The 144,179-nt window shown below is 39.6% G+C and overlaps 5 protein-coding genes across 11 annotated transcripts; 1 reads left to right on the top strand and 4 right to left on the bottom strand.

Annotated features, from left to right (window-relative positions):
- Positions 1-10,640: 10,640 nt before the first annotated feature.
- FBLN5 (fibulin 5) lies at positions 10,641-54,357 on the bottom strand. Its single transcript, XM_009904816.2, has 11 exons — positions 54,281-54,357; positions 52,102-52,156; positions 49,432-49,483; positions 48,037-48,279; positions 25,514-25,636; positions 22,236-22,352; positions 21,183-21,302; positions 18,198-18,320; positions 17,529-17,655; positions 14,221-14,416; positions 10,641-11,933 (listed from the first exon to the last, which is right to left on the bottom strand). Exons 1-11 carry the CDS (start codon positions 54,295-54,297, stop codon positions 11,772-11,774), a joined length of 1,335 nt encoding a protein of 444 aa, XP_009903118.1. The 5' UTR covers positions 54,298-54,357; the 3' UTR covers positions 10,641-11,771.
- A 16,115-nt stretch (positions 54,358-70,472) lies between these two features.
- Positions 70,473-100,219, bottom strand: TRIP11 (thyroid hormone receptor interactor 11). The gene is made up of 20 exons (XM_054161905.1): positions 99,823-100,219; positions 96,914-96,990; positions 95,786-95,896; positions 94,759-95,034; positions 93,932-94,000; positions 93,132-93,297; positions 91,118-91,483; positions 90,416-90,456; positions 89,236-89,442; positions 85,180-88,209; positions 84,041-84,181; positions 83,640-83,833; positions 83,136-83,299; positions 82,756-82,859; positions 82,364-82,463; positions 76,531-76,612; positions 75,117-75,231; positions 74,460-74,582; positions 73,093-73,228; positions 70,473-70,840 (listed from the first exon to the last, which is right to left on the bottom strand). The coding sequence occupies exons 1-20, from the start codon at positions 99,959-99,961 to the stop codon at positions 70,632-70,634; spliced, it is 5,850 nt and encodes a 1,949-aa protein (XP_054017880.1). The 5' UTR covers positions 99,962-100,219; the 3' UTR covers positions 70,473-70,631.
- A 3,985-nt stretch (positions 100,220-104,204) lies between these two features.
- Positions 104,205-117,065, bottom strand: ATXN3 (ataxin 3). Of its 3 annotated transcripts, none has more exons than XM_009904814.2 (11): positions 116,979-117,065; positions 114,355-114,519; positions 113,781-113,825; positions 112,277-112,362; positions 111,811-111,877; positions 108,789-108,876; positions 108,403-108,535; positions 106,972-107,147; positions 106,467-106,590; positions 105,671-105,759; positions 104,205-105,107 (listed from the first exon to the last, which is right to left on the bottom strand). In XM_009904814.2, the coding sequence occupies exons 1-11, from the start codon at positions 117,000-117,002 to the stop codon at positions 105,013-105,015; spliced, it is 1,092 nt and encodes a 363-aa protein (XP_009903116.2). In that variant the 5' UTR covers positions 117,003-117,065; the 3' UTR covers positions 104,205-105,012. The 3 variants fall into 3 exon arrangements, with proteins under 3 accessions (XP_009903116.2, XP_054017878.1, XP_054017879.1); XM_054161903.1 differs by having other exon boundaries at positions 114,355-114,515; positions 116,979-117,025; XM_054161904.1 differs by lacking the exons at positions 111,811-111,877; positions 112,277-112,362.
- A 508-nt stretch (positions 117,066-117,573) lies between these two features.
- NDUFB1 (NADH:ubiquinone oxidoreductase subunit B1) lies at positions 117,574-120,195 on the bottom strand. 4 transcript variants are annotated; one of them, XM_054162216.1, is made up of 3 exons: positions 120,049-120,177; positions 119,003-119,144; positions 117,574-117,868 (listed from the first exon to the last, which is right to left on the bottom strand). In XM_054162216.1, the coding sequence occupies exons 2-3, from the start codon at positions 119,140-119,142 to the stop codon at positions 117,832-117,834; spliced, it is 177 nt and encodes a 58-aa protein (XP_054018191.1). In that variant the 5' UTR covers positions 119,143-119,144; positions 120,049-120,177; the 3' UTR covers positions 117,574-117,831. The 4 variants fall into 4 exon arrangements, with proteins under 4 accessions (XP_054018191.1, XP_054018193.1, XP_054018192.1 ...); XM_054162218.1 differs by having other exon boundaries at positions 119,003-119,147; positions 120,049-120,069; XM_054162217.1 differs by having other exon boundaries at positions 117,575-117,868; positions 119,003-119,147; positions 120,090-120,195.
- Positions 120,196-120,401: 206 nt separating this feature from the next.
- On the top strand, positions 120,402-134,402 carry CPSF2 (cleavage and polyadenylation specific factor 2). Of its 2 annotated transcripts, none has more exons than XM_054161902.1 (15): positions 120,402-120,414; positions 121,095-121,280; positions 122,186-122,345; positions 122,437-122,542; positions 123,836-123,965; positions 124,794-124,909; positions 125,494-125,681; positions 126,074-126,364; positions 127,539-127,639; positions 127,973-128,173; positions 128,835-128,987; positions 131,333-131,558; positions 132,361-132,660; positions 133,570-133,704; positions 133,810-134,402. In XM_054161902.1, the coding sequence occupies exons 2-15, from the start codon at positions 121,132-121,134 to the stop codon at positions 133,900-133,902; spliced, it is 2,349 nt and encodes a 782-aa protein (XP_054017877.1). In that variant the 5' UTR covers positions 120,402-120,414; positions 121,095-121,131; the 3' UTR covers positions 133,903-134,402. The 2 variants fall into 2 exon arrangements, with proteins under 2 accessions (XP_054017877.1, XP_009903114.1); XM_009904812.2 differs by lacking the exon at positions 120,402-120,414 and adding an exon at positions 120,581-120,802.
- The last annotated feature ends 9,777 nt before the right edge of the window (positions 134,403-144,179 follow it).

The following is a 144,179-nucleotide window of genomic DNA, read 5'->3' as shown; positions in this document are numbered from 1 at the left end:
TCCATTCCCATCATAACCTCTGGGTTTTCCCTCCTCTGCCACAGATGCTGGGTGGGGTCCACACACTTCATTATAGAAAGCTGTTATAATTCAGTTTTTGTTTTTGCCTTTTTCTTTTTTCCCCCCCAATGCACGTTTACTGTCATGCTTTCCTGAGCTAACCCGTGGCAATTCTACCAGCTGAGACTGCAGCCAGTTGCCTCCTCCCGTAGTGCTGCAGAAGAACAGCTTAACTGCACAACGTCCAGCATCTTTTGACAACATTGCTAGGATGCATAGAGAAGCAATTGCATGGAGATCCTTTATTACCCAGATTAGATCCTCTGTATCTCATTTAGGTTTGATGTACTGTGAACTTGAAAAGAAATTTGCCTTATGCTCTAAGGCAGATTTTCTTTGTACGTGCACACATCATTAGTACGTCCTGATAATAAAATCCAAGGAGGGCTCATCCTTCATGTGCCAGAATACTTTGGTCCTGTCTCTCTACAGCCAGACTCACATCTTTACAGGCTACAAGAATTACTTTTGAGCTACATAGCAGGCTTCAACATCATAAGTGGCTACCAGGCTCAAACTAGCCCAAAGCAAGGTGAGGTTCCTGGGCAGACGACCACTGTGGTACAGGGGTGCTGTACTGGACCCGGACTGGAGTTTTCAGACCATTGGCTTCAGCCTGAAGTGACAAAGAGGAGTGACTGTGGGTCCATATTTATGCAAGAGCAAAGGGTTCACTTTCTGCTGCTACTGTCTAGGAACCCATGATCACATATCCAGTAAACTCAGGTGGCATTACAAACCTTCATGTACAGCCAGGGCATGCTCCCTCCAGTGTTTTCCAGTTGCATCCTTTTCTTACCTAGCTTCCTTAGGAGTCACCAGCTCTTAATCCTGGCACAAGTTTGGGAGGACATTGTCACCTGCTGAAAAAAGGTAATAACAGCAAATGTGATCACCTTGTTGACAATTTCCAATATTTTGTAGAGCTTTTATACCCACAAGATTGTGGGTAGATGTTGCTACCTCTATTTTAAAATGCGTGTGCTACACTCAAAAAACACTAGTCATAGCAAATCTGTCATTTGGATCCAAACAATTCCAGTAGTTTCCCGTTTGATTTGGTGCTTTAAACCAATATATTTAGTGTTTGTCTGGATCCATACAGTTTGCTGTTTGAAAACCTCATTTTCAGAGCAAAAGAGAACAGAGAAAGAATGAACCTCATCTGTTGCTGATTTCAAGAAAGATTTGACATCCGATATATCTTTGAGTTCCTGTCTACCTTTCAATACAGTAGTTGGACTCAGTTCAGTAGGAGGGTTTCAAATTGTTCCCAAACCTTCATTGTTAGGAAAAAAACGCAATCAAACAAGCAAAAACCCAAAGCCACAACCCAAACAGGAAAGACCTGTTTCAGGAAAGGCTGTTGCAGCACTGAAAAAGGCCTGATGGAGCACCTGACTGAAACACACTTCTTTATTAGAAATAATTTCCATGGCGTCACATTAACAAACATAAAAGGTCACGAACTCCTGTATTTGAAGCAAATATGTTTGACATCTGGGGTCTGGCAGAAGTTCCTCCTGTGGGATAGATTGTTTGCACAGAGCTTTATTGAAGAATAATATTAAGAATGAATTACGAAATATTAGTGTAACCTAGTAAGAAATTATTGTATTTTACAAGCCAGAGACATAACAGATCTAACAGAACTGTTCTAGTTCATCTTACTCAAAGGCACATCAAGGAATGATAGCTGTGACCAGCTAGCAGTGAAAATCTGTGGGGTTTCAGCGCTGCAGTTAGAAATGGGCTATAATGAAAGGTCCAAATGTGGGCAGTTGCTTAAATGCATATCGTTATTTTCACAATGCCCCTGCTCTGTGAAGGGAGTGAGGAGGGGGAGCTGGCATTGAGCCTTGGTAGCAGGGGAAGCCAAGGGATCTCCCAGACACGGAGCAGGGCAGCCCCAGCCCCAGGCATCAGACACCTCCATGGGGCTGGGGATGGACTAGGGACAGGTGAACACCAGGGTTGTGGGGAGGTGATGACCATCACTCCTACAGTTTATCACTCTCTCTCCTCACTTACCCAATCTAGTGAAAACTTCATAGGAGCCATCCTTTCCCAATACCCAGGAGCTGCTCCCTGGGCTGCTTGTGAAGCCCAGTCTCCCCAGGAGATGCTTTGTCATGGTATGGTGCCTGTGTGGTGTCTGCCCAAACACCGTTCCTGTCCTACTTGCCTGTGATGCTGCCCAAAATGCCTGTTTCAGCATGGAAGAGGTGATGAACTCTCCAGGTCCTCCCAGTCTCCTTGAGGCCTGGGTACCTGCCTACCCAAGCAAATGTCCAGATGCCTGCCTAGCCTCTTTCTTCCTCTCCCTTTTTTGGGACCTCAGGGCTGGGTGCTGTTGTCCTGCCTGTATTTTCACACCATTGTGCCTTTGGGATCAGCTCAGGACCTCAGAACTGGCCTCTCTCCCAAACAAAGACATAGGCCTGCCCGAGGACAAGCAGATGTTCCTCTCCCTGGGGATGCAGGGACCAGCTAGGTGTCACCAGCACACAGAGCAAGGAAAGCATACAGAAAGGCCTTCCTGAGTCAAGAAATAGGCTCAATTTGTGAAGCACAAAAGTAATTTATTGTTTCCAGTTGTAATTTTATTCCCTTCTTCTTCTATTTTCAGTTGAAAACAAACTTCATTTACCTTGCTAGAGAGGGTAAGGGCAAAAAGCCATCCCAGAAATTGCAACACTTTAAAGCCTATTGGCCCTGTGGAAATGAGGGGATGGGAAGGACATGCAGGGAGGCCAGTGGCTGGTCACCCACAGAAGCTGGAATGCTGTTCTTCCAACTAAAATTGCTCAATTCAAAATAAGAGCACATGCTGACCTTCTAGCTGGAGCTTTGGGCACTTCCCTCAGGGAAAGGCAAATAGGCACAAACAGTCCAATCTGGCTTGGTACTTCAAGCCATTACAAAATGATGTAACTTGAAACAGAGGTTACTAGTCCACACTACCTCAATTTTAATTTTCATCAAGCAGCAGGGTGTTTGCCTCTGTTCTTAGGCAAACACACCAATATTCAGCACTCTTAAGGTACATGAAATAAAGCAAAACAAACCTTCTGTCCATCCTCCAAGGCTTCAATTTGCAGGCCCACCAGCAGCATTGGCTGGTCCTCAACTGTGCACCCAGAAGCACACTGCAGTGCACTGGGAAATAACCAGTGTGGTCACAAGCCTTGCTAATATCACTAGAAATTTTAATGCAGCATAAGGATGCACTGTCACAGTAAAGCAGAGGGTTATGCAAATTTAACTCCCAATTTAGTTATACACATGAGCACCCAGAGAGGAGAGAATATACAGCCCTTCAGAGACCGCTCCACTGAACAATTGCAGTGAGTTACCACCTTGGGTATAGCTTGATTGTACACCCAAGCTGTGTGGCACAGATGTCACAAACCTGTGCTTTAACTGGAAGTGTAACAGCTGCAAACTGCATGATATTTGTTCTTGACAGTATTTTCTTAACAGATTATTTTCAAGAATCTTGACTCAGCAGTAGTAACTGTAGGTGCAAAGATTTGTTTGCAAGACACAGTAGCTCTGCCATGTTACTTACCTGTGCTCCCCATGCCAAAGAAGTTTATGTATGTATGACTAAGGCTGGCCTTCCACGGTGAGCAAATAATTGACTCGCCTCAAGTATTTTCAGCTGTCACTATAGCTGTAACAGCTCCATAAGAACTACATCATGTAGTAGCAAAAAAATTCAAGGGTGAAGGGTTAATCGTTTCACTGCAGCTTGGGGATTAACTTCACATTAAAACCACGTGCATTTGTATCCAAGTGACATAATGAAAAATGTGGTGAGAAGTGGAAGGTGCACTCATTCAAACAAGCAAGGAGTTATTGAACTAGTTCTTCATGATCCTAGAAAATCTAACTGAACATTTCTCAGTCAATGCTTTGGCTGCTCCCCAGCTTAAACTGATGTGGTGATCCCATGATTGACAAGGATTTTCCTTATTAGGCAGACAGAGGCTGTGTACTGGACATTAGGGAGCCTTGGTGATCATTCTGTAGCAGTATGGTAACTGAACTGAACAAGAGTCCAGGAAAGGACTGAAAACACATACTAGAAAGAGAAATGATGGAAATACAGAAGTGCCATTAAAGATCAGTGATCGGCTGCCATTCAGGGAACAGCAGCACAGACTACAAACCCTTGCATCAGTGTGAAAGAACTGAGTTCACACATGCTGTGCTAATGAGTTACTGGTGTGAGAAAATCTTCAGCTGTATGAGACAGAGAGCTGCCATCTGGCTTCCTGGAAAAACCACATAGGGCTCATTTTTTCCATCACTGATGTGATTATGTGCTGGCTGACTCTGAGGATAGTTTAACAGCATTGAGCAGCACCTGTGGGCCCAAGGAGTAATCACTGCCACTGAAAACAGAGACAGGAGGAAAAGGCAGGAGTTCTGGTACACGGAATTACAGCCCATGGAACTTCTCAAGGAAATACGATTCATAGGTCACCCTTAAGGAAGTGGAGCAGGAGGTTAAATCCCTGCAGGATATCAGTTTTACAGTTCAGCCATACCCCATCTCTCCAGCAGCAGTGTCCTTTACTAGCTGGCTGGACAGCACTGACAGGAGAAGTACAACCTCCTTTTCCTTTCCACAGTTGTGACTGAACTCCAGAGATACTGTTTCCTTATCCACAGAGCTCTTGCTGAATGGAGAGATCCTTGGCTGGGCAGATACTGTCAGAGCAGGTTGGACTTGCATTGCCAAAAGAGCAGTAAAAGGAGAGGGGATGCCATGTGCAATCCCATCTAAGACAAACATGACAGCATGTGCTATAAAGAACAACTGTAGCAGACTGTAAGCAGCCTAGAATAAGAAAGAAGCATTGCCTTAGGTCTGGAAACCTTGTATTAGGCTTCTTGAGCGATATGATAAAAGCTGAGTGGCTTTGTTTCCTAAAGTCCACCAAAATGAGTGGAAAGCCCAGCCATTCAGTGGCTTCACTGATCAGGCCATTTCTACCAAGGCACACTGGTAGGGACTGAAGAACCAGAAGTCTTTGATCATGGGTCATAGACCTATTTTTTCATTTTCTTTGAGCAGTTCTAGAGAGTTGTTTGCTTCTCCTGAAATTTTGCAGCCTGGCGTTCCTGCATTTGGCCTCTCCTTTTTTGCTTTGCATGTGTGCCTCTTTTAGTGTAATTTTCCTTGAGTGTGTGATTCACAATTAATGCATTTGCAGTGTGGTGGAGGGAACTGACGTGTCCTCGTGATACTGGAAATGAGCAGTGGCAATTCCTTTTGGTTCCAAACAGCTATAAAGATCTTAATCGACTTTGAGTAGCTTGTAAATCACCACAAACCCAGTGAATGGCGTATTACCTACCTCACTTCTGCAGTGAGTTATTTGAATGATGAGAATGTGAGAGAGTGAGCAATGATGTGGTGTAAGTTCATTCAGTTCCCACAAAGCAAACCTGAGCAAGGCTTAGCTGCCCTTGCAGTTTGCTGAAATAAGAACATTCCACCTGCAAAACTCAAACCCAGCCAACAAACAGCCAAACCCCATTAGGCATGGGCCATTGAGTATGGTGTGGGTGGAGAAGCCTTTCTTGTACTAAAGTCACAAGCTATGTAGTGCAGGTGGGAGTGAGAAGTAGCTACTAGTTAATTATTTAGGTATGAGGAAACCAGTTCAGTCTGAATTTTCTTACATTAACACTACACGTTAAGGAGACAATTTTTTTCTGCAGGGCTAAGCCAAATGCTGCCACACCCCCCTGCCAGGGCAAATGGGAGAGGAGGGTGTCATCAGTCAGACTGGGAGGAGAGCTCATCTCCTGGCCTCCTCCAGGAGCGTCTCTAGAACTGCAGCATGCAGCCTGTAAACCCTCCCATACACCCTCTGAACACGTGCTTGGGAAAGCGTGGCTGCTTGTGGGTACTGGGCCGGGGAACCTTCCCCACCATCAGACGCAATGACTGGCTTCAACCTTCAGTTGCTGCAGTTTGGCAGTGTGTTCCTCCCCTGCCCTGATACTTATTTCCTGTAACAGCTTTTCAGTGATAAATGGATGCATCTAGTCAAAGCATATAAAGGGAACACAGGTAACAAGCACAACAGATGGGGTGCCCACCTCACCACAGTGCAGGTCTGTATGCAAATATGACTAAGAGTCACTTATCCTGCTCCATGAACAGGAGGCCCTAGGGCCTGTTGAACTCTCCTGCACAGCAGTGGGCTGTATACCAAGATCCCCTATTTAAGTAGGAACGCCTCTCAAGGTTGCTCCTCAAGGCTGAGAGATTCCTAGTCACAATAGATCCTTGATAAATGATTAATAGCACACTAAACTTTGAAATCTTAGCTAAGTGATTTGAAAGATTGATTGTGCATACATAGTCCTGTAGATATAAACTGCTGACAGGGTCTGGGACTAGAATTTGATCTAACCTCACCTAGACTCCTCTCTCAGAGAGAGCTTAGAACCTTCTGACTCAAGGGGAGGGTCTCCCTGCCAGTTTTGTCTGACTCTGTCCTCCATGCAATAAATAATAAAGCATGCCTTGCTGTTGAGTCTTGTTAAGTCACAGTTGCATTTGCTATCAAACTTTGTTAAATCACTGTTTTATATAAATAAACATATTGATACTTCTCTCTTATGAGTGAAATGCGTCACTCTACCCATGATGAGGGGAAAGAAATGCCTCAGATACGTCAGGCTCCTGGTACAGATAAAATAGTATTACACTAAATGTTAACCTGAGCCTTATCATGCACAAACCCAGCAGGAAATGAAGGCAAAACACACACACATACCTGCAAGTATGGGCAACTTAACAATACCAAAACTGCAAAAGAAAATTAACCTCTTGAGAATTAATTGCATGCTTTGAAGTTTTCTCTCCTGTATATATATTACTAGCATTTATGACCAATAGATGTAGTAGTATCACTGATACTACTGCAGAACCACATTACCACAACTGATTTTAGCTTCTGTAAATTCACTTTGCATACAGATTCATGTGCAGTACTTTACACATACATAGGGAAGATCCTGATACTTTTTATCTTGCTGTTAAAGAGCAGCAGAATCATGGAAATTAACACTAGCTGAGGGGTTTGTCCATCCAAGTTAGATTTATTTCAACAGTAGTGCCTGTCAGGCTTGAATAGGTCTTACTTTTATTCTTTCTTTTGTTTTTTAACATGCTGGTGCTATGAAATTTTACTTGCTATACATCTGCATGCTATGGAAGATGTTCAGTAGCATCTTCTATGAATAAGGCAGACTGGAGAACTGAGTGACCACAAACTGTATTAAGTCACAGAATCATAGAATCAATAAGGTTGGAAAAGACCTCAGAGATCATCAAGTCCAACCTATCACCCAACACCTCATGACTGACTAAACCATGGCTTCAAGGGCCACGTCTAATCCTTTTTGAACACCTCCAGGGATGGCGACTCCACCACCTCCCGGGGCAGTGCATTCCAATAGCCAATTACTCTTTCTGTGAAGAACTTTCTCCTCACCTTGAGCCTAAACTTCCCCTGGCACAGCTTGAGACTGTGTCCTCTTGTTCTGGTGCTGGTTGCCTGGGAGAAGAGACCAAACCTCACCTGTCTACAGCCTCCTTTCAGGTAGTTGTAGAGAGCAATATGGTCTCCCCTGAGCCTCCTCTTCTCCAGGCTAAACAACACAAGCTCCATTGGTCTGCTTGCTCTAGACAGAGAAAAATTAATACATAAGTTCTGCTGATGCTGATACCATGTTTGTGCGATAATGAAAGTTGACTCATCTAAAAGCTGATCCAAAAAAGGGTGAATATGAGTACTTGAAAAGGAGAAAGTTCTACATGAATGGCTCTGGACACTACAGTCAGTGATGGTGTGTGACCAGGTAATCAGAAGCTTAGTTATTCTCAACAGTTACTGTTATCAGAGGAGCACAGGTTAAAAAAACAATTCTGTGGAATTCTGTAAAGTCTTAGGTGAAATAACTTTGTTTAAAAAAATGAACCCTCTAAACACATTGCAAAGGCAGATAAGCCAGGTGATAGAATCCATTCAGCTCTACAGCTGATCATTGCTCTCTTGCCATTCTTCTGCCTCTGACTCTTGACTAGCATGAATTGGATCATTTACTAGAATAGATTCTCCTGCCGAATCACGATGATCTGTATCAAGGATCACTGCCATTTTTGCTTTTGTTAGCTTTGATTCTTTTTCTTGCACTGGCAATAGGTGCTACATAAACATGTAGTGAGGCAGTCTTTCTCCTCAGTACCTTCATTTAAAGAGACAACTCACAGACGGGAGAGGCACAGAGCTGTCCCTCCCCAGCAAGGCCATGGAAAGGCTCTTCCATGCTGAGTGAAGAGCACTGAGTGGGAGCCAAAGGGAAGCTGCTTGCACATACCCAGACCTGGGTCAGTGCCCTCACCTGGTGCTGGCCAGAGTACTGTCTACTAACCATACACTGAAACCCTTTGTGTTAGAAAATCCTCTGCAGTAAGTTTGAAGAAAAACATAATTTTCTGAGCAGACCCAGAATTCTGCCTGCTTATGGGGAGGCCAGGCCTCAAAGGCAAACATGAATGTGTACAGCAGTTGTGAGTCTGCATTTTTCACTTCCATGCTGTAAAAACCTGACATGACATGCACAGTCGGGTTTTTTTTTGGATTTGTGATATACAAGCCTGCAATGGTCTATTGGAAACAGACCCCTAGCTAGGAAATGGAGAATTTAGAGGTTATAAACTGCTAGTAATTTATTATCTTGAGATTGGCACATATATTTTGGCAAAGTTGGCTGGAGTGATAGTGAGTGATGAAAGATGTTATGGCGGTTGAGAAGTGGCTGAATTCCTTTGTTCCAGACTTTTCACTTTTTTTTTGAGGCGCAGAATGTTTATACAGAAAGTGTAATATTGTTTTATGAGTATTTGCTGGACTGTGCTAAAACCAAGCATTCAGGCTTTGCTCTTTTAACAAAGTGTTCTGTTACGGAATTCCTCTGGGGTTTGATGTTTCTAAATTAGGGTTAAATCAGGTTGGTATGTGGGGGCCATTGGAGAACAGCCCAGAAGTGAGAAACCGTCTGATGTCTGACAGGGTGAGCCTCCTCTCCAGGATGTGAGGGAGAAAGAACTCCTCAACTGGGCATGAAGAAGCCATAGCACAGGGAAACAAAAGCAGGAAAAAGGATCTTTTAAACACTAGGAAAACTTTCAGCATATTAAGAGTTTAAGATCTTTAATGAAAGACCCTGCTTGCCCCTTCTCTGCTCTCTGTGCCACAAGAACCTGCTTGTTTCTCACACCTCATTTCCATCATCCTTCCTGGTTATGTCTATTTTGCCCTCCAAGACTCAGTATACAAAGCCCCATGATACACTCTGGAAACACATTGTTGTTTCTGATACTTCTCTGCATATTTCCTTTATATTTGTCTCCTCCAAGTTGGTTACTCACAAAACTCATTGGCTTCCTGTCCTCAGCTTGGTCTGCTAAACCCTGGAGTCAGACTTCAGCCCTTTTGTTTTTACACTGAAGGCCAGGCTGTGTACGGAGCTCTGAGCCACAGGATACCAGGATGTTGTAGCAGCATTGAGGAAACTTCAAACCATTAAGAAATGGAAGCTGCTGAAGCACATTCAACTCAGCATTTCATGAGCCATTGTATCAGGGCTTCCTTCAAGCTGATTACAACAAAAAAGAGCAGATCTCTACTAAAGCCAGAGGAAGACTACTCCACACTAACTCACAAAGCTTATTAAGAACAAGAGAGTCAATTTGCTGATTGTGTCATGCAGTTTGTGTTATGATAACGTTTTGTGTCTGTATTCTCCCATTTAGTACTCCACTTTAACATAGACCTCACATAATGCTTCTACTCTGCTCCAGCCTGCTTACATTGTAATCTTTGTAAACTCCTTTTCCCAAGTAGCATTAAGCACTTCTAGTCCTCAAAAAGACAACACAAAGGTTATGTTTCCTGCCCTAGCAATGCTGGAGAGGAAATGAAATGAAAAGTGAGGGAAGGGTTCTTGCTTGAGAGAAAAAGAACAAGGTATATGAAGCCTCTAAAATAAAAGAAAGACCAAACTGCCAGTGGATTCAAAAAGGTAAGCATTATACCTCCAAACTATACAATTTTTATTTCTTTTTTCAAACTCCTAAACATATATGTAGATTTAGCTTAGCACTGCAAGGCCTCAGCTGGAACACTTTGCACAGTTTTGGGCACTACACTTCAAGAAAGATGTGAACCAACTGGAGAGAATCCAATGAGAGCAACAAGAATGATCAAAGGTCCAGAAAATGTGATGTATGAGGAAAGACCAAAAGAACTGGGTTTGTTTAGACTAGAGGGGAACAGTCTGAGGGGAGACGTGACAGCAGGCTTCAGACATGTTAAAGGCTGCTGCAAAGGGGAAGATAGACGGTTCGCTGTTTCTACTGGAAGTAGGCTAAAAAGCAATGGATTTAAATTACAACAGTGGAGATTCAAATTAGACATTAGGAAAAGCTTCCTATTGGTTACAGCAGTTATACCTGAGAAGACATGGCTTATGTGAACTGGGATCCTGTTGTTTGGAGTTCGGAGTGCTAGAATGGTGGGGTCTGCTTTGCAGTAGAGATGTAAATAAGACTGGTCCAAGTCCTTTTTGACTTATTTTTTCCAGTATTACAAATGTAGGAAAGAGACTGCACATGAACAGAATTTATTTTTTTTCTGGAGGAATTTGCATGAGTCTGAGCTGAGTGATCTTTGAGTGGAAGATTAGTTGCAAAGTTAACTACAGTTAGTATTGCTTCCTTCTAACCATTACGAACTGTTTGCAACTACCACACCCAGTAAAACAAGGAACTGTAAAGTTCTGATTCCTATCTGCTCTGAAGTCCCTGGACATTATTCTGGCAGTGGAGGGCCTGTGCCAAAGAGCCTAGGTGGAAATAAGCATCCTAAACATCCTAAGTATTGCAAACCATACCATTCAGTGATAATTTCTATGAAATCCATTATATAGAAAGATTTAATGCAGGAAGGAACCCAAACATGTGACACGTGGTTAGAAAGTAGAAGATTACATAGTACAACATGTATTTTGGAATGAATTTACAATGAGTTTTAACTAAAAGATAGCAACAAAGAATAAAACAAATGAAACTAAGACAAATGCAGGGTGAATGGAGACAAAGCGCCCAGCTGATAATTCCAGAGATAATTGGGAACATAAGTTAGCACTTCTGAGATCCCTTCTTTCGATAGATGGCTTTTTATTTCTCTTTCTGCTCATTTCTCTGCTTTCCACTTACAGTGGGGGAAAAAAAATAAAGGCAAGATTGCAAAAGCCAGCTTTTTCCTCAGTTTCTTTGGTGCTTTTTGCTAGGCAGCCTTGGAGCTACAAAGGTTCACAGTCTTTCAAACACAGACTTATGCCCTAGAAGTGTTTACAATGGAAAGGAAGCGTCCCTAAAGTATACGATCACACAGAGAATCATATGGGATCTGCTGACAATACACCTTCAGATGTCTGCATCCTGGTAGGGATTGCACATGAGGAAGCCTCTCTCCTCAGACAAGCATAGGTCACCGGGTCTGTGGAAGCACTGATTTGGTTGGGAGCTGCTATATGTACTGGCTTCTGAGGAGAGAGTTCTGCGGAGGAGGAACTGTCTCTTTTCTTTGAATGTTTGCAGGGCACAGACTCAAGGTTTAGAAGGAGTACTGTGATACGTATATCGTCAGCCGGATGACAGAGCTTCCTCTGAAGTTGATGACAGTGTTTACAGTGATCATTTCCAAGTCCAACTGAATTGTACGGGGCCCCTTCACGGGGCGGGTCATCACCAGGGTAGCACTGATTGGTCCTGTTTGCTGTGTGCAAAACAAGAGAAAGCAGGTGAGATTTTCAAAACCAGCTCTTGGAAACTATTGTCTCACTAAGCTCTTCGAGCTGCCAAAATAACTGTTTTCTATTGCATTGTTTGAAACCACTGCAATTTACAGGGGAGATGGCTTCATTGTGGCATTTGGATCCATTTCAGTGTTTTGTATTAACTATCACCTTTTACAGTTTGTAAAGCCTTTAGGAGCCCTGGACATAAGAGGAGCTATTGAACACAGGAATGTGCTGTTGTCCAAATGGAAAAAGATGAAAACATGGATTTAAGGGCTTAACAAGCAGTGAAAATTATTTTTTTTTCTTTTGGTGAGAGTTTATTTTGTTTGATCTAAAGAATGTTGTTTTACTCTGAAGCAGTGAACACCAAGAAGGGATATGTTAATGGGGATGGGAGAACAGATGTTCCCATGCGAATGGGATAAGAGCTTGTTGGATAACTGCGTATGTTACCTTCACAAAACTTCGCTCTCTGAAGAGAGCTTTAAATATGTGAAGGCACTTCAGAAAATCTGTCTTTTAGTAAAGTGGAAGCAGATCTTTGAAATACCTGGTCAGAACAGTGGATTAGGAGCATTTAAAAACCAGAGCTTTTGACATTAAAACCAAGTGCAATTTGTTTTCCAGCAGAAACCTGCATACACAAAGTGGGACAAAGTGGGACATGTCTTTTCTAACCCAAATGATTCTATGGTTTTATGTTTTACCACAAAATAGAGCAGTTGTATTGTTCTTGAACAGAGAAGCTGCACAAATCTGGGATGAGTGCTTGGGAGGCCAAGCATCTCACTCCCCCCATGCCTTTCCCTTCCCCCTTTCCCTTCCCCCTTTCCCTTTCCCTTCCCCCTTTCCCTTCCCCCTTTTCCTTTCCCTTTCCCCTTTCCCTTTCCCTTTCCCTTTCCCTTCCCCCTTCCCTTCCCTTCCCCCTTCCCTTCCCTTCCCTTCCCTTCCCTTCCCTTCCCTTCCCTTCCCTTCCCTTCCCTTCCCTTCCCTTCCCTTCCCTTCCCTTCCCTTCCCTTCCCTTCCCTTCCCTTCCCTTCCCTTCCCTTCCCTTCCCTTCCCTTCCCTTCCCTTCCCTTCCCTTCCCTTCCCTTCCCTTCCCTTCCCTTCCCTTCCCTTCCCTCAAGGGAGAGGCACCACTATCTGGCTGCTAACCTGCCGGAGGGCAGTGCTGTTGCCAATGCAGGGAACAGAAGCTAGGGCAAGTGAAATGCTTTAGGGAACAAATGAGTCTGTCTGTGATAGATAAGTAAAACTAGCAGACTTGACTGGCAGTACTGGTTACTGGGGCCTTAACATCTGGTGGATTGGCCCAGATGAAGGGAAAAGGTTGCTGGGATCAGTAATTATGGTGGAGTAGGAAAGCTTGTGTGAGATACAAGTGATCATTCCTGGACACTTGATATTTCAGGATTTTGAAAGTTTTTTTCTTTTTGCAGTAAGAATCTGAGGATCTCGTGAGAAATGTGCATCAGAATCTGTGAGGTGTGGGAGCCATAAATAACCACTAAACATCACTTAAAATTAGTATCAAAGCCAGCTCTTGCCTAGGGTTAAAAATCACCCTTCTGAATGCCACAGTCCCTGGTGGATGTGCCTCATTCTGTGCAGACACTTCCTGTGCCTCCTGCAAGTGAGAGCTGCAGTAAAGATGGCTGGAGAACAGAGATGTCCTCTAAGGAAAATTCAAATTAAAAAAGAAGAACAAAAGAGGAGTTGTGCTTTCTCTAACAATGTCTGCATAAAAGGTGTGTTCTCAGTGAAAAGAATACAAGACAAATGAAAACAAAGAGCCCACAAAGCCAATTCTTGGAATAAAGCTGGGGGGGTGGGGTGGGGATTGGATACTTTCTTTGGTTTTCAGGTTTTTCAGTTGCCAGTGAAGAGTATAATGAAACAATCAGTGAGAAATATTGACTCTTCCAGTGACAGTTACTGGTTAGCCACCAAATAAAAAAAGGGTTGGCACAATAATTTCCCTTGAGCGTGGAAGACCTGAGCTATTCTTAGACGTGGGTATGGTCCTGGAGTTTCCTGAAGCTAATGTCTCATAAAGCAAGTGTGTTTGTTTTGGGTAGGTTACCTTCCTGAAAGAGCCAGCAGCTCCTCCAGATCAGTGCAGTGCTTTGCATGCCTGCATGTAAAAATGCCTCATACTGCAGGTTTAAATGATAGTCACTAAACCCTGAGTTCTGCTCTCAGAAGGATATTCAGCTAAGGAGAAGATACTCCATGATTTCTGTCAGCGAGCACCAGACTCACCCTCATGTAGAATTCCCTGCCCTCGTTCCCTGATTTGATTTGGAAGATGTAATAGGCTCCAGGGTAGCGAGTTGTTGCTTGCATCTGAAAGATGTCGGAGGGCACGGAGCGGCCGGACACCATGTCCATCACTCGGTACAGGATGGTGAAGGGCTGGTCTCTGCAGCCGGCGTTCTCGGCTGGGCACATGCAGCGGCTAGTTGTCAGAGACAGGAATGGCATCAGGGGTTACAAACTGATGTAATATTTGATTCTTTGCATGCAAATACAGCTAAATAAATAAATAAATAAATAAATAAATAAATAAATAACATTGCTGACCAGTTTAAAAGACTCAAACTTGTTATGATTTTTTCCCCTTACTTTTAATATTCTCTGTGTTGATATTCTGGCCTACCTTGTCTTCTTTTTCTTGTCTTGTAGGCCAAAATATTTTGTCAACCTTTGTCTCCTGATCCCACTCAAAGATCTGTACTTTCTTAAATATAGCTTTTCAGGTGTAGAACACCACTAGATATTTGTCTGATAGTAATTTAAACTGAACTGACCCCAAAATAGTCCAGTTAATTGTTTCACATAAATGTTGTATTCTTTTTTCAGCAATCTTTTATACAACACATGAAAGCACACAGTGAGACATCCTGGATCAAACCAAAGCTCTAGCATCAGATACAGAACCCTAAGGAAGAGCAGGATAGCAAGCCAAGCATATGGCACTTCCACCAACAGCCTCCAGTTTTTTCTGATTCAGGAAATTTTTGAAACAGAGATGTCCTCTGTGTATTCATTAGCCCTTAATATATTTCTTACCATTTGGCTTGTCCAGCTTCTCCTTAGTCACATGAATATTTGATATACACAACCCCCTGTGGTCAGGATCTCCATAGCCCCCTTGCTGACTGTGTCTGATGCTCAAGGTTTTGCAATTGAGAGTGACCGATCACCGCTCATCCTCCCCACTCACTGTTTCATGTTTGACCCACTAAGTCTTAGTCATGTCTCATAAGGAAGCTACTCCATTCTTTTGATCATCTTTATTGCTCTTGATAAACTTTTGTCCAACTATATTTCTTTTGAGAGGAGGAGAATGAACTGCACAGTCTTGAAGACATGAGTACACAATGGCATGTGCTCTAATATTATTCTCTACCTATTAATACCTCAAATTCAGATTGCTTTTGTGACCCCTAGTGAGTCGTGCAGGTCATGGAACCATCTATAGCAACCTTCAAATTTCAGTTTGGATGGATTATGATCAGATAATAGAATCATGAGATCATAGAATACTTTAATTTGGAAGGGACCTTAAAGATCATCTAGCTCAAACCCATCTGCCATGGGCAAGGTCACCTTCATGTTTCTTGAAGCCCTGTCCAAACTAGCCTTGACACTTCCAGGGAGGGGACATCTACACCTTCTCAGGGCAACCTGTTCTAGTGCTTCACCACCCACGGAGTAAATTCTTCCTAATATCTAATCTAAGTCTACCCCTTTTCAGTTCAGCTCAGTGCTCTTTATTTAATTTGTGAATTTGTGAATTGTCTTTTTGCTCTTCATCTACAATGAATGTCATCTGCCATTTTTACTGCACAGTCATTGAGGGTCCTTCTACAATTCTTTCCTACCCATCATTTTCTCTGCTATCCTGAGATACTATTACAGAGTATGTCCATTTCATGGTTTATCCTTTTCTCCAAGTTGATTATAAATATGGCAGATCCAGTTCAGACTTCTGCAAAACTTCACTGTGAAAGTTGGTAATTTAACACTACACTTTGTTTTTCATCTGCCAGCTTCTTACTCTTCTGTGCCAGGGACTTTTTTCTTACTTATGACTGCTTAATTTCTGTAATAACCTTATGTGAGGTTCATTTCAGAAGCTTTTGGACTGCATCAGCCCATGTGCCTTAGCCACATGCTGTTGCTCTCTTCAGACAGCGCTACTGAAGTTGTGAGGCAGGATATCCCTTTATAAAAGCTATGTTGAGGAATTTACTGGAAAAGAGTTGGGTCTTTTTGTCTGTCTTTTCTATAACCTCCAGTACTGATACCAGTTTCAGACAGCTCATCTGACATGTCCCCTGTAAAAAGGCTCCTGGTATTACAAACACCCAATTCCTTTCACAGAGAGCACAGATGCAAGGAATTCACTTGGCATTTATACTGACCACTTCTAGACATATGCCATAAATTAAATGCAGTCAAATCTAGACACAAGCCAAATCCACCAAACAAAGATCAGAAATCAAGAGTTCTGGTGCAAGCTGATTTGCAAGGACTCAATAGTTGGGCTCTGGAGTCTTTAGATACAGAGGCTTCAAATCCCAGTTTAAGACTACACCACCTCTGAAGTTAGGTAAACCAATGACTGAATGAACAGAATGTGTCTAATACTCAACTGCCCTAGTTCAGAATGCATTGTAAAGGCATCAAAAATTACAATGGAAAGAAGCTGATTCTTCATCCCTTGCCTTTCTGTAAAATACATTAGGATACCAAGCTATCTGAAGTAATTGGGTTTAATGTACACACTATGGATGGAGCACTGTGGGCTGTCTGAAACTGAAATGTTTTGAGTCCCAGGGAAATACATACAGAAATGTAAAAGAGACAGGCAGGTTTCTAGAAATGTGGCATTAATTTTTTGTACTTGCTGAAGTAATTCCAAATTTAGAGAGTAACAATGCTAATGGCCTGATCCAAACATAACTAGTTTCTGGACAAAGCAATTCAGTCTGTGGACTTTTCAGCCCTTTTAAGCTTTAAGCAGTAGGAAACTACTCGCATACTGCTATAACTATCATCTAATCTTTTAAAGTACTCCCCAGACATAAGCTAGATATTTTTTAAAGGAAATACTCATACTAATGAACAGGCTGCATTTGAGCATATATGAAGTTGATGAGTAACACAAGCAAGTGTCTCTTATTATATTACAAACTTTGCTGATTTCTCTGCTCACTGGTAAGAGTTTTTCCAGTCTGCTTTCCCACATATCATCATATCATGTCGTATCATATTGTATATCACATGACATCATATCATATTATACCATATTGTATTATACCATATTATCCTACACCATATCATACTACACCATATATCATATCGTATCATATCATATCATATCATATCAGGTAACCTGGTAAGGGATTTCCTTTTATTATGTTTATAAATCTTACCAGTGGTAAATACAGCAACAGCATGCACGCTTCATGGCTGTTGTGAAAATGCAGCTTATTTAGGTCACCCTAGATATACTTCACACAGACAGAATTTGGTTTAGTGGATGTAGGTATGTTACTCACTTCTCATTAATCTGTATATAAGGATCCTCACATCTTACTGGGTCTAAACACTTATATTCTCCTGGGATATTGAAACATGTTTGCTGTGGGGTGCAGGTGAAGTTTCTGGTTTCACATTCGTTGATATCTTAAACACAAGAAAAAAAAAAGACAAGCTAAAGTAGGGAAATATGTGCAAGACACCACTCTTTCAAACTGCTTTCCATTTTAAAGAATTGCCCCAAAATTCATAACACTCTTGCACTGTGAGTTGTGACCTTTTGATAACTGGCCCCTCTTTTAAGTTTTTTTTCCTCCAGTCATTTCTGCTTATTGGAGTGTTATCATATGCTAAGTGCTGCAAAAATAGAGAAGAAACTGGCTGCTCAAGCTTTCTAACCATAGAGAATAGGAGACTTAAAGAGAGATGTGCATAAGAGAGGAGAACATCTAAGGTCTTTCCTGTGTAGCTGTTTCTTCATCAGTAAAAGTCTTACACCACCACAGCAATTTATCTCAGTGGAACTGTTCATGTGAGGACATTCTTGCCAGAATAACATCATTAGCCCCTATGAATATTTCACTGTGCAATGCCAAGATCAAACATCTCAATTCTTGAAAATCTCTTTCTAGACACTGGATGTATTTTTTGGTCCCCTTTTGCTTTAAGCAGTGCAGGAATGTTCTTACCTTGGCAGCTTCTGTTATCATCAAGCAAATTATAGCCTGAAGGACAGATACAGTAGTAAGAGCCGGGCCCGTTCACGCATTCATGCTGGCAGAGAAACTCTGAGAAGCTGCATTCGTCCATGTCTACAATGGTAAAATAAATTTTAGTGTCTTTGGCTTTGTAGTCAAAAGATCAGCCCTAGAGGCAGGTGGCCATCCAGACTATGTGCCCATCACCCCAGCTGGAAGCTGACAACCTCCAGCTTCCTAGAGCTCTGAAGCAACCTGGCAAAATGTTCTTGGTTAAACATTTTTCTCCTAAGAAAATCAAAGCTCCTCCTGAACACAATGCTTGGCTTTTATTTATTTATATTTATTTTTAAATACCTATCACCAGCTGGCCATATTTGCAATTCTGTTTTACGTCAGAGATAGAGCTACTCCAACAACAAAGCAACAACTGTAATTTGAAAGGGGAGACTTGGCAGTGCTTTTCTTTTCTTTTCTTTTCTTTTCTTTTCTTTTCTTTTTTCCTTTTTTTTTTTTTTTCTGGAGAGCAAACTTCCCTTTCCCAGGCCCACATGGGTCCCAACAGAACTCCAGCAGCCAGCTCCAGCTGTTTTATGTTTCTTAGTCTCTAGCTAGTTACTTCCAAGGCATTCCAGCAAGACTACAGAGCTCATCCCAGCTTGGATCAGACCTACTGGAAGGCCCAGCCATCTCCAAGATACCCAGGAAGTTAAAACTGTCACATCTGTGATTGAAAGCAGAAATTGTGCTCTTTTCTGCTTGTACTCATGAATTGATCAGTTATTGTATTCTGCAGAACTATGCCTAAGCAAGAGAGATGAACTTCAGAGCTGTACACAGAGGCATGGATAACTGAGCCATGCAAAGGCACTGGACTCAGCGAGGCTGCATTTAATCATTTCCTTATTTTCCTGTTCAGGGGAAGAAAGAAACAAAGGCCAGAGCCCTGGCAAGGAACTCCCAAGTTCTTATTCCCAGCTCTGACATGTTGACTCTCCTAGGCAAAGCCCTTTTACTCTTCAGACTGAATTTCCCTTTCTTCTAAATTGGGCTCAGTCCATTTATCCACTTCTGGTGTTTTGTGCAGATGGATTGGAAAGTATTTGAAATCCAAATAAGTTAAAGTGGCTTTCTGTCTACAGCCACATTATCAAAAGGGAGATGAAATTAAATCTTCATCTACATCATCCTGTTATTGTGTGACTTGTCCCAGTGAGTTCACTGAAAAAAACCACTCTCCTGACAAAACAAGGACTGAGAGATGATTCCATAAAGGGACTGAGATATCACCCACACCCTTGAGATGTCCTAGCCTGGAATCCAGCACATTGGATTCATATAACCTGTGCTCAGCTGTTGTCAAGTGTTGAAGGACTTAAACCCCCAAGTATCCTACATTTCTACTGCTGAGCCCCCCACAGGACAGACACACCTTTACCATTTCTGAACAGTTCTGTCATTCTGCTGACTATCTGCAGAGAACAAGATGATAGGCATTTCAGAGCATGTCTAGTGTACATGAAACACCTCTGAAATTTAAAAACAATGCTGATGCCAGGGAAGCCAGGTTGAAATCTCTGTCTTTTTCCCTGAATTGGGGCAGGGATTCTGTGAAATAATCCACCAGTTGTAGAAGCACATATGAATCCTGGTTGTCTTATAGGAGAGTCCTCCTAACCAGGAATTCTGTCTGTGAGCCTCAGCAATGTCTAGTGATTGCTTATACAGAGAAGGACACTCATCCAGAGACATTTTGTCTACCTTGACAAGCATTTTCTTGCACAGAACTGTCAAGAAAAGGTTTTCTGATCTAAATCTGGGTGGTGGAAGTTCTCTTTTGCTGTCTTAACTCTTAGACATGAATGAAGCTAAAGCACCACCCCTTCTGTTGCCATCTTCTACTGTTGATGTTTATGTGGCATTGCATAACTGGTTCAGGCCCCCAGCTGCACATAAAAAGGTGCAGGAGTCTAACCTGGAAGCAGAAACTCTATTAGAAAGCAGAAAATTTCTGTTAGATGTTTCAGCTCTAAATTTTAAATGTGTAAGACCCTTTAGAGGTTTAAGTCTTGGTTCTTTCCCTTCTAATAAAGAACTTTACAGGGGAAACAGTTTTGGCAATGCCTATTCTATTCTATTCTATTCTATTCTATTCTATTCTATTCTATGCTATGCTATGCTATGCTATGCTATGCTATGCTATGCTATGCTATGCTATGCTACTCATACTGCATATCACCTATCTTCTCTTTCAGAAACAGTATGTTACATCTGTTTACTGTAAATTAAAAAATAACTATTTCCCAGTTCATTTTTCCTTCCAAAAAATATTGGCTGGATTCTCTAATGTTATCAGGCTGTGGGAACATTAAGCACAGAAGTTTTGCCTTCAACTAAAGTAAAGCAGTAAAATAAAAACAAAAACAAGAGAGGAAAAACTACAGTGACAGAAGCACTGTTTCTTCTGCTGTGTGCTGAACACATTAGTTATGGTTGTACTAAGAGCCGTACAGGGAGAACTAGGGAAAGTTTCAGGCAGTAGTGTGCAGTTGTAAGAGCATGAGGAATATATGCATTCAACAGACAAATGGAAAAGTGCTTTATATAAAATACTACTTTCATCATGAAAGAATGTTCTAGGACTATCCCTACTTTACTTGCACTAATAAAGCTTCCTGTTCAGCATTACAAAGATTTTCTCATGTTTTGCTGTTATTTTTGATCTTTTTCATATTTAGCTTATTTCTTTAAAACCATTTGCAGCCCTCCTTCATTGTGCTTTTCTGAGTATTTCCTGTGTGCTTTAATTGGAAAGAAGATCACATGAGTTGCAGCTATCCTGCTGCTAGCTATGAACCAAGACCAAAAAAAAAAAAAGCCTTAAAAAAAAAAAGCCTGTACAAAACAATACATTGAAAAAACAAAAACTTAATAGAATGAAAGAAACCAAATCAGGAAATAACTAAAGATACTTACCACTGCAATTAACTCCATCAGCTTCCAGTTCATAGCCAGGTTCACAGCGGCAGAGGAAAGAGCCGTAGGTATTGACGCAGGTCTGAGTGCAAGGGTTTTCACTTGTACATTCATTCACATCTATGGGAAACCAATGTCCAATGCATCAGTGAGTTCTCCCCAAACTCTATTTGCAATTCATTACTCTAAAGCATTTCAAAGAGATTAGCTGTACGGTCTGAATGATTTGTTCTGAGAAAATGTAACCAAGTCAGTATTGTTTGTTGGGATTCAGGCAGATGCCTGGATATAGCATGTTGGAAACATAGCATGCATGGAAATGAAGCATTTTGGGAATGTCTTTAATCAGACAAACAACATGGAAGATAGAAATGAAATATTATTACAAATACATCTGTCTTTATCCTGCAATTTTAAAACCATTGAACTGATACTATCGTAACAGACCTAAGAAAAAATGTATCAGGATATTCCTGAGAAAGACAATGCAATAAGGAACAGCCCTCCTGGAAAACTAGAGCTAAGCTAAAACCTTTATTTTTTTATTCATTAGGTTATTAGCAGTTCCTAGACACCATTAACAAAGACCATTTCCTGCAACATATGGGAAGATGCTCCCTGCTTAGCTAGGGAGAAGCTTTATGAAGAGATTGGGTTGGCTTTGACTGAGGTAGAACATTATAGCAAAAGGTGGTCTAATGCTTAGGACCCTAGTCTGGAACTTGGGAGCCACAGATCTTATTTGCTGATCTGACAGAATTTTCCTTTCTCAGGTGGGTCACACACCTTCAGGCTTGAACAGTAAATTCAGAGCCTAAACTTTTGGGAGTACCAGTGAATTGAGTAACTACATTTTAGGGGGCTTGGACATGATGCACTGGTCATGTTGCATTCATATCCCTCTGAAGTACTACAAAACCACAGAAACACCTCAGGCAGAAAAACATATGAGCATTTTCAAAAACAGTGTTAGGAAAGTCACTTGTATTCCAGGAACCAAGCAATTTTAAGGGTGTTACTGTGTTGAGAGCATGATTTACCATACACCAGTACCTTGGCATGATCTTCCATCATCATTAAGGGTAAAGCCTGGGTTGCATGTGCAGGAATAGGAACCGGGCACGTTGGCACACAGCTGCTGGCAGTAGCCGTAGCGACATTCGTCTATATCTATAGGTAAGAAAGATGAAAAGTAGTGGGGTCTGAATTTTCAAATGCAGGTACAAAGCAGCAAACAGTACCAGTAACATGGAAATGATTCAGCCTGCTTGGATCTAACAGCCAGACTTTAAGGTGTTCAGATCTGAAGTTATAGGTTATAATACATCTCTCTACCCAGTAGAACAAAATAATTTTGCCCACAGCTGACATCTATCAATGTCCTACAAACTGATTGTCATTGCTGCATTCTTCATCTTAATGTGATGTCATAAAGAAGCCCAAAATCAATTCCTTTAAGCAGCTACCTTGAAGGATACCTCATAGCTGCCCAGCCCATCAGCACAAGCACAGCCAATGCTGCAGCAAAGGTTTGTCAGAATCAAGATGGAAACTTTTCTGACCTCCACACATACCAAAGCTACTCACTAGAAACCCATCATTTGTTACTAAATACTTTTTTCTTTCTTCTTCTTCTGCTAGACTTCTTCTATAAAGTCTTCCTCCCTCCCCCCCCCAAATATTAACATTCACATTTTGTATCAATTTTTGACTGACAAGTGATAGATTTAAAAATGTAAACAGTAAATTAGTGCTAAAATAGCATTTTGGGCTGAATTGCACCTGACTGTTTTAAGCACAAGAAAATGCTTTAAGACATGTATGATGTCTAGAAGAATTTTGCTTCTGTACTGAGAACTGGAATGAAACATCTGGAGTAGTTATCCATTCCAAGTCTTTACATTTCCTCTGGTGCCCACTGGCTTTTGACTTAGGGACATTTTATAATGCCTATGCTCAAAGCTTTAAAGTTAAGTTTGTGCAGTAGAAAACTGAGAGTATTATCTCCAGTCAGTTTGCCACAAGGAGCAAGGCAGGAAGGCACAGATTTTGTGAAATGACCCCTGCCATAGGTTCCAAAACAGGCGAAAATCAAAATGACAGCATTCTCCCTGTGGTTCACATGTTGGCATGAATCCCAGCAGTTCACTATTGGTTAGCCAAATCGACTGCTTCCTGGTTTAGTATTAAATATTAAGAACGTGTTGAAAAACTGAATGCTTGAACATTTACATGGTGTGGTAATACCATAAAAACAATAATGTTGTGGATCTGCTGTGGAAGTGGCTACATCCTGCAATTCAAATTTATATTCTTGGCCCCATTGGGGAAGTTTTATCATATTAAGTCTCAGGAAACCATTCTGAAAACGTCAAAAGTCTTGGAAATCCTCCCTCTGTAAAACAGCAAGGAAACTGACACTAATTTTAACCCTTGTAAGCTTTTATTTCCCACTGCATTCTAAATATCAAGATGACCTAGTGTCCAGAGTCAGCTATGGTAGGCACATCAGCAGCAGGCCTGGGCCAGATCCTGAATAAAAGTGGCATGGGTTGTAAATAAATGAATACCTCATTTTACTAACACAATATGGTACTCTAAATAGATGATTTGCCTCTTGCAGGACTATTATCTCAGGAGTGCTTCACTTTGAGGATAAGGACTTTTACAGGGCTTCTTGTGGTTGGGCTGTGTGGATACTGCTGTACTGGCTCCTCCTGTATAAACTCTACTGGGATAATTACAACAGATAGAAGTGTAGCTTTCTAATTGTGGTTTACTAGCAGTGCATCAAAAGAGTCTCTCTAAAATCCAGCCCAGCCAGCCCTCTGATTACAGCAAGTAGTCTTTCACTGCTTTATGCCAGCAAAAATAATTTGTCCAAGACTGGTGGAAAGTATGGAAAACAGAGACTTTTTTGACACTTAGGTAACAATATAGCAACTCTAAACATATTTTGCTTTTTGTCTTTGATTCCCCCTGTAAAAATAATCTCGCTTAATTGAGCAACACTGGGTTGTTATTGCCTCTTTTAAAGAGCCTAAGCAGATACTTGAATCCGTTCAGAATGCAGAAACTTTAGTTCTCTGGTATATCCATCAAGTAGTAAAATACTTTAGATTCACATCCAAGTTCTGAATGCTGCATACAACCCTTTCATTGGGGCCATAACTGGGAGAAGTAGATGGGTAATAAAACAGATGATGCACAGCAAATTCCTACTCACTGCCCTCCCTCATCTCCATCCTATCACATATGCCTCTACAAATCCCAGCACAAGAATTTTTTTTTCAAAAGAGGAGGATTCTCAGAGATTAAAGAAGTCTCAGAGGGACTGGAGGCTTCATATCCTTGGGGAACTACAAGACAGTAACTCCCCAAAATTACTATGGATATGTAGACTCAGCTTGTGCGAGGTTCAGCTCTGTGCCTGCCAGGTGAGTTCACAGTAGCTCTTTGCAGTAGCTGGGAAAGCAGCTGTGGTCAGTCCTTCACTGCAGTTGGTTCTGGGGAGAAGAAAGCTGGAAAATAACTAGAGAGGCTTCAGGGATGAATGATGGTCCAGCTCTGCAGAGCTGGCATCAAACAGCCTTCACCGAAGGGACAAAAACAGTAATCATCAAACTCTGAAAAAAAAAATTACAAAATGTGTATCCTATCTCCTAGGTCCTATCTGCATACCTAAAATTCATGTCTACTTCATCATATCAAGTGAAGAGAATGTGCTGGAGAGCAGGGGAGCTGGAGAGTTTTCCTGTGCTGTTTATTAAGGGATGTTTGGTCAGGTTTTGTTGGGGTTTGTTTGTTTGTTTGTTTTTCACCAGGGCTGAGCTCAAAAGAAGAAAGGGGCATTGCTGCAAGAAAAACAATAAAATTGAAATGAGGCTGCTTGGAAGTTGATAAAATGGTATCCAGTTCAGAGCAAAAGGGTCATTTGGATCTAGGGATTTACTGGCCTGTTTCATGGTATCAAATACTGATTCCTTTGCATCCACGCTCACAGAGTGTAAAAGACAGGTCTGTTTGGGAATGGATCTTATTGTATATTTGCTTGTGATTGTTCTTACATGAAAGGGAATCCTTTGGGCTGGGAATATGAAAATCCCATGTGTTAAATGGCTGTGAGTCATGTAGCATTTACATCTACATTTTTGTTCTGTGAGGCATGTCTCTGCCAGGCATGCCACTGGCACTTACAAAGATGAAAGTCAGCTTCCCTGTAGCCAAAGGTTTAACCGTGTACTTGACAGAGATGCTCAGTGACATTATTTCAGCTATTCACATACACACATACACAGATGCCCAAATACCCCATCACATGAGGTTTTTACCTAAACATTGGCCTTCTAACAGCCAGTAGCCTTCAGTGCACGAACAGGTATAGCCCCCTTCAGTATTTATGCAGATCTGGGTGGGATTACACTGGTGAGAATCTGAAGCGCATTCGTCCACATCTGTAACACAGAATCACAGAAAGAAAATATTAGAAATGGCAACAACAAAAGATTGTTCCCACCTACAGGGACTTCCATTCACAGAGTACACCAACTCTGTGTGAGGAGCCAAAGCCTAGTGGAGTAGAACCTGAAGCAAAAGTCATAACACTAAATGTCTGAGGACAGTGAGAACTGAGGGTGCTCATGAAATATCTCCTTTTTGCAGATGATGCGGTGTTTCTCAGATCTCCTCAAGAAAGGGGTCACATTACCTCAAGAATTTTATTATTTCCAGGTTTGCTTTGTCACTTAACTGGGATTTCCATGCTACAGGGCAGTGTTCAGCCCTGAGGAAAGGTTGCTGAAAGGGCAATATAAGCCCACACCTTTACCTGACAAAAAAAAAATATATATATGTATGCTTTCCTGGAATCAATTTCCTGACAATAAAACTTTTTTTTTTTTTTAACCATCCATATTATTTTTAGTGTATTTGGGTTTTTATTACAACCCCTTAGGGTGTTCTTGTTGTGGGCTTAATTTTTTTATTTTATTTCTTATTTATTGCAAAGAAGGTGAATAGCATTCCTACATTTATGTAAGCCAGGACCCTGGAACCTAACTGATTAAAAATGCCTTTCAGAGTCAGAAGTTCATTTTGAATCCCTCCTTGCTCAATCTCTTCCCTGATGTTTCTGGCATTGAGTTTGCCTCTAGATGTCAGAAATAGAAATATCAAAAGATAAATTGTGTAATTTTTTTCAGCCAACTCAGATATCTCTGTTTTATTTATTGATACCAAAATTATTTTTTATTCCAGCATGCTGTGCACTGGCCTTTGCTGAAGTGATATGTCAACTCCCTTGATCCTCTCCTCATTCTTATTAACCCAGACTATGTTGTGTCATGAGTGAAGTATCTCACAAATGCACTGGGCTGGAGCAGACAGCAGAGGGCAGGAATTATGGGTCAGTATCTGTCCTTGAGGCACCTTGTACAGCCAGGCAGCTGTAAAATCCCAATAGTCACAAAATAACTGATCTAGTCTGCCACAGCAGCATATTTAACGTTTTCATATATATAAATAAATAATTCAATACATATTATATATATATGGAGAGAGTCTAGAGTTCTTGCCAACATCCATATCAGAACAGTTTATGGTGAGCCAAAGCTGGTAAGGTAACAAGAACAGCACAATTAGAGGTAATTAAGTCTGTCTGAAATTGGTTCCCACATATTTATTGGCAAAACGGTCAAGGAAGTGGGAAAATGGTAAGATAACAAGTCTAGACTATATAAGTACATAAACACGTTGTTCAGTTCAGCTATTGCTTCTGCAGTCGGGCTACAAATTCTGGATCCTCCCTTCATATAGCATATCACACATAATTAGTAGTATTTCAACACAGATTTTATCTAACCATAAATTTAATAAGAATAGCGTTAATATTTTCTAGATGAAAAAGCTTTCAATTTGCCATGTCTGCGTATTGCTTTAGGAGCGAGACCTTGGGATCTGGCCAATTCTGCTGTTTCTAGCTTATCATGAGCTTAAAGAAGGACATTTTAATTTTCCATGCTCCATGCTTCCCAGAGTATTAATAGATAAAGCACAGTGTAGACATAGTGCAGGTCAGGGTCTTACCACCACGCATGGTAGAAATGCTGTTTGAAGGTTGTATGTTCTCCAGTCTTCTGTAGTGCATCTTTCTTGCAGAGGTATAACATGTATCCTTCACCAAAAGCAACAACAGGTGGCTACAAGATCAGTTTTGTTCCCGAATCACCTTTGTAGAAGTTGCATGAGCACCAGTACTCCAGAAAAGTAAGATGTTGGTTCTCTTTTCTTTACTAGCTACCAAGCAGAATTTTTTGCTTACTCCCAGTCTTCAACTTTTGTGGTGCCATTTGAGACATATTTCCATTTGAACACAATTTTTTCACAAAGGCTACCTGTGGCGTTTCTGCTGTTCTTAGAAACCTCTGCAGACCACCCTGTCTCCCTGCATTTTACACCAAATAATGCTTCACTAACATTATTAATGAAGTTTTGTGCAACCAGCAGGACTGCTCAATAGAAGGGTAACACATGTGATCAAGAGGTCCCCGAGATGCAGTTTTCTAGGGACTAGAAGAGTGCCTCATATTCAGAATAACTTGTGTTGTAGTCTTCACCATGGAAAGAAATACCACAATGTGTTGTCTGAGCCCCAAAATAAAGTCTAATCGGAACAGAAGAGTTACTAAAGCGAAGCAAGCTAGCAAGAAACACTAGAAACACCATTGCCACCATTCAGGGTGTTAACAGATCATGATATTTGATGATTTCAGCCTCAGTACCATAAAAATATCGGATGATGCCACCCATCACTTACATCCAAGGATAGTTTTCACTATACTTAACCTGCTTTTAGAACCTTTCAGTGCCAAGATCCTTAGAAAACATTACCTGAATCCCAAAAGCAATTACAGGTTTTACTAATTGCTAATGTTATTGAATGCCTCTGCTAGATTGCTTGATTTTGGCAAGATTACTCAGGCTATGGCTACATGAAGGACTGCCATGAGGTGAACTAGGAAGCAAGTACAGACTGGATCTGTTGTCAATGAAAGCAGAAAAAGGTACATGTCAATTACTATGTAGGATGGAAACTGCCACAGTGATCACACTATAACTCGTGTGCTGAGAATTGAACCGGTGGGCACTCATCTTTGCTCTTCATCTTCCACTGCACTGCTTCCTACTTGAAAAATGGGGATAAAATCTCTGTCATAGTCTGGCCTCCCTCACTGTTTAGCTGGGCCTGTCCTCTTGTATACAGAGACAGTTTGAAATTAGTCCATTTTTATTTGAAGTCTTCCAATTCCAATACAAATCAAACTGTACTATGAAGCCCTGCAATGTCCCACTGGCAGAAGTTAGAAATCCAAACCAAAACTAAAATTTTACCTGAATTAAAAACAATTAGCTTTATTACTTCCCATCAGAGAGCAATGTCATGGCCCATGCAGACCACTGTTCTCTGCCTCCTAAGAAATACAATCTAGAACATACACAGAGCCTCGTGACTAGAAGTCATATGTATTAAAGATCCTTGGTTTACTGAGCAAATGAGAGAATAGGTAGGTGGTATCTCCATATAGATGTCAGGAAACCCTTGGTGCAAGAGTCTGAGCACAAATGCTACAAAATTAACCACATCCCTCTCTCTGAGCTCAGTGTGCCTGCCTTAAAAAAATATGGCTATGAAGGTTTGATCTAGGAAACCTGGTGTGTGATATTCTGTTTACTTGACATTTTGACAGAGGTGAGGTGGCTGAGGCAATGGTGTTTCATTCGGGGATTGGAAGGGTGGAGAAAGTAGGGGTTTATATTTCTAGTTGACTTTTATGGGATGTGATGTGCTGATGATTTGTTTTTATTGGTACAGCTTGTATTTTTAATGGATGGCAGGATGCCTGGTGACTGGATAAATATCATTTGCAATGTCAAAATAAATAAATGAACTAATTGTATTTAGCATGTAAATTACTGGCTTTGAGTTTTATTATCTGTAAAAGCTAGCAGAAACCTTCATGGGTTCTTTAGCATTGAGCCACATGATAGAGCAATGAACAACATTGTAAATTTATTGCCCATCAACTTAAAAGAAATTAGATAATTTAAAAGCTATGCATTAAAACAAAAAGAAGCATATTAATATAGTCAGAATAAAAACTTAGATGTCAAACTGCAACACAACAATGCATCTCACCAGGTAGGCTAATCCTTATTAGAAGACTTAGTGATCTTTTACGATGTCTCATGTCCACAAAGAACACAGGAATAAGATCACTCTCATTTGCATCAATAAACCACAGCACAAGAAGAAAATCAAGACTCTAATCCATTAAATTAGGACTAGACATATTCAATACTGCTCAAACAAAAGAGGCTAAAACTAGGAGATCAGAAATCTCAAAAGAGAATATGTTGAGTCATTCTGTGAGTGTCTACAAGATCCTAAGGATCTGTGTTTTGGTCTGCTGTTTCCCACATTTGAAATAAAATGCAGAGAATCACAAGCTGGTGAAGTTAAGAACTAAAAATTGAACAGAAGTCTTATTTTAAAGGAATTTGCTAGGTATGGAGGGCTCATTTGAAAGTGCATTTCAAGGCAGACAAACACAAGGTCATATGTCAGGAATGAAAAATGTTGGTCATGAAAATGAGTCTGGAATGATAAAGATAGTCACTTGAACATGAACTTTTCCTGACACAGAATTGCTGAAAGGATAAGCATAAACATGAGAGCAGAGTAGACACAGGAAATTGCTCTTACCACTGTATATTGCATAAGTAAAATAATTACTGAAATACATTTCTAGTGTCAACACTTCAAAAAGTTTTATGGCAAAGAGATCAGCAAAACTCCAAAGAACAACTCCAAGTCACAATAAATTTGTCTCGGCACAAGATAATGCTCCACTTAATAGACTATTTTAGAAAAGTTTCAAGGGATATTTGCCTATGATCTATAAACATCTTCACCAAGACAAACTTTTGCTAGCTGAAGATGGTCAGTAAAGCTAGCAAAAGACAACGGGAAAAAAGTCAGTGTTTCAGAGGCAAGTTAAAAATAAGGTACAAATTTCAGTATTACCACCAACTAACCATGAAAAAGCATAATAAAACACATGGTAGATGCTCCCTTACTTTAGGGCCTTATACCTGAACAGTATTTCTTCTTTGAAGTATGCTATAGCAAAAAGATGTGTGCTTGAAACACTAATTGCTTAGTAAAGTTCTGTGGCCTCTGTTACACACAAAAAAAATACAGATTATGTGGTCAAACTGGTGTCTTAAGGTCTTTATTGAATTATTTAACATTATTCAACGTTTACTCACATTTACCTATATCCACAACCACTTGAGGTTTTCTGCTTACCTTACATCTTTTTTTCATTTCCTAGGCTATTAGGACATCTATCTTGGCCAGTGAAACTACTGAAAATGGGGATAGGAATGTGTGAAGTTACTCCAAGTGATTTCTCCTTTGCAAAGATTTAAATGTACATGTGTGATTTATCAATAAATAATGTTGATTGTAGCTTCAATAAAAGTTTGGAAAACTTAGAAAATGTGGATAACATTCTTATGCTAGAAGATGATTCAGCCTAAAGATGTTAGGCATGCCAACTGCCTTTCTTTCGAGACACAAAGAATGATTGCATCTTCATGAAGCATGAAACAAGATAAAGAGGAAGCATTCAAGACAATCTATTGAGTCAAAGAGGACTAAACTGCATGTTAGGGGAAGTGGACATGCAGGAAGAAGGAGGTTGTTGGTAAGCTAAGTGAGATGGAAACTCAGCAGATAAAGCCATCAGAGTAGAGAACTGGAAGCATCTGACCACTGGAAGGTGATGTTCAAAAACTAATCATGACACTGTCTTTCTTCTGCTCAGAAAAAAACCCAAAAGGTCTTTGTGCAAAAACAGGACTTCATGCCTTAAAGAATACATCAGGAAACTGTACAGTCCTTAAGATCAGCTCATCAGTGCAGAAGCAATGTTAGAGTCCTTCAGAAAAAGACTTTCTTGATAAAAAGCTACTTCTTTAAATAAAAGTTAAATGAATTGATGAAGTTTACTTTGCTTTTTGTGAGCTGTGATTACATATCACATGACAAAGTAAATACATGTGGAGAGATTACTAAAGAAGTTCCTTCTGAAGGAGATGATTTGCACCTGTCACTTCAGGAACAAGGGAGACTATTGTCCATCCAATGATGCTGAAAATGGTTGGATCTATGACTCCACAAGTGTGGTCCATGCTCAGGGTGTTGTGATTGTTCCATTCCCTCCATTGTCATGTTAGCTGTCAGCATGACAATGCCCCTAGCAGAGAGGTATCATGCAAGGACATGGACTTACCATATGAGTTACAACCACATTCTTGAAGACCTTGGCTTCTAGAAGAGAAACTTTGCTTGGACTCTGTACTCAGAGGGAAGCCAATGTGGACAGCAGATTTCCAAGACAATATGCTGTTGGCAATGTGTGCTGCTTCACAGATGGACTGTTACATTTTGTTCTATTTGGAACATATTTAGCATGCATTACTTCCTTTCTTAAGTAATGAACTCTGATAATCATGCCACAAATTTCTGTGGGTCACAGTAGTAGATACGTCTGCGTTTCCTTCTTTTGATCAACCATTGACAAAAGTGGGTATGTTTTTTATGTGAGAGTCATTACCACTGTGGGATTCAACACAGTAAGGCTGAAGATTAATTTGATGACTGTGAGAGCATAGTTCCTGCAGGCTGAAAAAAGTTTGCCATGGAAAGTCTTCTTCCCCCTTTTACTAGGAGGTGTGGGTAGTTTTGGAGTCCTACTTCTTTATTTTACTCTGCCTCTATTTTAGTCCAGCTTTTGTACCACCACCATCTCAGGAGCTCACTCCATTCTCAAAATACAAAGTTCTTGCAGAGAGGCTCAAGGCTGCAAGCTTATCCCAGGATCTCTGCTCAAACACTGAAGCTCACTCAGTCATTTATAACCCTTGGGGCTCCATTTTAAAATAATAGCAAGATTAGATGTCTGTCTTTTATAGGAATAATTGCAGGCCAGGACTAAACATCCGAGCTCAGTAACATAAGTATCAGTTCCAAGATTACTTGGAACAGAGCACTTTCCCTAAACTTCTCCCCATTCCTTATTTGGACACTGAGAAATAATTTCCTCAGTAGTAGATTTTTACTCAGTGAAATCACATGTTTTCTCAAAACTTTTTTTCTCAAGATAATTACATTTGATAAGACAAGGGAAGAAATAACAATGCCACATTCCTAAAGTGCAGATTGGAGCCAAATTCAAACTGCTGCTGTGTGGGGTCAGTGTTTTTTTTCCAGGGATAACTGACCCTGCTGAGCTTGAACATAATCCAAGATCAACTCTCTAAACACCTGTTTAATTGCATATTTCAGTGTCTGAGCATGGGTTGTTCATTGCTGAATCAATTTTTTATCTGCATCCCATATGCATTGTTATTGATTGATTGATAAACAAGGATGAAAGTGTTTGTTCATTTCTTTTTCTCTCTTTTTTTTTTTTTTCTTTTTTCTTTCACATAGATGGTCAGCCTGGAAGTGTGAGGCATGGATCTGTAATGCTGCTGCTTCTGCCTGGTATGAAAATTGCTCAACATGTGTCACAGGTTCTAGATCTCCTGCCAGCTATCTGAGTATTTTCTTAGCTAGCACACTAACATTACTCAAAGATGACAAACAACGACTAAACTGTGAGAAGATATTGCTGTTTGAGCACAGTTCTAGTCCTGATTTTGTGACTGAGGTTTGTACAATGGCCATGCAGATATGTGCAGAGCAGGGGGACAAAAGGGGCAGCTGCCTCATCCTCTTCTACTCAGAATAGCCCTATGCAAGGTTTATACATTTGGCATCACTTGTGTGACCACAGATCCTCACTTCCACCAATTCCTGGGGCTCCCTATTAGTACGAAATCACACCTGATTTTGTGGACTATTCCCAGTGTCCCATGAGAGCTTTTACACAAATGCACAATCTGCATGTTAATCCTGGGATCATAAATGAGGCAAATTACTGCTTTCATCTAAAGGCTTTGCTTAAACATGGAAATTCATGGACTGGAGTGTAACTGTACTCTCTGGATCCATGATTTCCTGTTGCAGGTTCTGCACATTTTATGAAATCTATGGTCAGTGTATGTGATTTGGGAATCTCAGTTATCTCTCCACTGCACTTACACAATTTCAAGTAGCTGTGGTACAGCAAAACAAGAATGACCCAACTAGCCTGCTGGAGCAGGATAGAGATGTGTTAGGATCCCACTGATGACACTGAACCTGCTGACTTAGGAGGCACCAAACAGTTGCTGCTCAACACAGCTTCATCAGCAGGAAACATTTTTCAGCTGGGATGTTACTGTTGTACTTTCTCAAAAGTACCTATTTTGTATGCTACACTGAGATCTCCTGGAATGGTGGTGAGAATTTAACTGAGAAGACTCCCAGCTGCTGGGAGGTTATGCAAGTGACACTTTTTATATGGACATGAAAAAGATGTGCAGTCAGAGCCAGGAAATGCACACTAAGAAATTAAAGGCCATTTCTAGCAAAAAGTCCTTGCAGTCCTCCCTTTGCTGCATGATATGAAATAGTCTCATGCAAGAACCTCTAGAGGGCCTTATAAAATTTCACAGAAGGGGAGCAGAACCATTAACATAGAGACAGTGAGTTTTCCATGGCTGAATTGTATGTTTTCTCTGCAATTCTATGTGATAGTTTAAGACGACTCTGTGAGAAGGAATATATTTAAAATATAGAAGTTTAAAGCACTCTTTATAAAGCTTTTAAACATATCTGTGATATCTTATTGGCTTCTCCTCCAAAAAATTCTTTTAAAGACTTTTCTGTAAGGGTACAGAGCATGAGAGAACTAAAATAAGAGAACTGCTATTTGCACTTTCACACCCTGAGGAGCTTTGAGAAATCACTAGCACAAATAGTCCAGCCAACTGGTTTAGCCAACTGGTGGTCAGTTTACATTTCCTCTAATAAGTGAACTTCTTGACCATACATTTTAACTGAGTCATTAAGGACTCATTTTCCTATTCTTTTGGCAGGCTAAAGAGGTCTGAGACTGTGAATAGACCACAGTAACTAGTGAAGAGGAGAACAGCTCTGCTTTTAACACAGCAAAAGAAACTGATCCAAATGGATCCAGAAATTAAAACTTCAATGAAAAATAAAGGAATGCAAATATCCACCTGCAGGATATAACAGAAACTATTATTGGAAGGGCTGCTTCTTCCATTAAAATGCAGCCACTTCAGATGTGGAACATGACAAAAGCTTTGACCATTGCTCAGGCATCCAGTGCAGAGCCTCTAGACTCAACACCTATGTCACTAGTCTGCCTGAGTGAAGCCACAAACTCTGCAGGGAGTGGGAGTTAGAAGTCCTTCTTGGGAAGGGAGAGTTTCACTTCTCTGCTCATGGCAGCAACCATTTCCAGCTGTTCTGGAAACTGTCATGACTGACCACAAAGAGAGCACTTTGCTTGGCACTAAAGGTATTGGGGAGCTTATCAGAGGATAAAAGTGTTTTTCATATTTTGTGTGAGTTTCAAATCTGTCCATCTGACTGCATGCCTTATAACAATCTCAAAAGCACCATAAAGCCAAGGTAAAAATGTTAGCACCTTTTGGGCTCTTCTGTAAGCAGAGAATGGGTAGTGGACAAAAGCCAGAGGAGAAGAAAAATATTTGAGAATTACCTTCTGCAGATACTGGCTTCCAGGCTCAGACAGCTGTGTCCTCATTACTGTTAATAGAAAAGAGCTATGCATGTTGGGCAACATTCCTTTTTGAGTGTATACAACGCAAGCCATCTCTTTATTTCTGTGGTGGTGATCATTGGAAAATGCCTATAATCCCTCCTCAAATAACTGGCTTTAACTCAGATTTGGCATTCACTGTTTTATAATGACTGAACCCATTTGCTTGCAATGTTCCAAAAATTGCCACCAGCCAGCTGGGTTGCAAACCTTCCTGGATAAATGAAAATTGTGTGGCTATGGGAGTTTTACTTTGTTCCAATTAGTGTGTGATGTGGATGTCTACTGGCAGTTCTCCTGCTCTCCTTACTCTCAGTTCATAGCTCCCTGGAAAAATAGGTGTTTCCTCTCAAAGAGCCTTTTCCTTTTCTTTCTCTCTCATCATTTTAAACCTCATTCAGTTACCTTTAATGCATAATCTAAGAAAGAATCTTTCAAGATTTGTGAAATAACGAGATGATAAGCCCTCAAAGCAAATGCACTGAGCCTTTAGAGGCAGAAGGTTATGTTTTGTTTAGACCCAAAAATTGCCAGTTTTGAGCAGGACCATGACAAGTTCTGGATGGTTGTGAAACTCACAGGCAGCACCAGATGTGAGGCAGAAACTGCAGCAAACAAAATTTCTAATAAAAGTTACCTAACACTTGTAGGAGTCCTGACACCTGCCTGTCAATCAATAAATCAATTAACATAAAGGCAGATCTTCTGTACTGCTCTAAAGATCTTACAGCACTTTAAAATTAGTGGTAAAACTTAAAGTCTGTGTGGTTCTCCTGGGTTTAGCTAGGATAGGGTTAAGGGTTTGATTTTTGCTTTTTTTTTCTTCACAAGGGCTGGGAAGGACCACAGCCAAGACAGCTCCTGAACCAATATGACTGGGAGAACTGCTTGTGAAGACAACAGGAATCTGCTGCACACTAGATAAAATGTTTGTATTGCAGATTAGTTGTAAACCTTGTTAGTAGTGCAGTTCATCACGGCAGCAATATTTTGTATCTCTGCTTATAGAAACCACGTTCACACTGAGCATTTCCAAGCCAAATCATTCAATTCCAAGCAATCTTGCCTGAAAAAAACATGTTCTGTTTAGGTGACTAAAAAACCAAAGTAGTAGTAAATGAATAAACAAACCAGCAATGTTCACAACCAGCAGGAACATTTCATGTCTGTGGTTATTCCTGGAGCAAACTCTGGCCCTTATGCTCCAGAAGGCATGTCCCAGTGAATTTTCCATCATGTGGGCCTACTCTAGGGAAAATCTAAATTACTAGTTTGTTTTTTACTTTTCCTTTAGTAACCTTCCTTTGTACTTTATGAGTCTCCAAAGACTTCAGACTGTGTTTAATTCAGCATTTCATATCCCTCCCCAGGTCAGAATGAACGGCCTGTGGATGGATCATGTATTTCTGGAATGGTTTCATGTCCCAAGATTCTAGGTGTCAGCTTGACATTTTGTTGGAGCAGGGTGTGATGGTATTTTGTATCTTGTGATGATATACACCCCTAGTCAGCTTCAGAAAGCACATGACCTGCTGGGCCATTGATAGATATACCACAAATTTTTAGCTGCTAATTACATTTAGAGGCGTTCTCCTGTCCACATAGGACACACCTATGCCATAGCTCTCTGGGTTCAAATCTACATTTAGGTTTGAGAAATTGCTTGATGAATATGCAGATAAAATGTTCACATTTTTTCAATTAAATTCATAAGCATTGTCAGAAGTCTTATGTGTAAGCTGTAGAAAAAAAGCCTTACTCTCTAATGGCATTTTTCATCTCTGACTAGTTAAACCTCTTGAAAATACCAATGAGTCAAGAAAAAAATAATCTAAAAAATCACTTATTTAATGGAAAATTTTGTCTTAAAATGCAATGAATAACACAATACAGGTTTTACAAGCCTATCTCTTCAAATAGCACTGATTTAGTGGAGAGGATTATCTCCTTCCTAAAGCTGGCAAGCTTTTCAGATGACTGCATCAAAGCAACAGATAGCTGTCAGTGCACAGTTCTGGGCTATTCTGTCACAAAATCAGCTCTGCTTTTAATTAAAATAATTTCAATCTGCTTCTGAATTAAAGCTCCAGATGCAGCACTTAGTGATTTACTGGCAAGAAGTGGTGTATGTATTGCTGCAGTCTGTCTTTGAAATACGTGAACATAATCCAAGGCTGCTCCAGCCTATGCCAGGATTGGGATTCCCCACGGGGGTTGCAATACCAGGAAATTAGCAGCCCCTGCTATTGCTTTCAGACCACATCCCCTCTCCCTGGCCCGGTTCCTGCTCCAGCAAGGAGTGGTAGTCTGGCAAATTGACTGCACTGATCCAAGATTCTTCCTTCAGAAAGGGGATGTCATGCTACCTGTTGAAGCTATCTCAGCTTTGCCTTGCTCCACTACAGGGACAAAACCTGTTATTTAATGGGTGGGAGTTCTTACCCATGCTATGAACTTTTTTCTGCAGAATTGAATAAAGCAAACTCTTTTCTTCTGTACCTCTGTGCACCCTAGAAGCTGGAAGTACATCAAAGGATGCAAAAGTACAGGAACTTAAAGAACTTAAAGATACCTGAGAGCACCTATCCCACCCCCAACTCTTGCAAGATGACTTCTTGCTAACAATTGTTCCAGGCATTTTTAAATGCTTCTGCTGATATGTTTTGTACTGTTCCTCCACTGCAACACACCTAGTGCATTCTTGTGTAACCTGATATGCTTCTACTGTCATAAAGGGCTTTACTATGTTTGGTCTGAAAGCAATTTTCCTTCATTTCAGCAAATTATACCCTATTTAGGAATAATCATTCTTTTGTACCATCCACCATATACAACTTCTACTTCTCTGACATTTACAATTCAAATTGCTGTCATTTTAGCCTAAGCTTTACAATATGTTTAATTAAATTAATTAAAGTCACACTCAATAATGCCCCAAATATGCTGTTGCTCTTTCCTGAGTTTACCATAAATTTATCTACATTTATCTGGTAGTAAATTACTTACAGTTAATATCAGTAAGTTGGATCCATTCTCAGCAGAACATATTGAAGGACTATCTCTGTTCTGGGATTCAGAAGTCTTAATAACACTGCCAGAAACTGTCCCATGCTATACTCCTTTTGACATGACTGCATTCTATGGTTCCTATTCCATCAGATGGCTATGTGTTAGGTTACATTTTCATCTACTGATGGGTTTCTAGTCCCTTTATTTCCTGACCACAACTGTAGGTTTTCTAGATTTCTGTGTATTACTGTTTGTACAATCTTCCCTTTCAGTGCACCTATGTTGAGGTTATACCACAAAACCAGTTAATGCCTTTAATCCAACCAGCAATTTACCAGCTCACCAGCTAATGCTTCATTTACTCAGGGGGCTGGATGGAAAACAAGAGGAAAAAACCCAACCAAAACCAAAGGAAATAAGCTCAAAACATTAGAACAAAGCAGGCATTACAATTTGTTTGGGGGGTGGAAAACAAAAGCAAGACCCCAAACAAACAATACTGTCAGTGTCAGACCAAGGAGTAGATCATAGAATCAACAAGGTTGGAAAAGACCTCAAAGATCATCAATTCCCACCTGTCACCCAACACCTTATGACTACTAAACCATGGCACCAAGTGCCACATCCAATCCCTTTTTGAACACCTCCAGGGACGGTGACTCCACCACCTTCCTGGGCAGCCCATTCCAATGGCTAACAACTCTCTCTGTGAAGAACTTTCTCCTCACCTCAAGCCTAAACTTCCCCTGGTGCAGTTTGAGACTGTGTCCTCTTGTTCTGGTGCTGGTTGCCTGGGAGAAGAGACCAACTCCCTCCTGGCTACAACCTCCCTTCAGGTAGTTGTAGAGATGAAGTCATTCAGCCTTTGAGAGTTTATGATGCACTGTTCTCCCCCTCCTCCTAGGCTCTCCCTACTTATCTGAAGCACTTCTTGTAATTTCAGTATTGAATGCTTCATGAAAACAAAGAGATTCATTCTCATAGTGTGTGACATATCATTGATGTAGAGTTGCTACTAGGAATTTTCCAGAAGGGATTAGGAGTTTGTACAGACACAATTACAGGTGCCCAGATGAAGATACCATACACAGCCTGACTTTCAGAGAGTGGTGAATGCCTCTGCCTGAAAACCTACATCCCTCAAAGTTTTTCATCTAGTTGCTCAGATACTAAGATTCCTCAGATAATTGGTCAATTCTGAAAACAATACTGACCAAAAAGTTGTAGGTCATACTGGCATTCTGTGGCAAAGATCACAGGCCAGACAATGAGCATGTATGTGCTATATGTCTGCTGAGGGTGAAGGTCAGCAAGAACAAAGGCTTCCATTTCAACCGTCCTATTTTTCATACTCCTGTCCTATCGTCTGGACCATCCTTCTCACAGTGCAGCATAGCCTTATACCACAATACAGATGCAACCACAAGTTATGGTTGAAAAGAACTAAAAGCAGAGAAGGGTTTGTGGGTGTTAAAACTGAAGATGGACTTCAGCACTTCTTGTTTTCCTCAGGTGGCGGCGTGTCCCATCTAAGAGGCAGAACCCTGAAACTACTTGCCTGAACTGGGCTGCTGATGTATGATTCCCATTCATCTTCTGGTAGCTTTGTTTTCTTTGAAAAATTCTCTCATCTCGTTGAAGTACTGAAATGGGAAGCCAGTGAGTTGGCAGACAAAGGGGTCAGAGCACTTTAAACTTGCATCACATGGCTCTTCCGTTTCTGCGTGGCAGCTCCACCGTGGGTCTGCTGTCTTAGGGACAAGGCTAAGCACCAGTGCCAGGCATTACTTCTGCCTATAGAGTCTGGCAAAACATACAGCCCATCTGGCTGATTCATACTGGCAAAGGAGCCAGTTCATACTTTGTATATATTTTGGCTTAACATCTTGATTGTGACATATAACCATGGCCAATTTAATGCTGGAATGAAGCAAAAAGAAACAAAGCTGACCCAAAAAATGTAAGGGAGAGGCCAATAAAAACCAGTGATTTTTAAGTCATTGAGAATGCTTCCATCTCTACGTACTGTGGGTGCTGCAAATACATGCAGAAATTAACACAGGCCTGAACAGAGCACTGGTGCTATGAAGGCCACTGAAAATAAACAAGTCTTCCAGGTAAGGAGAGACACTCTGTCACATACTGAACTTTGCACATTATGCCACAGAGGTAGAGAAGGTGTCACTCATGCAATCAAGGTCCCTGAGGGTCCCAGCAGAAAGCTAGGCATGGATCGTCATCTGTAACTAAAACGGCCACCCATAGGGAAGTGAGAGAAGGACAAGACACAGAGCCAGTGCATGAGAAGAGTACTCATGAAGTTTGTCAATCTTCCAGCACCATTAGGTGACTCTTTTTTCTTTTTTAAAGCCCTGTAATTGTCTGGTTGGTGGGACTATCTAGTGTGACAGCTATCTCAAAAAAATAAAAGCTCATGAAATCTGTTCTAGAGCAGGGAGAGCTAATTGGCACATAGTGCCTTTAACTGATTTGGAGCTGCTGAATCCCTGGAAGTAAGACACAAGGCAAGGCAGACACAAAGCCCCTTGTATCAAACTACTGTTAACAGTGAGTCTCAGGAATCATTCAGCAGAACAGGATGAGAGCCCTACCCTGGCTAGCACATTTCTGAGGATGTGGCAAACTAGGCATGATTACTGTTCGTCTGAATTTAGTTTGTTATAGCCTTCTGCCAACTAACTCTTGGTGATAAGTGAAGTTTATCATTACCAGCCTCAGAGCCTGCTGACCATTAATTCCCAATTCAGAGACCCACCAAGCCCCATAGAATCAGTTAAATCTCTTTGTCTTGTATATCCTTGCCCTCTGCAATCAAAAAGTGCAAAAGTGGTGGGATCCCTGGGTTCTTGCAATCTCATATACTAAAGTATCATACAATTCCAGGAAAATGAGAAAAATAAAATGCATCATGAAATAGAGAGGTCACCGTCTAAAGGGATTTTAACCTTCCTGTGTCTGGACTGTGGCCTGCACATCTAATAAAACATGGACATTGACCTTCCTGTGCTTATGCCCTTTCTCTGCATAAAAGACAGTTATAGCCAGTTATGTTTGTAACATGATACATTCTCATTCAGCTGCCTGTATGCCCCTAATAAGCAGAAGACACTTCCACAGACAGTATCAGTTTAGCTCAAGCTAAAGTTGAAAGCAAATTCAAACACTCCTGGTGACCACAGATTTTAACCATAAGGTGATCTTCTGACCAGTTGTGTATTATTCCCGCACAATGTCTAGGAAATTCTTATCATAGTGTAAGAAGTCTAGCAGAAACAAAATGTAACCAAACTCCCTGACCATAAGCCTTTTATGGTTGGAGGCTTAAGTGCAAGACAGCTTAACTTCAACCTGATAAATTCACTGGAAGGACTTCTGCCCCAAGATCTGAAAATCTTCACCAAAGTCAATGAATGTGATCCATAATTATAGGTCTAAGAGTCTTTGGCCTCTAGCTGACTATCCATCTACCTACCCAATACAACTACAGTTCATGCAAGTTCAGTTGAGGCTATACTGTAGTTGTGTTTATTTTCTATTCTTGCATCATCACATGTAAATACAGTCAGTCAGTGGTGCTTGAAAGGCACTGACATGTAGAATGAGAAACTTGTACTTATTGTTACCTTTTGCCGTACTCAGGAGCCTGCTAGTTTTCATTCCAGTACACATAGGTTACAGTTTTCTTAATAACATGTAAGCCTTCTTGGCGTGCATGTTATATTTCTTGGTTCAATTTTATTAATTTCTTTGTGCGTGGTAGAAGCTTCACAAATAAATGAAGCACTTGCCTGTGCTTTAACCACCAGACCATACTCCTCCCACACTGCACTTAGCCAGGAATGAGGGAAGGAATAATCCAAGCCACAGATGGCTCAGTTTACCCTGCTACAGACAGATATGTACAGCAACTTATTCCGTCAAGCCAACTCCTCCACTACAAGTGGATTCACTTCACTGAATAGCAGCACTTCCACTGTCATTGATTGGTAAAATGTGCTCTGGAAGGATACAATTATTGATGGTCAAATTTCTGTAGGAATGACCAGACTGATGGACCCTGCTGAATCTTACCTTTCTTCAGCCCTGGTCCATCGTTTGTGCTGGTGCAATGGTTTCCTGAGGGAGGAAGGAGCTCTGAGTGTTTTCAGATGTACCTTGCTACCTGTGAATATTTTATGTTCAACTCATGTTTACCTTTATGAAGACTGTTGAAGTTGTGAATCAGTCAGGCCACTAGATCAGAAGCACTGAGGCTGGACCCAGAAGAATTAACGTACAATGTGAGTTTCTCCAATGCAACAGGACTATGTTAAGTTAGGTCTGTATTCTATGACATTAATAATCTCTTACATTAGTTTCCTGGCAATAGTCTTCTGTCTTAACATACACAGTTTATATTTTCTGTGTCTTCATTTTACCCGACTTGTCTAGTCTTATTACATTAGATAATCAAGGGTCAACCACCTTGAATAGTGCTAAAACAGTAAAAAGCACAGCATAAGCAGGTGGTGACTGAAAAACTCCAGGATCTAGTAACTACTGAAAGCTTCTATAGCACAGGTGTTCCTGAAGTAAATGGGAGATACTGATAAAGTTCTGGGACTTCCCCTCTCTGATCTGTGCAGGAACATAGATAAAGTTCCCAGTACTTTCCAACAAGTTTAGTGCACTAGAGAAGTAAATAACTTCCACATGTCTCACTTTGATCTTTGCTTTTGTAGGGTTATTAAACAGCCTTTTTTCTCCTGTTTACATATTATTACACGATACTTGTCAGGGAGTTTTCTCACTACTTATCATCTACTTGTGAAATTATGCTTGGTACAATACTGAATATGAATTCTTATTTCAGATTATACAGAATGACCTGAAGCCCCAAATTACTCATCATGGTTATCTACAGGCAGTGAGGAACTGAGTGCAAAATCCTTCAACCAAAGCCTTAGCCACCAACTACAGCTTCTTCTTGAGATGCTTCAGAGGCAACTTGCTTCCCTTTCCTTTTTTTCCTCCTGTTTGTACATGACTGGAGAGTTCACTAGAAAAGTTACTAGTGGGTAGACCATTGAATAAGGAATTCTGGGCTCCATCCCCAGCACAGCCATGGGCCTATCACAAGACGTAGGCACCTCCTTTTGGTTCCCTGTATCTTCATTTCTGTCCCCTTTCCCCAGACATGCACATCCAGCTCCTTTATTTTGATTGAAAACCCACCTCAGAATAGCCTGGTTGCACACAGGGCAGGTCAGTATGATTGCAGGCTTTGGACGTGGGTTTCAGGTATGCTTGCAATACAAATGATAATGATTTAAACCCCATATGTGCAAAGGTAATGTTTTGAAGGAAGGAATTTTACTTCTCAAATGTAGAACTGGGGACTTGTAGGGAATATCCTGGCAATTCTGGCAGTCTGTTTTGGCAGCCTTTGAGAAATGAGGAAAGCTGAAGCAATGACTACTCCACAGATGAGGCCTGGAAGAACAGTACTCCTTCACACTTGGGAAGAGCACCTTTCCATTTCCCTGATTTTGTGCTTCTTCCTTTTAGTTTTGTTTAAAAAATAAAGAGGATGCTTTAAAAAATTGATTTTCACTTCCCTGGCCTTTTCTCTTCTTTCTGTCTCTAGGCTATACTCATCTTGCCTTAAGCATATACCTTTCCTAACATCTATTTCTCTGGTTTTGTGGATCCCTCCAATCTCTCCATTCAACCCTCCCAGATGCCTTCCCACTCCCATCATCTCCTTGCATTGTGCATGAGCATTAATGAGAGAGAAAGCAGAACTAAGAACCCACCCATTCCCTTTTTTTCTCCACAATGCCCAGAAGGATCTGTGTTAGAGGCATGTTTTAAAGATCATTGTAAATCAGGAAACAGCAAGGTGGAGTGAAGGGAAATTGGAAAGAGCTCTCAGCTTATGAATGTATAATGCAAGAACATGGGCATTCACTACAGTTTCATCTTGCCAACAGTTACTAGACCAAGTTCCTTAAGAAGAAATCATTATTATGACTAACCATTCTGTATTTATAGAGAAGTAGTGTTAGAAGACAAACAGTTCAAGCAGAGCTCTTGCACTACATGTTCTTTGCTTTTTTCCAGTATGTGGTCTTTTATTCTAGCGTTAATTGTGGTTATAAATCATTCCCAACCTGTGTTAGAAGGAGTTTACCCAGACTTCATGCTGTTGAAAACACAGTACATTTATACATAAAAGATATTAAACATTCAGTAACTCTGGGGGTAAAAATACCACATATCAGAATCAAGCCCACAGAAGATTTAAGAAGGAATTATCATTAAAATATTTCTCTGCCTGTGGCCAAAACTGGCTACGGCTATTTCTCCATCACACACAGGGCGCTGAAGTGGGAAAAAATGGTCACCAACAGGTGGCTTTAAGATGCATTTGTGTTAGAAAAGGTTTTGCTTTCACAAAAGTCAGAACATGGAGAGAAAAACTTTTTTGCTAAGACAGTGGTGAGCTGGGTGGGGAAGGACACTTAACCCCTGTCTATTACCCTCCAGGCCAAAAAGGATGAGGCCAAAAAAGCTTGAAAGGGAGAATGGCTTATATTTCTTTGCCTTTCTTTTCCCCTTTTTTCTTTTTTCTTCAGCTCCATGACAGGGAATGTTATTTGAACCACCCAGGGTGCACATTCCTCCAAGAGCCAGGGAACATAGAGCCTTGGCAGGCAGGCCAGCCAGGTGCCAGGCTGGGACAGAGTGACACTCTCACAGCCGTCCTTTGTTTCTGTCAGATTTAGCGAAGGGGGTTGGGCAGATTAAAAACAAAACAAAACAAAACAAAACAAACAAAGCAAAAAACCCCCAACAAAACCACAATGAGCTTGTTAAATCTCATACAGCTTTCAGATCAAATTTTTATCCTGTTTCACTTTGGAACTCCCTTGAATAAGCTCAGTGCTTCAAAGTTGAGGCTGCAAATCTCCCAGGGAAGGTTCCTGGGTTTAATAAGCTGTTTTGACTGGAATTCAAAGGGAAAGTAAAGATTTCTGTTGGCTTAGCAAGAGAAAATGTGACCCAGACCTATAACCCATATCTGACCAGACAAAAATGTGTACTCTGTTAAAAACTGGACATTTCTCAGAAACACAGGCATTAGAACAGCTCTGGTTCCCCTGAAGCCAATAGCAAAAAGTCTCAGCATCTCTGATGGATATACTTTTGAATAATTTTATTTGGAAAGAAAGTGCTGGAAGGTGGTGCCACAACACCAGCTAACGAACCTGTAAGTTATACAGTGGCTCTGCTACTGGGCAAAATAGCTTCCAGTTTACTCTTTACTCCAGTTTACTCTTTTCAACCATTCCACAAAATTAACCCTTGAAGTCCTTCATATCCTTAAGACCATGCAAATGCTGACAAGCAGGGAAGCATAGAGCAACTGAAATGCCATGAACATGAGCTATGCTTATAATTAACTTGTATTAGGATGGAGCCGTGATTCACGTGATGCAAATTTTCTTGAACGACCCGAGTAAAATTTTGGTTATTTCTGAGGACCTTCTCAAGGTTCTCTAGTGTCTTGTCTTCAAAGCCTTCAAGCATGAAATTGTACATCACCCTGTAAACCACACCAGAAGTCCTGGAAATAGAGTATCAGACCTTTCTACTACCACTGCAGTGGGACATATATTCATATAATTTGGTATCCACACTTTCCATCCTAAGTCACAAAGATGCAAAACTAAATACTGCATCAAGACAGTGAGCATCTCCAGAGGATTTCATTAAATGAAAAATTAAATCCAACCCCAGCAGAGAGACTTTCATTCCCACAAGTCTTTTCTTTAAGTTAGGGTTTTTATTTTCCTCTCTTCCTTTAACACAAGTATGTTCCACTACCTGCCTAAATTTAAAGCTGATGTAGACTTTCAAAAACTGCTCCCAGCTAACCAGTGTACTCAAATAGCAGTCTGCCCTATCTCGTCTCTTCTTGTTAATATCTCTATTCACCAAACTTTGCCTCACAATTAAATTCCCATATTGGAAAGATAAAGTGACTGAAGTGAACAACCCTGACTGAAGAAAGCACTAGCCCCCACATTTCTACCACAGCAGATACAAACTTATACATCTTTTGCAGGCTAGAAGGCCCACTGTAAAAGTTTTCCAAATCCAGCTGTTTTGATTAGTATGGTTTACATGCAGGAGGTCAGACACAGTAAAATATAGAGGTTTCATTTCCCCTTTGATTTCCCCACTTTTTTTCCCACTAACTGCCCCATTTCTTGGTTCATCTACATCAGTCAGCAAAATAAAAACACTCATGAAGAATCTACAAATCATTAGATAAAATACTAAGGTTGATCAGTTTGCTAAGATGAGAAGGACTAGTTGCAAATTTCAAAGGACTGGATGCTATACATTATTTTTTACAGCAAATCCATCAGTTATCCCAGTGTTTCAAAATTTGCCATCAAAAAACAGACTTTTAAACTTTCAGGCAGGCATTACTACTAACTCTGGTTGGTAACTATGTTCTTCCCACCTTAGAACATGAAGAGGGCAATGATTCAAATACAGGAAAATGTGCTCCAGAGTAGCTGTATTTAAATCTACACTCACAGCTTCTATGAAGCATCATGGTCTCTTCACTACAGAAGCAAAGTACATCTGAAATCAAGTCCTGACAGAAATTTAGAACAACAGGGCAGAATCAGCCCCCCAAAAAGTCAGTTTTAGCTCTTGTGTTGTTCTGCAGCAGCATTCCAAAAAGAAATGTTCTAAGTTAAATCCAGCTCCTTAGTCTAAAGACAGGCAAAATTCTCACATCTTCTGAGGTTAGGGCTGTTTTCTTTTTTCTTGTCAAAGACTTTAGAAAAGAATTTTTCATAAAAACCTTCTGGCTATTAGCTACATGCAGTAATAGCTAAAGAACTCACCTTGTCATTAGGACAACAGAGATACAGAAATGAGTAGTGCTTATAGATCAACTTTGCGGTAGACTTGTGGGCTACATCTGCACCATCATTTACCCTGAGCATTTACCAATCATCAGTCTGCCCCTGATCTCTTGATTCTAAGTTTGGCATCAAAATTTGGCCTTTGGAATTTTATTCCATTAATTCATAATTTTTTCTCCATTCTTTCACAACATGACATTATCAAAACCAAGCAAACCAAAGGGATATAATCTAAATCTCCCTTGAATCTGAGTAACACAGGAGCAGTTTATATGTGAGTTAAACAGTACAAAACTGAGTAAGTGGCACCAGAATCTAGCAAAAGATACAAAGTAGAAAAAACTACCAACACTAGAAGTTTTTCATAGGGTTATTTGGTTTTTGTATTGGAGATTGGGGAATATCAAAGTGCTGAGGCAATGTCAACACTCTGCTGGGGCAGTAATTCTTTCCTCATGTGTTTGTACAGTGCCTCAAACAAGGGAGTTCCATTCTCAGCTGAAGTCTGCAGTCATTGCAGCAGCGGTAGCACTAACACTTGTATCCCACCCTCTAGATAAGAGGGTGCTACACGCTGCAGAGGGCTTATATTCTATGTGAAATGCAGGGTGTGGGAGGAAACAGTTCTCTTCTACCCCATTTACAGGAGGAAGATCCAGATCCAGGAATCTGAACAAGGTCACTATATGGCCAAGAACTGAACAAAAGTTTTGTCTGTTCCCATTTAACACTTCAAATGGAGGGACTTCTTCCCTCTCAAAGACAGAAGCATAGGCATCAAAGGCATGCTTTGTATGCACTGGCAAATTACCTGTGATCAGATGATTGTATACCTCGTGAAAATATCAGTTCTTTCACAGAAATTGGTTTCCTGATTAAACAATAGCACTAAATCTTATGTTGGCTTGCATTGAATACTGACTATAGGAATGTACAGCTCATCTTCTTTTTCTTTTTAAAAGTGGCTAAATTTCAAAATACTGGGCTTAAGTGATTCAATTTCTAAAGGACAATTGCAGGCCATTTCTCTCTGAAATGTCAGACAAGCTTTAATATACATAAAAGTACAGAATAAAGATTTCTACGACTTACCAGCACACTGATTGTTTTCATCTAACTGGTAACCAAACCGACACATCAGAGGTCTTGTAACAGTAGGGTAGTTAGAAACGGGGCCTGGTGCTGGGGGTGGTGGATAAATATTTGAATAAGGATTCAGATATGGTGATCGATACACTGGGTTTGTTCGGGGTACGCATAAATAGCCACCGTTCTGGTTGACACACACCATATCTCCTCTGCAGGCCTCAGGAATAGTCCGGCATTCATCAATATCTGAAGGGAAATTGCAAAAGATAAATGCTCTTAATGGGACCTATTAAAACAAACAACCCCAAAAGTTAGTATTTTCCTCAAGACTTTGCTAAAAAATGTTATACTCTCCTTGAATGGAAAACCTAATCTTTCTTTGTGGAGCCTAACTTTGAATTTGCATTATACTGAACCAGGAAACATCCCATATATTCAACGTGTCCTGTGTTCTACTTGTTTTACATCACTATTAGAGGTTAGAGAGAGAGGGGAAGCCTGTTCTGTTGTTCCATAAATGTTCAGTTTGAGCACTGATTTGCACATGGCTACAGCATGCTACTGCTTGTTCCTGCTAGAGGGTCTGTCCAAACCACAACATGCAGATCAGGATTTCAAACATTGGTTGTTTGGTTTGCCCAGCTGTGAAACTTGGATCTTGATTTGGAGCTCCTAAGATCCCTCCCACAGAAAAAGTTAGGGATGTTCAGATTTGAGGATACAGTTCAGGCCTCTCTTGCTGTGATTGAGATCACAGCTTAATTAAGTTAGGAAAGATACAAATGGTTTAGCCAAACTGAGCATTTGTGTGGCTCCCTAGGCACAGAAAGTGTGCTGTTATGACAGGGCAAGCAACCTGTTGCTGCTTTTTCCTTAACAGTTTGAATAACTTCAGCACAAGCAGAAGGTGCTGCCCTGGAGAATGAATAATGCTGATAAAAAGATGCTATAGGGTAAACTACATCCTTCCTTATATTGCCTCAACGATTTACTTGGAGTTTCAACACTGATCAGTGGTAGACTTTATCCAAGCCTCCAGGTGGAGGCTGTCAATAGAGATAGCAAATACTGAGTTTGGAGGAGGAAGTGATGGAGGGCAACCACCACTTGTCGTTTGGCAACTACACTGAACTCCCATCAAAATGCATCAGTGCTATTTCAGAAGCACTGTCAGCCAGTTAGTATCTCCATAATGTACAGACTTCTGTTATGTAAACACACACATATTTAGATATACATACGCCCATATATTTTTGTATGCACATATACACAAACACGTATTTGTCACACAGCAAGAATTTTTCAAGAAAAACATACTAACAGCAGTACAATGTTAACTCCATAAAGTCAGGATTTCTGAACTTGCAATTATATATACTGATTTGATTCAAGTCCTACCTAAGCATTGCCCAGAGGCACGGTCCAGGTCAAACCCATTAGTGCATTGTTGCTAAAATGAGAAAACAAAGGATGCTCAGTGACTGTGAAATGAGAGGGTTGCAGAGTCAAATGTTCATCTGGATTATCATGTTTAGTGCCATAATTCACACTATACTTTACACCAAAATGAAATAATTTCCCCAAAGGACAATCAGCAATACATGGATCTGAGGCTCACATACCAGCCCCTTAACTCAGAAGGTAGTTCACTCGGATGATGAGTGTCAGGATATTCCTCTGTCTGGGGGTAACCAACATAAAATTAGGTGCCATAGCAGCTGTTAACACAGAAGTTAGGCTTTTCTGGTTTGGGATCTTATTTTTGCCAGAACAGAGGGGGTCCGTTCAAAGATAAACTTTACTAGATAAACTTTCTAACAGGGTGTAAAACTCTACAAATAAACCCTACAGTACATTCAGTAGAGTCTCATCAAGTTAGCCATCTGACTGGAGTCACAGTTAAAACATAAGAAGCTTAATACAAGTAAGGCTTTTTGTTTACATTAAATATTTTTTTTTTCTTTAGGGAATAGATCTGTAGGAGATACTTGTTCCAGGCATGCAAGGTTACTGGAAGCCTTGTCCTTTCCTGTCCAGTGGTGCTGATCTTTATCAGGGCTACAACCTTGAGTCTTCAGCAGCTGATCTCAGCATTTCTAAACCAATGAGATTCCTGGTACTGATTGTGTCGTTGCCTATTAAAACACCACCCTGCTCTCTCTAGTTTTTGACTGGGCCAAGCAATTGACACAAGCACAGGATATTCATAGTAAAGAGGCTGTACTAAAGAATGTAAGCAAGAGTTATATAGAAAACAGGAACTACTGAAGTAACCAAAAGGCAAAGGACAGAGTACGCTCAAAATTCTTCCATTTATCGTTGCTGCTAATTGATAAATACACTCATTTTTTGACTTTGTTTAAGAAATCATAGTAAATCAGTGGAATAGAAAAGTACTTGGTTCACATTTGGAGAAGTAGGAAGTTGTGGATCGAATTAAAAGGGTTAGAAGGATAGGTCAGTGGAAGGGGACCATTGTAGGAATGAGGGTAGGGGCACATGGCACTGTTTGGACTGCACCTGTCACCTGCACAGATGTATACACATAACTCTGCTAAAATTGCCAAACAACTATGAAGGGATTCTGTCTTCATTGTTTTGCTATTCTAAGATGTTTTGGTGTCATGTCCTGGAAAGCCAAGACACTCTGATGGGAGCACATATAATCAGCCTCACATTTTAAAGAGTGTACGCAGGCTACCTTTTGTTATCTTCTCTGTGTTGTGGTCTACACACTACACCTAAGTTGGGAGGAGAAGTAAGATAGTTTTTAACAACATTTTCTCTTGGATAACAGATGATGATTCAGAAGCACTGAAACTACTGGTAGAACTGGTTTCAACAAGTTTGTAGAGCTTTATTCTAGATAAAAATCCAATATTGTTGAAATGCCCAGTTTCAATATCTTCAGAAAGAATTTGTCGTTATCGTTTTGATGCCAAGTTTCTCTTTGCTTAGACTTCAAAAATCAATTTATGGTTCAAGATGTTTTTATAAATATCTCAATGGAAGCAATATTTTTTATACTATAAAAAATAAAAATAAACCCTGAAATACATCTCAAAAATTCTCCAGGGGCATGAAAAATCTCCCTCTCTGGAGATATTCAAGACCTGTCTGGATGATTTCCTGTGTGATCTGGTAGAGGTGATCCTGCTCTGGCAGGGGGATTGGACTAGATGATCCCTTCCAGCTCTTAACATTTTTGTGATTCTGTGAAAAGCATTTCCCAAAAAGATCCAATGTTCAGAAAAATATTAATAAGCATATCACCTGCAGGAAATTCTCAATGTAATAGGGGGACAAAAGAAAGAAAGAAAGAAAAAAGCTCAAACCACCACCACCACCCCCCCAACAACTAAATCTGAGAGTCTTTTGGCATTCAGAAACACAGCTCTGGACACTGAATATATCTGGATTATCAACTAGGAATCCAAACCTAACATGCCTTTGGGAACTGTTTTTCCTAATTTAAAGTCCACATGGAGTCCAAGAACACAAAGAACTAATCCTTCTGCTATTTCAAAACTGGACTACTTTAGTTCCACCTACCCTCAAAATTCCTGCCTCTTGAACAAAAATGGGTTTGGGCATAAATTAAAATGAAAACTTGGGTACAGTTATTCAGGGTCACAGTTCAAAATTAAACAGTCTTAAGGCAAGATCCTGCTATACACAGAAAAGGCCTGTTTATATTATTAACTTTTCCAAGAGTGGATGTTCCCCACCCAGAGCTGATCTGTCCCTGATCTCCTGGGATGGCTTTTCTTATTTCCTTTTTCAGAAATATTTAGTTCAGAGGCAGAATCAGTTTTTTCAGTGAATTTCAGGTTTCTACAGAGACATTTTGCTGAACTGGCAAGGATGAGTCAATAAGCTCAGTCCATGTTCAACTGCAGGATCCTGCTGGCTCCAAGTTCTCCCGTCTAAACCCTTGGACCACACAGCTTCCTTTTCATGTAAACTCCAGACCACAGAGCTTCCTATCCACCTGTTAGCCAGTTAAGTCCCATGCCATATAGCGCTTCAGTACAAAACAGTATATAGATCTCTGTGTGCACCTCTCACCTGTGCTTTTCCAGGGCTTGAAAGGCAGATGGTCAGTGTGAAAGCAGTCAGTATCCTGTAATGTGCATAGAAAATAGGCTGAAAACTTTCTGATATCCAGAATTAAACACACATGTACAAATTAGTTCCTAGTGGCACTTCGGTCTCTGGCACAGTTTTGCTAACATGATTTGGCCTCTGAAGAAGGAGTAGTACAACTGTGGGCCAGATTCATATCTCAGTCTCACTAATTTTACTATGGTTTTATGCAGCTGGAATCAGAACCAGACTGCACACACGTCTAATAATGGTTCTATTTTTCATCACACCCCATGTAGCAACTGTTTAGTGAACAGGTGTACAATATTCATTAGACTATTTTTGCCCCATTCTGACACCTTTCTTTTGAGAATATAGAAGGTTTTTGTGCACATTTTACAGATGGGTAAGCCAGAGTACAGGCCGTGCCTAAGCTCCCAGTGCAAATGCGTTGGCAGGGGCTGCAGACATGTCATGCAGGAGGTCCTGAATCCAAGCCAGTTGTTCTAACCGCTAAACCGCATTTCATCCCCAAGAGACTATATCTGAGATTAATCCATTTTCTTAGGGCCAGATTCTGTCCCTTTACTCAATCTTGAGTAATATGTTGCTCTGCAGGCAGACACACAGTGCCAGGTCATCAGCTGCTAGAAGTTGCTACCTTCAATGGAGCCTTCCCCAGTTATATCATCTTAGCATCTAGTGAGACCTACTGGATCTCTTCAATGCAGCTCACAGAAGAGGATTCCACACTAACAGAGCACTATGGCTATTTTTGGAACTCCTTACCTGGAGTATAAAAATTCTGGTTGGCTAAGCTCCCATCCCCAAGTTTTTACTAACAGGCAAAAAAAATAGCGAAGGACAGTAAGGAATTAATTTTTTCTATGTACTATGGAATTCAGTGTTTTGCTGCTGCCTTTTATGTTACTACTTATCAATAGAATTAGACTTGCATCTTTCTTATCTTGGATTCTAGTTCTAAATGGCAACTTGCATACAATACATTCCCACAAAACTAGCACAGGAAGCATGGGATATTTTAGGTAGCCTTACTTCTGCTACCCAAGCAACCTGCCAACTTTCTTAGAGCTGTCTCTGATTTCTAGTGCAAACTGAGCTGCTGAACCAGACCTACAAATGCATCAGACAAAGCCACAAGAAAATAGTGACCAACACATTAGAGGAAATTTGTTTTAAATTAAGAGACAGACACAAGTTCTTAAAAGTCAACCTAAACAGTAAAAAGGTTGCTTATACTGCTGCAGAGACAGATTGTGCTTGCTGGCAGGTTTGAACGACAGGGAAATGCAAATTCTGCACAGACTTTTCCTTAGAGTGTGATGCAGATCATTCATAATACAGTGTTATTTGTTTAGGCTTGTACTTCATTTTTTGATTCTACAAATCTCTTTGAAGAGATTTTAGATCATGTACTGATGTAAAGACTGCATACTCACTTTGTATGTAGCAACAATAGCACTAGAATGAAATAAAACAGGCTGTGGCTGAACATTAAAGTGCTTAGTGACTGGGCTACAATATTGCAGAGCAGTGCATGCTCACAAAATACCCTGTAAAACTGGTGAGAAAAAAACCTCATACATTTCTAGACAGTCTTTAGTTTTCATTGTTACAAGATGATATATTCTTTCCTCTTGGGAGGGGGTGACCTTACTGCCTCATATGTGTTCTGCCAGCAACCACTATCTCAATTTGTCAGTTACTTTAGATCTCTAATCCCCTCAAGAATTATTAACAGACATGAAGCACAACCTATCAGCACTATATGTAGCTGGTCACAGTAGCTTGCCCAGCAGGGAAAAATATTTTAAACTAGTAATTAACTTCTGCAATAGTTACTAATTAGCTTTGAATCAATCACTGTAGCCAGTGGGATCATTTGCTGTCAGAGTTCAGCACTCCCAGGGATACCAGGGTTCCTGAAGTGCAGAGTATAAGCATAGATCAAGAAGGAACTCGTCAGAGACAGCACAGCTTTAATAACAGACAGATTGCCTTTCCCCACCTCTGACCACTGAGATCCTGTCTCTTTGCAAATAGCTTTAGCAAGTGGATTGGCATACCAAATCCCTGCCACAGACGTTTTCCACAGTAGGCTTCCCTTTGGTAAGTAAAGAAGTTCATGCATACCACTTACCTTTTTACTCCTTGCATGTCCAAAACTGTTCGTGAAAGGTGGAAAAAACCCAGAGTCTGTACTGAAGAACAGCTAGAAAGTTTTTCCAAACATTACCCTCTGCTAGCACTTTGGTTCCTTAGTCATTTATAGTCCAAAGAATGAAATAGCAAGTAATGGAGAAGATCGGAAGCCGTCTGTACCTCCTCAGACACTGGAGAGAATACAGAGAAAGCACCTGGTTTTGCTTAGTTCTCTTCTGTAATTCAGCATTAAACCAATTGGAGGAGGAATGTTAAAAATGAACACTTCATTTTCTAAGTATGTTAAACAATGCAAATGGGGGCCTCAGCCTGGGACAGCTGGTTTAGATTACAAAGCTCACCAACTGGCTAGACTCCTCACAACAACCTCGAGGAGCCTGCCAGGATAAAACACTAACAGCTTGAAGGAAAGCCTCTCCCGCTGCAGACTTCACAGTTAAATATGCCTCAGAGCAGAAAGCACCGTTATTGGACAGAAACCCTTATCAAGGGACTGGAGAAGGGAAGGGATTGTTTTCCTTGCTCTGAGGGGAAAAAAAAGAAAAAAAAAGAGAGAGTCAGGCTTTTTGGAGGCCCTCTAGCTGGTGTCACGGACAATGAATATGCAACAGTTGCTGCTTTGTGCCAATGGCATATTGATGAAAGGTCTGAGCCTCTGGGAGGTGAATAACTCCAACACATGATGATAGTAGCTACAGGAACTATATTGCTTGGGGACTGTTTGAAAATGGGAATAAACAAATTAGATGTTCAAAGGAAAACAAGTGGCTTGTCTACAAACGCTTTTTAAACTGGCCCTGCACTTAAGGGAGCGCTTTGTGAAATGTACTATTTCCCAGGAAAAACATAGCTTGCAGGTCTCCAGTTACAATTGAAAAGGAAATAAAATACTTTTTCAGGTGTTTTGCAACTTTGCCACAGGCAGAGCTTTAGCAGGTCAAGCAGAACAATTATGAGATGTGAGAGGAAACAATCAGGTGTTGCAAAGATTACTGAAATTAAATACAGAATAGGCATTAAATGACTACTTTGAATTTCTGTTGTCCTTCTTTTCAGGAGACACTTTTCTCCCAAGGAAAGTGAAATGTCCAACAAGATAAAACTCTGTCATACATCTCTCTGTAACAGGTTGAGAAACAGATAAACAGAGTTGTAACAACAGATATTCATAAAACTGGCCTCTAAGAATGGATACCCATCTTGAGACACAAAGATGGAGCTTCATCAAGGTTCCTGAGCACCTACAAGTCATATCAGTGCCAATGAGAATTGCAAGAGCTCTGCACCTCACTAAGTGTCTGTCATTATCCAAATTACTTTTCAGAAATGTCAGCACCAAATGCTCAGTGCCATTTCCAACAGTTTGTCTCTCTGTTTCTTGCCTACATCAGTTGCATGAAAAATTAAATACTGTCCTAGATTTATTCAAACAATGTCAAGGTATTTGCAGATAAACAAGAACCAATTAGTCTATCTGAAAGAGACTTCCCTAAAGCTTAATAAAAACTCACACAAGGGACTTCTGAAGAAGTTCACTGGGGATGTTTTGAGAGGAAAAGTTTGTTATGAGTCAGAAAACAGGCAAAAGATATAAAGACTGGGCAAATTTTCATTGTAGCAAAAGGTTACCAGTGAGTATTCTTATTACTCCACAATCCAGTGTTTCTCAATACACTCAATGATGTGGAGAGCTAACAAGTCTAAAACTGGCAGTGAACACTGTATGTTAGGTGTCTGCAGATCTGCTTAAACTAACAGAAACAGTTCTACAGCAGAACAGATGTTCTGAGCATCTACTTGATGTGGATGGAGAGCTTGCTTCATATACTTGCTCATACCTCATTTGCTGATCCACTGAATTCTTTTCACTATCTCATGGCAAAAATCAGTGTTTGCACCCCAGAATCACCTTATGACTACACCACCAGTCTTTCCCCAAAGAATTGTCTTTGGGACTAAAGAATTCTGATTCATCAGCCAACTGGCAGACACTCCAGCACTGGAGACAGGAGGTGAATCAAGACCTAAACTCCTAAGAGGCTCTCTTATGAAGGAATACTGTACAAATGTTTTGATTTTTCCTGGCTCCATCTGACAGCTGGAGTGGATAAAACCCAGAATATAAAAAGTGTATCAAACCACAGCTTGGGCTAGTTTATGGCGTGGTGTGTTATTTTCCTAAATAAAAGGATTTGATGCTATGGCGAAGTGGAATTTCTGCACTACCTTTCTATAACTACTATCAGCTACAAAATAAGGAGGTGCAGCCACAGCATTCTCACAGCTCTCTTTGAAATGGAGAGTTCCATAAAGGAAGACTTTCGTGGTACCCCTTTTTTCTCCCCCTAAAACCAATTCAATGTATCTTTCAACACCATGGGCCAATACCATAATTTGTCCTTAAGGTGGTGGCTGAACTTCAGCTCTAGCAGCACTCTCACTTCAATGGTCTCAATTATCCCCCCCATATTATAAAATCCACTACTTTATTCAGATTACCTTGACATTTTCTTTGCCATTATGAGGAGGTGCAGAACAGTCACCAGTATAAAATGTTAAGGAGAATAGAATAGAATAGAATAGGAATAGGAAACAAAAGCTGTATAGGGGTCAGTTAACTCAATGAGTTAATTACACTTAGCACTCCTGAATAAAACATCTGCCTCACAAAACCAAATCCTCATCTACTAACATTTTTCAGCACTTCAGTTCCCTTTTTAATTCTTACATATTATACTTACACTTCTCCAAAACTACATCTATCAAGCACCTTAGATGTTCTTATCATTTCTTAAAGTTCAGCCTCTCTGAATATTCTCAAGAACATTATCAAACTGGGAGCAGAGTCAAATCACACAGATCTGCACAGCTGTAGGTCTGCAAACCCAGTCATTCTAAGTGACAGGTCTTAGACATCTTTTCCACAGCCATGCAGACCTGAATTCACTAAAGGAATTTGGCAATAACTGACACCTTAAGGCCCTGCACGTCCAAATTTTAGATACTTAAACCATCCATTTTGTTCTACCAAACATTAACATAATTTTCTACCAGCAAAACTGGTAAACCACTTAGAGCACAACTGCTGGGCATTTGCAAGAACAGCTGCATTTTGAAAGCTCCAAAGCTCCAAGAGATTCTGAAGTTGGGCTTTTGCCTAACTCTGGAGATTGATTTAAGTGTTCTTGGAGACTGCTAAAGAAGCAAGCTTTCAATATTGTCACACATTGGTATAGCATATGACAGGCAATGATGTGAAATACACACATCTTACTGTGCTGCATTAAGCACATGCGAAACTTGGTCTCAAACCCTAATTCTGCCTAAAAAAAAGAGTAAGGCTTGTTTATTCTGTCTCAAGGAAAGAATCTCAATTGCAAACTCTTGGTGTTTGGGGAGGGTTCCCTTTCCTTTTTCAAGGATGGACTACCTTACATTAGGAGCTGAGGTCGGCTTCATTCAGTGGCTGAATTCTAACTGCCATCTCATAACATGAATGATGCAATAACCTGTTCCAGATGGCTCAGGCCAGAAGCACAAAAGCACTGCCACACATATATTCCTTTCCTAGCCAAACATAACACAAGCAAGAATTATCAGTGAAAATTAACATAGTATGTAATTGTGAAAACATCACTAGTGCTAACTAAAACACACTGGGAATATATATTTGTTTGGATGTTATGTCACATTGATCTGCAGCTCACACTGCTGCTGTCTCTGGGGGCTCTGTTGCCTCACCTTAGTACAGTTACCAGCTGTGTGAGATATCCATGGAAAAAAAGAGCAAATACAGCATCCCTTCCTTCTCTCCTGTCACTGCAGCATCTTTTGGTTTCTCAAGTTCTTCACAAACCTGTGCACTACTCTGTACAGACCAGGCACATCTGCCACAACATCATTAGACTGACTGGAGACCTTAGTTCACCCTTCAAAATTAACTTAGCAATGTTCCCCATCTGCTGGAGCATGTGTGTTAGTATAGCACCTGCTATATTATATCACAGAGTACCTGTACCTGTGATTCCTTTTCTCCCCAGTACATCATGTGGAACTTACATTTTGGGTGGCTTTTCTTCCTTCTTCCCTTTTTTTTTTTTCTCCCCAATGTAGTTCAGCATCCTTAGTCACCCTCCCCTTTATATATATGTATGTGTGTGTGTATCGATATATACACACACACACACATACACACACATGTTTCTTTCAGTCTGCTTAGGCAATTCACTTTGTTGTTATCCAGTGCAAAAGATTGCCCTCTGTAGCATCAAACATATTCTGCATTTTCCATTAAAACACTTCAGGTTCTGAGTAAACCCAAACAAGTCTGTGGAAATGCCATCTCTCAATGGGGATGTTTAAAAGTTCAACAGTGTGAGCACTATTTTTGTAAGGGCACCTGCCAGAACCCTGCTGATGAGTCCAGAGTAGAAAAATATTTGACATCAGCCCTCTTTTCCAGAGTTCCTCTCTTTCCAAGTGGTGGAAAACATTCTCTTTTAAAACATGTTTTACTCTTAGAGGTGATAGAAGCAAAGACTTCTGGTTTCTTTTTCCAATAAAACAATCAGCAAAGATTGGATCTTTTCCCTATCTTATGATTTTCAGGGTTATACATTAGACAAATATAGGCGTGGCAAAAAGTTTCCATAGGAGGAGAAGAGTAATTTTGACTGTTTTGTACTTACTCAACTGCTTTCCTAACCCCAGAAGACATTTTTAAACTTTTCTTCAATTTAAAAAATGCTACACTTAATTTACTTATTCCCATAGCAGGGATTACACCATTTCACAATTTGTCTGTTTACTTTTGGGACTTTGTAAGTTAACCATGCTGTTTGGAAATAAATTGGCTCTGAAACTGGGTGATAAAAATCCTGTGTTTCCTACTTGTTTTCAGACTCATTATTCACTGCTCCGTAGCAATGAGGGCTGCTATAAGGAAGTGATTCTGAATGCTATAGGCAGCAATTCCACTGAGCAGGGGGGGATGCTGCTCCTGTTTGTTAGTTCTGCTATGCACACATTGCAGTGCTCACAGAGTCATGCAAAAGGATGCTGTTTACAGAACAGATTGTTTCTTTGTGCCTTTTTTTCCGGTTTGTTTGTTTGTTTAATCTGCTGTCTTTTTCTTTGACTTGTGCTGATTATCACAGCAGAAGGACTTGTACCATAAGTTCACCCTGCAGAAGCAGGTTGGCTGTTCCTGGGGGCTCCAGTCTGTTTTGGTGATGTGAGGAGACCAGAATCGCAAGCAGGCGTGTGACAAATTGGTACAACTTCTCCCTAGCAAGGCACTTTCACCGCTAACAGAGTGCATAGCTGGAGCCTGATAAATCAATCAGTCCCCATTTTGTCCACTGTTCAGAGCAAAACTCAGGAAGCTGAAGGTGTGCCAGATGAAGAAAATTGAGAAGAACAAAAACTCTGACAGGTTAAATGTAAAAAAACAGAAAAGCAGGCCAAAAAATTTTGAAAAACAAATTGTAAGAGCCATAAAATCTAATAATAAATTATTTTTTCAGACACATCAAAAGCAGGAAAACTGCCAAAGAGTCTGCAAAGCCAACAGATGAACAAGGTATAAAAATAGCCCTTAGAAAAGATAGAATCACAGTAGAAAGTTAAGTGATTCTTCTTCATCTGCATTTACTAGAGAAACTTCAAGAGGTTCCCATAGTGGAATCAGAAGAAGAAAGAGAGAGAAGTAAGAACCTAAAACTGAAGTACAAACAGAAGAGGTTGTAGAACACATCAAGGAAATTAAGAATAACAATTAATCAGAACTCACTTGACATTTAGAATTTAAGTGTTGTAACCAAATTAAGTGTGAAGATATGTAACAGCTGAATTATTTATCATAAGCATAACCTCTCACGGTTTTTCCTTAGTGCTAGAAGCTACCAAATAAGGTAAAGTATTTAATAGGTTTCTATATAATGTTTAATAAAATACAGAACAGTAAATCCACTATATCAGGCAAATCAGTAGTACAGCATAGTGTTGATCTTTTAGGAGTAGATTTTTCTTGGAGATTACTCTTAACTTACCTGAGAAAACTTTTTCTTTTTTGAACTTACTCTGTTATTCCATGCAACAGAAAACAGCTCTAGCCAGCTCCTAACTAGCACCTATAGATAGCAAAAAGGTAGGAATTTGTGTATAATAGCTGTTGCTTGTTTCTAAGTCTACAACTTTCACAGCCACAAAAAAGTGGCCATGGAATGGGCACTGGAGCTGAGTTAGCTGTGGCTAACTCCCAGGTATCTTGGCACTGGAACATTCCATTAGGAGATCTGCTGAGATGCTGTTAGAAAACCAGGGAGAGAAGAAAAAGGAAAGGATAGAAGGTGGCAAGTCCAACTGCTTTTTCAAGTGGAACATCTCAGCACTAAGTCCCCCTCCTCCACACTGTTTTTGGTAACAGTGATAGAGGCATCAGTACCCTGGGCAACTGTGGCTATTTAGTACCAACCACAAAGTCAAGACCATGCCACTGTGCCAGAATTATGTAACCTCACTGTGAGTTACAGGCTCAATTGAGTCTTAATTTGGCCTCTCACCAGATTTTTGTGTATGCTGCCAGAACTGGGAGGTTGGCCCTTCAGGTTTGATCAACTGCAATGACTTCTGAGGATTCCCTATTCCATTTTAGTTTCTGATGAAAATCTTTCTTTTAAATAACTAGATTTACTAGTTACACTTGGCCAGGGTACTGCAGGCTTCAGGTTGCCTGCAAAGCAGTACCAGTACAAGGAAGTTGGAGCCACCAATTGAATTCAGAAGGCACAGCCAGAGTGACGAAGGCTTCCTGAATCCCCAATACAAATAGGCAGGTTCTGGGCAGCACACTACAGCCATTCTGCCAAGAGTCCAGTAAAGACACAGGTAACCCCCACAAGATTTTTGCCTGCAGGTGGCATTTTGCAGGTCCTTAATCCTGAGAACCCCACAGGCAGTGTACTATTCAGAGTCTGAGTTTGGGTCCAGACAGATCTGGCAAGCCTAGTTATGACTCATTCGTTTTCTTTAGAATCCTGTACTCCTCAAATTTTTGTAGTTTCATAATGAGCCTCCTTTAAGTTAGCTAAGACTGTTAAACACATCTGTTCTTGCTCCTATTGTCAAAAATAAGGCAGTCTTCTGTTTGCCTTCATTTTTATTGGCACCCACAACTTAAGCACACAGAGAAAAGTGCAGTCTAAATATTTTCCACTTCTATTTCCAGAAAAAGTTTCAGTTTTGATGACTGTTTTTCAATTCTCCAGTCTACCATTCAAATCACTGTCTTTACTAAACTTTTAGTCCTGGTACAATTTAGTATTGAATCCATGGTATGGCATGTAAACTGAAACATACAGATCAAGCAGAATCAACTCAGTGATTTGCTTGTATTTCTGGAAATATCCTTTTACTGCAAACAAAAGTGTCACTCAAGTACTTATTTTAATACCTCAGAACAATAGAGAAAACTGTTGCAGAAGATAGAAAACATTTTTACAGAAAAGCTAATTTTACAACCAACATTTCATGTAGTTGACTTCTCCATGACTACCTGAATGCTGAATCCTTTATTTCACAGAATCACAGAATTGCGAAGGCTTGGAAGGGACCTCCAGGATCATCTAGTTCCAAACTCCCTGCCATGGGCAGGGACACTTTCCACTAGATCATGTTGCCCAGAGCCACATCCAGCCTGGCTTTAAAAATATCCAGGGATAGGGTTTCCACTGCCTCTTTGGGCAACCTGTTCCAGCATCTAAACACCCTTATGAAGAACTTCTTCCTAACATCTCATCTAAATCTACACTCCTCTATCTCAGATTCATTACTCCTAGTCCTTCCCTTCCTATATGCAGTTTCTCAGGTATCTGCACCTGAAAGTGTTTGGGATCACTCTCATAGTCATTACTTATTCTCCTGAGAATTAATGCTTGCAAATTCTCATCTTCTACACATATTCCCATTCAGGCACTAATATTCTTATCCAACTCATTTTATTTGCTTAACACTGCTACTCTCTCTTACTGCTGTGCCATTTGCATCCAGTTGTTTGTTAGGCTAAACATTTTAATTGATAATACTGTATTTGCTCTTCAGAAGATTCTGAAGATTCTGAAGAGCAAATGGATTCGGGCCACCTAAACTATATGGAATAGAATAGAATAGAATAGCCCAGGTTGGAAGAGACCTTCAAGATCATTGTGTCCAATCCATCATCAACTCCATCTAATCAACTAAGCCATGGCAACAAGCACCCCATCAAGTCTCCTCCTAAACACTGCCAGTGATGGCGACTCCACCACCTCCCCAGGCAGCCCGTTCCAATGACCAATCACTCTCTCTTCTTCCTAACATCCAGTCTAAACCTCCCCTGGTGAGGGGGACCTCCCAGCTTGAGACTGTGTCCTCTTGTTCTGGTGCTGGCTGCCTGGGAGAAGAGACCAACCCCCACCTGGCTACAACCTCCCTTCAGGTAGTTGTAGAGAGCCATAAGGTCTCCCCTGAGCCTCCTCTTCTCCAGGCTAAGCAACCCCAGCTCCCTCAGCCTCTCCTCAGAGGGCTTGTGCTCCAACCCCCTCCCCAGCTTTGTTGCCCTTCTCTGGACATGTTCCAGCAACTCAGCATCTTTTCTCTCCCTCTATAAATTCAGTTGCTTCTGCCAAACTTAACTTGGCCTTTTGTTAGCGCTGAAAGGTAAAATTCTCAAAACCTTAGCCCTACTCTTTAATTCACAGCAGTTTAGATTGGAAGCATTGTAACTCTTGGCTTCCTGTCCTCGGTGGGTTGTGGTGCTTCCCATCCCAGGGAGTCGGCACCTATGACTGTTCTGCTGTTGCTGTGTCAAGATCAGTCATCTGATCCTGCTCCCCTGAGAGAAGAGCCTTTGCAGAAAGCTGACAAACAGCAAGATACTGTCCAAGTTTTGAGCCACGAGCTGCCTGGGGCAAAAGGACAGAAAATTTACTTTACCCCTTTTCCCAAGGAGTGAAAATAAAAATTTCTCCACACTGATTGGATGTTTAAATAGAAATTCTGTTTACAAATACATACAAAAGCTATTCAGGTAGAAGGAATAGTCACAAACGAGGCTTAGTCCTTCACACAGACCTACCAGGTTAAAGTCTTCCAGAAACCTCCACCCCTCCTTTAGCCTCAGCAGGCCCAAGAGCAGGCCAAAGCTGACCCCCCCCCAGGGCAGGCTACCGCAGGCTCCTGCAGGCCTCACTGCGCGGCTGGAAACGCCCTGCCAGTCAAAGCCATCTCCCCCCCACGAGATAAGACATACATGTCCCAGCTGCAGAACAGAAGAAAAACAAAAGCTATCAGCTGGACACCCTCCTTAGGACTGCCTGTCCCCCTGGGACCCTCCAGCCTTTGGAGGACTTTCTTTGTGGTTATAGCAATTAACTCTCTTTTCCCTTAACCTACCACACATACCATTTTGAATGTTATGTGCTTCTTTCCCCTGGCCATTTGAACTCCTAATTACTCCATCATAAAACTTCAGGTATGAACTGGCTGTGCTACAATGATGGCTAACCCTCACTATTACATAGTGACATAAAATAAATAGTACCTAGCTGCTTCAAATCCATGAAATCTCTTTGGTCTGTAGTCCAAACCTGGTCATGCTGTAATTCAGCATGGAGGGAAACACAGGCAGCATCTGATGTGGCAAATTAAAACCTTAGCTTTAACCACAGAGAAGTGCATCCAGTATTAACCTTGATGATACTGGCTGATACTCCAAGTGTATCCAGATGAGTCTCTCAAGTTAGGTTTCCTTTAGATTGAGGGAGATTATTAGTACAGCAAGGGTCAGAGCCGCTCACTTCACACAAAAAGTTGGTGTAAGTAGTTTGTTTCCCTGATAACCGTGACCTGTAGTCTGATAGTATTTCTTGAAGTGCCATGTGTGACAGGGCTTCTAAATTCCATCCTGGCCATCAGTGACAAAAGCCTCCAACAACAGTTGACCATAACTCAAATATTTTAACTTTTTCTCCACAGACAAATAGTTTTTAAATCCTTCTTTCACTAAAATACATGATTAATTGCAAGCATTGAAAACTAGATTGAGCCATGTCACTGTCAAACACTGCATACAATTTCTTTCTTTCTTTCATTCATTCATGTGTACAATTCCCAGCTGGGATGCATGCAAATCTCTCTGCTGCTATGTTCAGCAGCTACCAAGACTAAATTGCAGCTCTGCTTTCTTGGTAACCAGAATGGTCTTCTCAATGCCTGCAGCATATTGTAAGGGCTGTAAAAGACAAGTATTGAGTCTTTATCTGTATTTCTCTGGGGGCGAGCAGAAGACCATGGTCTCACACGCTTCCTCAGAGGCAATTGTACTGACAAAAGTGAAGTTGAGGATATTTTGGTGCAAGACACTTCCTGTTTAAAAATAGATTTACTTTTATTGCTATTGTGAGAAGGTGTAGGAAGACAACACTCACATTGTACACACCAAATGATATTAGTTAATATTAGTTTTTGTCATAACACTCACAAACGGTAAAGAACATTCAGGAAGATGTTTTCTAGTCTTGGTGGCAAGGAACATCCTTGTCTCTGGAAAAAATATTCACCTTCAACTTGCCTGCTGTCAGATCCACATTTATAGTCAGACTTCAGTAAAGGAGTGTGGATACTACCAAACACATTTTGTCTTCTCACCCACTTGCAGGAAGCGAAGTCCTGAATGTATAACCTCAGCTGTGGAGTTTCCTCATTTGTATTTTCAGTGAAGTTCCTTCAAGCTTGAGCTACTAAGTAGCAAAACTCCAATCCCTAGCAACAGGCACTGTATCTTTAAAATAGGAATTATTCTTGCATCCTATGCACACAATGAACAGTTTTGAATGTCAGGGTAATGAGTGTAAAATTTGATCAACATGGAAGTGTCTTTACCTCATTATGTTATTTTCACTTCACTCAAAAGCTAGCCTTCTGGGGCCACCCTATTACATTCATGTTTTTCCTGACTGTTGTATTGTTCTAGTCCACTTAATAAATGCCAACAGAAATAAAGCAAGATTCATCTGTGACATCCCATCCCCACTCTTTTTTTTTTTTACCTTAGGCTTTCAACTTGGTGTGAATCTGCACCTCTCTTTTAATAATCAGAGACGTCACTCCATTTTTTTATCTGTGAACTCAATTATGTGCAGTGCTAGAAGGAATGAAACGGAGTGGACAGTACACTGAAGATTATGTCCCAAGTAGAGTTCTGCCTCTCCAAAGAAAATCTGGCCAAGGATGCTTTCTTCCTGAAACATGTCCAGAAGAACAAGATGGGTTTTGCCAGCATCAAACTGCTGCCATCCTTCAAGAAGAGTCACTTCTTTTCTGGGTGCAACATTTCACATAACTAGAACAAGGATCAGCAAGGGAGCTGCATTATGTTTCCTTAAAGCAGGAAACATTTGTATGTTGTTCCCAATGAGATAAAAAGAATCCCACAAAACCCAAGGTGTAAAAGAACTCAAATTGAAGTGGCTACACAGAGCAAAAGGGCTGTTTTCAGTCTGCTTAAGAGGCTTAGGAGATGTTTTTGGTGTTACTATGGATACTTACAGTAGTATTTATTAGCTGACCATCACAGACCAAAGAAGTTAACCTTTTCAAAGGCAGTTTGTCACAAACTGCCAGAAACTCAAGTGCAAGCAATAATAATTTAGAAATCTGATCTGTGGCTATCTTAACACAAGATTAGGGAAAGATTAGTTAACTGTCAGCACTCATGGAGGATTGTACAGCATCTGTGAACATTTAAAACCAAATTAGATTATTAGATTTAACAGCAATACTACAAGTTCACTAAGAATGCATGGAATGATCCCATAATTACTTACTGTGATAAATGCTCCTTTTTATATATGAAAAGATTAACAGCTATCTTGCAATTCTAATATCCTACAAGAAAAACAAGCCTTTAATAACTTGATACAATTTTTTTTTTCTTGGCAAAATGTTTCAGTATAGCCAAAATCTCAACTTGTAATACCTTTGTCTGAATTAGCCTTTCAACAGCAGATCTAACACAAGCAGCAAACAACAGGCCTGTTCCGTGCACACTTATGCTGATAACACATTTTAATGAGTACTTGCTACAAAATGTATTTGGGTTAGAAAGGTGATGCTTTCAGATGATGACATTCAGAATGCTGTTCTTCTGTAAGCTTGAGACAAACACAATAGTCCAAGACTGAGTGTAGCTACTGCTGTAAAACAACATGCCACGTACAAATTATCCTTTCCTTTAAGCAAAATATGAGCAGCTGCCTATTCCTTTATTTCTTTATTGAAGATTGGCTTCCTGCTTTAAGCTCTATGGAGCTGCAAATAAATTCAGCAACATAAATGGCACAACACAATAGAACAAACATTGCAGGCCAGTAATGCTTATGTATTTTCTCTAAGAAAATTACTGAGAAGATTTCCACCTGCGTACAGGGAGATGTTGGGTCATGCTTGGACTCCCTCATCTTAAGGACTTCTCCAATGAGAAGACTATGATTCTACAAACAATCAAGGCAACAAACTATTAAAGCTGACTGGAAGGGGGCGGGGGAAAGAGCCAAAACAAAACAAGTATATACAAACTTTGTAATTTCTCAAACCTAATTGCTTACAACTGCCATACGTGTGTGTGTATGAAGACTACTTTGGTTTTACTGTCTAGATAAATCAGGCTTCTGGTTCAAAGGATGCATGGACCTGTTATCTCTGCCAGCCATTTTCACAGTAAACTAGTATCTCTCCATAGTAAACAGATGTTTGTATTTTTTCTTCACATAGGTGACAAAAAATACATTTAATTTTATTCTAGCTAGCACTCCCAAATGGAGTGTTTTGGAGGATGTGACAAAAAGGTTACAAGCATGTTTGACTAAATCAGCTGAGAAAATTATTCTTGAACTTTAATATGATAACATGGGAATAAAGTCATTAAAACTGGCAGCAAGACATCAAGGCTTAACATTGCAAAGCTTACTTGAGGTATGCAGTAAGACGAAACACTTACAAAGGCAAGCATCTTAAGGAGGTTGTAGAGAAGTGGCTGTTGGTCTCTTCTCCCAGGCAACCAGCACCAGAACAAGAGGACAGAGTTTCAAGCTGCACCCAGGGGAAGTTTAGGGTCGATGTGAGGAGAAAGCTCTTCACAGAAAGAGTTATTTGCCATTGGAATGTGCTGCCCAGGGAGGTGGTGGAGTCATTGTCCCTGGAGGTGTTCAAAAGAGGATTGGATGTGGCACTTGAAGCCATGGTTTAGTTTGTCATGAGGTGTTAGGTGATAGGATGGACTGAATGATCTCCGAGTCTTTTCCAACCTTACCGATTCTGTGAGTCTATGATCTTCCATTCTCTCTTCCTCTTCATCCATCAGGCACTGCTATTTATGTTCCAGGTAGCCTGCCTTATTAGTAACTATGCAAAATGGGTTAAGAACATGAATAATAATAACAGGCAAGCTGGGAATTGACATTTGGTTAAAAAAATCCCACAAATGCTTTCTACACTGGTCACTAGAGTGTGACAAGTTACATGGCTGTGACTAAGTAGTTTAATGCAGTAGTTTAATTGAAAACAACCAACCAACCAACTGTGCAGCTTTTACAGTAACAACCAGAAAGATCAACCAGTTACTTCCTTCTCCTTGCACAGGATGCAGGATGACCAAAGAACTGCAAAATGTGAGACCCTAATGAAGAGGACAGAAAATTTTAACTTTTATTTTTTCCCCTTATATCAAGGTCACAAAATTAATTCCTAGAATACTAGTATTCTGCTACCTTACCTCTAAAACTAACCAACAACTCTTTCTTACCTTGCAAAAGCAAGGTGAAAGGGAACAAATAAGCTAAATGAAGAACTGAAATTTTCAACTACTGCACTTGCTCATAAATTCCAGAGAACGTGTTTCACCACCACCACCGCTGCTGCTGTGTGAAAGATCCACACAATGAAAAGCATAGGCTGCATGAGTCACATACTCACATGTGGGAAACTGGTAAGGTAAATATATACGAAACAGTTATCAAGCACAAAGTAAACACACAAGAAAAATTAGAGGAAAAAATTTATCTTAATCTTTCAATACAGCTCTTGAAGGTTTCATAATAGTCTGTGAAACAGTTTAACAAAAAAGGAGAGAAACAAGGCAATGAAGTTGTTCTACGTTTTTCAGTGGGAAAGTACTGCTTGGAACACAGAGCACATTTTATTTCTGACAAAGCAACACAATCCACCAATGTTGTTGTGGAATAAGCCCTAGAACAGAAACCTCTAAGCCACAGGGATTTTCTCTGCAGTTAAACAGACCTCCTAGGACTTAAGGACTGATGCCTCTTCTGTATTTCCTGCAGAGCATTTTCTTCTCTCTCTGAAGAAGCTTAATGAGAAGTTCTAAAGTTCTTCAAAAACAGTCTGGTTTAAAATTTCCTTCCTCAAACTCACAGCTTACTGTATGAATGGAGCTGATATACAGCATGCAGAAAGAAAGGGCTTTACTGTGTTTGATTTATTGGTATTGGTAAAGCTTCCCAGAAGAGAAACACTTACAAGTTCTTTGCAACTAAACAAAAAAATTGCACAAGTTCAGATCTGCTCAGTTAGTTTATTCAGAGGATAGTGAACAGCACAAGTCCATTTGTAACTTAAAAATTATGACTTACGTACTATAACAACTAAGTATTTGCTTCTGCTTTGACATAAGAACATGAGAGACTGCACAGAAACCATCTCAATTCCATTTTCTTTGTATTTATTATAAGGGAAAAATAAGTACCTATTCCAGCCCAGTTTAAATGAAGAAGTACATTTGAAGTACCAAATGGAAATGTTCTCAAACAAGGTAATCTCAAATTCTCATTACGTTTATTACATAATGCAGAATTTATTTTGGTATACTGTGTGTGCTATCCTTTCAGAAATCAAACTGCCAAATTAATTACCTTGTCCATAATGGAGTAAAAAATTTACAATTAAAATTCAGTATGGTCAGTCCACTTCCAAATTTACATATGTCTTCCATGAAACATTTAACATAGGGGAGAGAAGGGATTCAAGCAGTTCTTAAGGTAAACCCAGTAATTATAAAAACACTCTGATAAATTTCAAGGCAATGAAAGAAATTCACTATTTGACCTCTACATAAATAAATGCAAAGATTTCTGGCATTATTTTGGTTGATTCTGTACAAGTTTCAGCAATTAATTTTATTTAAATATAACTCTTGCAACAATTTAATCCACGATTTAATGAAAATGAGAAGTAAAGGTTGACAGTTCTAATATAGAACTTGCACAACAGTTACCTTAACACTGACTAAACAAGGAATTGCATATAAAAAAAATTTAGAAATTACACTTTTTAAGCTGAAGTTTTATCTCAGATTCATTATGAACATGACATTTGCAAGGTGACTTTTATCCTTTAGTATGCGACTGCATTCTTTGTCTGCTAAACAAAGCATACAAGTTCGACAGCAAAATTTACAGAATAATTGCCCTTGGCCTTGGTCTTACAAAGACCTATTTACACATTTGAGATAAGTAAGCATCTTCTTCCCTTTCAATTCTATACATATGTTCAAGTTTTAAGCTTATATTTGGATGTAAGAAATCCTGCAAGGTTAAATGTCTCTCAAATATACATCTTATGCCATTGAGAGTGCTACAGTGAACCAATCTTCTGTTAAATTACACACCACATGGACACCATGGTGACCATCACATGGACACCTCTAGAAAATGAAGCACTTGCTTCCACAGTTCATTCCTTGGTGCTGAGGGGTTTGACTGCTGAAAGCAGCTATTACTCTGGGTGGGGGGTGTTGGGCAGTTTCTTCAAGGCTGACTGCCAATGGCGAATCATTTTAATGGAAAAGCAGCTATCAACACCAAGGAGCAAATATTGTCTGTGCATAATTGAAACAACTGAGAGAATAACTAAGGTTTTATACCCCTCCTATTGGTCTTATGACAATCTAGCAACAAGATAGACATTTTTTTTCCTCAGTTTAACCTGATTTAATCTGCACCCAAAATGAATGCCTGCAATATAAAGGCAGTTATTCATGCCACCATCAGAATTTCAAAAGCACTGGTTAATTACGAAAAAAACCCCACCAACCAAAAAAAACCCTCACCCCCAAAACAAACCCAAACAAAACAACAACAGAAACCCCAAAGCAAGATACAATGTCAAACAAGTATATGACTTTTTACAGAAGGCCTCGTTGTGATAAATTATATACAGCATAGTGTTCTCATTTTCTTTAAAGTGCTACTATCTTCATACTGATATATGATCACCTATTGTTTTAGGAGGTCTTTCAGTACAGCTCCGGCACTGGCATCAGGGGACACTGGCAGTGGTGTAAAACTAGGCAATGCGTCAGAAATAGGTTTCATAAGCAGATGTCCAGAACTATTAGCAGGTGTTATGAGAGGAACCGCTGCAGATCGAGGCGCTAAAAATGGATTTGCATCTGGTCTTCTGCTTCTACCCGAAACTGCAGAATCTGAAATGTAAAAAAGCCCAAACCAAACAAAATTCAGCAACAAAAGCACTTTGTTAGAAAGCATTCATAAGTATATGAAATTTTACAGCATGTTCACAAGTAAGTCCTATAATGAGAACTTTTGAACATGGAAATCCTATCTTGCCATAAACTAAGGATGCTCCCATAGACTTTCATTCTATCTTTTCTCATCTTGGATCTCATCTACCATTGCTTCTTTTGTCAAAAAATTCCTATGTCTACAATTCAGGGCACCAGGTACAAGACTGACTTAAAGATCAGGGCAGTCCTGGGACCTGCCAGCCATTTTGTGCTTGCTGGCCGCTGAAATTCAGTACAGTTCAGGTTACCTGAAAAAAAATATACAGATGTCTGTGACAAGCAACACAAACACCCTTTGCCAAGGTTCACTCCAAGCATACAATGCCAGACAGGAGGTATCTGTCATGTTGACTCCAGTACCACACAAAGGCATAAGAGCCCTCATGCATACACTACCAAGCAGCACACAGGTAGGCTTCCCCCCCTCAGGCATACTGTCAGTTTCCCCAGCCTCAGCAAACTCCTGCAAATAAACATTATGCACAGCAAGACACAGTTCAGACAATACTTAATGTTCACTCATTTGTCAAATTCTGACAACATTCTAGTTTCAACAAAGTATTCATGAACTTTTTCAAAAATACTAACAAATTGCCTTATCCCTCCCTCACCTTCCCCATCAAAATCTCACTCAGCTCCAGATGTAACTTGTGCAAGGTTCTCAGGCTGGATGCAGAACAGAAACTGAACTGACATTCCTGGATCTTACTGATTGGGTAGGTGTTGTTATTCAGATTTTTTTTTGTTTTAAAAAAGGTCTTTCATCATGTGAACATCCCAATTCTCACAAATGCATTTGTGTGGATATTATACTGGCATTCGTGTCCAGCACTTAAAAACTGCTACCATGTGGCTTATTTCTAGAAGGAAAAAACTTAAAAGTATCCAAATAATGAAAACTATATAAATAACCATAGAATCATAGTGGCTGTCTAGATTTATAAGCCAGCAATTTGGCTCCTGAAAGGATAAAAAGAACCAAGTATTTAGTTCTTCTAGACACAGGGATTGTTGTGGGCTTTTTGTTTCTTTTTCTGAGTTTACAGTCAAGAGTTTCAATCAAAACCAAGCCTTTGCAAAGCAACAGAACTCAAGGTGAAGCCTTAAATGCATGTTAAAAAATTAAGTACAAACGGAATCAATTAAACTGAAGATTTGAATCTTACATTAATACAGTTTTGTCTAAAGAATTTCAATGTGCATAATATAAGCCTACTTGGTCTCTGCCTTAGGGAAAAAAAATAATTAAAAAAATCAAAGTTAACACTCATGCACATCTTACAGACATTTCAAAACAGGCCATACACTTAACTGATTTTGTGTCAGTCCTCTCTGAGCAACCAGGTCTACATACCAGACAGATTGGTATAACTTCAATTCTTCACTCAGTGAGACCCAAGCTGATCAACAGGGATGCTGAAAATCTGTTGGGCTGTTCAGTCTGGAGAAGAGAAGGCTCCAAGGTGACCTAATTGTGGCCTTCCAGTATCTGAAGGGTGCCTACAAGAAGGCTGGGGAGGGACTTCTCAGGATATCAGGTAGTGATAGGACTAGGGGAAATGGAATGAAGCTGGAGGTGGGGAGATTCAGGCTGGATGTGAGGAGGAAGTTCTTCACCATGAGAGTGGTGAAGCCCTGGAATGGGTTGTCCAGGGAGGTGGTTGGGGCGCCATCCCTGGAGTGTTTAAGACCAGACTGGAGGAGGCTCTGGCCAGCCTGATCTAGTGTGGGGTGTCCTTGCCCATGGCAGGGCGGTTGGAACTAGATGATCCTTGTGGTCCCTTCCAACCCTGACAGGTACTACTACTACTGCTAGTGTAGGGTTCACTGATATACTGCATGGAATTGTCTGCACAGCATCTGTGTGGTTCTAACAGGTGCTGTTAAAGCCTCTCCATATCAAAGGGAATTTTGTCTCTCTAATCTTCTGTACTGAGATATTAGGAAGCATGGTATAGATAGAAGCAGTGGGAAGAAGGGATGAAGGAAAAAGGAAAAAAAAGAAGAGAAAGTAGGCAATTGGGGAGGGTAAGAAAACAAATTCATAGCTCACAAGTGAAGTAACACACAGTTCTGAAATCCCCTTGAAAGTGCTGGATTTAGTTATTTGTACTCTGTGTAAAGATTCAAATTTTCTTTCGTTATGTTACCTTGCATTTGGCTGCTGGATGGAGTACCAGTTCCTGCTGCTCCTAAAGGTTTCATATCATGAACAGTGAGCTTAGGTGGAGGAAGGCTTGGGCGAGATTCTGTTTCAAGGAATTTCACAAACAATTCTGAAAAAGACTACAAGAGACTAGAAGTTATTGTATTGTATTGATGCTCTGCTGAAAAGTGTGTAAGTAAAAAATACAGATATGCATAAAACGAAAACCTGCCTCCAAAGAATTGTGTATTGGTACAATGATTTTTTTTCCTCCCTAAAACACTCATTTTTTTGTCCTCTCATTAAGTGGTATTCATGTGAAAAGGAAAAACTCTAAAGACAACGCATGTAATTCCATCATGGTTCCACTACTGATTTAAGCCAAGTGTTTCAAGAATGCCATGCTGTTAACGACATCAAAGGATTTCCTGTGTTCATGCTCAAGCAAATCCTTCCTCCAGACACACATTAAACTTAAACATTTCTCTAAAACCCATTGCTTTGTTTGACAGAAAGTTTTGAATGAAAGAATCATGGAACAATTAAGGTGTCAGTAGCATGACAAGGTAAAACAGTGCTTAGTAAAGCCTGTACTATACATGCAAAAGCATTAGTTTTCCTCCTATACATCCACAGTTAAATCAAACTACAATCCTCTGGTGGTCTAAGTGCCTGAAGGATTTTAGTGGGCAAAAACCCAATCCCTACACTTCCAGATCATTTACAAGAATTCCCTACTTTCTTTTCTGGCTCAATGAGCAAAAAGATCAGAGTTAATCCAAAAAGCTCAATCCCTCGGTGCTTTATCTTTACTGGTCTGCAAAATGAGGAAGTTCCATACATTAACTGCTCCCATGGACCATGCTATGACAGCTGCTGCTTTACAGTATCTGAAAGCTTGAAACATCAACTTTATATGCTGTACGTTAAGAGGCACTAGCTGAGAAAGCTTTTCAAATGAAATTTAAAGGACACATGGGAACATGATCATTAAAATACAGTATCACAGTATCATGCTCTTCTATGCTGTTGAGTATTGCAGAATTCCATTCTCACACATGTATTTAACCTGCAGCACAGTCTGCAAGATAAGGTTCATACTCTAAGAAGTCAGTGATCCCAGGAATCAGTGAAACAGTACATGGATTTCTGTATTAGTCCAACATTTAGTATTGTATCACTGTCATCAATGCCTAAATATTTGTTTAGTGAAAGAAAAACACCCTTATTCCAGAGCAGTTACAGAAAGTTGACAAATAATGCAGCACAGCAGCATCAGTCAGTGAAGCTGAACAAACCAAACATCAGCATTAACATGCAACTGCCCCATTCTTCCCACTCAAACACAAAGAATGCACAATTAATCCTTACACTATTAAAAACGTTCTGATGAGTTGGCCTCAAAGGGGTACTAGGTACACTCTTTGACCCAGCTCCTCCACCAAGCCAGCCAGTAACCCATCTCGTAACTCCTCTTTGGTCTTCAGATAACAGCTAGAAAGTATTTGGGGAAAAAAAAAAAAGACGTTAGGAAACCAAAATAAAGCAGTAGGGAAAAGAAACTGCAACACTGTGCTCCTTATATTTATTCACCATAACTATGTGGGAATTCTACAGATAAACAAAAAATTCAATTACTGTCAAAATCTTCTCTGCCTCCCAGAGACCAACAGTTTAAAAACTTGGCTTTTTATTTCTTCACAATACCTAGTGCCACATACAAAACTGGATGACTTTTCTCTGACTGATGTATTAGAGCTGTTAGGCACAACAGTTAAATCCCTTCTTATCTGCAGTAGCATTCCTCAGGAAAATGAGATCCATTCTATTATAACAATGCTATCAAAAGATTCCATTAAGACCAATATGTCCCACATAAAAAAATTACTTCAGACGAGAGAACAAAGCCCACACTTTTCCCACAGTAAGCACAGGGACAGTCACATTTAGTTAAGTAGCAAGCCACTCTGTTTTCAGGTCAAGGTACCACAAGTGAAAAAAGAAGTGTAACTTTCTGCAAAGTATTACCTGATCAAGTTCTTCCTTTTTTATTCCCAAGATACTTCCCATTAACCTTAACACCTCAGGACGTTTATTTTTTGGAGTATGAAAATGTCCAACAAAGAGATTTTTCATCAGGAGCCTGCAGAACAAAGAAAGCTTGTTATACAATGTGCTTTTATGTAACAGCAGATACTGTAATATCCACACACACCTATTCCTCACACTCTTGCCTAATTTACAAGAATCCAAATAAAGCAATGTAATACAAGGAACTAAAAGCATACCTCACCCATTTCCTTCCCATACAAGTTAAAATATTTCTTATACAGTAAGTTTTGATTTGGACAGGACTAGAAATATTGTATGCACTAAGATGAAACTGAATGGTATATAAGCAAGTTTTGATGTAAGGACTATGATCAAGGAAAATGTTTATTCCAAGATCATGACTCAGGAGAGCATTTAAACAGGTACCTATGTACACTCCCAGTTCAAGACATAAGGAAGGGGATAAGGGAAGCCATTTGTCTACCCCTCTTTCCCTCTTTTGGTCCTACTGGGTGAAAAAAAAAGCCAACAAAAAGCCAACAGCGTAAGAGATTTTCACAACATCCAGGTGATGGCAGCTACATGAAAGGGCGTGCTGCTCACTTCTCAGACATTGTAACAGAAGTTCACTAAGAACGCTTATCTCCATCTGCAGAGCTCATGCACTGAAGTGTTCTTCTACGTAAGAAACACGTCAGTAATCCAAATTGATGTATACACTGGTTTTACCAAATCAAAATTACTGTTTACAACTACCACACAACATCAAACTAATCCAAGTATATTTACAAGATATTTAAGAAGGACATTGAGACTCTTGAATGTGTCCAGAGAAGGGCAACAAGGCTGGTGAGAGGCCTCGAACACAAGCCCTATGAGGAGAGGCTGAGGGAGCTGGGGTTGCTTAGCCTGGAGAAGAGGAGGCTCAGGAGAGACCTTATTGCTCTCTAGAACTACCTGAAGGGAGGTTGTAGCCAGGTGGGGGTTGGTCTCTTCTCCCAGGCAACCAGCACCAGAACAAGAGGACACAGTCTCAAGCTGTGCCAGGGGAGGTTTAGGCTGGAGGTGAGGAGAAAGTTCTTCACAGAGAGAGTTGTTAGGCATTGGAATAGGCTGCCCAGAGAGGTGGTGGAGTCACTGTCCCTGGAGGTGTTCAAGAGGGGATTGGATGTGGCACTTGGTGCTATGGTTTAGTAGTCCTGAGGTCTTGGGTGACAGGTTGGACTTGATGATCTTTGACTTCTTTTCCAACCTTGTTGATTCCATGATTCTAAGATCACATACAGAAGCCCAGTTCTACACTGCTTTTGCAACTGAGTCAGTAACATATCTCTACAATGTGAGGAATAAAACCCAAAACCATGTATGAAGTCTGTCATCAAAGACTTACTTGTCCACTTTTCCTTCTGTGCTGTTCATAAGATTCAGTAGTTTATTTTGTACATCTTCTAACATTTCTCTTTTGATCTCACCTATAAAAAAATAACATCACAGCAAATAAGCAAAAATTGAAACTTTATTGCAAAACCTATTAATACACACTTAAAAAATATTCCAGGGTGCTTTAAAAAGAACAACCAAAATCAATGTGATTCTTTACTAAAAAGTGTCAACTGAAGTGATTATTATTTTCATTTATAAGATCAAATTTCTGAAGCTACACTAAATGCAGGAACACACAGGAAATAGATCAGCTGCAGAAGATCTGATGTACTGCTTTGTTCTATATAAGTAACAGAAATGGAAAAAACTCTTGATCAAGGTCCTTAGTCCTGTGATGGCAACCTTTTTCATAACCTGATCAAACTGCATGTTGACATCAGATCTTTTGAGCTCAGTATTTAACCTAAAATATTTCCTAAAGCCAACTATTCTGCATACTCCATCAGGATGCTCAAATCTTGAAGTACTAAGAGGACTCCCAGGAGAATTATTGGCTAGCAGAGCAACATGTTTTGTGTCTCTTCTGTTAGGACCTTTCCCAGCTTCTGTTAACCAATGCAAGCTCTTGAAATGGCACACCAGGCCACCCCAATGCCTCCTATAACCAGTGCTGGGCTACACAATTCTATACTGGCACGAAAGACTGCAGAGGCTTATGCCAGATTCCCCATACTTTTGGGAATACAGAGATGAAATGCCACAGCTACCATGAACCAAAGACGAAACGGAGATGCTCAGTCAGCCATTATAGCCTGCAACTTAAGTGAACAGTCCAGTATTATGTGTTAATTCAAATGAGTTTGTTTGAGAGTGTGCCAGGAGTCACTACGCTGATTTCCTGCCTCTTTTTTTTGCACACCAGCTCCACTACAGCTGTTCTGTAGTGGCTGAAATGAAATCCGTTCATCTAGAATACCACAACATTGATAATGACATTTTTAGCTATTTTTCTTCTCCACAAACCCAAACCAAGAACTATTAGAAGAGTAACAGAGGAGTTTAGATTCTGCATTTACTACTGCTGTAACTTTTCAGCTTTCTGAAATTTCTGATATCAATCAATGATTTGTCTATTACCTACACACTTGAGCCTCACAAGATCAGAGTATTTAATAAGAGAGATAAATGTAGTGGCCCGTGTAATTAAAAGAAGCCATGGTATGATATTGTTGTATTAACTCTTCTGCAGTAACTTCACGCACCAATTCAGCTACAGTTGTAAAATTCCACTAGCATGAATTACTTGTTAGCTCAAATACAGGATACACCCAATTACCCAAATCATTCTGTGCCAGCAGCCCAGCTTCCTCTGACCTCCCACAAAACTCGTAAAAGTAAAGCTTATAATAAAAATTAGAAAACCCTTAAAGTTTTACTTTATAAAACCTCAGATCCACTAGAAACTGGACAGAAGTAGCTGACGTTCACGTTTCTACAAAAACCATAGAGTAAAAAACACTACCAAAAAAAAAAATCTCGATTAAAACCCTAAGTGCAGGACTTCAGAACACTAGCAGTAAAATGTTCTCAGACAAAAACAAACAAAAAACCCAACCAAAAAAAAAACCCCAAACAAAACCAACCACAACACCAACCACACACACACAAACCAACACCAAAACCACAAGATACAAAGAGTTCTTTGTAGGATAAACTACAAGTGCCTGCACCTCAAGAGAGCAAAAATACAATTTTTCACCAAACTGGAGTTCTGCATTTGAAGGTATTTGTTTCCAACTAAAAGTACTAGTCTTAATAATACACAAAAGCATGGAAAGTGTAACATGGGCTGTCTGTGTGAAAACCAACTCTACCCTACAGTAAACCAAGCAGAAATTAAGAGCTTGTTCTCTTCCTCCTCTGTAAGACTGAATGCTTATATCCAAATCCTATGGAAAAACTGCTGATCAACTTAATTTCCCTACCATTTTAAAACTTCTTGGGCTCATGCCAACAAAAAGCACTAAATTTAAAACCAAAACAAATTCCACAAAAGATACATTTTCCTTGTACCTATCTTGCAGCTGATTTCTAAAAGAAGTCAGCATTTTTGTAAGAAAAGCGACTTTTATACTTTTTAGACCCTTCAAATCATCTGGGATGCACGAAAAACATTCCACTGTAGTTTCCACATGACTTTCCATCATTAATAAATGCATGCCACAACCGTGTTGATACAACATGGTTCTCAGTTGACACCAATAACTCCACAAGAACCTGCAGCGTTTTTGTGCATGTACATCAAAGAGCTAGGCTGTGAAATGGATACAACCTGGTATGACTTGTACCTCTTAATATAAACATTTTACTTCACAAATATGAATTTCAGAGAGTGTGGATAACTGTCATACTAAGACATGATCAAGGAACCCAAGGATTAGGCTTCTTATTCAAACAAATGAAATAATACATACTATACAAGAACATTTCTTGTAACGACTATATCCATATTATTGGAACAAATTTTAGTGCATGTGACTGTCCTTCAGCACACCTTTCAAAACCCAGAGGTGAGGCACAGGAGAATTAATCCATGGCTCTGCAGTTTAATCTTACTTGAAATTATGATGCCTTGTGCATGTGGTTAGACACGACCGAAAACTTGAAGGAACATTTGGAATATAGTTACGGAAAGGTAACAGTTGTGGGAACACACACAGGAGCTCTTAGGGTCTCCACAGAGTGAAAACAAATTGAAAATATTAAATTACCAATGTCACATAAGGATAAGCAGAATCTGAACACAAGTTCTAAGTCCATTTTTTGTTGCTCTTGCTCTACAAAGCAGAAGAATCACACGCTATTTTCCAATTTTTATTCACACACTGAATTTTAAAACAAAGGTATCAATCAGTAATTTTAATTAAACATTATTGTGTTCCATTTTTTTCCTGGCAAAAATATTTTGTATCAGAAAGGATCAACTTTTAAGGACAGCTACATAGCTATAGTCTACTCAGCATGACTAGGCAACTCTATCATTAAACACATTTTTTAAATTGAAAATTTCCTTCTAAAACAGAATCTGAAAGTTGAAAACGACTTTGTCACGTACTTTGTGTCTATGAAAAGACTGAATAACACACATGTCCTGAGCCAAAATTCATCGTGGATTGCTGTGGACCAGACATTTACAATCCTTTCCAATTGTTTGTTAATCATTTATGGCAATTCAGAAAAATGCATCTGGTACATTTTAGACTTTTCTATTAAAATCACTTCTCCTTTAAAAAAAAAAAAAAAATCCATAAAAAAGTCCTCTCAAAAGATTTGGCCAACAAAACTGTGTCTGGGAATGTATTTGGCAAATTTTCAATAAGACATTGTATGTTTTCTTGTGTAAACAGAGAAAACAGAGTGGTCCTTTTTTCCCCCCACTAAAAATGATGATTTATTCTACAACAGCTTTAAAGTGCTGTTTCCTTTATGCAACAATTCCTTTTCAATTACTTTTGACAAGTAAATCGCTTGCCAATACAGCATAGTTTCATAAGATTCCAAGATTCTTTTTTCTCACAAATTGCAAGCTTCTCCTGCTTTCTTATGCATGCAAAGGTTTGTAATCAGAATTAACCAGTATTGAAGAGCTCCCCATTTGAGAGTGCCACATTTGGCTATACCCACGTTAGTGTCATTCCGAGGTGTTTGAAAACTTATGCTAGGAATGCCTGTAGTGATACAGAGATACACAGGTCAGGCAGTCAAAAAAACCCAATCAAAGGCTTGAAATTTATTTTAGCGTGTAAAATTCCTATGTGAGCTCAGGGAGCACTCCTACGACACCCACTCGGAAGCCAAATTGCACTTAGAAACAACTAAATTTAAGTAGACATTCAAATACATACTAGGAATGTCATAACTTTTTGGTAGAGTTCTTGCTGAAATTCTGGTCTTTCAAGTGACTTTTCACACCAACTTCTTAAAGCAAGTATGCTTTAAGAAAATATTAATTATTTCAAGAATAAGACAAATTATAATTTAAAAATTAATAGCATAACTAGTTGTGTATGTTCTGAGCAAGAATTACCACTGTACCCAGCAGAAATGATCCAGGTTTTCATCCAGCAAGCCTTAAAGGCATTCACCAAAAAACTGCCCACAGACATGGAGGGAAAAAACCCCCAAACCAGAAAGTGCATGCTGTTAAACAGCCATAAGGAGTGAGCAAACCTTTGGTCTTCAAGCTCCTTTTTTAAAACTGATTCAGGGACCAATTACAAGTTTTCCTCTGTTTTTAGATTAATCCCATGTTCTCAGAGAAAACATGACCTTAACAGAGGATGTTGCAATAACAGCAAAACATGGTGACCCACAGAAAGAGAGGGAAAGAGAAAACAGGACTCATTTGGAAAACTGGAGGAGAAACCGACAGATGAAGACAATAAAAAAACCCAGAAGTCTAATATTCTCTCATGAGCCAAGCCTGTTATGTTCACCCATATCAGAAATGCCATGCAACTGTAGACAGAGAAGTAACTTTCCCTCTTGGTTCAACAAAACATTGCAGACAAAATCACAAGTCAGGGCCAAGACAAGTACATAAATCCAGCTAAATTATTATTAGTCTTAAGTCCTGCTTTAGTTAATGTTATGACTGCTTTCTGATGAAAATTAATCAGCTAAGGAAAAAAAAAAAGGGGACCATATGCTACTCATGAGTCCCTGAGCTTATAAATCTTAATGATGTTTGATACTCAAATACATTGGATAGAAATTACTCTCCAGTTTTTACCACGTGATTAGACTGAAGAGTGTAAGACCATAAAACAGAAAGACACTGAAACAGTATGTTTTTAGCAAAAGGTTGCTCTCTTCAGTCATTCCCACAGTTTTAATGTTAAACTTGTTTATGAAAGAGAAGACTATATGCATCTCTTACAGAATTTGTGTTTCAGTGATAGAAAAAAAACCAAAATCCAATGAAACCACACTCCAAAGCATTCACAGAATCACAAAATGACCTTTCTAAATACAAGCAATCAGAAAGCTTATTGGAAATGCTATCTACAAATATAACCTAAAGATGTGTCCAAGATCTTCCACATAATCTCTCTTTAGATAGTATCACATTTGTGCAAGAGCCCTCTATATATAGAATAGAACAGAATAGAACAGACCAGAATAGAACAGAACTAATCAGGTTGGAAGAGACCTTTGACATCATAGAGTCCAACCTATCATCCAAATATCTAATCAACTAAACTATGGCACCAAGCACCCCATCAGGTCTCTTCCTAAACACCTCCAGTGATGGTGACTCCACCACTTCCCCGGGCAGCACATTCCAATGGCCAATCACTCTTTCTATGAAGAACTTCTTCCTAACATGCAGCCTAAACCTCCCCTGGCACAGCTTGAGACTGTGTCCTCTTGTTCTGGTGCTGGTTGCCTGGAAGCAGAGACCAACCCCCATTTCTTACCAACAGCACACAGGCTGTGTTTCCGTGTCTATGTCAAATACAACAGTTACTTACAATGGGAAATCTGACAGCACTTGGCATCTTACAAACTTTTCTAAAAGGCACTGACAGACCTGTAGCAAGGTCACTGGTATTTATAGGAAAAACCCAAATACTACAAAGCTTTCCTTTGAGAAAGATCCCTAAGAGCATGTAAACCTGTTTTCTCAAATTTGCTTTACAAAGATATGAGTCCTCAAAAGGTAGCACAGAATTATTCTTTTCCTCATAGAAGATGAAATTTGCTAAGTTTCTATGAATACTGCATTGTCTCCTAGGCTGTTTGGAATATTTTAAGTGGAGATTAAAAAATGTACTTACCTTCTTTCTTAAGCTCTTCTATCTGCTCCTCTTTGATGTCAAGCTGCTCAGTAAGCCTTGATGCTGCGTCCAGTGCAGCATTTGCCTCTCCTAAACTTTCCTGAATAGAGAGTAGGAAACAAAGAGAAGCAAGGGTGTTCACTATAACAATTACACTAATACAATACAGCCCAAACATAAAAGATTCAGAGACTTCAATGACTTTTTCTTTAGAGTACATGGATTGTAAACATCCTGAGAAAATGGATGTTCAGCAGAGGAATGCTACTTTGCTGATGATCTTTTATTGCCCTCCTCTCCATGGAAGAGAACAATTATAATAACTTGATCTATTCTTTGAAACCAACAATGAGAAAATTCAGTAAAGAATCAACATTCAGTTTCACACCCACCTGCAGTGATGCAACTTTTTCTTCTAAGCTTTCTGCTTTTTTCCTCCATTCTGCAGTCTGTTTTTGATGTTTCTCCAGCTCTGCTGAATACATCGCTTTTTCTTCTAAAGGGTTAAAAACATAAATCAAAACAAACCAATCTTGAATCATAACAAGGTCTTCAAGAGGCAGAGGGGGAGTTCAAATTTCATAAATGGGATCTTGACCAGCAGTTTTCACAGGCCCAGAATTGTTTTCAGAAGATTTTAAAAGACAACAAATCTTAAAGTTGAAGCTATCAAAAAGCAAACCAGGAAACTAATAACGAAAAAGCACCAAAATATGGTAACTATCTCAGTTAAGAAAGACTTGTTACAATCTTTGCAACTGACAAAACTTACCCTGTTGGAATTGCTCTAGTACCATCTGCAGGTTGGCCAGTGACAATGCATACTGCTTCACTTGGTCCTGTGAGATAGTGAGCTGTAGCACTGTTTCATCTCTCTGCTTGGAAACCAGGTTTAGTTGCTCTTGCAAAGATTCAACTTGCAGAGTAGCTTGATGACTTAATGAAAATAAAATACATTTATGAAGGTAATAACAGATATCACCACACAGAAAAGAAAGAAACCAAAAAAACCACACACCTCACAACCAAACAAAAAACCACCAAAATCCAGCAGCAGATTTTAAGTAAGTTTCATAAAAAAATGTTGGCAATCAAAAAACCCCCAATACTTTAGTTGGAAGTGCATGAGATGTAATTAATAACAGTTCCCATAATTTTTGTTTTCTCAGGTGCTTAGCATATTACAGAATGGCAATTCAGTAAAATAAAGCATCCGTACCAGTCTGGCTCTGATATTTAGAGCCAATGCCACTACCGTAGAAAATCAAAACACTACCTGGCGTTCTCCACTGCAGTGGATGAAGACACAAGTTTTTCTTCCAAAACTACAACTTTCTTTCTTAGCTTGACCTCTCTGTCTTCTGCAGCTAAAGCTTCTCGTGTGTAGGAGTCTTCCATTTCTAAAAGGTGATTACGTAGCCTCTCCAGTTCTTGATTTAGGCGCTGCTCTTTCTCACGCAAGTGCTGTATCTGTGTAGACATAGCTTCAGTTGGTCACACTATCACCTTTCACAAAAACAAGTTAACATCAAAGATGTCCATTGAAGCACACTGCACATGTATCGATTATAAATGCTTTTTGCAAGTGATTGTTACTTAAAATAGTCACAAAACACTACAGATGCAATTTCTTATTATTTTCACTTTCTTGCAACTGTAAATTGTTTGGGGGCGTACCTCACTCTGCAGAGCACTGCTCTCCATTTGCTTTTGTTTGAGTGCTACCATGACTTGGTCTCTCTCTTGCTGAAACGTAACAGCCTTTTCCTGCATGGATTTAACTTCATTTAACAGCTGATTCAATTCTCCTGTCTTGCCCTGTTGAAGACACAAATAAGCATTTCAAATGAAGCAAATAGTTTTACCAAAGGAGACATAGTTTTTGCACAGAAAAGCATAAAGGCAGTACTGATCTCACAAGGAAAAGAGCAGGACACACCTGGCCCTACAGCATAGGAAAAAACCATTCTGAAAAAAGTATTACTTTGAAGTTATTTTATTCACATAAGATAGAGCAAAAATTATTGCTGAAAAACACTATACAGATGCGTTGTCTTACTTGACTGCCATGAATAAATCTATTTATCATTAGACAAGAGATATGCATTATGTACATAGTGACTCAGACACTTGTGTAACACCTGAAAATTTTACTTTTCCTTATGTGCCTGGAATCTCTTCCCTGTGATACCCATTTATCAGGCCATGAACACACAAAGCATCAGCCTAGGTAGCTCGCTTGACTGAACTCAAAGACAAAAACATGGAGAAATCTGTTAAAACAAGCTACAAGGTGAACTCAAAGATTAGACTTCAGTGAATCACAGCAATGTCCGTATTTTCGTATGTTGAATTTCAGTGAATATTGTTCCAAATTAACATGTGATTTACCAGAACTTTATATTAGCATATAAAGGAGAAGTGTATGTAAATTACACAGAATTCACACATAGACATGAATGCATTTTCAGTGATTTGAAACTTGAGAATGCTCTTTACCTTTTCTCTCATAGGTGGTTGTAAAAGCAGTTACTTTTATTGAGGATGTTGGATAAAAGTAAACCAATCTTTATTTTTATCATTAATATTTATGAGCTTCAATTATTTGGTTTTATTAATCAAATACTACTCACACTACTCACCTGCTGACTTCTAATTTCTTAACTTTGCAAGGGAAAGATTCCTTTGTTGAAGTATGTAACACAGTACGGAGCTACAAACTGATTTCAAACAAATGCTTAATGGCCAGATATACACAAAAATTCATTGCTATTTTGCTAATTTTATAAGACATTCATGGATATGAATGCACATACCTGTTCTTTTTCTTTTAACAACTTCTCAAAAGCAAGAGCTTTTTCCTTCATTGAGTGAGACTCAAATTCTTTCTCTTTCAGCATCATTGAGAATTGCATATTAGTCTCCTGAAGTGCTCGGAATTCTGTTTCTTTTTCCCTACATCGTGCAACTATTTTGTCATTTTCTTCTTTCAGCTTTCGAATATCCATTTCTAAAATCAAATTTCTTTCTTTAAGATTAGTCACAGCTTGCTTCAAAAGCTCATTTTCATTTTCTTTGTTGCTAAGATTTTCACTCACAGAAAGCAACTCATCACTTTTAGATTTGATTAATATGTCTTTTTCCCTAAGAGACCTCTGTAAGACATCATGTTTTTCTTTGATTTGTCTCATCTCTGACTCAGTCCATTCTTGATTCTTTCTTTCAATCTCTGATGCTGTAGCCACAGAATCAGATAACCGTTGATTGTTTTCCTGAAGAGTCTTGATAGTTGAATCTTTTTCTTGCAACTTTTTTTTCAGCTGTTTCAACTCCTTTTGAAGCAGTTTAGACTCATCGCTGAGTACTTCAGGAGTACTGTATTGAACATCTGAACGCTGTGAAATGGTGGAAGCTGTTGCCACAGATGGTGTTGCCAAATCAAGTTTACTCAGGAGAAGATCCTTGGTGTTATGAAGCTGTCCTATGCTGTGTTGAACTTGTGCCAATTCCTGACTGAAGCTTTTCAGCTTTTTCTCATTCTGTTCATAACTCTCAATCAAGCCATTATAATCTATTTGCAACTTGGAATTACTGTCACTTTCAACTGAAAACTGTGCTTGAAGCTTGTGCAGCTCTTCTTGAAGGTGAGCTGATTCGTGCTGCATGTTCTGAACCGTGGTTATGACTTGCTGCTTCCACTCTTCCATCTTCTTTACTTGCTGTTTTAATTTATCACGTTCTTGCAGAAGTTCCTCAAACTGGTTACTGTTAACACCGCCTGAGCCATTGCCAGTCCCTGTACCTGATGTCTGCAAGACAGCCAATAAAGTTTGGCATTTTTGACTTAGAGCATCTATTTCAATATCCTTTTCTCGAATGATACGAGATAAATTCTGAATAGTTTCTCTAGACATGTCCTCACTGCTGTTTTCAGATCTATTAGATAACTTTTGATTCTCCTCTTGCAACCTTACCAAAGCTGCTTCTTTAGCAGCAACCATATCCATGATATTTCGATATTCTGTTTTTAACTGACTGTTTTCTCTTGTCTTTTCACTTAGAACTGCTAGTACTTGTTCTCTTTCCACAACGTAAGCTTGCAACTGCTGCTGAAGACAAAGAACATCCTGCCTATAGGAAGCTGAGGAAAACCTAGCATTGAGAGCTTGTATTTCCATTTCCTTCTCTTGAATGATCTGATTAAGTTTGCCAACTTCATCCTTAGACAACTGATCAATTTGCTGACTTAGAGAAACATTCTTTTCATTTAGAAGCTTAATCTCCATTTCCCTTTCTTTGATGCCTTCTACCAGTCTTTCAATTTCAGCTTTAGATAAGTCATGTTTTTCATTTCCATTTTCTCCATTAAGAGTCTGAACTTTGGTATCCTGAAAGAGATCAGAAGAATCAGTCTGAATAATGTGTCTCTCTTTGTGCAATTGAGTTTTAATCTGTTCAATTGTTTTCTGCAAGTTTTTAATTTCCTCATCTTTCTCCAAAGAAAGTCTTTCATGTGTGACATTCATTTGCTCACACTGAAATTTAGACTCATCTATTTCCTTTCTTTGTTGCTGCAAAGACTGCTGAAGTTGTGCTGTTGTTTGATTTTGATCTTCTATTGTTTTTTTGTGAACTTCTATTTCTTCTTCAAGATTATTCTTTATCACTTTTAACTGTGTGACCTCACTTTCAAGTTCAATAATGATATCTAGAGTTTTAGGTTCAACCGCAGGTGTAGATCTGCTTTGCTGATCCTTAAGGCGTTCAATTTCTTCTTTCAAGTGGTTATTTTCCTCCTTCATGACTGCAAGACTTCTGTCTTTTTCCTCCAAATTTTGTTTTAAGACATCTTGCTTTACTGAAACTTTCATATATTCCTCAAGTTCCTGCTTTACCTGTAAAGTTTGATTTTTCAATTTCTCAATAAATACCTCCTTTTCCTTTATGAGTTCTGTCAACTGCTTTTGACCTCCTAAGCTAGTAGTCAACATTTCTTTTGTCTCCTGATGGTCAGTTTCCATCTGCTCAATGCTCCTTTTAAGTTCAGCAATCTTAAAGTCTTTCTCTTGATTGAGTTTAACTAAGCGCTCATGCTCAAGCTGCAATGCAGTGGTGTCCATACTACGTGCATTGGATAATTCCCCAATAGTCTGCTTATACTTTTGTGCTTGTTCCAAAAGCCTCTTTTCTGTCTGGTTCAATTCGCTCTCTAACTGCCTTTTTTCCATTTTCAAAGCCTCCACAACAGCATCTTTTTCCAAGTAAACTTTATTTTTCTCAGAAATGGTATTACTTAACTCCTGTTTTAGTTCTTCAATATCTGCTATCAGTTTTCCATTTTGTGTTCTGAGATCAGACAGAGATTTCTCCAAGTCTTCACTTAGTTGTTTATTTTCTGAAATGTCCTTCTGTAGTTTTAAAATTTCTACTTCTTTTTCTTTCAGAATCACATCTTGACAAATGTAGTTAGATTCCTGACTACCTTTTTCTGTTAGTTTGCTCAAGGATACAGAAAGTTCCTCTTCTCTTTCTTTTAGTCTCTGCTGTAATTCTCCCATTTCTTTTCTGTTATGTGAATTACAGTCCTGGGCTTTCCTTAATTGTTCCTGAAGATCTTTAATATTATCTTGGAGTTGCTGCTTACTTATATGCAAATCATTAAGTGCATATGAACACTGGCTTAGTTTTTCTTTCTGACTATTTAACTCCTTAATAGTTTCCATCTTCTCAATTTCCAGTTCTGATACTTTCTTTCTTTCAGAATCTATGTCAAGTTTCAGCTGTTTGATGATACTATCAGTTTCTGTGTGCTGTTTTGACAGCTGCTCTTTCAGTGCAATCATATGCTGAAATAAACACAAATAAGAATTAATTAGGAGAGAAGGATGAGCCAAATGATGCAGTTCATTAATTTTTATCATCTGAACAACAACAAAAAATAGAGAGGAAGCATAAATGCTTCCTATTTGCCAGTGGAAGTCAACAAGTAGTATCAACTAATCAATGCTACATTAATTAAAACCAAATACCAAGTAGGGATAGATTACATTTCATTAAAGCAAAGAAGACCATCTCCCTCAGAAGAACCGTAACTACCTAAATCAAGGAACACAAAGAGAACAACTTAAGAAAAAGAACTATCAGAGTTTATCAGGGCAGTTGGAATAGGTATGAAGCAAACACCCATTACTTAAAAACAGAGAGGCACTGAATTTAAAATAACTAATTAAAAGTGAATGCGTATCTGGATAGTCTATTTCAAATTTCTTCTTTGAGCTTATTGTTAAATACACATGCAGGGATTCATTTAATAGGAAAACATTCTGAATGCTCAATTCCACAAAACTTGCAACTGTATGTTCGCAGGTCAAATATATCAGAAGGTATCATTCCACTTTAATTACATGTAATCAGTGACCTTTTTTTGCTCCATAAATGCTTCTATTGTGAACAACTGGTAATAAAGTAGCTTAATTATTCAACATAATTGAAAATAATGGGAAGAAAGAAAAATTTAGAAAACATTCATTTTATGCATACTGTCACAAAACACTGATCAAAATATTAGCAGAACAAAACCAATCAAGAGTCTTGAAAGAATGAAATAGTATCTAACTGCACTTCAGAAAGTAACATTGATAGGTCACATGAAGTATTATTTCTTTGTCCATAACAAGTGAGTTTCTTACACTTAAGTTCAAATGGAGATGGAAATTATCAAGAAACGCTGGTCCCAATACATTTTAAGCTTCAAAGAATAACACATTTCCTTGTGATCTATGTTCAAAGATCAACTCCACAGATAAACATGCACGCATACAAATCTAAAAATTTACTTTAGCAGTTTAGTAATTAGTTGTAATATTTATTACCTGATTAGCTTCCTGATTCTGCTTGTCTAGTTCTTCCAACTCCACTATCAATGTTTCTCTTTCAGCAATACTTTCACTTAATTCTTGCTCTTTTCTTTGCAAATCTTGTCTTAACTGACTTAATTCTGAATTCTGGTCCTCAGTACTTGCAGAAAGAATCTCCTCATTTTTATGTTGTGCACTTGTCAATTCCTTCTCAAGTCCCTCCTTAAGTGACAAAAAATAGAAATAATTCAAACATTAGACTTTTTCTTGCTGAAATTTATAAATTGTTCAGATTCAAAATAGTTTCTTTCTCCCCACTCAACAATTAAAAGCAAAGCATGTATTTTTATGTTAGAATCTCTAAGCCTACATAAATATTATCCCAATTAAAAATTTTTGGTTGTGAAGTATTTGTCTGTACCATTCACACACACTTATTTTCTCATCACGAAGTTTAGGAACACAATTTGCATTACTGCACAAACAGATATGGTCTGACATGTAAAGTAATAGTCACCTCCGGGATAAACTATTTTATCGCCAAGAGATACCCTAAACATATAGTAGGCTGCCTGGCAAGTTTCAATCAAGGACACCTCAACAGTATCCTCATGGAAAATGCCTTGAAAACTCTTGAATACAAAACACCGAAGGCACCAGTTGAAAAACTCCACCAGACACAAGGAAAATTAAGCCAAATCTCTCAAGCCTTGTAAAGAACTAAGTCAGTCTTCCCAATATCTAAAGGTGTGTTCCAGAGAAACCGTATGTTCCACCGCTTAACTTCATCAGTAAGATGGAATGTACTATATGGAAGAAGAGAGATATCTTACAACTGCTAATAGTGAAAAAATATGGTATGTGCCAAAGTAGAAGTGAAAAATGACAAACTTCACAGAATGTCATATTAATACTTTAAAAATGTACATTACAGTAATGGGACAGGTAGAGTTCTACTGGTTTTCTTTAACAGAGTACGCTGTAGAGTTTCAGAAGCAAGGTGTATCATTTCTATTAATTCCGTTTGTACTCACATAACTAATCTACAATTATGAGGTTATCAAGTACCAGTGTAAATGTTCCAAAAAATGTACAGTGCCATAGCATAGTATGTGCCAATGTATAGTAACTGATTTTTTCAATCAGTTACTACTGTTATCAACCTTTCTGTTGGCTTACTTAAGAATTGCTTTACCTGATTTAAATTTGAAAGTCTTGCTATTTCATTTTCTGCTTCTGTAATAGAAAACAAAAACAACCCATAATTTTACTACTTTCCAAACAACAAAACCAAATCATTCCCCCACCTTGCTCCAACAGAACTCTGCTATTCCAAAGAGACTAGTTTCTCAGTATTTTTGAGATTATAAAGCTCAGAGCTTTAAAGATTCAAATACACCAATCACCACATGCCGAGCATTATTCTTACAACTGAGGCTATATTAGAAGGACTTATGTACTCCAGTGTGTCAGTTATGCACTATTAAAAGATTTTCTAGAGGTATAGATCTTAAACAGATAGTATGTCAGCATTTCTGTAAGGAGAAGATACTAGCAACAGACTGCCTTTACACACAAAAAGCATGCTTTAAAAATTTACCCAGACAACTTCTATTAAGGCTTTTACTTAATTCGAAAGAAAAACTTATCAAACAGTTAGCAGACATCATTACCTACCTAATCAGAAATTCCAATGATAATCACACTAGTCCTGATTATGTTTCCTTCTCTGCTTACCCCTACCTCATTGGGCAACGCTTTCCTAATTCAGCAACTTAAAAATCGTACATATTCTTATATTTAGTTTCAGATTCTTAAAATAAATTCTGAGCATTAAAAGTGAAAACCTGTGAAGATACACTAAAAATAGAATAAGTAAGTATGGTCATCATTATACCTAAGAGTGCTTGCTGTAGTCTGACAACATCTTCTGGTAGTGATGTCTTTGATTGCAGCTTCTTCTCCTGTTCTTTCAGGAGAGCATCTTGCTCTGCAACAGAACTTTGAAGCACACTAAAGTCAGATTTAAGATTTTCATATTCTTGTGTTATTTGGATTTGTTCTGCCTTCACCAGTTCTTTCTCTTTCAATAGAGCTTTGTTTTCTTCTTTGGCAGAAGACAATTTGTGATTTAACTTTTTTATTTCATCCTCTAGGTCCTTTACAACCTGCAACTCATCTAATTTGCCTCCTTCAAAACTCTGAGCACTTTTTTGTTGTTCACTAATTTTAGAGTTATCCATGGCATCATTGCTCACACCACCTATAAAGCAAAAAAAAAAAAAAAAAAGAGCTTATTTGCAAAATTAACCAAAGCCAGCAGTGAAGACCTTTTGCTTAAAAGTCTCTTCTTCCGTCTCCTCTCCTGATATCGTCTAAGCCAAAGACATGATCACCATCAACAGAAAGCTTATTTAAATAGAATGAACATTTGAAGCAGTGCTATAAATATATGACTGGTTTGACAAGCAGGTTTTTCCAGTAACTACAGATCCCTGGCTCAAAATAATTTTAAAAGGTTAAGTGTTGCAAGGCATACATGTTCATAGTTTAATTAAAATATACTTGACCTCAACCTGTCTTGGTGGGGAGATGACAGAATCTAACAGCATTCAGAATCCTCTGGTTTTCTACAAATAATTTGTCCAATGCCATCTAATCTAGCCCAGGGGAAAAAGTTTGATTAGAATTTAACTGAATTCCAAAGATTTGCCAAATGGTTATTGTAGACAACAATTTGCTACAAAATAGCGTGTCATTTGCTAAACTATGCACAAAATTTTTCACCTGAATATCTCATTTTGTAGGACTGATGTTTTTCCAAAACCACCACACTACCACAACATTCAGAGTTCTGTACAACCATCACAGTGTAATTTCCAGAGTATAAAAAGTTGTCATCAAAAATGTACGAAGTTAAATGAAAGCACACCGCTTACGAATTTATTTCAGTGTAAGCCCTAACACTTCCCTCTGTCCCAGTCTGTACTATGTTGTCAAACAAAACCAAAAAATAATATAAAATACTCTAAAATTCTTCAAAAGCTGTAATCAGTATTTTACAGATCACTTCTAATGCAAAATAGAATGGGATTCCTGCCTTTGACTACATTAAAATAATCCTGCTGTACATGCAGCATAGATGCATGCTATATAAATATAGCACACGCAGTAAAAGACAGATTATGTCTTGTGAGCTCTGTGGTTTTAAGAAATACATTTCCCATCAGTACTGTCTTAGAAGAGATTGTGAATATACCTCCCATCTTTCCAAGAATAAAATCAATCTCTTTCCAAAAGGAGAGTATGCACTCTTCAGAAGTCTGACTTTTAACAGATTTAAGAGGGTTACAGGCAAATCATATGTCTTTTTTGCAAAGAAGCCCCTAAAGGAAACTTAACTGAAATTACTATTTTTATGGAATACAAAATATAAGACAATGGAAAACTCCTTGTGAGAACTACGAAGCTTCTAGATTGTAATCTAGTCACATCACAGGCTATGGAGTGGTCCTTGATGGTGGTCTGTGAGCTTTTATCAAGCAACACAACTGGCATGTAGTACTTCTCACCAAAATTATTTTTGTACTGAGATCTTGTCCACATCTATATTCAGAGCAAATTAAAAAAACCCACCCCTGATGTTTAGAATTTAGAGCACAACATTTGATATGCATAGAAAATGACCTCTAGACTGATATATGTCAGAAGATGAAATGCTATCATTCCAGTTTTCAAGCCAGCTAAAGGGAATATAAGATACCAGGACATACATGTCTTAAAGCTGAACTAAAGTTGAAAGTCAGATTCCCAAACATCTTGCTTTTGCTATCTATTACACTATTACATATTTCATGCTTTAACACAAATTCACTACACATTAAATAAAGCAAGCATGTGGTAATAAAGACCTTGCTGTAATTGATTCTCAAGTTCTTCAATTCGCTCTTCATATTCACTCAGCTCTTCTCGGTGTCGACGACTAATCTCTACTAGCTTTTGTCTGTGTGCATCCTGCAGTACTGAAAGTTCATGTTGATGTTCATCTATTTCTTGACATAAATTCTGTTTGAGCTCCTAAAAATATTAGAGAAGGAGAATGATAAAATACAGAACAGAATCTTAAGAAAAATTACAAACGAAAGAAAAAGCTTTTCCTAGTAAATGAACGGACTGATTAAAAGGATTTCTCCCAAGAGAGGTCAATATTCTTGCTGATTTGGGTTTTTCTAAACATGTTAAGACAATCCTTTAAAAATACATCTGCACAAAACCAAATATTAAACCAATGTAGGGAGATATTAGGACATCTCTCTCGTAACTTTCAAGGATGACATCCAAGCCAGTATTTTGTGTCTTCAATGAAAAACCACAAGATGTTTCTGAGAAGAAGAAATTACTTTGTCTCTCTAAAATTCAGTCTCGTAAGTCATCAACATCTTCTGAAAGTAACTTGCCCTTATAAATACTGATGTTCTTTTAAGCTTACATATTCTATTCATCAAACTATATAAATACCCTTTCTATGAATAACTCTTGTCTGTATGGCTGACTGAAATACTGTTGTGCTATTACATGCTCACATGCATTTGAACAGAGAAGACAAGTGCTAGAGTTGTATTTTAACTACATTTAACTACAAGTCTTGTGGCCATATGCAAAACTATCAAAAGTATAAAGGAAGAATAGTTTGTCAAAGATGTCATCTTACCTTAACAATATTTTGCAGTTTGCATATTTCACTTTGTTCAGCATCATCTGTCCTTTGTGCTTTGGAAGACTGAGAAGAAAAAATCACATATCCATGTGAAAACTGTGATAAATATGGTTATTTTCCACGTAAGTGTTTCCTCCATTAATACTCAAAAGTAGAAAACAACAAAGCTAATGTGGAGCAAAATTTAAATCTACAGTAACATGGGTATATTAAAAAAAAGGGCACTTTAAAGGAAACATTCTAATTTTCCATCAAAAAATAATTGTTATTACAGGCAAATGTGTAAAAGTTTGGGGTGGGGTGTGTTATTGCATCTAATAAGACAACTGGGCTGCTTAACTGAGTAATTCCACATGGGAAAACTATAACTCTGAAAGCAGGCTATAAATGATGACTGACATCAACAACAGCTTGCAAGATCCCGTGTCTCAGCAGATCATGAACTACAACTGACACACCAAGGACTGAGAGAAGAGTACGTAAAAGCAGTATGCAAGTATCCAGCTATCACTTTGAATAGTATGATGCTGTCAGTAAATATTCAAGAGTAGAGCCAGGAAGAAATTTATGAAATCCTTTTCCTAACTTGACAAATCATGCATAAAATCATCAAGAAAAAATATTTGGAAGTTAGTCACTGAATATGCCCCTAGTCATATGACAGTAAGGAAATGACAACAAGATCAGCTTTTCCCTCAAATCATGTCACTTCTAGAAACTGTATAGTGTAACTTTCAAAAGACCCACTTCAAAACTACTAAATGCAATGAAAACATTAATGTAGAGGAGAGGGAAGCGTGAGATAGAGGGGAACCACTCACTAGTGCAATGTGCTTCCAGTGGTCAACTTCAGATTCAAGTGTAGAAACTTTATTGGACAATCTGTTTATTTCTTGTTGTGACCATATTATATCTCCAAAATCCATGTCATCTCCTTCAAAACCTGATGAATGTCTGACCACAGGAACATAGGAAGCTGAAGTAGCATCTGATGGCAAAGCATCAGTTCCTAACTGTGCTGACTGAGTAGCTGTCTGTACTTTCTGCAGTTGTTCCTGTAGAGCATTCTGTCTGGCTTTCAGATGGCTGATTTCCACCTGAACATACAGAATAAAATGCATTATTTGAGTAAGTGAATATCAAAATAGACTCTACTTTATCTCTTGTGGCCCCACAAAATGTGAACCAACCACACAACTCCCCCCCACCCCCAGCACAAAATACTTCACTTTCACTAAAAAAGGAAAGAAGCCCCATACTCTCCTAAGGTAGAAAAGCAGTCTTAACTCATATTTTACAGACTATGCAAAGTTTACAAATATGCAATGATGCACATCCAAAGTTTTAATAGGAAATTTTGACTTCTTTAAAGATAACTGAATTAGAGATGCAGAGAAGTTAAATGTTCTTTCTCACAGTGATTCCAGAAACAACAAAAATACTGATACATATCTTAACTATCTGCTGCCAGCTCTGCTTACATTACATGGTCCCATGAAATGTATGTCTTAGGCTCTCAGTGTCTACATTAATAAACCAAGAAACCTAAACTGGATAACATTTACTCTGGATTAGCACAGAAACTCTAAGAAAGAGATTAAACAGCATAATATAGGTGGTGAGACACTGGAACAGGTTGCCCAGGGAGGTGGTAGAAGCCCCATCCCTGCAAGTTTGTAAGGCTGGGCTGGACTGGGCTCTGAGCAACCTGATCTAAGTGTGAGATGTCCCTGCCCATGGCAGGGGGTTGGAACTAAATGATCCTTGAGGTCCCTTCCAGCCCTGACAATTCTATGAGTCTATGATTACAGGGCATACTTGTTCAAATTATTTCACTCTGTACCTTACCTCTTTCTGTTGAAGCTGCTTTCGGTACTCTACAGACAACTGCTTTATTTGAAGCTCCGCTGCTTCATGCTTTTCTTCTAAATCGCTACAAACTTTTTTCAGTCTCTCGTTCTAGCAAAAATGAGAAATTCATGTTGGTAAATTCAGAATAGTTCTTACAGAATTAGAAAAGTTTAAGTCTGCTGAACAGTAAAGAAATCAATTAAACTGTACAGATTTCTCATGCTATTTCATTAAAATGCACAGTGACAGTAACTTCCAAGTGTTGACCCACAGTCAGGTACACATCCAAGCTTTTAATTTTCATTTTCATATGCCATGGACTCAGCTCACTTTCAGAAATAGGTTTGCAGTGACAAGAGGTAAATGGCAAGAAGAAAAATTCGGAGCTAAATGACACCTTAGCATGATCCACAGGTGGGATTTAAGAACAGCCACACCGCACAAATTGGAGCTAATATCCATGGAGTCCAGTATTCTGACACTGGCCTGTAGCAGATAGCAAGAGTCTACAAAAATGACAGGCACAAACAGTTACTTCCCCAGGAATATCTTAACTATCTTTACTTCGCAGTGCTCTTGAGGGCTGCAGACATACATGAAAGCTGTAGGTTTACAGCCATAAATTCACAAGACCAAGTCCTCTGTACACAAACTCATCTTCTACAAGGCGACATGGGATTTGTAAGGAGTTTTGGAAGAGCATGAGCATTTGTAGCCGTGTTAAAATGACCATACAGTAGGGCAACACAGGCAGACCTGCATCAAGGAACACAAACACTTTATACCGACGATAAAATTTATGAAACTTAGAAGATTTTTGCATTTGCAAGCTTTTCAGAGTTAAGTCTATTACTGCAGTCCAAGTCCACGTGATAGGTATGCACTGCTACAGGATGTGTACGTTAGCAAAAGATGAAAACTTGCACCACATACACTCCAATCAGCAAATGTGCCCCTGCACTGTGATGGTAGTTTGTCATCAAACAAGAGTCACATTTAACACCACTTTCACCCTTGTTTCTAGATTTACCCAGGGACAAGCAACTTCAGTGCCATATTTTACCTTTACAAGAAACAAATGTTATTTATTGCTTTTAATTGCAGTCATGTTCCAAAATTTCTTACTTCAAGTTTTTGTGCTGCATTAATACTTTCGATTTCTCTCAGTCTAGAATTGGACACATGGAGTTCTGTGGCTGCATCTGAAAAAAAGGAAAAAATTTCATTTTTATTAAAGGACTTTTAACCAGTTAAGTAGACATCAATTAAGACCACAGTTACATGAGTATCTTACTTTAGACTGCTTCAATGTTCATTCCTAAGTAAGCATAAAAAACTGCTTGTATCAAATCCCTGTTAGAAGCATTTCTCAGACTAGAGAGTCTTTCTGAACCTGTTAGTCCTCTCTTGTCTAGGCTTTAAGTCAGATCACAAAAGTAACAGAAAAATAAGGACTTAATCTTTAAAACAAAGGAAATTAATTTTTGTAAGCTTGATTGTATTACTGAATCTGTATTTAATTTAGAACTTTGTCTATGACATGACAGCTGTGCATTTTTCACTAATCTCATGTGAAGTTTCAAAACAAAAATTACTTCCACACAATACAAAATGACAAAGTTTTTCTGAAAAAAATCCAACAAACTGCACAAAATAATCCACACAACACACCAATCCTGCCCCACATAAAGACACAACCCTCCCACCAGACTCGCTTTCATTCACAAAGGTGGCACTATCTACCATACCAGTTTATTTAACACAAAAAGCAGGTAGTTCTGTCCCTGGATACTCTTCCTTTAATGATCAACCCTCCTTAAACAGGCCATCTTTACTCCTCCCATGTCCATATTAAAGAATGGAAATACTATTTATTATTATTAACGAGAAATTATTCTTAGCAACTGTGACAAGCTCTCAAAATTTGACATAACTGTAATTTTCAAGGAGATACTGTATTTCATAATTTCCTATGTGCTGTTTACAACCCATGCATGCAGCCCAAGTGCTGCAGAGACATCTACTGACTCATGAAAACTGCTAAATTGAAGGTGTTAAAGTCTGTAACTAAAAAACATCTTCAGTTCAGATGGCAAAGCAGTGAATGTAAGGGAAAATATTAAAATTTAGGAAGCATAGGAAATTTTTAAAAATCATTTTAAGAACTGCTTGAAAAGCAGTTTTTAATCCATATGTTATTTAAAAATCTTAGTGCTTGGATGCCACTAGATTTTTACACCCTCAAGGCTAGTAACCCATAAAAAAACATACTCTGAACCTTTTAGGAAATGGAAGCTGTTCACAGCAGTATCTAGCAGTCAAGTAAACCTGGAAGGAAATACTGAACATCAGCACACCCCTCTTGCACAAACTAAACCACAAATGTGTGAATTAGAACCTCAGTTTATCTTTCTAAAAGGCAAAACAACTGCACTAAATGACTATACAGTCAACAGTATAAAATAAGTTTCCAAACTACACTAATATGGATTTTGGAATTTAAAACAATCCTGAACAAGTCTTTCAGAGAAGTGAAAAAAGGTTAACTCTGCAGTTATCAGAATAAATTTTCTCGCTTTGTTTTTGTAAAGCCCCATCCATATGTATGAGACCAGCAGTATCCACTCGCTAACAGGACTTATACAAGACTTTCACAATACTTCATAATTGTGAAGTTGCAAAGCAGAATTCTTTAATTTCATATTTAAGATGAGCATTCAGAAATCTTAGCTGTTCTATGCAGTTGCTGCTCTTACCACTCTTTTGAGAAAGCTCATTTTACTCAGCTTTTGTTTCAGATTTTAAATATAAATCATCCCAGTTTCTAATCCCTTTAAAACAAGGGCCTTGCTCTACTTGTCTGTAGCAGAATGGTAGAACTCTACTTGTTTCCCTGCGCCCAACTGAAATATAAATAACAAAACCATCAGAAACACTGGACCTTTGCCTGCGTGACACGTCAGACTTAGATCACACCACTGGCAAAAATCTACTATTACTCCGTGGGTTAATGAAACTATTCTAAAAGCAGCTAATCAAAGGGCGTTTTAGATAAACCAAGCAAACAGAACAGGAGTGTTGCTTGTGTTTTTTCCACTACTGATGAAGACACTTCACTCGATTCAGAACCTTCCTAGAACACATTTACCTCTGCTATTATAGCCTGGGAATACGTTTGTTTACTCTCCGGATCCTGAGGTCACATGAAACAACATGCCAGCAGGAGCAGGGAAGTCACTGTGCCCCGGTACTCAGCACTGGTTAGGCCACACCTTGAGTACTGTGTCCAGTACTGGGCGCCTCAGTTTAGGAAGGATGTTGACTTGCTGGAGGGTGTCCAGAGAAGGGCAACAAGGCTGGTGAGAGGCCTTGAACACAAGCCCTATGAGGAGAGGCTGAGGGAGCTGGGGTTGCTTAGCCTGCAGAAGAGGAGGCTCAGGAGAGACCTTATTGCTCTCCATAGCTACCTGAAGGGAGGTTGTAGCCAGGTGGGGGTTGGTCTCTTCTCCCAGGCAACCAGCACCAGAACAAGAGGACACAGTCTCAAGCTGTGCCAGGGAAGGTTTAAGTTGGATGTTAGGAAGAAGTTCTTCACAGAAAGTGTGATTGGAATGGGCTGCCCAGAGAGGTGGTGGAGTCACCATCACTGGAGGTGTTTAAGAAGAGACTGGATGAGGCACTTGGTGCTGTGGTTTAGTTGATCAGATGATGTTGGGTGACAGGTTGGACTTGATGATCTCGAAAGTCTTTTCCAACACCATTAATTAAAAAAAATAACAACAAAAAACCAAAACCACCAACAACAACCCCATGAAGTAAAGCCAGTAGTTCTCCCGAAAGGCACCAAGCCGCAGTTTAGCAGGACGGCTCTACGTTTTCGCGGCCGGCCATCACCTACAGGCCGCGCAGGCAGCAGAAGGGGGCTCCCTCACGAAACCAGGCCTATCCTAGCAGGCACGCACTGCACAGGCCAGCAAGCATCCTCCGCCCCTCTTGGCCCCGGCCGACCGGTCCAGCACCTCAACCTCACTTACCGCCCACTTCCTCGGCGCCCTCCAGCAGGATATCCTTAGTGAAGCTGGAGATCTGGCCAGTGAGCGATGACAGGCTGCCTCCCACCTGCCCCAGGGACTGACCGAGCCCCGAGCCCAGCCCGCCCAACCACGACGCCATCGCCGCCGCTCAGAGGGCTCCGGGCCTCACTCAGCCCCGCACCGGACGGCCTTCACGGCTGGCAGCTGGCTCCCGCAGGCGAAGGGGCGGTCTTCCCCTCTCTTTTGCCTGTTAGAGGGTCAGGAATCCTGCTGCGGGCTCAGCAAAGAGGTCTCGGCGCCCCCTCCGCCACGCACATTCCCCCGGCACGGCCCAGCTCAGCGGCTCCTCCCGGCGCCTCCAGCTCCTGCCACCTCGACGGTCGCCATGACACCAACTCCCGAAACACCATCGACAGCGACCGCTACCGGCTAGAACGTCCCCCTGGCCGCTCCGACGTGTACGCGGCAACGGAGAATGCCGGGATAGCCGTGGAGCCACCGGGGATTGGCAGTGCCGGCCAGCTGATGGCGGCTACCGGTTCCTGTCGTAAGGGCGGCGTGGCCCACGGAAGCCGAGACAGTGTCCGTGGGATCTGCCAGGCTACTCCGGGGGATGCGTGGTTTTAAAATGCCTTTTTTCAGATGAATAAAGCCAAGCCCGCGGGCCGTAGTCGAGTTCGAGCCGCTGCCTTCGGGCCCTCCCTGTCAGCTGGCGCGGCCGGCGTCTCTCAGCGCTGTGAAAAATAAACGAATCCACCTCAGGCTGTGCAGAAGTGCAGCTGGGCGAGGCCAAAAGCGGCACCGAAGTTGTGGCGGCCAGAAGGGGTAGGGGAAGCCAGCCGCGAAGGGGGCAGGGCCGGCGGGTTGGGTACGGTCCGGCTACGCCACGGCCGCGTCAGCCGACCGCAGACCTGGGCCAGTAGCGCCCTGTGATTAATATGAACCCCGACCCTTACTACGTAACATACATGCTCAGGTCATGTGTCATTAATAAATTGCAGTAGGCGATAAACACGTTTTGTCTTGGAAGATTTTTTTTTTTAAACAAAATACTCAAGTTCTTGAAAGTTCTTATTCTGGTTCATTTTATAATGCCACATAAGGCAAGAATTCAAGAACAGGGCACAGAAGGTTCCCCTCTTGCCCCCCCCCACCCCCCCCCCCCCCCCCCTTCCCCCCCGTCAAAACAAACAACAGACAAAACCAGCTAATGAAGGAGGTTGAGTGGCTTTCACGTACTGTCAATAAGGTACACAGAAATCATCTTGTATAGACTGTAGATTGAGTAAACCAAAAACAGTGCCTTGCATCCCATGTGTATTCTGGTAGCAAACGAGGAAGCAGTGGCTTATTTTTAAAAACAGAAAGCATGCAATTTTAAAAGATACAGCATTATTAGAATCAGCACCAACTTCCTTCCCAACAGGAGTATTTTCTCATACTTTTGAAAAATCCAATATTCTAAAAAGAGATGACAAAATGTCAGTTACAAGCAACAGAAAATCACCCCTCCACTACTGTATATACACATCTGGTGCAAAGCCCATGGATATCAAACACTATGTTTTCATGTGTGATGATTCTGTGCCCAATCCACATATAAAGGAAAGCACATATGCCATTACTTGGGTGAAGAGAGAAACAGCAGAAGCTATAGCCATATTTATTTTAAAAAGTGGTATCAAATACAGCCATATATATTTGTGCCTCTTTGGAGAGCATTTTCATAATATCAAACAGCAGTGCAATTTTCCAGTGAAAACAATGACAGAACATCCCAACTCTCTCCTTTTAAAAAACAAACAAACAAACAAAAAAACCCCCAACTTTTCAGTGTTCATATGCTTTATATATACAAAATAAGAGACAAAAATTGTATGGTAATTCAGAACCAAAGGCATGATACTGAATGCAGAGTCTCAGGATAAAAAAAAAAAAAATCTATTACTGAACATTATTTCTAAAATGCACAACTATTAGGCAAGAGATGAAAAAAACTCCCTTACAAAATCCTAATTCTACACTGTATTGTACACATTAGGCTTCATGTAGCAAAAAATAAAATTCTGTCAGCAAAAAATAAAGTCTCATCAGCAGTTTCATGCTTTACAGACAAGGTTTTTCTCCTCTTTTTGCTCAGTGGCATTTAAATACTGCATCACTCCTTTCTGTTCAAACCCTTGTACAAATTTCCCCTCCTCAATTCACACAGTGGTTATACCTCATAGGGGGAGCATGTTTCAAAAAAGGCAACAGCACCAACAGGAACTCCAAAAAAACCAACCAACCAACATATCACCTCAGTGTACTAACAATTACCTGCTTTTCTTAAAAAAGTAAAAACATTATTTGACAAAACCAGTTGAAACATCACCTGTATTTTAACATTCTGAAGAACCATAATTGCAGAAGGAGAAGACTATGGCAGGTAAAATACTAAAGCGTTCCCTCCACGTCTGAAATGCAAATAAGGACTAGACACCAGACTCTAAATTAGTAAATGCCTTAAAACATCACTTCAGCCATGTTGAGAAGGGTTCATCACTGAAAGAATGCACACCGTAAAAATGAGATCAGCTTTTTATTGACAGCTTCTTGGCAGGTCCACACATTCTCAACTTCAGGCCTGGGTTATAAAAATACGTATTGTCAGCACTTAGTATTAGTCTTTTCCTTTGGTGCAATTAACACATGTAGCTTAAACTGCTACCTCTTAGCTGCCTGACTAGGCAGATATGCTTACTTCATTCCTTTGAAAATTTAATTAGTATTGGTAGAGTGACACTGTCTCTACATAGAAAGGAATAGGGTTAGCCCTGTAATGATGACACAGATGTGCTTTTCAGGCACTGTTACTTTATGCTCCTTATATACTACAACACTTGGCAGCGACGTGAAAATTCAAATGCAAAACTCCATGCTTTTGTAATTACAAAAATACATAATTGTCATGGATCACAATTCTTTCCCCCAAATCTAGGGCTGCTATATTATATAGCTATAGAAATAACACATTTTTATTATATTCTTGTAAGAGAGGATAAAAGGTCCAAGCTCCATATACTGGTATTGACAGCCTATATCTGTTTATAGAAATGAGTCTTATTTCAGGATCCACTTATGGCACAACAAAAGAAGGTAAATTAAAGCTGTGGATGATTTACCAACAAGTACAGAAATAATTCAGTGCTTTAGAGATTCCTGCTTTCAGTTTCATATAAATTTTCAACTGGAAGCTGAAATACATACACTTAAAAATATAGCATTTCAAAATGGTATGTGCACACATGGCCTTTTAAAGCCATTGCTAAGCTGTATTAAATTGAGACATTAGAAATTAATTGCAATGTGCACAAGAAGATTACTTTCAAAAGAAAATTTAAAATCACTTTTTAAAAAGCAGTGCTATCATGTCAAAATCCATAGTCTTACACATACCAGTGGTTCTGGTGACATTAGTGGAAATTCAGCACAATGACTGAAAACAGAATTTAGCCCAATTATGTATAATACAATAATATTCTATACTATCAAGAAACCACTGCTGTAAACAAATCCTTACTGAGAGGTAAGAGCCCTTTCATGTACAGTACTACTTGATGCTGAATGTATATTTCCATCTAGCTACCACTCGTTTCATACTAATTAGTTAAATTTAACTACTGTGCAATGACATAACTAAAGTATTTTTATAAAGAAAGTTGGGGTTATCTTCAAAAGATCCTTAGAACGCCTGTGCCAACTGTTAATTCATTAAGTGGATTACATACTCTATGACATACTTACACATAGTTTATATGTAAACAGAATTTGTATTTCAAGCACCATTTAGGAAAATGAAACATCTCAACTGTTGCATGGAAGTCGAAAGTCAGGTTTGGTCACCCTGCTACACACATTCTGTATATCAAAACAAATGTCTTACAACCAATAGCATAAGCTATCTCACATACTTTGCTCCCCGATTTTTCTCAGGATCAGAAACAGCATGGTAAAAAACTGTAAGGTGCATGAATAAAGGCCATTCCTGAAAAAGCTGCAACATTCTGACAGACACTCATAAAAAGCATTTCAGAAAGAACACCCACACAGACAAATACTCATTCCTAAAAAAGCTACTTGCACAAGGGTCATTTCAGATTGCAGGAGTGCACCTTATGTGTGTGGCACTGACTTTATGGCACCTAAAATCCCCTTCCTCCTTTCTCAGTTGCAGCTCTTTCATACTGAAAGGCCAGAATGAAAGATTGAGCTTGAAGGAAAAAAATATTCCAGAAGTAGTAGAAGGGAAGACCTTTTTAACCCAAATAATTTGGACTACCTTTTATAGTAAAGACAGTTGTGGAACTAGACAGAGCATAAGAAAACAAAAATTAAAAAACCAAAACCCCCCAAAAAGTCTAACAAACAAGCAACAAAACAAAGACAGTAAAGTTATTTGCCAACAGAGAACAGACCAGTGAAAAAAATTCTACTTTAACACAGATCTGAAAATTTTACTGTTGGAACCGAAAGTAAACCCAGAAAATCTTAGAAGGCCATAAGTCAATGAAAGGTTCAGGAGCAACTTCATAATCAACAACACACTGAAGATTTTTCTGTTGAATTGCCAATTAAAAATTTTTGGGTGTTTCTCGTGGAGAATGGGTCATTTTAAAAGTGGACAGCAAGATGGAGAAGTTGACCTTAAGTCATTCAGAATAGACAATCACCGAAAAAAATAATAATCTCAGAATTAAATTCTGATTTTTTCCCATTTTAAGTGATTTCTTATGAAGAGCTTAGTTATTTATGAGCACAAGTCATTACTTGTGTCTATTTTTTCCAGGAGTACTGAAGAAAAATCAGCTGGGTTTTGGCATCTTATCTGTTTTCCACAGAATTCTTCAAAAACAATTCAAACTTGCCTTTTAAATGCAAGTCACAGCTGCTACACTTGTCTAACTTTGTTCGAGTGAGAAGTTTAAGTAATTTTAATACAGCTACTTTTGTGAAGACGTGTTCTGTGGTAGGAGTGCTACAGTTTTCTAGATTAGTGCAATCTTTTTTGCATTTGCAGATTCCCTCTAATCTCTGACCTCCAGCCCTGCTTCCATAACTGAAATGAACCCTGCTTGTGCAACATCCATACAGTAAAATGTTAATGGAGATTTAGTGTATTGACAATAATGGGGAAAAATAGAAGTTATGTCATTTCTCCTCTTCTGTATTCAAGTGGTTTCTAACAGATTCCAGAGACATATTCATGGCTGCTTGAAGCATGTCTTCTTCACTCATATCACCTCCTAAAGAAAATAAATACATATTCATTGTAAAAAATGCACAAAGTGAGTTCTCAACTCTAGTTAAGTATTTTCATGATTCCTTTTGTCCACACCTATCTGTCTACATCCCACCCTCAAAACTAGTTTTGGCCTTCTTTTTTAAAATAGTTTTGCACTAGATATCCATCCACAACAGTCAGTTTGCAACAAGAAATACACATTAATTTTGAATCATTGATACCCAATACTACTAAAGCCTATATACTTATGTTCTACTGAAAACTGGTTCCACTAATTTTGTCAGATACTACTCTATTACATTGTCACACAACTTAAAAAGTTGTTTAGTAAACAAATTCTCAGCACAAATAAAGATTACAATTTGTAATGTTCAAGCCAAAGAAAACAGAGCAAAGCCACAACTCAAATGGCCTAATAATAATGCTCTTCACTGTCAGAGTAATGGCTGTGATAGTCTGAACTCCTGGACTAACCAAGTAGGCAGACAAGGAAAGTTAGGGAACAGTGCACAGGAAGGGTGGAAAAGACATTTCAGTGTTTGACATCAGTTTAACAAGCAATACCTGAATCAGCTTCTGGAGTGCTTGAGCTTGGCATTGGCTTATCCTGCACCTTACCAGTCCGATCCTGCTGCTGCAGCTGTTGTTGCTGCCTGAAAGTGTTACAAATTTAAGAAAGTAAGACTAACATCAGTACAGACCTGTTTCAAGTCTGTTTCAAGAGTAGAAGCTATTTGATACAGTTATCACTCCTGCACCTAAAATCTCTTCAATCATTTCACTCTGGCCTTCAGACATCTATCTTCCCAACACTGTATTCCAAGCCACATAACTATTTCCCCAGAACTTGGATGTTCAGCATTCTTATCCTCTCATGCAAAGTCTAACACTTCTCATCCACAACATTTCTCCCTGATGGTTTATTTCCTCTACCACTAGAACACAGATAAACAGAAGAGCTACAATACCCCAACTAATGTATTAAAAAGGTATTCCATGTAAATTATCATCAAGAAAGCTTGCATGTGATGCACATTAGAGGCATCATTACCAGAAGCAAAGCCTTAGAGAGCAAATATTTTACTTCAGGAATATAATTACAGCTATTTACAGGATTTAAATTGAAGATACTTCTAGAACACAGTTTTTTCTTTCTTTACATGACTGATGTTACACTAACAAATCCCCTCTTATTTACAGGTTTCTCTTTGCAGGAACCACCTGAGAATAGCAGAGCTTGGGTACTGTTAGGAAAACAGGTTAAGAGTGTAAAGCTGGACCTCAGAAATCCATTTGCCGCCCAAAAGCACTGAAAGTTACACATGTACTTCTGCATGTGGTTTTCTGTCAACTACTTTACTTTTCAAAATATGCTTGTCTTCTCCTTCGCAGTTCTTCTGAAGAAAGGGAGTCAGTCTGACTGGTGTGGGGCAACTGAGGAACATTCTGTCGTCCTGAGTCTGGGAAGTCACTTCGACGACTACCTAAAACCAGAACATGCCATATCCTACTAATTACAGTAACATGTACAGCTTGAAAAAATGTCATCCAACTTGAAAGGAAGAAACAGCACCTAGTTAACTTTACTTGATATTACCTCTCCTCCTCACCTTAGGACCATTTCCCTTCCCTCCTGCCACCCTTTAAGAAGCAAGTCTAAATTGTCAATGATCAACGCAAACATTGAAGTTAAGACTTTTCAAAAAGCAGAATGGAGGTGGTTACTGGAAATTATGGATAATCCTTCCATGCCTCAGAGCCCACCACTTCAGAGAGTCTGGTAAGTGCATACTGAAATCTTTTTCAGTCACGCAACGCCTAAAGCAACATGAACACTGCAAGAGAAATTTAGATGAGCACTGCACCTTGCATGCTGAGTTGAATGGCTCTGCGAAGATCAGCTTCTTCATCTTCCATATCAATTTCCTGCCTACTCAGAGCTAGTGCTTTCTGAAAATTCTCTTCATCTTCATCTAACATGCCTGTTCCATCAAAAGGATGGTTAACTTCTATTGCTTGGTCCACATCACTTCTGGGTAATCTGTGAATAGATTCCAAGAGAATTCCAAGAGAAATTTTATTAACTGCTACTGTGAGATTTAAAGGATTTAAGCATATTTTTAAAGCTTTTTATAGCTTGCAGCTGTAAACATGAAAATACAGGAACTCTAGATCCATACAGGTTGACAAGAACCTGCTCAATAGGAAAAATTTCAAAACCAGTAAGCCTACAAAAAAGCAGTAAATACACAGTATTTGAACCTCTTGCTATTTAAACAGTTCCATCAGCAGAAAATACTGCATGTTGTCTCCTTAGGAAGCTTTCACGACCACAACAGAGCAATAGATCCTCCAAAAACTAGATGCACTTCCCATGTTACTGCACGTAGTTTTTTATCAATTTACCTTTATTCCACCATTTAACTTTTACAATGTGGAATAATGATAAATTAATTCCTCTTAAGCCTTTTTATTGGTATGCAATTTAATCACTATAAAAATATGATAAAGCTATCGTGGAAGTAGTACTCTGTATGCTTTCAAGGATGTCTCCTATTAGCAGTATGCATCCCAACAGAGCAGCACTACATTTACAGTGAAATTATTCCAAAGGAAGTGCTGTCTGATTTAAATGATGTAGAATTCAGATACATGTTTCTTCTTGTGGCACAAGCTAGTCTTAATTAACAACTGATTACTACTAACCATACACTTTTGTAAGTTTTGCTACCCATTTTACTATAGTTGGGAAAATATCATAATACTGAAGTTCAAAATCTGCACTATACAACATTTATGTGCACTGAAAGATTGAATTCTTTTAAAGGTAGCTTTTGGCCACTTAAAACCACACCATATTTGTACTTGTATTTTAGTGATAGGACTAGGGGAATGGAATGAAGCTGGAGGTGGGGAGATTCACACTGGACGTGAGGAGGAAGTTCTTCACCGTGAGAGTGGTGAAGCTCTGGAATGGGTTGTCCAGGGAGGTGGTTGAGGCCCCGTCCCTGGGTGTTTAAGACCAGGCTGGACAAAGCTCTGGCCAGCCTGATCTAGTGTGAGGTGTCCCTGCCCATGGCAGGGGAGTTGGAACTAGTTGATCCTTGTGGTCCCTTCCAACCCTGACTGATTCTATGACTCTATCAATTTGCTTTTATGGTATGCAACAGTAGCCAAGTGTCTTGCACTCAAGGTACCTCTAATTAATTCTAAAAGAGGGCTGTTTCCATGTAGGCATTAATCACGGAATCCAGTCACACTGAATATTATTCAAATGAATTCTCTGTTTACCTTACCTCTGATCTCTTGACTGTGCTGTCTCTTCTCCAATTAGTTTTGGTCGCTGCATCTGCTGTACCCGAATCATCTGCAATAGCTGATCCGCCTCACATTCTGGCAGGTCACCTTTTACTACGAATATGGAATAACCTGAGAAAAACAAATCGTAAGTCTACAGCATTAAGGTGCATCCATAAACACTCCAAAACGCACACCATATGAAACACAATGCTGTGCAGTTTACTACAATGTGAGGCTCTACCTTTCATTATAAGGACTTGGGTTATTTCAGTATCTCAAATCATAAAACTAAGGGTAGTTAACTGAATACACAGGTTCTAATAAATAATGATTATTACCTACTTTTAATTAATGACATTTAACATCTGCAATTTACTATTACCTTCCTGTTGTAATTGAGCCAAGAAAAGTGCAAGATATGTATCTGATATTAGTTCTGGACCCATCAAGAGAGAGTTCAAGTTAAACCACTGCAATTAAGAAAAAAAAAAAGGTTTGAGAGAACAAATTAGCATAGTGATTACTTGGTAATCCATTTCTGTACATTGTGGTACTTTTCTATGATGGAATATCCAAATAAATTGAGTAAAATAAATTCTTAAATTAGGAGTCCATTGAAAAACAACATCTATGCTGCTACAGGTTACCCTTCAAATACTCTTCAGCTAAGAGGTCTGAAGTAGGGAAATTCCTGCATACTCTCTCCCATTACTGAACCCTGGTAGCAGGCAGATTAAAACAAATAAAGCAAAATACAGAAGCAAAATGTAGAAGAATTATTTCAGACATCGTTTCAAAACTCTGCTCAATCCTACTTTTAATCCATACACTGACTAATGAAGGAAGAAATAACTCGTAACATAATACCATAGCTTAAGAAATTATTGGCTAAATACAAGTGGAATTATTTCTAAGAAATACTTTCATTAAAGCATTCTGTCATTTGTTTACTTGAGGTAATTTTAAAATTAACTCAAATTTAGTATGCTGATAATACAGCTTAATATTACAACACTTGAGACAAATATCCACAGAATTTCTAGTTCCCTGAAAACACCTAGCCATTGCTAGTAATTCTTCTAAAGAAAAAAACACAACAGTGTCAACATGGATGACAGAATATTCTACCTTTAAAACCCCAAATATACTGGAACCAGTCTGGAAAGCCTTTTTTATACCATACTTATTCAGTATCCAATTTTAACCAGGAAGCACCATTTCAGATAGAATTTTTACTATCTCCATTCTCACAAAAACGACTACCCATTTATCAAAATCAATACCCCTTTTATCTACCCAACCTTCCATATATGCAGTCATAGACTTGTAGTCAGGGCCATGCTGTAATTCACCTGGAATAAAGGTAAGTGACTACCATTCTGTCAGTCCCTAAATTTGTCAAAAACACCCTTTGCTACTAGGAAAGGGTAAGAAGACCAATGGTGCAAGAGTGTAAACAAATACAACGGACAGATTAGAGACATGGAAAAGGAAGGTTTAGTGGACTAATTTTGCTTTAACTGTAATACAAGAGAAGCAGGTCAAATCTAAACCAATCCATTACTCTCTAGATAACAGACACCTAAGTATTTGTGGTAGTTTTAGGCTATTCCTTTAAAGATTTTTCACAGATCTTAAACAGAAAGTAGTAAAACATAAATAAATCACTATTGGGTGTAAAAAGGAAAATAGTGACAGTTCTAAACAATCCCAGGGAAGACAAAGGACTTCAGTTGTACCAAAATAACCTCTTCTTGCTTCCTTGGGCTGGGAGATACTAACTGGGTTCTGCTTCACCTTGGCTGCATTCTTTTGGCTAAGTTCTAACTTCTCTGCTCTGTCTCTTGTCCCTTTTATGTGCTGGGGGGTAGGGGAGGGAGAAGCTATTAGCTTCCCCTTGGTCTTTGACTGGGGGGGAGGGGTTTGTGCGGTTTATTAATTGTAAATACTGTGCATTTTCTACATATTCATGGCATTTCATTGTAGATTGTACTTTTGCTTGTAAATACAGATTTCATTTGCTTCCAACTGAGCTGGTCTGGAAAATTTCATGTTGGGGGAGAATTTACAACCCACCACAATATCGTCTTCATGTGGTTACAAGCCACATGTAGAAGCAAAACACACCCTCCCTCCAACTTTGAACAGTTTAGGGTAGAATGCTATTTCACAGAATTCCCCCCAACATGGTTGTATACACACATAAATATACATGTATGTAACTTCCCTATACGTTTAAGGGACTATTCAGTCTTTTAGATATCAAATATACAAAAGTTGCCTTGTAAATATTAGCCATACTTTTAAACTACAGCAGAACAACAGCAGTTTAGTTTGTTTACTCACAGGAGAAATTAATTTTGTTGTGTGTTCTGTGATGGTTGTTGCTTGTAGGAAGTTTTTTTGTAAGTGTTGTTAGTTTGTAGGTTTGGGGTTTTTTGGAAGAGAAAGGGGTGTTTGGTGTGGTAATTTGTTTGCTTGGTTTGGGGTTTTTGTGGTTTTCCTTTTTGTGTGTGTGTTTGTTGGTTTACTCTTCTTTTAACTGGATGACACCACAGGCACCAGTTACAAAAATGAACCAAATGGGTCAAGAGACTCCTGTCCACTGTCATAAAAAATAAAAGCTTGATTTGTGAAAGTTCTGTATGACCAAAAAATAAAAACACCCTGAAAAATCAACCAAACTGGTTTATGTTGCAAGATCCAGAATGAGGATTTGCTACTGAAATAAAATGCTATATGTCTGTTAAAAAAGACACAGATGTGACTTGAACTATTACAGATGTGCCATATACTTGTATGGCCATCCCTCACCTTCAATAGGTAGTTCCTGCTTAAAATACCACCGTTTCAGAAACTTTACTAAAATAGTGCAACATTGTTATTTTACTTTCCCCATCCTTATTCCAACAGATACTAGTGATCACAAATATTAATGCATTGAAATTTGAACTTTCTTATACCTGCTGTCCCTTTAAACAAGCAAAATTATTTTTACAATGTAAATAAGGTATTGCACCAAAATAAATTTGCATTCTATAGAGATCCTAATAGTTGGTTAGGACTTCCCCCTTCCTCTCCCCACACTATTTTTTCAAGCAGAAAAAAACCAAACAACAACAGAAGAGCTTAAGACATCACACAGACACTACCAGTGCTGCAACTCCCTACAGGACAGGTTCACTGATCCTAGAGTCTTTTCCCATGCAAGTATTAATAAAAAGCTGCCAGGCATTTTTGTGATTTAACAAACATTTACTCTTTGATTATTTGGTTTTGTGGTTTTTTTTGGTAAACCAGGATACTATTGAAACAGACTGCAACAAAAGTTTGCAGGAGGCAACCACTTTTCCACCCCAATTCTGAAGTCAATTTTTAAATTAAAAAATAAAAGGCAATGTCACCTGTTTTCCTAACTTTCGAACTGTAAACCAGTGTTCCTTATAATTACAAATAAATGACTTTTCATTTCTGTAAAAAAAAAAAAAGAAAAACAAAAGGTATAGATAAAATTAAATACTCTACTATTGGAGTGCATATTAATATTTAAGTTCTTTAATACCACTAACTCAACTTACATAATACAATTCCAGTAATACAACAGAGTACTTGTACTGCTTTTATAACATTTAGGAAGTTGTCAACATTACTGAGATCTCCATATACCTGTGATGTCACAGATACTGAAATATCATGAAGGCACAGAGGACAGATGCTCATATATACCCCCAAAATGAAAAAAAATTAAAGACAGAGGAGATGAAAGCATCATAATGCAACAGAGCTTGAAACAGTATTCTTATATCATCAATTAAGAGTATTTTTCCCAGTAAAATGAAAGCAGTGTGCTAAAGAAAATAAATGTCTTACACAGGGTCGATTCCAAGCCTCTGATACTCGGGGCTGTTGAAGAGGATTAGTTCTAAACCCCAAACTTTCAAGGCATTGCTTATAACCTGTAAAAAACCAGCACTTTTCATAAGTCAAATCTAAATTTAAACAATGAACTATTAGCTGCTGTCAACAATCATACTGGTTTTATAAACCTTAGGTTTCAAAACATAGCTAGGAAACCTAAGATTCACATTCAAAACACAGCTGTCATGAATCCACAAGCCAGCTTAATACTCATACCATATCTAATAGAAAGTAACAAACCCAGTATTTTAACCGAGATGTGTTAATAAGCTTGCTCCACTAGACAAAGCTGTAACTTCACCTCCCACAAACATTTCGTAAGTTGTCATCTCTCTGCTCTCAATGTACCCGCTCTGCATTCCCTCCCTGCAATACAATGCCTGCCTTCCCTACAGTGATGATTGGAAAGTCTTGCACCACTCAGTTGTCACAGGGTCAGGTACATTAGCACAAATTCTTTCACAATGACTCTTTAAAGCTATCTCAAATAACATTGCAAGAAATATACCATATAGCTTTCAGCAAGCCAATTACATAGCAAGTGAGCACAACAATGACAGGACAAAAAAAGGCAGAAAATGAGGAAGCACAATCAAGAATACAAGAAAGGCAAAACAGTGTTTCACCAAACACAGCCCTGTACTGCCATAAGGAAAAGAGGCTCTTGAGGGATCCTGGAACATTGGTTGTCTCCCAAGCTTTCATAGGTGCTTGTCAAAGGTGCAAAATATTGCCTTCAGCTCTAGACATAAGCCTTGGTTTGGTATTCAGTAGTCTTTTTCCCCATTTAATTTAAAATATTTACTATAAATTACTTTTTCATTATGATCCTGTGACAAAAAAACCCCAAACCACACCACACCCCACACAAAACAAAAAAACTACAAACCACAACCCCCAAAAATCAAGCAACAAAAAACCCAACACCAAGAAAAAATACCCAAAACTCAAACAAATAACAAACCCCCCCCAAACACCAAAATCTCACAGCTCTCCAGCGTTCACACAGTGTGTTGTAAAAATCAGAATGCAGAGAGCGCAGTTTTTTTCCATTCTGCAGGTTGCTGTGGTAAGCTGTAATCATTACCAAGGGCTTTACAGTCTATAATTTCAGAAAACAAGCTCAAGTCTCCTATTTCACCTGTGGCTTGCAACAGCCAAGATCTGCACTCAAAGTGCCCCTAAGAAGCAAATTGGAAATCAGGCTTATTGCCAATAGGTGTTATACCACAAGTCAGGAGTCCATGCTCCCACTACATGTTTCAGGGCCCATAAATGGAAGAACTGCAAGTCACTGCTCTTAAATGGAAAACACTGTGAAGATTTAAAAGTCCAGCATTTAATTCTATTAAGCCTAAAAACTGGAAACTAGATGAAAAAGCACAATGCTATTTAAATGATGAGAACACACATATTGCATAAGTTAAACATTTTGTCAATATAAGGCTTGGCTTACTTGAATGGAGAAGAATCCACTATCATCCATATTTACTGAAGGCTGCTGCTCAGTGTGAGGTTGGAAGGGAGAAAAGGGAAAACAGTGTAAGCATAAAAGGTCAGACTTAATTCAGCTTTGAAAATAAATATAACTGTACATACTTAAAGCATCCACTTGGCAAGTCATAGTCTACAAGGCTAATTTCAATGCCCATATCAGCTTTTTAATTGAAAACTCAAACATTTAAATTGGAAATGCTTGGTGCTTAAAGGGCAGGGAGGCATGGAAATCTCTGTTCCTAATTCTGCCATTGTCTTACAAAGACAAAAGGCAAATTGCAGATGGTCCTCCTCACCATGCCTGGCCTTCCCACCTCTAAGATGATGAAGCTTTTTGTGGAATTATTGTAAAGCTGTACTAGTAATATTTGACAATGCCAAATTTAAGATGCACACATTAAAAGGCCTATAAATTTAATAAGTTCTAGCACTGGGAAATTAATCTTCTCTAGCTATGCAAGAATAGCAGGTGTGTGCTACACAATACTAAGTATCAAGCAAATACCAAACCACCTCAAATAAGATGATTTTACCTGTAAAAATGTTCTATATTCTTCACTAGACACTCCTCCCTCTGCCATTCTCATTCTTTCTTCCTCATCCAACTGCTGTGCAATAGAGGATAACTCAACAGGACTAAAATACTCCCCTTGGAGCAAATTATTCAGACAGTGCTGAGCACACAGTGAGCCTTCTTGCTAACATTGGAAGAGAGAAAAAATACCAAAGACAATGAAAAATCATGTTAGTGTTTTACTCTGTAAAAATTACTCCAGCACTTCATTCTGGCAAATTTCCTGCCTTCCACACTCACCCAGAACACCATAAATTCTTCAGATGTACCACACTGCAAGTTATAGAACCCTCTCATCAATTTGATGGTGACAACACCACACCCCCGCCCCATACAACACTTTACTTCCTTAAAGGAAATAAATTTCATGTAAAAATGTTGGGTTTGAAAAAGCTGTAAAAGTTGCCAGTGGCCTGACCAAATTAAACAAGGACTCTGCAACCATCCGGACAACCGATTCTTTCCTCTACCAAAGCACTACCATGTCCTCCCCTCAATAAGAAACTCAAGAGTAAACATTAGCGGCCCTCCCTGTAGCGGGGAGAGACTACATCCCTGCTGCTGGTCATATGATAAAACTAGAGCAGAAAAACCTGCTCAGGCATCACAGGCTTCTCCACCAGAACTGAACTAAACTGATTTCAAAACAAAGAGAAATTGAAGTATCTTTGAAAATTATTTCTATTACAAGCTGAAGTCTTAAATTCACTAAGAGGATATTTCTCTATTTGTACAGTTTTATCTTAAAGTAGTAAATGTATTCACATGCAAAATTAACATATGTTAAGTATAAAATGCAGAAAACTGAGCCTACAGTTTTGGATATTAATAAGGCTTTCTTTCCCCCCCCACTTAAAATACTGCATCTTCCTACAATCCCAAGTCTCTTTACTTAAGTCTATCCTAATATAAACTCCTTCCAGTGTTTTTAACCACTTGCATCTTATCAAAGAAAGGACTAGCCTCTAGCATACCAGCTCCTTAAGCCATAGTTTCTGAAATTGTCATTGTCCTGTTAAAAATGCCATATTGTTAGGTCTTTGATATATGAAACTTCCTTTATTAACATGGTGTTTTTAATGCCTTTTTATGGAAGCATTTGAGGCGTGCAGACTCAAGTGAGGGGTGTGCATATATATGTGGCACTTTTGGCAGGAACTGAGACAGTGAATTTGGGGGGGGGGTGGGGTGGTGTGTGTGAAGAACAAACCTTACTGAAAAACACAAGAGGTTCAGTTAAAACTTCCACTAAACAACTTTAAATAAAAAATTGGATACTGTAGTTTAAAGCAGGCATTAGGGTGTAACTTTGTAACTGACTCAGGAACAGTTGTTTCACACGTGACACACCCAACACTGTACCTTGGCTTCCCCAAAGCCTGTAGCAACTACAAATTACAATAAACTTATAATTTTGAAAGTATTATGCTCTGTCACATCTGTATCAGGAGCATTTTGCAATTAAGCTAGAATGCAACTTACTTGTAAAAAAAAAAATACTGTAATTTCATCATGTGATAGGCTAGGCAAGAAAAGTACACTTATTTTCAATACATTTTAAAACGTAGACTGAAGCTCAAGGTCATTGTAGCAGCAGCATAAGGGCTGAAATCCAACACTCATTCTTCTGAGCAGCAGCTGTATAATACCACAATGCTTGCCAAGTTTTGCAAGCCAAACCCGGTTTGTAAGAATACTCTTCAGTTTCTATGGATTTCAGAATAGCTGGTGTTCCCCCCCCCAAATAAAAGCTATACAGCTATCTTGCTTTAGTTTCAAAGTAAACCAACCATTACGCATGAGAAAAGCATGTAAAAATCTAAGCGTTAACATAACACAGGTGCAGATCCATTGGCAAAGTACATTAAAAACAACAACTACGTTTTAGTATCATTAAAGCACAAACAAATCATATTTGGGAACTTGGATAAATCACATTTCACATAAGCAATAGTCCTCCAAAACAGCAACACTGTTCAGCATAAAGAAACACAGTACATCAATTAGGATTTCCTTAACAGCTCTGCTTTTCCCTGCTCCTTACACAACTCCAACCAAGCCAGGCTAGATGCAGGAATATATCTTCATGCTCATCTCTAAGCCATGCGAACTCGCTCAAGAAGAGTAAGCAACCGTAGCCTGTACTTTCTCGTACCTGAAATCTATTTCTGAAGACCCAAAAGAAGCAGTTACCGTGTGAGAAAAGTCTGAAGCTCTGACCCGACCCTCTCAGATCTCCAGTAACAGCATTTTGTCGGCCCACAGAGCCAGCAAGCCTAGCAGAGCGGGCCCCGGCCCTCCCCTGAGAAAGAGGAAACCGAGTCGCTACTCCATACCGCCCCTGTAAGGATGCCGAGAAGAGGCAGCGCGGCTCAGCCGGACAGGGCAGGGCAGGAACCATGTACAGCCCGTGGAACCCGGGGTCTGAGTCGGGACGCACAGTGGGACGGAAGACCCAGCCGCCGCCCCAAACAGCCCCCCCCAAGGAAAGCACTCCTGGCTCAGACAGCCAACCGGCGGCAAAACTCACACTACGCTGACCGGCAAACCTCCGCAAAGGGCAAAACCCGGCCGCTCACTCACCCGCTCATGAAAGATCGACTCCATGTTTATTGTCAATGGCCAGCAACCTCCGCCTCACGTGACTCCACCAGCCAACCAAAGCTTCCCTTGCTCGACGATCCACTGCAGCAAATCCGAACGCGCCGTCTGCGAGCCTACGCCGTCGATGGGAAGCTCGCGGGAGGCCTGGCAGTTGTGACAGCGCCCTCTGCTGCTAAGGAGGCTGCCAGGCTAAACTGCCACCAGGGGCTGGTATGCCCAGGAGAAGGCAGCGGGAAGCCAAGCCGGTAGGAGTGCAAGCAGACACGTATTACCGGTTCTTCTCATATTATTATCATGATTTCCTAACACCCTGATCTCCCCGCTCCCTCCCTACGTCACCGTGCTTCGCAGACACCCAGTAGCACGGTTGCCTTCGCGTTCTTACCCACCGCCAACCATTCCACCCTCCCACGCTCACAGTCAGTCAGAGTGGCAGCACCTGCCTGCTGCTGCTGCAGACAGGTCGGTATACAAAGAACTCTGGAGAGAAGCTTGCTCAGACTCGGCCTACGTTCCTTTGAAAGCCAGTTCGCAAATGACCTATAAATACATGAATTCCACACCACAGACGTCAGTAACAACATAAATTATTTTTGCATAGTTTTTCTTTATTACATAATTCCTCCTCCCCGCTCCAGAGTATGAGTTCTGCAGACAAAAGTTTTTCAACAGGTACACACTACTAAAATTCCTGGACACATATTAGTAATGTAATGAAATCATTGTCCAAAAAGTAAGATTGAACATTAAACTAGCACTGATGAATCATAGGTATCCTTCTCTGTAGCTCTACACATTTCAATGAAAATATTTTGCATTTCATCAGCAGCCTTTACTTCCATGTAGCTTCTTCACCAGGCTTCAGCTCTCTATGTAGAATGTATAAAAATAAGAGATGAAAAGGAGGTTAATATTAGTAGAATAATTACTAAAGAATGTGATTAATCTACAATAATCTACCTTGATTTTGACAGTTATGTATAAAATTAACTGTCCTTGCACTCAGTCAGTTAGGAATACTACAATACTAACAAGCTTCCCTTTTTCTACCCAAAGCTTCACTGGATTGAGTCCCTAACTTCCATTCATTTACACAGAAGCACAAAAGACCTCTGAGGAATGAACAGACTTTTTACGTAATGGGATTCAAAAGGAAAAATTCTACTTCTTTCAAATACAAAACAATCACTACTTAAGGGGGAAGAGAACTAGGTGTGAAAGCAGTGGGGATTTTTGCAATATGCCAAAACACCAGCCCAACTTCAGCAGCAAGAAAAGTGCTAAGGTAACAGTGGAGTGTGGAGTGAATCATATGACTACTTTCATATTCAGAAGTAATTGAGGCAAGATCAGGGTAAAAAAAGTCCACCTGCAAACTGGTAATAACATTTTTACTATTAAACTATGCTATGCAGCATGATTTCTTTTTTTGGCTGTTGTTCCATTAACCCTATGGTATAAGACAAAATTAGGAGAACTGACACAAAGGAGGCAATACATTCACTTATCTAAATTGTCCCTGGAAAGTCAACCAGTAAGCCCAGGCTGGTCAGTGTACATCATCACACCCCTCAGCGAAGGTGCAGCAGTTGGCAACATAAATGTTAATTTTAAACCCCCTGGTTATTATTTTTAAAGACACAAACTTATAAAAATGTTTTTGTCAACAAGTGCTGTGACTATTTTAAATTTAAGACAGAAGATTGCTATAATACACTGAAAAAACCAAAAGTTCAAGCACTGCCATTTTCACTGAAGTTTTAGAGAGACCAAATAAGTTTCCAGACTTTCTAACGAAGAACTTGGCAGCAGTTAGGGAACCTTTCTTCGTGACTAAGATAGATCCTAAAGCCCCAATTTTCAGAGGGCATTAGTGACCTTACAGGAATGCTTGCTGACATTTTTAGGGCTTTCTTCCCTTTAATATTTTGACAATGTTACTGATTTTTTTTTTTTTCATACTTAAGAGACTCAAAATGAACAGAGAAGCACTTTCCAAGCACCTTCTATATAATAAGCTCTTGTTTCTGAAGGCAGATAGTTTTTCATCATTCTTTCTGTCCCAATAGCATCCAATCACAAATCCCAAGGGAACGAAGATGTGAACCCAGTGATCACGCACAGCTTGGGCAAAATTCACCATGACTGCTAGAAAGAAAACCATTAAAGGATGAGTTACTGATAAAACTGTACATTGAAAGCATTCCATACCTCGCACCTTTAATCTCAATGTAATCCTATACTGGCATAATCAACATGAGGGCCATCAAACACCTCCCCCAGTCACATGCGATTTTCAAGTCCACAGAGTTTCTTAGAAATAATCATAACTAGTCTCAGCCTCAGAAAATAGGATTTTGTCCTAAAATTAATGAGAAATAGAACGTCTCTAATCAAACAGTTCAATTTAAATTTTCTAGAGTAGTTTACCCATTCAACTTACTTTACTGATACAGAAATTTGCTGTTCTGTAAAACATTACAAATGCACTTACAATCTAGAGTCCTCTAACTGGTGCATGATTACGGGTCACAAGACTGAAAGATGAGCTGTACATAGTGGGTAATTGACAGGCAAGGAATAAAGGACATTTCTAAAATCCAATGACCCTTTTCCAACTTAAACAAAGCCTTCCAGATCTGCGTCTTGCTGCAAGTTATGTGACACCATGAAATCATACAGCCGTGAGCTCTGCATGCTAACTAGGAAGGACACAGCGTCGTTCGTCACAGCTGTTCTAGGCCGGCGGCACGCCGAACAGCGGAGGCAACGCGGGGGGACTGCGGCGGGAGACGCTGCCCTGTCCCGGCCGCTCAGGCCAGAGCTCACGGTACTGGCCCACGAGGGCCCTACCAGCCTCCTGGTCCCGCCGGACACACAGAAATGCTGCTCCTAGCCTGCTTGCTAAGGCGACCGTCTCCCGCACGCCCATGCCCGCAGGGGCATGGGCACTATAAATCCCTGCCTGACCCATGTCTTAGCCGAAGGAAGCAGGGATCGGGCGAAGCGCTCCCAGAGAAGGCTGACACAGGTACCACAGAAACACCACCTCGGCAGCTCCCGCTCCCCCGCGAAATCCCCTGCTGTTACCGTTCCCCGCTACCGCCGAGCCCCGCGCAGCGGCCACACCAAGGGCAACAGGCGGTGAGAGCAGGCCGGAAGAGCCCACGGCCCGCTCAGGGACAGGGGGAGAGAGAGACAGTCACCCCCCACCGCCTCGCGGTGGTGCTGCCTGTTACCCGCTCAGCTTCCGTTCTCCTTCCGCTCGTCTTCCGCAAGATGGCGGAGGGTGTCGTGCCGGGAGGAGGTGGCGGGCTCTCGCTCCGGTGGGCTTGAGAGAGGCTGGGCGGCACGCGGGCGGCCCACGGGCGGCCCACGAGGCAGGTAGCGGCGGCGGCGGCGGCGGCTCTTGGAGGTCAGCGCTGCGGCCGGCCCCGGCTCTCATTGCGAATGCGCCTTTCCTCCTGAGTCCCAGAGTCGCACTCGGCCTGGGCTGAGGCGTGAAGCGCTTGGCTTATGCTACCCGAGCTGGCATTTTCTTTCATTTTATCTTGCGACTGAAGTGGGCGCAGGGCTCGCGCCTTTCATTGCAGTCTGGGCCGGTGAGACTCGTTTCATCAGTGCCGGGTCGCTTTCTCGGTGTTAGGGCGCTTGAGCCCTCCTGTGCAGAACCCTCAGCCCACCCGGTGCTGGGCCCCCTTCAGGCAGTTCCTGGGCTTTGAGGGTCTACAGCCCTGGATGCACCAGGTCCAGGTGCTTTTACCCGATCCAAGGAGGAGCTGCTGTTAGATGACTTAGAATCGGTGCGTTGGTTTGTTGGCTCGTTTGGTTTTTATAATTTTGTGTGGAGTTTGTTCTTGGTTTTTTTGTCTAATTGTAACACCACCCTAAACATCCCACCCCCCATTTTTCTGATAATAAAAGATCTATACGGATCCAAAGTTAATATCCGAGGTTTAACTGATGTCCAGTAGCTTTATTGAGTGGTATTCATAACTAATACCCAGCACATTCTCAGAAACTTATAAAGTTAGACCTAAATAGGTATTTTTCCTTTGGATTAGCCAATGAGACATTTTTTCCCCCCTCATTCAGATTAGTTCTTTTGAAGATTAAACACTTGGAGAGGAAAATGACATCGATTATCAAGTTGACTACGCTGTCAGGGGTGCAGGAGGAATCTGCTCTTTGCTATCTGTTGCAAGTCGATGAATTTCGTTTTCTCTTGGACTGTGGCTGGGATGAAAACTTTTCTATGGATATTATTGATTCTCTGAGGAAGTAAGTTTTTCAATCCTTACACTTTTTGTTGTTGTAGATTTTGTCCTGTTGGGGAAAGTTTTCAAAATACCGTGCAGTGCTATGTGCATGGTGGTGTTATAGCTAAAATTGTTCTTTTTGTTTGAAGTATGTTTTATATGAAAAGAACTACGATGCTGAAACATTTCCGTTATAAATCTGGTGGGGAAGTGGTTATGAAGCTAGTGAATTTATTAACTGCAATTCTCAAACTGTTCTGTGTTTGTTTTGGCTTAGTTGTTTTGTTTGTTTTCATAAACATGCAAGGTATCAGAGTTTATAGGAGACAGACCTTGGCTCTAAAGTAATTTGGAGTGATTTAGTTTTAAATAAAACAATCCTTCGTGTGTATAGTGTTTGAGCTCTGCTTCTTGTTGCAATTTGAGTAGATCATCAGTCAGGAACACAGTTTCTATAGTTATACCAGCCCTGCAAAGAAATAGACTTTGAAATGTCTAGATGCAAACGCTGAACTTTTTCTGAAGGTTGACATGAAGGAGTTTTTCAGTTATGGTAAGTAGTAAGTTTATTTTGCAAGAAAAAAAAGTCTGTTTGTAAACTGAGTAAACCCCCCAAAACTGGCACATAAATTTTCTTAGATGATGCTCCTCAGTTAACATATCTTCTGGTGTCCAAGTATATATTAAAGCCTTTCTAATCAGGAATTTCAAGGTCTTCCAGAAGGTCTTCCAGACCTTGAAATAATTTTCAGGAGTCACTTGCGTTTTTAGGTAGTATCTGTAACTTTTGATTAAGTCTTTGAAAATTTTGTTCTAAACCTGGAAGGGCTTAAGTTTTCTTGTTTGGCATTCAAGCTGTGTGTGTATTCTCAAAATAGCCATTACAGATTTTTTTTTTACCAGCTTCTGTTGTCTCTCTTTTTGTAGACATGTACACCAGGTTGATGCTGTTCTTCTTTCTCATCCTGACCCTCTACACCTTGGTGCTCTTCCTTATGCAGTTGGAAAAATGGGATTGAATTGTGCCATTTATGCAACTATTCCTGTATATAAAATGGGACAGATGTTTATGTATGATCTCTACCAGGTATATTTAAGCTTATGCTTTTGTATACAGCATTGTTGACATGGTGGAATGCTCAGGTTCTTGAATGGCCTATACTTCTTATTTGTTGTAGTCCCGCCATAATACTGAGGATTTCACTCTCTTTACCTTGGATGATGTAGATGCAGCCTTTGATAAGATACAGCAGCTGAAGTTTTCTCAGATTGTGAACTTGAAAGGTAAAAATATCACTAAAGTTTCAATAAATGACTTATAGTGAAAGGCAACATAGTCATTAAGAGTTGAAGTAACCTTTTTTAAAAGGGAGTCAGTTTTCAAATTTTAAGTTCCTTCAGAGGGCTGAATTCTGTAGCCCTGTGTTTGCCTGTATCAGCTGAATGTTTGTCTCCTTAATTGTATGTAGAAATGGGTAGAATTTCCACTTAATGAGTTGAAGGTCATATTACACTATATTTATATATTTGTTTCTCCTTTGTGGGTTTTTTGGTTTTTCTTGGAATTTGCTCATGTCTCTCAAAAGCATTTACTCAACACTAGCGGTGGATGCCTCAGAAATCTGCAGTAATCACTAACACAAAGAAAATATTTCTAGAGAATGAATAGGTTTCAGAGCTTAGGTTGCAGCATATGGATGAGGTAATGAGAAGGTCTTCACAGACTGGATGATACTCAGTGTAGCTTATTGCTAGCAACTGTGGCATCTGCAATCAGCAGTTTTTCAGTCTTGTTGAATTCAAAGTTTGGAATGAAATGGAAACCCTGTTCTTGAGCAAGGAAACTTAGAAACTCACCGCCAGCAGCTTGTCTCCGAGGTGTAGTATCTCCCCATTCTTGAAAGCTGCTTGCCAAAGTATATGTGCTGTGATTTGGAAAGTAGAAATAGGATGCTGTACTTGAAATAGTTTTAGTTTTACTCTGACAAAGATACAGGCTAGCACAAATGATGAGGAGCAGCAGTGCATTAAAAAAGACAAAGCATCAGGTGCTGAAAAGATCCATCATCCCTGGCCGCAGCACATGAACAAATTGCCTTGTGTTGTTTGACTGGCATGTTTGTCATTGTGGAAAACTTGGAGTCTGTGTAATTTGTATGTGTGTTTTGTAAGCACCTAGACTGTGAATGATACAGTAAATGTTTTGTGTTGGTGCATAGAGGAGTCAGCCTTTCAACAGTGTACTTGCTTTCATGTGATGTGCTTGTTATATAATTTATTGTTGCTGAGGTCTGTAGTCAGAGCAGCTCTGCAGTGTCTCTGAGTACCAGTGGGTGGTAGAGGGAAGAGGTGATCTTCAGTTTCTTTTTCTGGGGCAAAATAGAAGTGAATTGCAAAAATTTCTGCAGTTAGTGGTTATATGGGAAAGATAGATATGATACTGATTTTTTCGTACTTCATTTGATGTTTTTACCTAGTAACAATTTTGGCATTCAGTTGTTTAAAACTACTGTCTCTTGTTCAGAGTAATAGATTTTAACAAATTTAAGATATTTAAAATACTGAAAACTTTTGTAGGCAAAGGACATGGTTTGTCAATCACCCCATTGCCAGCTGGCCACATGATAGGAGGCACAATTTGGAAAATTGTCAAGGATGGAGAAGAAGAAATTGTTTATGCAGTTGATTTCAACCACAAGAGGGAGATGTAAGTTCAACGCAGCAATGTTTATTTGTTAGACGTCATTAAGTGGTGTGATGGTTTGAATGGGTCAAACCGAAACAGTGAGTCGACCTGGCTTATTTCCCAACACAGAAGTGAGGAACAAGTAACACAAAAAAAACCCTTGGGATTGAGACAACAACAAAGAAGTGAGAGAAGAATAGAGTTTACTGATCAAAAACCAGATAAACATGGTACAAAATGCCTATACCCTAGCCTATGTGCAGAAGCAGCACAGTGCAAAGCAACAGCAAGCAGAAGCAAGTGAGCCAAAAACCCAAGCCAGAAAACTACTTCCCCATCTCATTGTCATGCCACCATCCCAACAGAGAAGACCAACACCCAAAAAACCTGGAACCCAGAAGCAGCAAATGGAACAGGAAGCCTCCCATGTTTCAGTCTGAACTCCAAGCACCATAATCCTGTGCTCCAGCCATTATTTTCATTTTTGAAGCTGGCATGACTGTGGCATGGGATGAATAACAGCAGCAGGTTCGATTCAATCCATGACAGGTGGTCAATATTTAGAGTCTGATAAAGAAGTACAAAAGTAACTTTTTCCAGCTCTAATAAGACCACTAATTTCCCTTGTGTTCCAGTTGATAGGTTTGAAACAAGCACTAACTCTGTCTTTTTTCATTCCATTCAGTTTTAATTATTTGTTACTTGGAGCAGGAAAGATCCTGCTACTGAGGAGTTTGACTTTTGTATGTGCAAAATTCTGGAAGTTAGCTGCCTTACATTTTTCTCATAAAACAGAAATGCAAAAAAATTAGAATGTCAGGTTTGTGTGTGTTTGTTTTTTCCCCACAGCCACCTGAATGGATGTTCCTTGGAAATGCTGAGCAGGCCTTCATTGCTTATTACAGATTCATTTAATGCTACGTATGTACAACCCAGGAGGAAACAAAGGGATGAACAGTTACTGAGTATGTATTCTCTTTGGGCTTGAAAACAGCAGTTATGTGATTTATTAGCAACTGTAAATTGTTTTCCTATGAGAAATTCATCAGCATCCAAACTAAGAACCATTACTAAAATTTAACAAATTGTGAATTACTCTTTTCTCATGGTACTGATCTGTGGGTTAAACCTTTTCCTTCAAACAATGAACCGTGTTTGAAAGAGTTCAAGTATTTCACCCAGTATCAATTAATCTCTTCAGGGATTTTTAAATTACCTTCCTCAGTAGACTATTTTTTAAACTCCATTGTACTGTTTGTTTTGTGGTGTGCAGTTTGTTTTGGGTTTTTTTAATTTTAAATTAAAACAAAGGTAGTGTTGCAGTAGTGAGATCTTCAAAGCTACCAAGAAAACTCCATCTGCCTTCAGTTTTGGTGCAAATGTGGCTTTGGGTCTCTCTCTTTTATATTTCTCTCTCTCTTTATTTCTCTGTTCAATTTGCTTTTGATTATGATTGCTACTGTGATATAACAAACAAACCCAAGCTGCACATTTCTAATCTTGGTCCAAAGTTTAAGTAGTTTTTAATTTTGTTTTTAATTCTTTTTAGCTAATGTTTTGGAGACATTACGAGGTGATGGAAATGTATTAATAGCTGTGGATACGGCAGGCAGAGTTCTGGAACTTGCTCAACTTCTTGATCAGATCTGGAGAACGAAAGATGCAGGCTTAGGAGTCTACTCTCTAGCACTTTTAAATAACGTCAGCTACAATGTAGTGGAGTTCTCTAAATCACAGGTTAGTTTTGATGTTAAAATGCAATTGTGAAAGAGGGTAATGGAACATGTATGCAAAAGCATTTGGTTCTCTTTAATAGTAAAAAATGGGCTTCCTAACTGGGTGGTGTTCTTGCTCTGTAGTGCATGTTCGTGTCAGGTCTTTCAATCAAGTTAAACAGGGCCCAGTCATGGCTCTGGGCATGTTTCTTGATAGTAATTTCCATGCTTATCACAAGACTTGTTGGCACAGTTTACAGCTGTTAAAAAAGAGGTCTTAAAGTACTTGTTTCTGCGTTGTTTACACTCAGCACTATTTCTACACTTGCTAAGAAATGATGTAATCATGCTTATTGAACCCTGTACATCTTATCAAGCTCAGAATGTGTATTCTCTGTTTTAATATGTATTTAGGTTGAATGGATGAGTGACAAGTTGATGAGATGCTTTGAAGACAAGAGAAACAATCCTTTTCAGTTCCGCCATCTCTCCTTATGTCATAGCCTGTCTGATCTGGCTCGAGTGCCTAGTCCAAAAGTTGTTCTTGCCAGTCAACCTGACTTAGAGTGTGGTTTTTCTAGAGATCTTTTCATTCAGTGGTGCCAGGATTCCAAAAACTCTATAATTTTAACTTACCGCACTACACCTGGAACATTGGCACGATTCTTGATTGATAATCCTTCTGAAAAAGTTATAGATATTGAGGTAAGAGTTGTCTGTGCACCTCAAAGTTTTTTATCCTGGGCTATCTGGGGGAATAATGAGCAAAACTAAACTTAGTTTCCTCTTTATGTTTCTAGTGGCAGATGGAAGTCTGAAATGTTGCATGCTTAACCTATTGTGGATAAACTTCAATAAAAATAGGTCTTATAGTAACTGCAAGATGCTTTTGGTGGTGTGATGGAATAAGTATTCCATAGAGATGAGCATGAAGTTGCTTTTAAATATTTATCTTTAGACAACATTTCCCATTGTGTTTTCGTTAGAATAGAAAATAAATTCTGCTTGAAGTTAGAATAGAATAGAATAAACCAGGTTGGAAGACACCTTTGAGATCGAGTCCAATCTATCATCCAACACTAATCAACTAAACCATGGCACCAAGCACCCCATCAAGTCTCTTCCTAAACATCTCCAGTAATGGTGACTCCACCACCTCTGATACACACAGATCATAACATGACAGATTATTCTTGCTGGAAAATACTCTGGGTTTGGATGATGGGAGAGTCAAGTCAAATTAGTATCATATATCCCACCAGAGTTTGAAAGATAAGTTAGAAATTTGAGCACATTTAGTTGTTACTCATGCTTTCAAATTATATTCAGTAACTTATATATAAATGCTCTAGTGAATATTGTTAATTTATGGGAGTCCCCTGTGATCACAGTGAGAATTTACACCCACCTTTATTACCATTTCAGATTTCATTGGAAGCATTGCATTACAGAATTAGATAATTACTAGAAATCAGAAAAAAATAAAAAAATTTACTGTTGTTTTTCCCACTAGTGTGACTGTGCCAAGTTCTTCTGGTTTGTGTTAGCAACATGAAAATTGAAAAACCTCTGCTCATCTCAGAGCATTTGTGTTCAGTTATTGGAAGGAGATTACTTGAACATGTTGTAAGGTGTTTTTGTAAAGCTAATTGATTTCAGAAATGTTTTTTTGTTAAAGTAGACTCTGCTAATAGATGGCATTGTCATGATGTTGCCAGGCTAAGGTGCCACGTTTGCATAAATCTTCTCTTGTGGGTGACATGCAAGTTGTGCTTGCCCTTGATACTTAAACACAAGTATTCTTGTCAGCAGCGTGTAGGGAAAGTATTAGAATTGTTTCAGCTGTCAACAATAGTACCAATTGTAATTCTGTCTACAGCTGAGAAAACGTGTCAAGCTGGAAGGAAAAGAACTTGAAGAATACTTAGAAAAGGAGAAACTAAAAAAGGAAGCGGCTAAGAAGTTAGAACAATCCAAAGAGTAAGTGTATTGGCTGCTCCTGCATTCTGTTGTTGTGATCAGAATTGGGTGATCATCCTGCTGCTTCAGCCATTCACAGGGAAAAATGAAAAAGTGGTAGTTTTTATAGACTTGCCCGAGGGCACTGAGGAATTGGAGATGGTTGTCTTTAATATGTGCTTAGAACAGACCTGTTTCATCTGCCATTTGACTGTGAGCTCTTTCTCAGATATATAAAGTGCCCTTGTCCTTGGTTGGTGTTATGTCAACTGCTATTTTCCAGCCAGTCTGTTTATGTAATATTAAACTTGAAGCAATAAAGGAAGTATACATTATTTTGGAATCTCATTTCAGGGCAGATATTGATTCCAGTGATGAGAGTGATGTTGAAGAGGATATTGATCAGCCAACTGTACATAAGACCAAACATGATTTGATGATGAAAGGTGAAGGTAGCCGGAAAGGAAGCTTCTTCAAACAGGCAAAGAAATCTTATCCGATGTTTCCAGCCCCTGAAGAAAGAATTAAATGGGATGAATATGGCGAGATTATCAAGTGTGTAGTGGTGATGAATGCTAACATGTAGTAGCTATGAAATAATTTTAAAATAGAAGTAATAAAACTCCTACTAATTTTGTTTGTTCTGCAGCACTGTTATGTACTCTTCTAACCACAGTAACTTCTGAACAATTAGGACAGTTTGTGCAAAGTCTCACATGAAGCTTATGATAGCATTGAAGCTGCAGAGTGCTGCTCCTTAGCCTGTGTTCACACCTCATAGGATGTATTTACACTCCAGGCTTTTTTCCCTTTGCTTTTATCTTATAAGATACATTTTACTTTTTTTAAAATCTGACTTTATTTGTGCCTCAAATCACACATAATTTTGATAAATTTATAATGAAGGGAAAGAACATCATTCATCCTAGAAAAATCTAGTGGTGCTTGTCCTATTTGCATAAGGAATACTTGCTAGAAAACCTCAACTTGTTAGTATTTCTCAAGATACCAAAGTTCTGTTTTAAGCTAGGAAGGTGATATTTTACAAATGAGCTGTGATGAAATAGGGAAATATTAGAGGCAGGTGTAATAAAAATGTTACCAATCACAATTACAAAACAGCTCATTAGTAACAGTACTGGTTTAGTTTTTATATCATGTGGTATTTTGGTTTTACTGTAAGACTGTTAAAAGCAAAATGCCTTTCATTCTTTAGACCTGAGGATTTTCTAGTTCCAGAACTTCAAGCAACAGAAGAAGAAAAAAGCAAATTAGAATCTGGTTTGACAAATGGAGAAGAGCCTATGGACCAGGATTTATCAGATGTTCCTACCAAATGTATTTCTGCAACAGAATCCATGGAAATTAAGTGAGTGACTTTGTTCTCAGTTCTGCTAGAACAGAGAAAATGAGGAAAGCAAAAGCCCAGTCAGGAATCAATGTGGCCACTCTTGTGTAAGAGGTAACAAAAGATGTTGTTTACAAATACATAAACAAGAAAAAGAGGGCCAGGGAAAATGTCTGTCTTCTGTTGGATGCAGGGTGGGAATGTTGTCATCAAGGATGAGGAAAGACTGAGATACTTAATACCCTCTTTGCTTCAGTCTGTAATAGACCATTTATCCTCAGGGTATTGAGTCTCCCTGAGCTGGAAGACAGGGGTAGAGAGCAGAATAAACATCCCATAATCCAGGAGGGAGCAGTTAGCGACCTGCTATGCCACCTGGACACTCAAAAGTCTATGGTGCCACATGGGATTCACCTGGGAGTACTGAGGGAGATGGCAGAGGAGCTTTCAGCCAATCTGTCATATATTAGCAGTCCTAGTTAACAAATGGGGACCCAAACAAATGGTGGCTTGCCAGTGTGATGACCAGATATCTACATCGGCCCGAAGGAGGATCCAGGGAACAACAGGCTTGTCAGCCTAGCCTCAGTACTGGAGAGTATGATCACACACCAAGACAACCAGGCATCAGGCCCAGCCAGCATAAGTTCATGTAAGACTGTTCCTGTCTAACGAACCTGATTTTGTTCTGTGACCAGCTGACCTGCCTAGCAGATGAGGGGAAAGCTGTTGATGTTTTCTACCTGGACTTTACTAAGTGTTTTACACCCTCTGCTGCAGCATTCTCCTAGAGAAGCTGGTGGCTCATGACTTGGGTGTACTCTTCACTGGGTGAGAAATTGGTTGGGTAGCCAAGCCCACAGAATGGTGGTGAATGGAGTTAAATACAGTTGGAGACTGGTCACAAGTGGTGTTCCTCAGGGCTCAGTTTTGGGGCTACTCTTTAATATCTTTGTCAGTGATCTGGATAAGGGGATTGAGTGCTCCCCCAGTAAACTTGCAGATGGCACCAAATCGGATATGAACGTTGATCTGCAGGAGGGTAGGAAGGCTCTGCAAAGGCATCTGGACAGGCTGTATTGATGGGCTGAGGTCAGTCACGTGAGGTTTAACAAAGCCAAGTGCTGGGTCCTGCACTTTGGTCGTAACAACCCCGCGCACACTACAGGCTTGGGCTTCCCAAGTGGCTGGGAAGTTGCCTGGTAGGAAGGGAGGTGTTGGTTGAGAGCTGGCTGAAACTAAGCCAAAAAGGTATGCAGGTGGCCAGAGTGGGCAGCAACCTGAATCAGGAATAGTGTGGTCAGCAAGACCAGGGAAGTGGTTGTTCCCCTATACTCAGCACTGGTGAAGCCACACATTAAGTAGTGTCCAGTTCTGGGCCTCTCACTTTAAGAAGCATGTTGAGTTGCTAGAGTGTGTCCAGAGAAGGGCAACAAAGCTGGTAAAGGGTCTAGAGAACAAAGTTTATGAGGAGCAGCTGAAGGAACTGAAATTGATTACTCTGGAGAAGGGAGGCTGAGGGGAGACCTTCTCACTTTGTACAACTACCTGAAAGGAGGTTGTAGTGAGGTGAGGGGTCAGTCTCTTTTTCTAGGTAACTAGCAGTAGGGTGAGAGGAAATGGGCTCAAGTTGCACCAGGGGAGGTTTATATTGGATATTAGGAAAAATTTCTTTACTGAAAGAGTGGTCAGGCATTGGGATGGGCTGCCCAGAGAGGTGATCAAAAAAAATAGAGATGGGGCACTTCAGAACATGGTTTAGTGAGTGTGGTGTTGATGGGTTGGACTTTATTTTAGAAGTCTTTTGCAGCCTTAATGATTCATTGAGTAGTGGTGGCATGGATACAGTGAAAATTGGGCAAAAGGCTTGCTTGGAATGAAGTTGGAAAGGGCAAGCCCTTTTTTGTGTTTGGGTTTTTTGTTGTGTGCATTTGGTTGTTTTTGTTTTTTTTTCTTCTCCCTTGTGGTGTCTTAAGTTATTTTTTATTAGTCTTTCTGAGAGTATGGTACAGAAACATATGGTTCCCCACTCTTAAGAAATTTACAGCTTGTTCCCTGTCTGATGGAGACAATTGAAAGAGGGAGAGCAAACCATACAGTAGTATATTAGCATAGGTACTGCAGTGTGTATATATTTTGTTAAATGTATTTTAATAAATTCTTCTTTATCTCATCTTTTGGATCACAGTAAGTGCTGATAATTTGACAGTTCTGTATTTTATTGCTCCATAATCTCTCTTGCGCTGACAGCTTTTGCTTATACAAAATAATTTCCAAATAGCTTTAATTTTTGAACGAAATATTGTGGTGATTTAATCTTTTAAACAACAAAAAAAATATATTCTTGGGCTTTTTATTTGCACTAGAGCCAGAGTTACATACATTGACTATGAAGGACGCTCCGACGGGGACTCAATTAAAAAAATCATCAACCAAATGAAGCCAAGGCAGCTGATCATTGTCCATGGGCCACCTGAAGCGAGTCAGGACCTTGCAGAATGTTGCAGAGCGTTTGGTGGAAAAGATATTAAAGTTTACATGCCAAAACTACATGAAACTGTAGATGCAACCAGTGAAACTCACATTTATCAGGTAAGGTACTGGGAATTGTTAGTTGTGTTACTACTGTGAATGGTAGTAGAGCTGTATTAGCTGACTCTAGTTTGGCCCTCTATTCTTTGGGAGCAGAGAGACAATACTACCTACATGTACACTTCGCTTTGTGTAATCAAGATGTTGGCAGCATTCCTGTCTTCTACACGAGCTTTCTCCTTACATTTATTATTCATAAGTGCTTGAAAGCTTAAATGACAAAATTGTGATTTTTTTTTTTTAAACAAAACACGTATCTGAATAAAATTGTAATTGGTTTGGGTTTAATTTACTTTTTAATATAGAGGAGAAATTATTTAGTTTGTTTTCTCTTTGAAGCTTTTTGAACAAATAGATTACACTAGAGATGCTGAATTAGAAAGTAGTAGATGTGAGTGGGGCATCAGAATCCCAGTGTCTTCTGAGTGGCCTGTGCTGCAGACAGATAGTAGGTTGCAATATTCTTCATACAGCTGCAGCCTTGGTTCCACTATCTATGCACAATCCATGTGATCAGCCCCCTTTGTTGTGGGACTGACTTTAATGGGTTAAAGTCAGAGGAATCGGGGACAAGGGAATGTTTTTGTCACTTCAAAATCTGATACTTACAACATCCCTTCTTACAATAAAATATTCTGAAAGTGCAGAACATCCTACCTTGGCAATACCAATTCCCTCCTTTCCCTCCCCAAAAGAGTATGGAGAGTATGGAGAGACTGTGAAAGGAAAATTTTTAAAACTTGAAGTAAGACCTCTTGTGTTTTCCATCAAACTAATAGTAGTTCATTTTTGCACATCCCAGGTCAGGTTAAAAGATTCTCTGGTCAGTTCCCTTCAGTTCTGTAAAGCCAAGGATGCTGAGCTGGCTTGGATAGATGGTGTTCTGGACATGCGGGTTTCAAAAGTGGATACTGGAGTTATTTTGGAAGAGGGAGAGCTAAGGGAAGATGAAGAATTAGAGATGCAAATGGATGTCCCTTCATCAGACTCCAGTGTTGTTGCACAGCAGAAGGCCATGAAAAGCCTCTTTGGTGATGATGACAAGGAGATGTGTGAGGAGAGTGAGATCATTCCTACTTTAGAACCTCTGCCACCTCACGAGGTACAGAAATTATGCTTATCTGCACTTCACAAGCTTCGTATTAATTTGCCTTTTCTGGTGCTTAGAGGTCAATACTGTGATCTTAGACAAATGAAATCCTAACTGTTTGATTTTTTTTCTTTGTTAACCTAGTACTTTCTTTGTTCATTGCTGAAAAGCATAAAATCTAACCTCTTACATCCAGTGACAGTGCCTAGCATACACTGCCATCTACATTTAATTAACATGTTTCCTATATGTGGTTCTTGCAGACTTGGAAGTCAGTTGGCATTTAGTCACCTGGATTTTATTATATTTTGTTGATGCTGTGTGAAAATACTTCACATGCTTGAGATACAGTTCTTTGTAATTTATATGTCCCTGTTTCTATAGTAGTGATTTGAGAGTTCATTCATCTTTTCTATAACTTTATCTTTACTCTTAAAATACTTAGCATGTGAGTAGGTATTATTTTATGTTTTTGTTGAATTATTGCAATGCTTTCTAATCCTAGAATTGCTTTTTAAGACAGTTACACAGTCCTAAAGCAGCCTCCTCAAGACAACTCTAAAATCTCTTCAGATTTATGACAACTGTCATAAAAGTATGTACTGATAAGTAATGCAGCTTACTGCAGCTCTGTCCCTGGCATAGCAGGCCGTGGAAGAGGAATGTTCAGTGACAGCTTTACAACATTAGTCCTCAATATGTGAGCAAAGAGGGGAGCATTTCCTTTACTTGATGGGTAAACTTTGAAGTCCTTCCAATCCTGGAAATACCTTTCTTGAGAGAAACAGAACTGAACTAATCTTCTCATTTATAGTCCTGTAGTTTAGACCACACTGCTGCTAGCTCAATTAGGATGAGATCTTTGGAAAAATGGCAGGTATTAAATAGCAGAAGTATTAAAATCTTGTGTGTTGTTTAAAGGTTCTTGGACATCAGTCTGTGTTTATGAATGAGCCAAGGCTCTCTGACTTCAAGCAAGTTCTTTTGCGAGAAGGTATACAAGCTGAGTTTGTAGGAGGAGTGCTTGTGTGCAACAATCTGGTGGCTGTTCGCAGGGTAGGTGTTCTGTGTCTTAAGCTTCTGTAAATAGCATTCTAAATGAAAATTGAGGTTTTCTCACTAGTGAAAAGATTATAAATTGAAATATGTTTTTTGTTTCAGACTGAAACAGGGCGCATTGGACTGGAAGGCTGTCTCTGCCCGGACTTCTATAGGATAAGAGACCTTTTATACGAGCAATATGCTATTGTTTGAGGAAAGTGCTGCAAGATGTTTTTACTTGGAACTTTTAAAGGCAGTGGGGATTTCTCCCAATTTTGAGTTTTTGTAGTTTTCTAATTTATGCAGGGGAAACTTACTTCATAAAGAACAGCTAACTGCCCTGAACATGTAAATGTCTGCTACTGTCGTTCTTTATAAGTCTGTTGGTACATTCCATGTTGACAACTTCAAAACTGTTATGACTTGCCATCCCCCCCATAACACATTAAATGAGTTCATCACTAGGAAACCTTCCCTCAGGAAAGGTTCAGTATGTCAGGACGTACTTTGGTTTCATAGATTCCCTGCCAAAGAGTACAAAATACAATTTTTATAGTAATTTTTCCATTCCAAAATAAGATTAAATAGGGAATTGCTAGCTGCTTTTGGTTTTGTTCTTTCCTGGGTTTTGGGTGGTTGGTTGAGTTTTCATTGGTGTTGGGGTTGTTTGTTTGTTTTTTAAAGTAGCTTCAATTGAGGAACAGCCTTGAATGTGTTGGGGTTTTTTGGTTGTTGGTTGGTTGGTTTGTGGGTTTGTGTTTTGGTTTGGTTTTTTTTTTAAATGGAAGTTGGTTAAAGTACATTTTTGGTAAGATGACCTAAAACTAGACTACCAAAACTTGCCCCTAGTGTTAGTCTGGTTGCAGTTAATATGGTGTCTGCTTCATGTTACAGATTTTGTTTCCAAAAGAATTTAGTTTTTTATATGAAGTATTAACCTGCAGTATCAAACAACTACTAGAAGACTAGGTAATATTGCCAGGCAGTTTAAAATCCAGTAATTGTATGCTTCAGAATAACTTCTGTACAAACCTGTTGAGTTTGTAACTTCTAGCTTTTGCACAGTTATTCCAGCTAAAAAGTATTTTCCAAGCCTTCTTTTTCATCCTGAAGTTTTTTCTGTGCCCTGCTATTATGTCCAGAGTGCCATGAGCCAAGTTCAGGCAAATCCATTCTCTGAAAGCTGAGTTTGCCTGGTTTATATAAACAATACTTTTGTGCCATGTTTCATTGCAGTTGCTTCTTTTGTGCCACTTTTCATTCTAGTTGACAGTGGCACTTGCTGTAGCTGCTGATGCTAGGAATTGACCTTACCTTTTTAGGTGAATATGAGCACAGTTTGGGGTACCTTAGTTTCTCAGATGTTAACTTATGCAAACAAATGGCCACTAAAGAGTTTATTTAATCCTTTTCTTCCCTGCCCATATGTGAAACATGGGGGGATGGGGGAGGGCAAAGAAACCCACATCCTAACACCTGCTAGAACTATGTATAGTAAAAATATAAAAATCTTGAGAACTTAATGCTGAGTGAGAGTATATTTTGTTACACGGAGGAACTCTTGGCTAGGAATGACTGAATGGCTCAAGACATTTTGTCTGTTTGTTTTCCATTACATTGACAGCCAGGACTTCACAGAAATGCTCTGGGTTTGTAAGTCTTGTAGCAACACTATGTAAATCTATATGATACTGGATGCTTGTTAGCGAATACCATTGTATTACTGTTGATGCTGATACTAGTGAACTTTTATAAAGTCAATTACTTTGTACATGAGCATATTGGTCTTAGGACTTCTAACTTGAGGGCTTAAGCTGGGCAGAGATCATGCATGCCAGCATGGAATGCACTAATATTGAAAAACACCCTTAGGAGATCAAAGTAAAAATAGTGCTGGTTTTAAGAAAGGAGTGAAGACCAGACAGTGTGATCATAAACTTTTGTATCACTTTAGTTTCTTTTTTTTGACTATTGATTCAAATTCAGCTGAAGTTGATGTGAACAATATTTATCTTCAGAAAGTCTACTTTTGTTTCTTTCAATGAAGTTGAAAACTTCCATTATATTAACACAAGCTTTTGCAGAAAATCATCTTCCATGAAGTTTGCCAGCAGGGCAGATGTTTCAGTGAATACTCTAGCTTGTCTGAAGTTGCGTCCTCTCTGCATGATGAGGTGTGTATGTCACACTGCTTGACCAGTACTAAGTGAGAGATCAGAGTGCATTTTTTCAGATCTCAGTTAATTACATTAGTAATATTCTTAATTCCTTAATTAAAGATGTTAGTATTTCTGATAGACAGGTGCTGAAGATCAGTGGTTGCAGTTCAGTGCTTGCTTACAGTGGTAGAAGATGAAGAGTAGTATATAAAAGTAGTATAGTAGAGGTAGCATATGAAAGAAGTATACAGAAGGGGGAAAGTAATATTTAAACTACATGTTTTCTTACATGTAGTGAGGGTGTGGAAGTTTGATAAATACGGGAGATACAGATATGAGAGAACTAGATAATTTCGTGCAGTCCACTTTTTTTTACCCTCCTTGTTAAGTTATATATTACCACTGTGATAGGAAGTAAAAAGAAAAAGTGACTGCATTTCTGTGTAAAACTTCCAATAAGCCATGCAGCTCTCTTCCTGGAAAAGAAGGATCCATAGAAATGCAAAATGTTACGAAGAAGCAGGTTTGCTTTAAGCAGTAATAACCTGCCTGTTGTTGTATAATCCTCTTAGGTGATGCAAGCTGGATCTGTGGTTCAACAGCTGAATGATAATGAGCTGAGCATCTGCCAGAAAGTAGAGTTTGTAACTGCAATCTGGTATTCACAAATTTTCATAATGAGGAAATACATGATTTCAGTTGTGGAAGCTTTTCTTAAATAGTTCTCATATTCAGTGCAGTTTTTATGAAGTGCCAAGAACTTCTTTAAAGGGCATTTTTGACAAATCATTTTAAAGACAGAATCACCAAGGTTGGAAGAGACCTCAAAGATCATCGAGTCCAACCTGTCACCACAGACCTCATGACTAAACCATGGCACCAAGTGCCACGTCCAATCCTCTCTTGAATGCCTCCAGGGATGGTGACTGCAATGTTAGTAATCTGAGTTGAAAAAAGCCCAACAAAACCCTGACTTTCTCTCCATGTCAACCCAAGATTGATACCAGTTTTCCTAACATTTGGAAAGTTATATTGGGAAATCAATAGGAGTTTGTCATTTGGTAGTGGCCATGGAGCCCTTGCTGGCTTTTTGAGATGCAGAAAATAAAGGGTAGTATATAATGTCACGCTACTGCCAGAACTTTTTGAGCTAAGGAACTATTCCATCTCTAATAAAGGTTTTTTCAGATGTATCCAATATTTTTTTTCCTTTGGCTGTGGCAAGTCGGTTTATAGGGACATTTAGGTGTTGGTTATGAAGAATGAGCTCTTTGCAACACAGTTGTTAAGCATCTACACTTGGAGGAGTTGGTTTGTCAAGCTGGTGGTTTCATCAATAGATTTTAGAGTTGTCAATTCAGTTGCCTTGTCTGCAAGGAGTCTAGTTTAGCTGTCTCACCAGTTCTGAACCATAAATCTGTGACACAGAGCACAGTTGCTTTTTAGACCTCTTTGCAGCTGCATATATCAGAACAGGATCTCTAGGTAGAGCCATCTTACATCACTGAGAATGAATTCCTGCAAAGAAAAAATAGCTTATGAGGGGAAAGCTAGTCCTTTGTTGGGTTTTGTTTGTAGTTGTTGTTTTACATAAAACCATTGCAATTAACGTGATCTGGAGAAACTACTGCTTCCTGTCCAGACTTCTCTATTCTTGTAGGAAGAGCAATTGGCTTCAGAAGTGTCTGGCCAGGTATCAGTGATAATTCTTGCATTAAGGTGTATTTCACAGTAGCTGCATCAAAGTCAGTTTGAGGTTCTTTCCTCTTTTGAACCCATCTGGGTAAGTTCTGTAGTGTGCTTATCTCAGCTGTTAACACCAATGTTTCTCAGGAATAATTCTGAAAGAAATAGGTAATATGTCTTTATCAGTAGTAACAGTCAGATTTTATAGGAAAGTTGTACTAGAGGGTTTTGAGACATCCTTGAAAAAAAAGAAGAGGAACATGTAGACATCACTAAAATCAGTAGGACTGTCAGCTGTTTAATTTCTGTCTGCTGGTACATAGTGATAGAAACAAGCTTTTAAAGAACCCTTTCTGACAATGTTGTGCAATGAACTATTTGAGTAAAAAAGAAGTATTACTGCCACATCTTACTAACTGGCCTGTTGCGTATGCTTCAAGATGTGAACTGAAAGTGTTTTCATGGTGTAGATGACATTAAGAAGTGGGAGATGGGACATACGATAACACTTCTGCCTGTTTTGCAATTTTACTTTGTGCTCAGGGCAACAGTTGTAGCTTACCCAAGTAATTCTTTGTATTGGGGCAGTACTGTTGCGTATTCTGCTGTTTCCTGGGATATGGTGTAGCTGCTGTAAAGAGGAAAAAAAACTGAGCATAGTTTGATCAGTACTTCATAAATTATTGATAGGTGCCCTGCAAGCCATGATAGTGAACTATCCTTAAAAATCATCAGGGAATTACTTGTTTTGCCATTTTGCAGCTCCTGAAGGAGTTGCACAGCTGGCAGAGCATATTGCACGTCACCACACCAGACCTGGCATTTGAAAGCCTGCCAGATCACTCTGTGCTGTTGCACTAGCTGTGGATCAGCAGTGTGCAACAGTATGAGATAGTAAGCGTTTTAGTTCTTGCCCTTTGTAGGATCACATGAGTTAATACTGCATTTGTAAAGAGTCCAAGATCTTTTCTTGGTACTACCAGGTACTTGTGTTGCATTAGTTAGGTAGGTTAGCCCTCATGCTGCAGGAATCTGTAGAGAAATTGTTACTGAGGTGTTCTGGGAAAGTTGCAGTCGTTGCTGTATAGCTTGTTTTTCATGTTTTATGTAATTTTATTATGTTTTAGTATTTCTTTCATAATCTCCATGATTTTACTAATGCACAATATTGCAAATGCAGTATAAAACTAGTCAACAGACTTTAAATCATTTGTGTATCTCTAAACCTCTTATGCTGATTAAAAGTGTTAAGGCTATTAGTATTTTTTATGTAACTGTGTCTAAATTTAGTTTCTGTTGCAGTCAAAAAACTCTCTGGTATTGCAGACCATGATCCTAATCTGCTTCCTCTCGGTCTTGATGGCAACTGTTCTTCAGCCCAGCTTTTGTTTCTGTATTGTTGACTTGAATAGTTATCATCATGTTTAACACAGAAATTCAGTAGTGACTTTTTGTAGTTCTGATTTCCATAACTGTCCAAAATACTACTTTTGTTCTTGTGTGAAATAGTTTTTTATTTACTTTTGGACTTTGCTTTCATTAATTTTGACTTTTTAAAATGTGGTTAGACTAGCCCATAGGCTATTGTTGCATTGGTTGGGAGGAGGGCACTGTTGACAGTTTATGTTAAATTTTTCTGAGTTTTGTATAGAGAGACATGAGTTAATATTTGAGGGGGGAACTGGCAGCTCTTTCAGTGTTTGTAATCTTATTTTATCAGAAGAATGGGATATGTTTTTCTTCAGGATAAGATTAAATTAGGATTATGAACATCATTAGAGTTAAATTTACTCATGGATCACGCAGCAGGGTCTGCAGGTCTAGGTGGTTTGACTTACTTGATTTATCGTTTAGGTCATGACTAAGGACAGGGTTAGAATCCACCAGGATTATAAAGCTACATTTTGTATGGTCCCATTGTAAGAGAAGATAGAATGAGACTTGGTATTGTTAATGCAAATGGAGTAGAGCACTGAAGGCAAATCCTGTGTACTCTTGGCAATTCTTGCTTTACCAACTGATACTGGGTTAACACCGAACAACAAGGAATTACAAGACTCTTACTTCTTGTCTATGCATAAACTTCTAATATATGCAGCACTCCATTGGCCTTTAAGTTTTTGAATGCACAGCTTTGTGTAACTTGTTGGACTAAATGATACTTTTGCTTTTTGTTTCATTGTATTGATTGTACCATTCTGCTTCTTAATAATGCATTAGGTAGTCCAATAATTTGCAATCTTATTCTATCAAATTAAATTCTAGAATTAAAAGGAAATTTTGTAGCTGGACTCCTAAATAGTGAAAAAAAATCTTCCTGGTATTCAGTGACTTTTTATTATGACATCAGTCTTTTTTTAATTCCTTGAGCTTTCTAAAATGGTATTTAAAACAATCCTAGTTTGCTGAACGTGTACTGCCGTGATTTCCTGTTGCAAGTGCTCTGCCACATCTGTGCATTCTGGCTGTAAAAGGGCAGGGGCATTGGAATCTCCGAACTTAGAAAGTCTGCTGCTTACTGATGTACATACAATTGTAACATTCCTCTCCTATCAGTATTGCAGCATACATTGCACAGAGCTTTGACTTTGTGTGACTGGTGAGAGCTGCTTAAGTACTGCATTGTTTGTTGTTTTGAAAACAGTCAAGTCAGCTGCTTGGCTGCAGGGTCTCTTTTCATTGTCTAGCAAACTTGTAGCCCCAGAGTTGGTAACTGTCTAACGAATCTGTGCAAGCAGCTGAGATTTAGCTAGCAAGCCACTTCCAATGTCTCATCTGATTGGATACCTATCTGTACTGACAAAATAGTATTCTGAAGGAATGACAGTGGGGAGAGGATGAAAATAGTGAAGACAGGCAGAGCGCTACTTGGTTGTCTAATTATACTTCTGGGGATTATGCCTAAGAATTTCTGGATTACCAGCTTCACCCTATTTGTGGTTTATAATATTCCACTTCAGCATAACTGTATCCTCAAGCCCAGGATCTTATTTTATGATGGATTTGTAGGAATCTTCTGCTCTTTGACCTGCTACAGTGTGTGGGGAGAAGAGCAGTTACTCTTTATAACACCCCGTATGTCCTTCAGATGAAAAGGAGCCTAGTGTTCCTGTGCTGCTTATGGAAACTGGAGGACGAGATTCAGAACATGAGCACCTATGATCTTTTCTTGGTATCAGCTGGGTTTCTGCCCCACGTTTCCTGAGTTCTTTGTGTGTTTCTTCCTTTCTGTTCACTCATAGATAGAGTTCATTTTTTATAAATACCTTTTTATTTTAAAAGTAGGTGGACTAAGCTCAAGAGAACTTCAGTACATTAAAGCAACACGCTTGAATTTTTTAATCCAGTTTTATAGTTCCGTGTATTCTGGCTCTTTCAGACACCTCTTTGGTTTGAGAAGCTCAGCAGCTCTGCTTTTTGTTTTTTTTTCTGTGAGCTTTTACAAAGCACTGTTGGTTGTGTTTCCACTTTCCTAGTCTTTTAGGTTTGTGGAAGTGGCAGTTCTGAAATGTATTTTAAATTAGGTTGTAGAGTCTCAGTAGCTCGGAAAGCTCAGGGATTATCTTGTAACACTTGTAGCGTATTCAGCATTTGCTGAGAGGAGTTGCTGTGCTTTGGGCATATATGGATGCCTGCATGAGGTAAGGCTGTTCTGGATTTGAATTGTTCAGACAAGATATGGGAGATGAGGTTTATGGAAGTTGTCCACCTAGGCATTGCTGCTTATTTTTTAACCTTGCTCTCTGATTAAATTGGTGCAAGTCATGGAATAACGATCACAGTAATCTAGTCACAAATTTTGTATATAAAGGTACAAAGACTCTCTCATTCAGTGTGTGAAACAGTTTCAAGTTCTGCACTGTGGTATGTACAGCACCATAACACGAAGCCTGTGCTTGCAGCTTGGGGCACATGTTATGTCTCAGCAGTGGTCTGAGGCTGGAGCTTTGAAGGCCAAAGTGGGACATTGATGGTGTAGCTCAATGTGGACGTAAAGAAGCTCCTTTATAAAGGCTGGATGTCTCTGTACCCACAACAAAGGCTCTTCTTGAGAAAGTATGTCATTAGAACAAATGATACTGTTGTGTTTGAAACTACAGAGTGTTTGAACCCACTCCTGCATTGTAATCTTCAAGTTACTTTAAAAGCTTCACTTCTGATAATCCACTTGTAAGGATAATTATTTTTTCTTTTGTTTCCCTTTGTATGCATATTTGAAATGTCCTGTACATACAATTTTTTAATCCTGAGTTTCTTTGCAAGTTAGCAAGCCTCTGAAACAAAAAATAGCTATAAAAAGAAATCTGAATGAAAGAATTTGCATAGCAATAGCAACCCAGTTCCGGTATATGCTAAACCAAATGGAACTCTGCTGGGGAAAAAATATCCCAAATCTAGAACAGATAAATCCAAAATCAAGCATGAGAGGGTTTTTCACTATTTCATATCAAAGACTGGTGAAGTATTAGTGCTGTTCTTTAATACCATTTCAATGTTTTAACTTCCCCAGTGGTGCAAAAGCAAGGGTAGGCTGAAATCGCCTTTTTAATAGTTTGGCCGTAGCACCTTGAAGCTGTGTAATGCAGAGTAGTTTGTCACTGCATGGCAGTGTACTGTGTTTGGGCAGCAGGGCCTGCAAGATGCCCCTGTAGGGAGGCAGCCATCACCTGCCTTGTGCTGATGCCAGCCAGTTCCAACTGGTACAGGGAGTCCATGGCCCTCAGCACTGACTTGTTTGAGCAGCAGCTGCAAGGGAATGGAGACACAATACTGAGGGGACAGCTGCTCTTGGAAGAGGTTGGCCGCACCAGAGCAGGTATTGCCTGACGGATGGCAGCTGTGGAGACCCCTCGCCTTGAGGGACACTAAATGTGGGTGCACCATTAGGTTGGAGACACAAAGATAGGGAGTGACAGTAGACAACCAGTAAGACAGAGCAAGCAGTGGGCAAGATCTTAAGTGTGTCACCCCAACCCTCCTGCCTTATTCATTGTCTTGCCAAGGAGGTGGAACAGACTAACCGTAACTGGCTGTTGACCCAAGAGAAACTGAGACTAGAAAGGGGGAGAGAGCTGTTCATGGGTGTCTATGCTCTTCCTCCTTCTCCCCACCTCCAGTGGGGTCAGTGGTCAGAGGATGGAGTTAGCTGGCAAGAAATCACGCTGGGAAAACATCTCCGAGTCCCAGGCTGTTCTGCCTGTGGTAGGCCTGTGATTGCTCCACTGCATGGAGATTGCTCCGGCCCACTGCAAGCAAGCAGGCAGGAGGGTTGATTACAGGCTGATGCAAATGTTCAAAATAGTGTCAGTCATTACTGATTGCTGAGCAACATTACAGACCTTATCAAATAACCAGTTTTCTACAGTGAACACCTTTAAAAGGCTTATGCAATGCATGATTTTTCACCAGAGAATTAAACTACATGGAATGTGGGATTTCTGGGAACCAGTGTGCTCTTGAGTTAGTTGTGTTGCTTGCAGTATGGTTAGGCAGGCATGAGCCAGCTAGCATCAAAGCACAGATAAACTTGTCATTTGGGAACAGGCACTAACGAAGTGTGAGCTGCAACCATACGTGGAACAAACATCTTGAAGGTGTCAGTCGTGACTCTCCGTTGGCTCTTGGGGATCTGAGCACTGCGGTGTGCCATGTGCTCTGGAGGAGGCACGTGGAGAGATGCGGTAAGCATTTTGGAGCAAAACACTGTGAGAGTTGGTGCTGTCACCTGGAAGGGTTGGACAGATGATCTTTGGGATCCCTTCCAACCTGGCAATCTGTGAAGTTCTGGGAGACATGGGATTTCTGATAGAGTTACAAGAAAAAGATCTATCTTTTGGTTTTGTTTGTTTGGTGTTTTTTTTCCATGCTGGTGCATAAGGGGTCCACTTCCAATTCCATGTGCCTACATTTGTATTGCAGTATGGGTTAGTAACCTTTTAAAACTGCATTGCCTACCATATTGTTGAACATCACAACACATTTAGCTATGCATTTCTTGCATCTTTCGTGATACTGGTGCTGCTTTGGTGTTGTACCCTTTGTACTTGTACTGCTATTAAACCTGTCGGACAAAGGCCTAATGGTTTCCCGCCTTGGTGGTTAAGGGAATGAGTATGTGACATGGGAGGTGTTAGTCTGGCTGCTGGAAATCCAGAACCTGTCACAGAGACTGCAAGATGAGATGATTCTGGCTTTTTCTCATAGTAGTTCTAGGGTTTGTTGTAGCAAGGGAAGAAACCCACCTGGTCAGGGAGAGAAAAGAAGAGCATGGCCTCCTGCTGTCAGCTTGCTAGCTTTTTGCCTAGATTAGCATGCTAGCTAGGGGGATGGTGTCATACTTCTGGGGCAAGATAATACAGAAATCTGGATTCAGTGATATGGTCACAAGCCTATCATTTTGCTTGAGCCTGAGATACTCTAAGTCTAGTGGAGTATTGCTGATACGTTGTGAACTACAGGCTCTGATAAATCACCTGATGAGATTTACAGATACTTTTCTCTGTTGCTGTAGCTGGTGTTTTAAAGTATCCAGTCTGGGAGGCCATGGCTGAATCCTCTGGAAAATGTTTGCTCAGGTTTTTGGATATATTTTCCAGCCTCTACTGAGTTTTGTGTTCTGCATTAGAATTCTAACTTGGGTACAAG

Source organism: Dryobates pubescens, chromosome 5 (assembly GCF_014839835.1).
Source record: "Dryobates pubescens isolate bDryPub1 chromosome 5, bDryPub1.pri, whole genome shotgun sequence".
NCBI classification, from domain to species: domain Eukaryota; kingdom Metazoa; phylum Chordata; class Aves; order Piciformes; family Picidae; genus Dryobates; species Dryobates pubescens.
Note: the sequence above shows the minus strand (reverse complement) of the source record. Positions and strands in the feature narration are given on the sequence as shown.

Bases quoted from the DNA above. Each gene is read 5' to 3' on its own strand.
- FBLN5 (XM_009904816.2), bottom strand. The intron at 49,484-52,101 runs GTGAGAGGTGCA...TTCTCATTTTAG, and splicing joins CAAGCCCTGGAAAAGCACAG to CAACAATGCACTAATGGGTT. The intron at 21,303-22,235 runs GTACTGGTGTAT...GGTTTCCCATAG, and splicing joins TGATGGAAGATCATGCCAAG to ATGTGAATGAATGTACAAGT.
- TRIP11 (XM_054161905.1), bottom strand. From the start codon at position 99,961: ATGGCGTCGTGGTTGGGCGGGCTGGGCTCGGGGCTCGGTCAGTCCCTG. The intron at 90,457-91,117 runs GTATAATGATGA...TTTCTATTACAG, and splicing joins ACTACAGCAAGCACTCTTAG to AAGCAGAAAATGAAATAGCA. The intron at 82,860-83,135 runs GTAAGTTTTGTC...TTAACCCTTTAG, and splicing joins ACTAGAGCAATTCCAACAGG to AAGAAAAAGCGATGTATTCA.
- ATXN3 (XM_009904814.2), bottom strand. From the start codon at position 117,002: ATGGAGTCGATCTTTCATGAGCGG. The intron at 114,520-116,978 runs GTGAGTGAGCGG...TTCCAATGTTAG, and splicing joins AGTCGATCTTTCATGAGCGG to CAAGAAGGCTCACTGTGTGC. The intron at 106,591-106,971 runs GTGCAGTGCTCA...TTCTGGTTTTAG, and splicing joins CATTCAACTCAGCATGCAAG to GTAGTCGTCGAAGTGACTTC.
- NDUFB1 (XM_054162217.1), bottom strand. From the start codon at position 119,142: ATGGTGAATTTTGCCCAAGCTGTGCGTGATCACTGGGTTCACATCTTC. The intron at 117,869-119,002 runs GTGCTTGGAAAG...CATTCTACATAG, and splicing joins AAGAGCTTATTATATAGAAG to AGAGCTGAAGCCTGGTGAAG.
- CPSF2 (XM_054161902.1), top strand. From the start codon at position 121,132: ATGACATCGATTATCAAGTTGACTACGCTGTCAGGGGTGCAGGAGGAA. The intron at 121,281-122,185 runs GTAAGTTTTTCA...CTCTTTTTGTAG, and splicing joins ATTATTGATTCTCTGAGGAA to ACATGTACACCAGGTTGATG. The intron at 127,640-127,972 runs GTAAGTGTATTG...ATCTCATTTCAG, and splicing joins AAGTTAGAACAATCCAAAGA to GGCAGATATTGATTCCAGTG.